Genomic DNA, 101,687 nt, shown 5'->3' with positions numbered 1-101,687 from the left:
TGTACTGGCCGTGAAAGCCAGGGAAAATTAATCATTAAACACGCTTGCTTTTAAACCATGTATAATATTTACAAAGGTATTCTCACCAGAGGTCCCTTCTCCGCCTTCAGGGTCCGGGAGCCCGCCTTGGGTGGGTTCGGGGGGTACTGGGTCCAGGTCCAGGGTGATAAACAGATCCTGGCTGTTGGGGAAACCGGTTTCTCCGCTTCCTTGCTGTGAGCTATCTACAACCTCTTCCTCATCATCATCTTCCTCGCCCCCCAAACCCACTTTTGTGTTGCCTCCCACTCCCTGGACTGAGTCAAAGCACAGAGTTGGGGTAGTGGTGGCTGCACCCCCTAGAATGGCATGCAGCTCATCATAGAAGCGGCATGTCTGGGGCTCTGAACCGGAGTGGCCGTTTGTCTCTCTGTTTTTTTGGTAGGCTTGCCTGAGCTCCTTAATTTTCATGTGGCACTTCTGCGGGTCCCTGTTATATATAGCCTCTGTCCTTCATGCCATTGGAGATTTTTTCAAATATTTTGGCATTTCGTCTTTTCAAATGGAGTTCTGCCAGCACGGATTCGTCTCCCCATACAACGATTGAATCCCATACCTCCCGTTCGGTCCATACTGGAGCTCTTCGGCGATTCTGGAACTGCATGGTCTCCTGTGATGATGAGCTCACCACGCTGGCCAAACAGGAAATGAGATTCAAAAGTTCGCGGGCCTTTTCCTGTATACCTGGCCAGTGCATCTGAGTTGAGAGCGCTGTCCAGAGCAGTCACAACTGAGCACTCTGGGATAGCTCCTGGAGGCCAATACCGTTGAATTGCGTCCACAGTACCCTAAATTCGACCTGGCAAGGCCGATTTCAGTGCTAATCCCCTCATCGCGGGTGCAGTAAAGAAATTGATTTTAAGAGCCCTTTAAGTCGAAAAAAAGGGCTTTGTCATGTGGACGGGTGCAGTGTTAAATCAAGATAACGCTGCTAAATTTGACCTAAACTCGTAATGTAAACCAGGGCACAGACAAATTAGAGGATTGGGCCAAAAGAAATCTGATGAGGTTCAACAAGGACAAGTGCAGAGTCCTGCACTTAGGACGGAAGAATCCCATGCATCGCTACAGACTAGGGACCGAATGGCTAGGCAGCAGTTCTGCAGAAAAGGACCTAGGGGTTACAGTGGATGAGAAGCTGGGTATGAGTCAACAGTGTGCCCTTTTTGCCAAGAAGGCTAATGGCATTTTGGGCTGTATAGGTAGGGGCATTGCCAGCAGATCGAGGGACGTGATCATTCCCCTCTATTTGACGTTGGTGAAGCCTCATCTGGAGTACTGTGTCCAGTTTTGGGCCCCACACTACAAGAAGGATGTGGAAAAATTGGAAAGCGTCCAGCAGAAGGCAACAAAAATGATTAGGGGACTGGAACACATGACTTATGAGGAGAGGCTGAGGGAACTGGGATTGTTTAGTCTGCAGAAGAGAAGAATGAGGGGGGATTTAATAGCTGCTTTCAACTACCTGAAAGGGGGTTCCAAAGATGATTTTATGATTTTTCATGATTTTCCAAAGATGATGGATCTAGACTGTTCTCAGTGGTAGATGATGACAGAACAAGGAGTAATAGTCTTAAGTTGCAGTGGGGGAGGTTTAGGTTGTATATTAGGAAAAAAATTTTCACTAGGAGGGTGGTGAAGCACTGGAATGCATTACCTAGGGAGTTGGTGGAATCTCCTTCCTTTGAGGTTTTTAAGGTCAGGCTTGACAAAGTCCTGGCTGGGATGATTTAGTTGGGGATTGGTCCTGCTTTGAGCAGGGGGTTGGACTAGATGACCTCCTGAGGTCCCGTCCAACCCTTATATTCTATGATTCATGATTCTATGATTCTAAGCATCATAGATGAATCCATGTTTGAAGGGTTTAGGGGTTTTGAATATTTTAATCAGACTGTTAATTCAGTTTAAATAATTTGTTTTATATGTTAGAAGCATAACTATCCTTGGCATTGGTCAATGAAACAATCATTCAGCTAACTTGACTCTTTAGCTGCAAAACTGTACAAGTGTGAGAGTGAGAGAATGTTTGTAAAGTGCTTTGAGATATTTAGGTAAAAAGTTCTAGGTATAAGAATGAAGCAAAATTCTTTTATACTCAATCTATTGCCTGAGCAGATTCCAAATTGATTAAGGATATCAGAAATCCATACTGTTGGCTATTGGTATATAAAGTGAGATCTGCATGTTACCAGTCTGAATACCTATCCTCAATTAACCCATGGCTCACTAGCTATGGGGTTTCTGAAAATCCTATGCATAGTGGAGGCACAATTCATTTAGATGCACTAGGAAAGGAGAAAGGAGCTGTTGGAGGTACAACAGATCTTAACAGTTTCAACAGATGTACTGGGTATTCCTTGGCCCACATCCTATCTTCTGTAGAAGAGCAAATAAAAATATTTATATTCAACGAAGTTGAAAGCTTTTCTCGGTCAATAATCCTTCATTATGTGACCAATGCTTTAGATATTTAATATTCTGCTAAGTGCTTGAGTATATGCTGTAGATGTTTCTGGTACAAAACCAAACTAGTTAGTGGGTATGACTAAAATTAACTGTTCTGCCCAGGAGGCTAGTACCTTCATAACAGAATTAAATAAAGCAATATGGTCAGAATGGACCACCATTATTTGGATCTTTACCTATTTTACAAAATAAATTACTAGATTTAATGTCTCTGAAATTAACTGGACATTTTGTAAAAGAAGAACATTTGCATTTTCTCTATCTGATGTGGAGAACCCCTTTGCATGCATAAGGGCACTTTCATGGAACTTTGTGACTTGCTTTCCCCTGCCCTGAGGTACAAGAATACCAAGATGAGAGCAGCCCTCACAGTTGAGAAGTGAGTGGCAATAGCCCTGTGGAAGCTTGCAACGCCAAACAGCTACCTGTCAGTCGGGAATCAATTTGGAGTGGGCAAATCTACTGTGGGGGCTGCTGTGATGCAAGTAGCCAAAGCAATCAAAGGTCTGCTGATATCAAGGGTAGTGACCCTGGGAAATGTACAGATCATAGTGGATGGCTTTGCTGCAATGGGATTCCCTAACTGTGGTGGGGCCATAGACGGAACCTGTATCCCTATCTTGGCACTGGAGCACCAAGCCGGCGAGAACCTGTATCCCTATCTTGGCACTGGAGCACCAAGCCGGCGCCAGGGGTACCCAGAGCTGCCTTCTCCGCCTTCAAGGTCCGGGAGCCCTGGTTGGGAGGGTATTCGCTCCAGGGTGATAAACAGTTCCTGGCTGTCGGGGAGAACAGTTTCTCCACTTGCTTGGTGTGCACTATCTTCAACCTCCCCTTCCTCATCATCTTCCTCGTCCCCAAAATCCTCATCCTTGTTGCGTGAGACTCCCCCCTTGCAGGAGTCCACGTACAGGGGTGGGGCAGTGGTAGGGGCACCCCCTAAAATTGCATGCAGCTAATTACAGAAGCGGCATGTCTGGGGATCTGACCCTGAGCGGGCATCTGCCTCTTGGGTTTTTTGGTAGGCTTGCCTAAGCTCCTTAAGTTTCACACGGCACAGTTGCGGGTCCCTGTGATAGCATCTGTCCTTCATGCCCTTGGAGATTTTTTCAAATATTTTGGCATTTCGTCTTTTGGAACAGAGTTCTGATAGCACGGATTCGTCTCCCCATACAGCGATCAGACCCAGTACCTCCCGTGCTGGAGCTCTTTTGCGATTCTGGGACTCCATGGTCACCTCTGCTGATGAGCTCTGCATGGTCACCTCTGCTGATGAGCTCACCACACTGGCCAAAAAGGAAATGAAATTCAAAAGTTCGCAGGGCTTTTCCTGTCTACCTGGCCAGTGCATCCGAGTTCAGAGTGCTGTCCAGAGCAGTCACAATGGAGCACTGTGGGATAGCTCCCAGAGTCCAATACTGTTGAATTGCATCCACACGAATTCCCATCCACACTAACCCGGCGATGTCGATTTCAGCACTAATCCCCTCATCAGGGAGGAGTACAGAAATCCATTTTAAGAGCCCATTACGTCGACAAAAATGGCTTCGTTGTGTGGACGGGTGCAGGGTTAAATCGATCTAATGCTGCTAAATTCGACCCAAATTCGTAGTGTAGACCAGGGCTCAGAGAGGTGTGATGTCTCTTTCCCTCCTGCCCTGTGCCTTGGTTGTAGGTAAAGGCTTGGGGAAAAGCCTTATGCTCCAAGGAACATTGTAAGAAAAGCACATAGTGTTGAACTTGCCAGTGGTGTGCATAAAGATTGTGTGCAGAAAGGAATCCAAGATGAGAGAACCCTGCCCCAGCCCTGTCACTGACAGACATGGACATTTTAAAGTGATACCTCACAGCTAGGGTTGCCAACTTTATAATTCCAGAAAACCAAACACCCCTGCCCTGCCCCACCCCTTCCCGAGGCTCCACCCCCACTTACTCCATCCCTCCTTACTTGCTTGCTCTCCTGCACCCTCGCTCACATGCTCATTTTCACTGCAAAGCCCAATAGGCACCAGGAGAAGACCAGGAGATGCAACAGTTTGAATGTGGGAGATAGAATGTGTGATTCAGATACCCTTCACCTCACCAGGGAGATATTTTAAACACTACTGGAAAATGAAACTTTTAAAACTTCTTCTGAAGTGTAAAGAAGACACAAACTATAGACCAAAAACAGTTTTAATGAGAGTGCCAATTGAAACTACTTAAATTTATTCTTCTGGGTTTTTTTTTCCCCATCATGCATGTATTGAGTCCAATAACTTGTTAAATAGCTTATGTTTGGCTAAAGCATATCTTCCAGAAGTGCATCTAGTCTTGATTTAAAGACCTTATGAGATTGAGAACCCACCACTTCCCATTGTAATTTGTTCCAATTGTTAATCACTCTCACTGATAAAAATGTATGTCTTATTTCTAATTTGAATTTTTCTGGCTTCATCTTCCAGACTTTTTTTATGCCTTTCTCTGCTAAATTAAGGAGCCCTGTAGTATCTGATATTATTTCCCCATGAAGATACTTCTACACCGTAATCAAGTCACCTCTCCGTTGTCTTTTTGATAAACTAAACATATTGAACTCTTTAAGCCTCTCACAGTAAAGCATTTTCTGTAGTCCTCAAATTATCTTTGTGGCTTTCTTCTACACCCTCTCCAATTTTTCAACATTCCATTTAAAATGTAGACACCAGAAACAGATACAGTAGTCCACTATTTGTTTCACCAGTGCCATATATTCTCCAACACGCTAGTGTTGCTCTCCAAAATGGTGAATGATAAAAGGGTGAATAGGTCAAAGTGACTTTAAGCTTCAAATGTAGGTGATTAAGACAGCTAATAAGAATACAACTTGTAAAACAGAAATTGGGGATCAATTTTACTTTCTTGGGGGATAATGGGTAATCCAAAAGGGAAACTAAGAATCTGCTCCACCCTTAGCTCTATTTTCTTCATAACTTGTCAGATATTTCTCTTGACAAGTACAAAACCTGATTTGTTCATGTCACATCATCCGTATAAATGTTTTATATAATGCAACATTTTGGTGCAGCAATTCTGTTCCATCTATGAGAAAATGGACTACAGTTCACATTTGTTAGTGGTGGTAACTTGTGGAAATGATAAACCAATAAATATATTTTTATTTCATAAATGCCTATATTGTAATTTTGTGTGTGGAGTTAGGACCACACATTATCACAGCTGCAATGGGTCCATTAAAGGCCCACTCCTAAAGCCCAAATACAAATCCGTAGAGCACAACCACAGAAATGCACACCTGTACAGATACCTATAAAAATAAATCTGTAGAAACTGACTCCCACACCTACATGCAGACACACACGTGTATTCATGTGTACACAATTAGCATGCACTAACACATATATTTCCAAGTTATTTATTATTACAATTGTTGTATAGTGCCTAGAGACCCCAACTAAGATCAGGGCTCCAGGGTGGAAGGTGCTGGACATACCCATAAAAAGAGAGAGTCTGCAACAAAGAGTTTATAATGTAGCTAGACAAAGACGGGGAGAAATGTATGACACATTGGCTCTTCTGCAATTACTGGTCAACAACATTCACTTTTTAAGAAATAATACATTTCTTTTAGATGTAAGCAGTGTCAGGATGAGCTCCACCCTGACATCTGGTGGTGAGGTGTGGCAAGTTGTGGAAAAGAACTTCAGGGGCTGATCTCATTTGCATAGGCACACCCACCCCGCCTAGAATGAGGCCATAGCTGCCCAAATGGTCACTTTGGCTGCTGTGGGATCCCCAGTGTCTCTGTTATTGGGGCAGGAAGAATAAATTGTTATTACCCTGATTATGGGAACTGTGCTTGGAACTGTACTTGGCCTTTTGTTATGATGGAGGGACTCACCATCAACTAAGTGGCACTCGCTAGGCAAGGGTCATGGGTTCCAAAACTCTGAATAGAGAGAGGCTGGGGACAAGTATTAGTACTTGGTGGTATGGGCCCCTTGGTGAAGGCATTCCATGCTAATTGCATTTCCTCCTCTCTTCGCTGTAGAATATCAGAGCTAATTTTGATTCCATGAGGAGTCTAGTTACAGGCTGCTGAGCTCACTTTGGGCTAATGGTGCACCAGCACTGAGGCTCCCCTACTACAAGCTGAATTCACCAAAGAACTGAACTGACTAAGAGCTGAAATCACTGAGCATTGTGTTAAGTAGTGGGGGAGCCTGAAGATATATTGTGGAGCAGTTTGCGGGAGGGCTGGAGTGCCTTGTGGACAGGCTGGTGGAGCAGTTTGTAGGACGGCGGGAGCTGCTGGTGGGCCGCGGAGCTGAGCTGAGCGAAGGAGTTCGTGGGGCAGCTGGCGGAGCGAAGCGAAGGCCTATGGAGCTGTGGGGCGGTCAGCTTCAGATCACGTAAGGTGCCTCTTACCCCCGTCCCATCTCCACCCAGGTTGGGAGGTAAAGCTCCGCAGATAAACTTTCGAACTCTGGGGCTGCCCTGACCAGGGACAGAGACTTTTGGGTCATTGGACTTTTGGGACTTTGGGTGATTTGGGGTTGCTGGACTCAAGAACCAAAGGGAAAGGGGCATGCCCCAATTCGCTTGGGGTGGGTTTTTTGCTCATGGGTTGTGTTATGAATCCTGTTGGTGGTGTTTCCCCAACATAATGCCACATTGTTTCTCTCTGTTATTAAAAGGCTTTTTGCTACACTCAGACTATGTGCTTGCGAGAGGGGAAGTATTGCCTCTTGGAGGCGCCCAGCGGGGGTGGTATATATTTGTCCCAGGTCACTGGGTGGGGGCTCGAGCCGGTTTGCATTGTGTTATTGGAATGGATCCCCTAGATATTGAACCCGGCCCTTGTTGCTGCCAACTCTGACGGGCAGAAGGGTTACATAGAATTCCCTTCTCTTCCAAAAACTTGTTACGAAATGAATACACGCACATTTTATGTCATCAATTTTTTTGTGCGCAAGCCAGCAAAAGGAATAAAAATTAAAGAGTAAGGCTGCAAATTTTATTCACACAGGTATACACACATGCAGCAATACAAGCACCTCCCTACACAAAGACACAGTCTTTTACACACACTTGCCTATGGAGACCATTTTCCATACACTTTTCCAGGGGCTGCCTAAGTCACCCAGCCAGGAAGGAAGGAGGGTGGGCTGGACGGGGGTGGAGGCTGGAGGAGAGAGGATGGGGAGGGAAAGAGGCCAAGGATGAGAGCAGAGTGGGGGTGAGAGGGGGCAGTGAAGGAGAGAAGGGGATGTGGGGGGATATGTGGGGTGGATGGGGATGCAGGGGGAGGCAGAAGGCTACAGGTGCGTGAGGATGTGGGGGACACAGGGTGTATAGGGATATAATGGGAGCGCAGCAGTGTATGGAGGTGAATGGGGTGCAGGGGGTGACAGGCATGGGGGTGGTGGCTCTGGGAGGTGGAGAGGATGGGTGGGAGAGCACTGTAAGGAGTACAGAGCTGGATGGGTAGGTGTGGGGGGCAGGATGGGATTGGATGGGAGAGGGATGCAGTGAAGGGGATGGGAGGGATACAATGACAGGGGGATGGTGGGACAGCGAGGGATGCAATGACAGGGGGATAGGGGTGCAGGGACGGTTGGGACAGGGAGGGATGCAGTGAGGAGGATGGGGATGCAGCCCCATTCCCAGCACTTGGAGACGGGGATACACATACCTCCAACTCCTAGGTGCCACTGATGGGGCAACAGACCACAGTTCGCCGCAACTCAAGCCAGCCACACGCAGAAGTGCAAGGAGAAGAGGGCTATGCAGCAGTGGGAAAGGCGTGCACCATGCAACCCCTCAACAGCCGTGTGGTGAGCACTCACAAGTGGTGCTAATTCCTCCCCTGCCCTGACCCATCCAATGGGAGCTATGTCTGAGAGCGGGGCAGCACCTATGGTTAGGATCTGGACATGCCAGCTGCTTCCCGACCTGGGAGCCGCGTGGTCCACGGTGCGGCAGCTAGCAGGGAGCCTGCCAGCCCCACTGTGGCGCCATGCACACCAGACATTCAATGGCCTGACCAGAGCCACCAGGATCCCTTTGTGTGACCTGAGGGATCTAAGACTTTTCTTTAAAGTTTTAATTCTTTTATGCATAATGACGGCCCTCTTAGGGAAGTTATTAAAGATATTCAGTACCTACTGAGAAATCAAATGGAAAAAGTCTTTGCAAGTCACCTCTAAACTTTACATTATAGATGTGATGAGTGGTCAGTTCTTATCCTGGTAGTTTATTGTATTCACTATTGAATTCTACAAAATTGCTAATATTATTAGCCCAGAAAAGCAATTCTTACATTAGCTGTATTGCAATGGTGTCTACCCTAGACCAGCGGTTTTCAAGCTGCGGGTTGCGACTCAGTACTGTAAGGCACTGGGTCATGGCGGCTCTGGTCAGCACTGCCAACTGGGCCATTAAAAGTCCTGTTGGCAGTGCTGCCCAGTTAAGGCAGGCTAGTCCCTACCTGTTCTGACACTGCGTTGCGCCCCAGAAGTGGCCAGCAACACGTCCAGCTTGTAGGCGGGAAGGCCATGGGGCTCCGTGTGCTGGCCCTGCCCCAAGCACAGCCTCCGCACTCCCATTGGCCAAGAACCGGCCAATGGGAGTGGTGCCTGCAGGCAAGAGCCACATGGAGCTGCTTGTGCGCCTCCGCCTAGGAGCCGGACCTGCTGCCAGCCACTTCTGGGGCACAGCATGGTCTCCGGTGCCAGGACAGCCAGGAAGCCTGTCTTAGCACCCCCACTGTGCTGCTGACCAGGAGCCGCCCAAGGTAAGCCCATGCCCCTCCAAACCCAGAGCCTCCTCCTGCACCCCAAACCCCTCATCCCCAGCCCAGAGCCTGTACCCCCAGCCCAGAGCCTTGACCCCCTCCCACACCCCAACCCCATGCCCCAATCCCCTGCCCCAGCCCTGAGCTCCTCCCAAACCCAGAGCCTCCTCCTGCACCCCAAACCCCTCATCCTCAGCCCCACCCCAGAGTTCTGACTTCAAACCCCTGCCCACACCCCAAACCCCTGTCCAGAACCCCTCCCACACCCTGAACCCCTCATTCCTGGCCCCACTCCACAGCCCTCACCCCAACCCTGTGCCACAGCCCTGAGCCCCTCCAACACCCCAAACCTCTCATCCCCAGCTCAGCTGGGTCGCGGGCATCAATTTTCTTTAACTGGGTCACCAGAAAAAAAGTTTGAAAACCATTGCCCTAGACACCCCACCCGCATTGTGCAAGCAAGTCTACACAACAAAAACAGACAGTCATTGGCCCAAAGATAAATATAATTCACAGTTTATCTTTAGGAGTATGATCCTAAGAGACTATGAGGAAAGCTTGACTTATGCACCAGCAGTTCCATCTTTGCAAGAACAGGGCCTTAGCTGTTGAAGCCAATGGGAATTAAAAGTGCAAAGCAACGCTTAAGATTGGGCCTGGTAATTCCACATACTAACAACACTCTGCTGTTCCCTTCTGTGTGGAGCTGTGGGGCATGAGTCAGGGAAATACAGTAAAATGTAGGGACATTAAGGAATAAAATAAAATTCACTAACTTTAAAAGAAACTTGCTTTTTCTTCTGTTTTTCTTTTTCCACCTACAGCTTCCATTCTCATCCTCCTGTTCCCTGTGTTAATCAGGTGTGATCTTGTTTCTATCCTTTGTAGTTCTTTGAAAAAAAAACAAGTTTTCTCTTATTCCCTAAATGCAGCCCTGGCTCTCTAATGACATAGCTACACACACAAGTTGTAACAGTTTCACATAAATTGGTTTAAAAGCCAAGTCAGTCAAATCAGCACAAACCGATGTGTGGGCACATTTACATTAGTTTAAAACTAGTGATACTGGATTAGCTTGTGAGGTGCAAGCTAAACTGCTACTAGTGAAGTTTAAATCTGTTTAAGAGCAACCACGTGAAAAGTTACAGCAGTTTACCTCACTGTGTTTAACATAAGAATGCCTTACTGGGTCAGACCAAAGGTCCATCTAGCCCAGTATCCTGTCTTCCGACAGTGGCCAGTGCCAGGTGCCGCAGAGGGAATGAACAGAACAGGTAATCATCAAGTGATCCATCCCACCGCTCAATCCCAGTTTCTGGCAAAGAGGGGCTAGACACAGCACTCCTGCCCATCGTGACTAATTGCTATTGATGGACCTATCCTCCATGAATTTATCTAGTTCTTTTTTGAACCCTGTTATGGTCTTGGCCTTCACACAACATCCTCTTGCAAGGAGTTCCACAGGTTGATTGTGCATTGTGTGAAGAAATACTTCCTTTTTTGTTTGTTTTAAACCTGCTGCTTATTAATTTCATTTGGTGACCCCTAGTTCTGGTGTTATGAGTAGTAAACAACACTTCCTTATCTACTTTCTCTACATCAGTCATGATTTTATAGACCTCAATCATATCTCCTCTTAGCCATAGCTTTTTCAAGCTAAAAAGTCTTATTAATCTCTCCTCATATGGAAGCCATTCCTTACCCCTGATCATTTTTGTTGCCCTTTTCTGAACTTTTTCCAATATATCTTTTTTGTGATGGGGCAACCACATCTGAACACAGTATTCAAAAAGTGGGCATACCATGGATTTATATAGAGGCAACATGATCTTTTTTTCCTGTTATCTCTCCCTTTCTTAATGATTCCCAGCATTCTGTTTGCTTTTTTGACGGCCCCTACACACTGAGCGGATATTTTCAGAGAACTCTCCACAAGGACTCCAAGATCTCTTTCTTGAGTTGTAACAACTAATTTAGACCCCATCATTTAATGTGTATTGTTGGGCTTAACACCATGCAACACAACACTGAGGGTACACTAGGCCTTTAAGGGGGTTGTTTCTCCCTACTCTCTTCTCTGCTAATCAAAGGACCCTTCCCCCCCTTAATATATTTCCCCTTCAGCGCTCCCCTTGGGGCCTCGTGACCGCTCTCCCTCAGGGAGAGGTTATATAAACTCCAGCTTTGGGGGAGAAATGGGGAAGGCTCAATATATCTCATCCCGCTCAGGAGGCTCCTGCCCAGCTCGCTCACTCTCCCCTCACTCAGGCTCCTCATCCTCGACCCTAACTGTCCCGGGTCCCCGCCCGCTCCCTGAGCACCAACGGCAGCGCGAGGCCAGCCCCTCCCTCTGGGGAGCTCCGCGAGCCAGCCTCCCCCTGGCACTCGCCGCTCCCACCTTCCCCCGCGAGCCGAAAATGGGAAAACAGCCCCGCCCCTACTGGGCTCCAGCCACGCCTAGGGCTTCGCATAGGCTGCTCGGGTGTGCAGCCACGCCCCTCAGCCATGGACCGCCGCAACCGACGCGGCATCTCCGAGGCAGCTACCCCGCCTTCTCCCGATGAGCTGCTCAGGGGTAGATAGCCACGCCCAGTCGGAATAGACCCCGCCCCCTTGGCTGCCGGAGGCTGGAGCCGGCAAGGTGACGGCGGCCGTAAAGTACTGAAGTGTCGTGAGGGTGGCGGGTTTTTCGCTTGCTTTCTGTCCCAGCAGCCGGCCGGCGGGGGTGGGCAATGGGGTCGGTCTGTGTCGAGGAGCTGCTGGAGGATCTCAGGGTCTTCGGGGTGGGCTACGAAGAAGAGGCGGTGCCCGACAAACGTGAGGCTGGCGGCACGTGCCGCCGGGGAGGAGGAGGAGGAGGAGGAGGAGGAGGGCACTGGGGGTGGGGGTGTGCGGGGAGGTAGCGGGAGCCGGAATGGGGCTTGAGGGAGGAATTAGGGCGGAGGGGCTTCTGGGGCAGGTGCAGGGGGGTTGTGGGGGCTCAGGGAGCGGACCAGTGGGGCTGTGTCCTGCGGGTTGTGAGGAGGGGGTGGGTAACAGGGCTGTGGGGTGGTGGGAGTCAGGTGATGGGGTAAATTGAAATTCTGGCGGGGAGGGGGCTTGCGGGCGGTCTGGAGGAGGGGTTTTGGGGGTATGAGGCAGAAAAGCGATGAGCGGCATAATTTGCTCTTTGGACGCTGCTTCCTTCTGCGCTTATGTCCCTTTTTGCTCCACTTCCTGTGTTTAACGTTGGGGAAACTAGTGTTTGGGACTAGCTGCTGTTTGTATCAAGGATGCCAGCTGATAAAGTGCTCTGCCCCAGAGGCTGTGAGGTGGGACGAAGTGCCCCTTTTGTTTGGTCTGAAAATGGCGAGAAACAACTGTGATTTGACTGTAATCTATCCTCTGCAGTGCTAAACAACTGTAGTTGTGGTGTCTGCCTATTAAAGTAAGAGAGATGACATCTGTAAATTCATCAGTGATTCAACTCTGTATAAAATATCTGTCTTCTTACAGTGGTTGAACTATGCATGACGCACAGACTGGCACAGAGTGACTTGGCTAATGAATTAGTTGCCTTCACTACAACTAAAGATGATGCGTCTCGTCTCACTGTAGAGATTCTGAATGTCTTTGAACATGAAGTAAGAATGATGTTTAGTAAACAGCTAATAGAGGGTTGGGAGGAGGCATAGTTTGCTTTGTGAAGACTGGGGGGAAAGGTCATGTTTTGAAGAACGTATAGCTAGCACTAAATTCCTACACTCTGGTGTAGATGAGGCATGTATATACCAGCAGATCAACTTGAAATGTAGCTGGGCATTATGGGACCTGGGCCTGCAGGCACAGCTAACGTACAACTTGCCTTGTACATGGTGCAGTTTTAGAACGTGTTGTCTAGAAACACTTTCTTTAATATAATTTTATCATAATTAAAACAAATCTACCAAGAGTGAAACAAATTCAAACCAGCCCTTGCCCTAAATATAGGTATACTAGAGAATGGTGATTTGGCTTCTTGCTGCTCTGAAGGTTATTTTCTGTATTATAGGAATCATAGAATCATAGAATATCAGGGTTGGAAGGGACCCCTGAAGGTCATCTAGTCCAACCCCCTGCTCGAAGCAGGACCAATTCCCAGTTAAATCATCCCAGCCAGGGCTTTGTCAAGCCTGACCTTAAAAACTTCCAAGGAAGGAGATTCCACCACCTCCCTAGGCAACGCATTCCAGTGTTTCACCACCCTCTTAGTGAAAAAGTTTTTCCTAATATCCAATCTAAACCTCCCCCACTGCAACTTGAGGCCATTACTCCTCGTTCTGTCATCTGCTACCATTGAGAACAGTCTAGAGCCATCCTCTTTGGAACCCCCTTTCAGGTAGTTGAAAGCAGCTATCAAATCCCCCCTCATTCTTCTCTTCTGCAGGCTAAACAATCCCAGCTCCCTCAGCCTCTCCTCATAAGTCATGTGTTCTAGACCCCTAATCATTTTTGTTGCCCTTCGCTGGACTCTCTCCAATTTATCCACATCCTTCTTGTAGTGTGGGGCCCAAAACTGGACACAGTACTCCAGATGAGGCCTCACCAATGTCGAATAGAGGGGGACGATCACGTCCCTCGATCTGCTCGCTATGCCCCTACTTATACATCCCAAAATGCCATTGGCCTTCTTGGCAACAAGGGCACACTGCTGACTCATATCCAGCTTCTCGTCCACTGTCACCCCTAGGTCCTTTTCCGCAGAACTGCTGCCTAGCCATTCGGTCCCTAGTCTGTAGCGGTGCATTGGATTCTTCCGTCCTAAGTGCAGGACCCTGCACTTATCCTTATTGAACCTCATCAGATTTCTTTTGGCCCAATCCTCCAATTTGTCTAGGTCCTTCTGTATCCTATCCCTCCCCTCCAGCGTATCTACCACTCCTCCCAGTTTAGTATCGTCCGCAAATTTGCTGAGAGTGCAATCCACACCATCCTCCAGATCATTTATGAAGATATTGAACAAAACCGGCCCCAGGACCGACCCCTGGGGCACTCCACTTGACACCGGCTGCCAACTAGACATGGAGCCATTGATCACTACCCGTTGAGCCCGACAATCTAGCCAGCTTTCTACCCACCCTATAGTGCATTCATCCAGCCCATACTTCCTTAACTTGCTGACAAGAATACTGTGGGAGACCGTGTCAAAAGCTTTGCTAAAGTCAAGAAACAATACATCCACTGCTTTCCCTTCATCCACAGAACCAGTAATCTCATGATAAAAGGCGATTAGATTAGTCAGGCATGACCTTCCCTTGGTGAATCCATGCTGACTGTTCCTGATCACTTTCCTCTCATGCAAGTACTTCAAGATTGATTCTTTGAGGACCTGCTCCATGATTTTTCCAGGGACTGAGGTGAGGCTGACTGGCCTGTAGTTCCCAGGATCCTCCTTCTTCCCTTTTTTAAAGATTGGCACTACATTAGCCTTTTTCCAGTCATCCGGGACTTCCCCGGTTCGCCACGAGTTTTCAAAGATAATGGCCAATGGCTCTGCAATCACAGCCGCCAATTCCTTCAGCACTCTCGGATGCAACTCGTCCGGCCCCATGGACTTGTGCACGTCCAGCTTTTCTAAATAGTCCCTGGAACACCTGGAGGTCCCAACTGAGAACCACAGTCCTATGATGATGTGGCCTATATATGCACAGTTAGCAAGTTCCCGCTCTGAAAAGCAAACAATCTAAACAGACAAAAATATTCAGAGAGTGGGAGAAAGGAAAGCTTAATATTTTGAGACACTCCATCACTTTTAAAGCAGGAAAAGAAACTGCTTTCTAGGTTGATAAGATTGGGGGATCCAATATACAGGTCCCTATCTATGCAATATTTTTAGCAGACAGTAGACACTTTAGCACATTCTAAAATCACAAATTGCTTTTGGGAAAAAAAAACAACTTATTTTTCAATAGAAGTCTGAGGGCTTAAGCTCATGGCTGAGAACTCCCAAATTCTAATCCAACTCTGATACTGTTTCTCTCTGTGGCCTAGGTTGATATTTCATCTCTCTGTGCCTCAGTTTCTCCATCTGTGAAATGGTGGTGAAGATTAATACCCCGGGTTGGATTAATTGGTTAACATCTCTAAAGATCTTTAGAGATGCGAAGTGCTATATAATCAAGTTATGTGTACAGCTTGAAGTAGTCTTGGACTTTCATTGTTCCTCAGGTACTCAACAAAAGAGTTACTAAAGCTCATCAGAAAAAGGACAACAGATACTCCGGAATCAAGGATATCAACACCATTCAGGGACTGTATCCTTCTCTATTTGTTTAATATCAGGACTTTTAAATAAAAAGGCAAAATAAGTCCTTTTTTAGCTGACTTTCTTGATTCAGCCTGTACTTTGGTATTGTTATATAGCATAGCTTACAAGGAATTAATTACATGTAATCTGTTACTCAAGAGAGGAAGGGTGGTTCATTCAGTGGTTAGGGTGCTAGCCTGGAACTCTGGAGACCGGTTCAATTACCTGCTATGCTGCAGACTTTCTTTGTGACCATAGGCAAGTCACTTAGTTTCTGTGAGCCTCATTTCCCTATCTGGAAATTGAGGACAATAGCACTGCCCTACCTTGCAGGTGTATGTTGCATTAAAGATTGTGAGAGTCTCCGATGCTATGATGATAGGAATCGTATAAATACCTAAGATAGTCAACTTTCTCTAGTAAAGATTTTTAATATTAATGTTCTCCTAGCATTAGGTGAAAGATAAGTAACAACTTACTCTGCAACACCAGAAGAAACTGCTAAAGAGTCAGTGCTTGTACTGGGCTCCTCTGTGCTTGACGCTGTACAAAATTTAGGAAGATACCCCAAAGAGCCTACAGTGTAATTTAAGATAACTGATATAGTTCTGCTGGGACAAAAGCTATGTAGACAACATCAGCTGGCAGTCTCCTGTGGTTATGGCAGAATTGGATTTTGAAGAGGCTTCTCCATGCATAAAAGAGCAGGATGGGAGAAAGCTGTTAACTTTAGGGTTGGAAAATGCATTCCTTTAGTGTAATGTTTCTTGTCAATATCTTAAATTGCTCCCAGAACTGCAAACTTTTCAGATACCTTAGGCATCCTAGGATACTTCCTATCCATCAATGGAATGGAATCCATCAAGAATGATTTTTTAGTGCTTGGCAAAAATCTTGTGATCTCTGTTTTACAAGAAGGGCAATAGCCCTCTAAAGATAGTTTTACCTCTATAATGTCTTTGTTTGTTTTTAAGCACTTTAATTGAAAATTATGGACCAGATTCTCCATTGCACTAGTGTAAATGGATGCACGTGTGTAGGGCAACATGCTTCCAAGACAGAACCATAGGATTTTGCAAACGACTGAGTAAAGATGCAGGGCAACAAATGGTCAAACCCTATATTTCAGTAGATGCTACTCTGTTCTCTTCCGTGACTAATATTTGTTAGCATTGACGTAGAGGAGGAAGAGGAGAACCTCTTAGATGCCTACACAACACCGTCAAAGGTAAGTATATAGTGTTCTGTATGTTTCTGTTCCAAAAAGAGCTACCCAGCTCCATTCTCCTCTGAGATGTTGGAAGCTGGGTGGAATTTTAAGGCTTTGGGGCATATGTGAAAGTGTTACTGTTTGTTTGCTATTTCATCTGTCTTAATGCAAGCAAAGATTTACTTTCTTATCTGGGGTGAGCACAATTTTCTTTCTTTGGATGTGTGATTTAAATATTGTTTCCCTTTCATCAGGGTAAGGGAGGGAAGATAGATCTTGTGGCTGGGCTGGACAGTTTTCATGATTATTGCAGGGTTATTTTTAAGGAATAAAGCCCCAGTCCAGCAATGACTTCTGCGTACTGCTTTGAATTTGGTATGGGTGCAGGGGTCCATCTGTGCAAATGTTATTGCAGGATCGGGGCCTGTGTCACTTTAAAAGTCATAGGCCTAATTCTTTGTTGCCCTACTAATCTGTTTTGGCAGCATTTTACACCCATTTTACATGGTATTGATCTAAATGACTACACAAGGTGCATTGCAGTGGAGAATAAGGCCCTCTCATGCGTCTCCTGAGGAGTAGTAGCTGAGAGAAAATGGCATATGTGTAAAACCCTCAATTGAATTTCAAAATAGACTGGGAAAGACTGACACATCTGTTCTTCCTGTATTGTAGGGCTCTCAGAAACGGAACATAACGACACCAGAAAATCCACGGTCTAAAAGGACTTTATCTACCCGTAGCCCCCACCTGCTTTTCTCTCCAAACAGCTTCTCACCAAGGTATGGTATTATTGGTCTCCCAGAGCCAACGCTCTTTTAGCAGCTCCCTGACTCCTCCTCACACTATCTTTGAATGTGGTTTAAATTGTGGCTGAATTTTGAAGCTAAAGCCTCAAGACATTTGAAACTAGAAACTGAATTTCCTCTTGTATAAGCAGGGGAATACCAAGCAGGAGTAGGGAAGTGGTATTACCTCTGTGTGTGGCATTAGTGAGACCATTATTGGATCATAACATCCAGTTCTGGTGTTCACATTCAAAAAAGATTTTGAAAAATTGGGAAGAGTTAAAAAAAAGAGCCACAATAATTATTTGCTGTCTAGAAAACATACCTTAAAGTGAGAAACTTAAGTTCAATCTTTTTATTTTACCCAAAACTCTTGGTCACAGTCCTCAAGTATGTACATGGGGAAGAGATTTTTGGATAGTAGGCAGCTCTTTAATTTAGCAGAATGAGATCCACTTACTGAAAACTGAAGCTAGACAAATTCAGGCTAGAAACAGGTGCAAATTTGCAACAATGAGAGTAATTCATTGTTGCAACAATTTAGCTATGGATGTGGTGGATTCTCCATCCCTTGAAATCCTTAAATCAAAACTAGATATTTTTTCTAACAAATATGCTGTAGCTCAAGCAGAATTTATGGGTTTGATGCAAAAATTATTGGATGAGGTTCTCTGGCTTGTACTACACAGGAGGTCAGACTAGATGATCATAATGGTCCCTTCAGGCCTTAAAATCTATGAATCTTTCCTGTCTTCACAACCCCATTGGTGATGGACACAGATTATTAATAACTATGCGGTAGTACTTAGAGGCTGCACCTAAGGTTGGGGACCCTATTGTGATAGGCACTCTACAAACATAGTGAGAGAATCCCTGCCCCAGAGAGCTACTTAGACATGACAGATGAAGGGTGAGAGAGAGAGAAACGGGCAAAGTGACTTGCCCAAGCTCACAAAGGCGGTCAGTGGCAGAATTGGGGGGTAAAACCCAGGTCTCCTGAGTCCTGGTTTGGTGCCCTAATCCACACTGCCTTCCCAGTCTCACGGTGTATGCTAATCTGATGACATGGGGGCAAAGCTAGAGTAAGTCAGGGAGCAGATCTGTCTGTCTGTTTTAACCACGTATATGGTCCCTATCACAATATGAAATCACCTCACAACTCCCCTGTGAGGTGAGGCAGTGCTATTATCCCCTATTTAATGATGGGGAGCTTAGGCTAAGTGACTTTTTTTTTTCTCTCTCTCTCTCTCAAGGTCACACAGGGACTCTGTGGTGGGGCAGGAATTAAATCCATGTCTTCCCAAGTCCTAAACTGGTGCCCTACCCACTGGACAATCCTTCTTCTGAAATGACTGACCACTGTGGGACGCTATCTGATCAGAGATGTCTCTGCTTTCCCCTCCCAAAGACAGCCAACAGAGTAGAGACAAAGATCTACCACTACTGGGTTTGGGTGGGCAGAAACTACTGACAGGTTAGACTACTGCTATCTAAGAGAGACCCAGAGTATAGCAGGAAAGACTTCAACAAGCTGCTGGCCCAGGACAGTTTCTGGGAATCCTGATACTTGCACATGCCTATGGATAGTAGGAAAGGCACAGGTGAAAAGAGAAACTTGCTACCAGTGCCTCAACCACTTAGCAATTGAAGAGCCCGCTGAGTTATGGTTTGTTTGTGTTGAAGCTTTTTTCTTTGTAAGTGTTAGTGACAATAATCCCATCATCTGGTTAAATTCCAATTTGGGTACCTATATTCTTGCCTGCTTAAAACTCCCCCTGCAGTTTCATGTGGATACAAGATTATTCTTGTTCTAAACCATTGTATTGTATTGTTATGCTGTGTTAAACAGCTGCCACATCCCACCCAAAAGGTGGCTAAATTTCTGTGGCAGAAAAAGTCGTCTCTATATCTAAGCCATTAGATATCTGAATAAACCCATGTTACAGAAGGCTTGGTCTAACTTGTACTAGATTTTTTTCCTTTTAAAGTCAAATGAGATCAAGTCACTTTTCACAATTCCTTTTCTTCCCTCCATGCAGTGCTACTCCCTCTCAGAAGTATGGCTCCCGGAGCAACCGAGGTGAGGTGGTAACCTCATTTGGCTCTGTGCAGGGCACATCCTGGAGTGGAAAAGGAGGCCACGGATCAAGTGTGAAGCTCTTTGGTCCACCAGAACAGTCGCTAACCAAGAGTTACAAATTCATGTTCCAAAAGTTTCATGACATCCGGGAAGGTACCTTAAAGATTTTTTGTATGTAAGAACCCCTAAAGACTTATGGTACCTTACGCTTCGGCTCTTAACATCTTTACTAACTAGAGAAGCCAGAAGCTTCTTCCCAATGAAAACTCTGTTCTGGTGAACATTGTGAAGGCTGCTGTGAGCACATCAGGCCTGTGTCCTAGTCCCTCCACTGGCTCCCAGTTAGCTTCCGATGCCAGTCTAAGCAAAGCAATTAATGGGTCAACCCCCAGTGAGATCAAATAGCAAATTTTGCTCTATGATCCGCCATGACAGCTGCCCTCCTCTGGGACAATACAGACTACAAAGCACAAGATGAAGAATGTGAGAACTGGGGCAGTGCATTTTTGGATAAGGAGATCCAGCTATGGAGCAAACTTCTCGAGGGGATCAGGCGAGTCTGGGCCCTGACTACATTTAGAAAATGCTGCAAAACCCTTTCCGCCATAAGAATATCATGCAAAAAACTGACACCCCTTTGTACCCAAACCCCAACCAACAGACCACAAAAAAAACACCCCCCCCCCCCCCCTGCACACACAAATGAGACCTTGAAAAGGGAGCAGTGCCATGAAGTCTGCTATAAACTTCACTTTTGCATTTAATTTTTGTGTGGAAGGAGCTCTGATACTACCGTGATTGACTGACTAAAAATCAGGTCTTGTATTTGGAGGTGCTGGCCATCTACAGCTTCCACTGAATTCAGGATGTGGGAACTCAGCATCACTGAAAATCAAGCCAATAATTTAGTGAGACACGAGATTTGGTTTGCCCCTATAAATAGGAATTCCAAAACTGGTTCAGGGCAGCATTTTGTTTAGGACACAAGATATTGAACAGTGCTAGGTGCTTCTGTGGAAGCTGCAAGAAACCTTGAGGTGGTCAGTTGTGGAATAACCCGCCCATAGGGCAGGTTGGAAGTTGGCTCAAGCTTTGAAGCAAGTGGGTTTATTTTCCTTCTCTCCCCCGCCCCCACTCTGCCCCAACCCTCTTTAATGGAACTGTGGATAGTCTTGTCCATATAAATGCTGAATCCTACTAAATTCTTGTAGCTGTATTTCCACAGACTGACTAACTGTAGCTCACGAAAGCTTATGCTCAAATAAATTTGTTTGTCTCTAAGGTGCCACAAGTACTCCTTTTTCTTTTTGCGGATACAGACTAACATGGCTGCTACTCTGAAACCTATTTATTTTATGTGTGTTTTAAATTTGCTGCCTTCCAATTTCATTGACTGCCTCTTTGCTTTTGTTATGAGAGAGGGTAATTAGGAGCCCCCCGATCAACATTTTCTGTACTGTTCAACATGTTCATATGGAATGATCCAGGTACTTCATACTATTCAAAGATGGCATTTGACCTCCAGTTAAAGTAGGCAATTAAGTTTGCCTTTCCTGATCTCAAGAAATCACTATCCATGAGTCCAGCTGTTCCCTTGCTGGTTAGGCAGAGTACTTTCTTCTGCTTTAGAGTAGCACCAGACATTGGTGACTACTGGGGTATATGGAGATAGGGGAGTTATGGAATTTTGTTAAGGCAGTAGGATAAGGTGCGATCCTCGGACTTTGGAGACCTGGGTGCAATTCCCTGCTCCACCATGGACTTCCTGTGTGATCTTAGGTAAATCATTTAGTCTCTCTGTGCCTCGGTTCCCCATCTATAAAATGGGGATAACAGCACTTCCTTACCTTACATGGGGTAATGTGAGTATGAATATGTTAAAAATTTGTGAGACACTTCGGTTCCCTCGTGGTGGTGGGGGGCAGATAAGTACCTTGGATCCTGAAAGAGAAACTCTATTTTAAATTGGCTCCTGACTTCATGTTCTGTCTGCTTGTTTCTGCAGAAATCTTAAATGTTCTTACACTGTTTTATGATTTTAGTACTGTCCTGGAAGATAGAAGAACTCGGGGATGCACTGAAGAAACATTACAAGATCGAGGAGTTCACTTCTGTGTTAGTCCCTGCACAGGTAAGCACTGCATCTCAGAAGCTTTTTCATAAGTGGGTGTGTTTGCAAGTCTCTTCTGTTGTTATTTCTTTGTCTGTCACTACATTGCATTGGCAGTGATTTTTCCATTAAATATTGCAGGATATATAGAAGTTGCACCTTTGAGACTGTTGGTCAATAGCATGTTGTGTAGTTACTCTCTCCTTCCTTATTCTCAAGGAAACTTATAAGAATAGAAGTCTTGCCAGACTGGATCAGATCGGGGTCTGCGTAGCCCGATATCCTGTCTCTGACAGTGGCCAATACCAGATGCTTTAGAGGAAGGTATAAGAAACATCAAAGAAGACAACAATGGAATTACTCCTATCGGGGATCTTCCACATGCCTGTTATTTATGCACTGGCATATGCCTTTAGGCAGGAGGGCTTAAATTCCTTCTAAACTTCCTGTCTTATGTAACAATGGATGTTAATGTTATCCATATAAATTAGGCTTAAGTAGACTCCATCTTTTACATACAAGGAGAACCAATAGCCAGAAAGTCAGCAGTATGTTGGAACTGTCTGAGGGGACAGAGCCAGAAGACCAGCTGGAGCATGTGAGGATGTCTGTAGGATGTGGAGAGCAGCACAGCAGACTTGCACAACCTGAACAGTCCAAAAGAGTTCCAGCTGAGAGGACAGATGGTCTAGTGTTTAGGGCACTGGCCTGAGACTTGGAGACCTGGGTTCAATTCCCTGCTTGCCCAACAGACTCCCTGTATGACCTTGGGAAGCAAAGTCACTTAATCTTTGCATGCCTTAGTTCCCCATCTGTACAGTGGAATAATAGTGATTTGGATACCATACCGGGGTGTAATGAGGATAAATGCCTTAAATATTGTGAGCTTCTCAGATACTACAGTATTGAGATACATGTAAGTACTTTAGATACAACTGTGACCATGCATCAATTTGCTTGGTTTGCACTGCCGCCTCCTTAAGCCAAATTGGCCCAGCAAAAACGGGCCTGATTTGCAAACTACGGTAAAAATTTGTGTCTGCAATGAGTTGCATCCACAACTGATTCATTGAGAGAGAACTTTATTTCTCTTCCCCAGAAGTCCATTGTTAGGATAGTTTATTGCAGGTCAAAAATTGGGCCTGAAAATTAGGGCTGAGGGGTCTCTTCCTTGTCCTGGGATTCAGCTTAGTTTTTAAGGCACTGGAAATTTGTGGAGCTTCTGAGACTGCTGTCTTGCATGGAAGATGAATTTGTGCAGTAAGATCCCTTTGGCTAAGATCATTCTATGCTTTTTGTTCTGTAGGAACCGGTCACTGTGCTGGGACAGATTGCCTGTGACAGCAATGGAAAACTGAATGCCAAGTCAGTCATTCTAGAAGGGGATCGAGAACACTCTTCAGGAGGGCAAGTTCCTGTGGATTTATCAGAACTGAAAGAATACTCCCTCTTTCCAGGACAGGTGAGGTGTTGGACAGGGCATATTGCTGGGGGCAGAAGGGGCTAGCAAATCTGTCCATTACTTTGAGATGCAGGAATTATATAAGAGAGTTTTCAAGGTTTGAGTCTTGATTTCTAGAATGCTGGGTGCGGATGGTTAGAATTGTCAAAGGAGCCTAATGAGTGTCAGTGGAATCTGGATAACTTTGAAAATTATTTAGTCTCTGTGACTCAGTTTATCCATCTTTAAAATGGGGATGATGCTTACTTTGTTTTGTAAAGCACTTTGAGATCTGAATATGAAAAAATAATAGCCAAGGTATTATTATTACTACTTGGGGGATAGGCAGAAATATATTACCTTCTAATAAAACCATTTTGGCATAATAGATACAACACTGGATTGGGGACTTGGATACTATGCCTGGCTCTGCCACTGGCCTATCAGGTGACCTTGGGCAAGTCATGACCCCTCTCAGTGCCTCAGTTTTCCCTCTGTAAAATGGGGCTAATGATATTGATCTCTTTTGTAAAATGCTTTGCAATCTACTGAAGAAAATACTAAATAAAAGCTAGGTATTACTGATAGCCTAGCCCTTTCCTGAGTCTGAACAAGCAGTCACCCTGGTGTCATGGATTTCTTCTATTTAACTGTTTTCCAGGTTGTGGTGATGGAGAGTATTAACAGTACGGGTGGAAAACTGGTTGCATCTAAGCTGTACGAGGTGAGTAAATCCAACTAAGCACAAATCCTTTTCTACTCTTCCCATGTCTTTGTGCTGTCAATGAAACATCAGGAGCAGGTCTAGAACTTTTTCCCAGAAACTGGCTTCTCTGTTCTTACAAACATAGGCGCCGACTCCATGGATGCTCCAAGGCTAGAGCACCACGGAAAAAAAAAAAAAGGTAGGTTCTTAGCACCCACCGGCAGTCCCCCTATCAACGCCTCCTGCTCCCCCCCAGCGCCTCCCACCTACCACGATCAGCTGTTCCGCAATGTGCAGGAGGTGCTATGGGGGGAGAGGGGAGGAACGAGATGAATCATAGATGAATCATAGAGCTGGATGTGCTCAGGGGAAGGGGTGAAGTGGGGGTGGGGCCTGGGACAGAGCCAGGGGGAGCACCCCCGGGCAGATTAGAAATTTGGTGCATATGCTTACAAGCGATTTTTATAGTTGGATGATCAAACAATTTAATTGTGAAATAATTCTGAATGATTAAATAATTAACTCTTCTGGAAAAGGAGTTAGTCTTGTCTATCTAAGTAACTTGTACTGCGTGCAAGTTAATCTTACCATTTGTGAGGCACATCTGTTAAAACATGGGTCTAAACTGTCAAAAGTAGGTATTGACTTTGGGGTGCCTCTATTTTTGAGTCCCCAACATGATACGTTTAAAGAAGCCTGGCTTTCAAAAGGTGCTTAGCACCCACTTCCTGAAAACTGGGGCCCTTTATTGTGCCTTAGGTTGGATCCCCCCACATTGTGAGGGACTTTTGAAAAATTTAGGCCAAGATTTGTTTTTCAGTGTACATCTTTTGTGTCAGGTTTGTTGCATCTGTGTATCACTAGGTGTTAGATATGGTGACACCCTAGAATATCAGAAAATACAACACTTACTAATGTGGCATCCAGAAATCAAACTGCTAGAAAGACTATCCACAACTCACTAGGAGTCCCATCACCTTTGATAGTGCTTGAGTAAATAGGTCTTGCAAAGTCAATAAAACAGGGCTCTTTTAAACTAAAGAGCGTAGAAGGGAATACTTTCTGTTCAGTTTCAATGCTGATTCTAATAGGCCAATGATATTCCCCAAGCTCCACATTCTGATTCCCAAACACCTCCTGTAGTGCTGATGTTCCTTGAAATCTACATACCAAAAAACAGCAATCTAACTTTACTTCCTTAGCAAGCATCCATCCACCTGTTTGTGCACATGCAGCAGGGGTGGTTAGACTTTATTCCATGACTTAGACATCTTGCAAAGACCTCTTAAGTAAATGCATCTCACTAAGTATCACAGGGTTTGTCTGAGGCTATCTAAGTGCTCCTTTGGGGATGTATAGTTTTTGGATGGCTGCTGCAGCAATGTGATATCTATCAGTAATGCATGAGGCTGACCACCCCCCCTCCCCCCCCCATTTTTTAATCTCACTAAGCCCCTGTGGGTAGTAGATTTATAGAGCTTAATGCACATCACAGGTGGTTGAGGTGACTTGCCCTATGGTCTTGTGTTTCACGGTACCACAGAGGCATGTGATAATCACCCAAGAATGTATTTGTCCCTATTAGTTAATCAAATCAAACTTTCTCCTCACTCCTGCAAGGATGGAATAAATGTCTTTCATGTAGAGCCTATGGACCAAATCCTGCTGTGGGTTTATATTGGTGTTGGTGAGAATAGAATTTGGCCATGTGCAATTATTCCCTTTGCTTGCAATGATTTTCAAGTATCCTTTCTCTTCAGGGGGTGCCTCTTCCTTTCTACCAATCTACAGAGCAAGTTGAAGGTGAGTTCAATTATTTTTAAAGATTTATCCCTCCCCCACCATCCCCCCCAGCTTAGAAAATCAAGGTTAGCTTTGCATACTGGTTCTTTAGAGAATTAGACAGAGACACACTCAACAGCACAAACTGCAGCTAGTGCAGTTTCTCAGATCTGGTACACGTTAAACTTTAAAAGCATCATTACGTACTCTTTACTGGGCATAGCTTCCTATTTTTTTAATAGGTCCATTGTGGGATTGTTCTTGGATCCAATCCCAGTGATCTGTTAAAATAATCTCCTGTGTTCTGACTTAGCACTGAGAATGTCATGAAAAATTGAATTAATTTCAGGGGCTGGCTTAAACCCAACCAAAGGCCTTTAGTTAGAAATTTTTAAGACGCGCCCAGATATATATATAGATATAGATATTTCAGCAGCTTTCCATCTGTTGGAAGGGCAATTGGGGAGGGAATCAGAGGAAAAATGATCAGATCATAACATGCTAAGGAGTCACTCTTGACCTCTCCAGTATTTCTGTATCAGAGAGTCTCAACCTGCCTTGAACCACGCCCCACTTTAGCACTGCCCAGTTTAGCACTTGGAGGCTCCCCCCAACTACAAAAATACCCCCCACCCTTAAGCACACTAAGTCACAACAGCACCCACTCAAATTTGGCCCAGTCTCTCCTCTCTCAGACGGAGGGGCGGCCGAGCCAAACCTGAGAGGTGATGCCACATCTCCCCTCCTGCGCACCAGAAGGCAACACCACCCACTTAAATTTGGCCCATTCCCCCACCCCCTGGTCATGACAGAGGGGTGGACAGGCCACACCCAAGTGGTGCTGTGACCTGGAACTTGCCAGCCCCTCACTTCTACCATAACCACTGAACCATAAGAAGGCTCATTGGGCCCCCTCAAAGTCTGATGTGCCCCCTTCATTGAGAACCTCTGGCTTGTACTGATATCTTTATTGCACAATAAATCATCTGGCTAAACTTGGGGGTGAGTTAAACAGGGCAGTATGAATCACTCATGATGCTGAATTGTCTCTCTTCCTTCTACTTCTCATCCTCCCCATGCAAATACTTAACACAAGCAATGTCTTGGATTTTATCCTCCTTCCCTCAATCAGTGATGTGGCACAACATGATTGCCTGGATAGCATCCCTTGTAAGACCATCTGACGCATAAGAAGAGAAGTGTTTTTTTTCGTGTTTGTGTTTTGGTCTAAAATCATCCAGAATCACTGTGGATAGAACCCTAAACAGAAATATTTTAAGTGGCAGGGTGGGGAGATGCTCTTTTATATTGCACACCCCAGCCAGAAAAATTGAACAGCTAAGAAATAGCACTGGGCTTGTGTGTGTGTATCAGATCTTAAACATCACATCACAGTGCCTCTCTTTCCATTTGATGGATGCTTCTGTGTGCAACATCTGAGAGCAAGATCTTAGAGAGAGCAAACAGCGCCAAGCAAAGGTAAATGGAAATCCCCCACGTGTATGATGGCAGGATAGAGGATGCCCTATGGGCAAAGGGGGAGCTTAGAAACTTGTGCTAAAACTGTTGCAATACATTTTAGATTTGGAGCTGCAAATGGTCTTGTTTGCTTGTGGGCCCTACACAACTTCCGACAGCATCACCTATGACCCTATGTTGGATCTGATTGATATTATCAACAAAGACAAGCCAGATGTCTGCATCCTGGTAAGAGAGAAGATTTATTCCTTTTGGGTTATTCAGGAGAAGAGTTGCATGTTTGGATTCGGATCCTGCAATGAGTTCTATGCAGATGGACACCTGCCCAGCATGGAGCCCATTGACTTCAATGGGGTTCCATGCAGGGGCCTTCCCACATGGAGTTCCTGGCAGAACAAGGGCTGCGGTCCCAACTAGGGGTCTCCTGAGAAATGGCTTTTGCTCTAGTAATTATTCTGAAATATTTCTTATGTTTATGTAGGGCCTGTTCTCCTCTACCTCCAACCGTTACACTTACTACATCTGGTCGTCAATTACATTCTGATCTCTCAAAAACTTAAGCATATTTTATTATTATTTGTATTACTATAGCACCTAGGCGCTCTAGTCATGGACCAAGGCCCCCAACTGCACTAGGTGCTGTACAAACAGAACAAAAAGATGGTCCCTGCACTAAGGAGCTTAAACTGCAAGTATAAGACCACACGCAACAGATGGATACAGACAGACGGGGGAGTACAAGGAAACAATGAGACAATATTGGCCAGCATACTAGGCTGTGATCTCAGCACGCCAGCAGCCTAACTATTGTCACTTTTTTTTTATAGGCATCACAGAACAGAGATCTTGAGGAGGGTTTTGAAGGAGGATAATGAGGTAGTTTTGTAGATGTTTTGTGGGAGTTCCTCTCAGTGTGAGGGGCAGGATGAGATAAAGCACGAAGGTGCTTAGCTCTAGGCATGTGAGTAGTGCCAGTGAAATCAAGGGAATTGTTCATATGCTTTAAGTTAAGCGTGTACATAACTTTTTTTGCAGGATTGGGGCTTTAGAATGTAAGCATTGCAGAGCAGTGTCTGTGTCTTCCTGTATGTTTGTACAGTTCTTAGCACAATGAGGTCCTGATTCCAGTTGTGGCCTTGGTCCATAATAATAGGATTCTAAAGCACAAATCCTCTGAGAATCATTGCAGCTGTTTGACTGCATAGCAACACAACATAACTGTTAAGGACTAGAAAAGAGGAAGATTCCCATATTTAATTAAAATTGCAGGTGGGGAATTGAAGGAGGCAGAATGGAATTACTCAAAGCTGGAGTTTGGCCAGGACACTGGGGTTAATGCTCTTATGAAAAGTGCCATGGGATATTTAATGAACATGGGCTTTCAGGACCTTGGTTTTATTTCCCTTTTTTATGCCGTTGCTTTGTAACTAAATGCTATAACATGTAGCTGAAAACTGTTTCCATTCAAAAATACTAGGCTTAAAAAATGATGTGAAAATTCAGCTGTGATCAATTAGGCTACAATCCAAAAGCAAGATGACCATTCTTGGTCAAAGCTTATTGCTGCAAGTCCTCTTACAAGGTCCATAATATATGAATGCTTTTTTATCTCCATGTGAAGTTTTGAATTCCCTGATGCAAATGCCTACCTTGCTGTAATGTGCACATCTTCTTGGTTGACAGGAATAGCCCTAGAGTGAGTGCCACCTAGAGTTAGTACATGCCTTTCTCTGTGCCCAATCCATAAAGGATGTGAATCTGTCTCTAACTGAGCTGTAATATGTTGGCATCCTCTCTGGATTGGGCATGGAGGCAGAGACACTGATTAATGATTTACATACTTCCTTGAGGCAGAGGAAGCTCATTCCAAAGTGTGTGAGGTCTATAACAGTTCAGATTCTAGGACCTCTCAAGCTGATCTGTCCAGAGACTCTGTTTCTGCCACTGTCTTGTTCTGTAGCCTTGGGAAAGTCTGAGTGTCTCAGGCTTCTCCATCTGAGAGAGAAATACACTCACTCCTGTAAGTTACTGAGTTAAGTGCACAGTAGTATTAAGAGGAAGCTTTTGTATTATAGTATATCCTAGAGCCCCAACTGAGTTCGGGGCCTTCTTGTCCAAGGTGTTGCACAGATACAGTGAGACAGTCCCTGCTCCGAATAGGCAAGACAAATAAAGGGAGGTGAAACAGGCAGAGAGAGGGGAAGTGACTTGCCCATGTTCACACAGTAGCAGAGCTGGGAATAGAACTTGGGTCTCCTGACTGCTAGGCCAGTGCTCTATCCATTAGCCCATGTTGCCTCTTCTTTGATTTTCTTTAAATTGAATTCTAAACAAGACTAGCTGTGAACCGAAGAGCTTTTAGATTATGTACCACACAAGGGATAGGGTTTATCGGATAGCCCACTAGAGGTCCTAGTGTGACTTCAAAACCAACCTGTGTTTGCCCAGAAGAGGCTGGTTGCAGTAACATTTTTATGTTAGGTAATCTCATTTTATATATATTTTTTTAAAAAATGCATAATGAATTTAAACCAAAAATGAAGCCCAGTTTCTGTATGTAACTACGTAAAGTTACCCATAGCCTCACAATCTCTGTGAGAGTGTACAGCAAATACAGGCAGTTATTAAATTCCCTTGGGAGTCAGTGATTTACCCTTCTATTCAGAAAAGGTGAAAGGCACCTTGAAAAAAAGTTACTCATCTTCTTGTAACTGTTCTTCAAGATGTGTTGTTCATGTCCATTCCAATCAGTTTGTGTGTGCACACACGTGCACGGTGGCCGGCAGATTTTTCCCCTAGCAGCAACTGTAGGGTCAGCCTGGGTGCCCCCTGGAGTCGCGTCTTCATGGCACCCAATATAGAGCTGCGCCGACCCTACCCCCCCCCCCAGTTCCTTCTTGCCAGCTACTCCAACAGAGAGGTAGGAGGGTGGGTATTGGAATGGACATGAACAACACATCTCGACAAACAACAGTTAGGAGAAGGTGAGGAACCATTTTTTCTTCTTCGAGTGCTTGTTCATGTCAATTCCAATCAGGTGACTCCCAAGCCCGAGTTCAGGAGGTGGGGGCAGAGTCATCCACTGATTGGAGCACCGCTCTACCAAAGACGGTGTCATCTCAGGCCTGCTGCGTAATCACATAACAGTTGGTGAAAGGGTGGATGGAGGACCATGTTGCTGCTCTGCAGATTTCCTGAGTAGGGAACTGTGCCAGGAACATTGTTGATGAAGCCTGCGCCCTGGTGGAGTGCGCAGCGATCGGGGGTGCAGGAACTCCCGCCAGATTGTAGCACTCACAGATACAGGAAGTGATCCAAAACTAAATGCATTGTGATGGCATGGGTAGGCCTTCCATTCTGTCTGCCACCGCCATGAATAACTGGACCGATTTTTCTGAACGACTTTGTTCTCTCGATGTAAAAGGCTAGTGCTCTGCAGACATCTAGTGAGCGGAGTCTGCTCCCTGCCGCTGGAATGTGGCTTAGGGTAGAACACCGGGACAAAGATGTCCTGGTTAATGTGAAACTGCGACACAACTTTCAGGAGGAAAGCAGGGTGAGGCCTGAGCTGCACCTTGTCCTTATAGAACACGGTATAAGGGGACTTTGAGGCTAGGGCCTTGAGTTCAGACACCCTCCTAGCCGAAGTTATTGCCACCAGGAACGCCACCTTGTAAGAGAGGTAGAGCAGGGAGCACATCACCAAGGGCTCAAAAGGTGGTCCCATGAGTCTAGAAAGGACCAGGTTGAGGTCCCAGATCAGGACAGGCTGACGGACGTTAGGGTATAGCCAGTCAAGCCCTTTTAAGAACTGGCTGACTATCGGGTTAGCAAACACAGAGCGGCCCTCCTCACCTGTGTGAAAGGCCTAGATGGCAACCAAGTGCACTCTTATTGGCAGTAACGAAAGCCCCTGCTGCTTCAGGTGGAGGAGGTAGTCCAGAATAAGCAGCACTGATGCTAGTGTTGGGGACGAATAGCGCTGCACCGACCAGGTTAAAAATCTCTTCCACTTGGCAAGGTATGTGGCTCTCGTAGAGGGTTTTCTGCTGCCAAGAAAGACCTGTCTAACCTGGCCTGAACAGGAAAGCGTAATCGGGTTCAACCATGGAGCTTCTATGCCGTGAGGTGAAGCAACTCGAGGTTCAGATGTTGAAGACAACCATGATCTTGTTTCAGAAGGTCCAGGAAGAGCGGCAGGGTAGGAGAGATATGTACCAGTGCTGACGGGGCCAGGCTGGTGCTATTAATATGACCTGAGCTTGTTCTCTCCGGATCTTGAGGAGTCCCTTGTGAACTAATGGTATGGGTGGAAAGGCATATAGGAGATAACCTCCCCAATGGAGGAGAAATGTGTCCACGCTGGAGCCCTAGCTGTGATTTTTTTGGAAGGAGTAGAATTGCTGGCACTTCCCGATGTATCGCGTGGCGAATAGGTCTATCTGGGAAAGCCCCACCTCTGGAAGATTGAAATCATGACGTCCGGATGAAGGGGCCACTTGTGGCCGTGAAACGACCTGCTGAGGTGGTCCGCCAGCTTATTCTGTACCCCAGGGAGGTACAACGCTTGCAGGTGTATTGAATGTTCTACACAGAAGTCCCACAGCATGAGGGCTTTCTGGCACAGGGGAGAGGAGCATTCACCCCCCTGTTTGTTGATATAAAACATTGCCGTGGTGTTGCCTCTCGTGACTAATACTTAACGGGACAATGTGTATGCCCGGAAGGTCTGGAACACCAGGCGCACTGCTCTCCGTTCTCTGGCGTTGATGTGAAGAGCCAGATCTGCCTGATATCAGAGACCCTGAGTCCTGCGGTCTCCCAGATGTGCTCCCCAGCCTAAGTCTGATGCGTCCATCACTAGCGACAGAGACAGCTGCAGACTGGCGAAGGGGATCCCTGAGCATACTTCCTGAGGGTTGAGCCACTATAGGAGGGAGTCAAGGACCAGGCGAGGCAGGGTCATGATCCTGTCCAAGCTGTCCCTGGCCAGGCGGTACACTATCGCAAGCCATGAAGAGGTTGAAGCCTGAGTCTGGCATGCTGCACCACGTAGGTACAGGCAGCCATGTGTCCGAGAAGCTTCAGGCAGTTCCTTGCTGTGGTGGTGGGAAACTGAGCCTCGAATCATATCGGTCAGGGCCTGAAACCTCGCTTGCAGCAGGCATGTCCTGGCCTGGGTCGAGTCCAATGTTGCCCCTATAAATTCTATTCTCTGGATGGAGGACAGAGTCAATTTCGCTTCCTTTAGAAGGAGACCCAGGTTGTCAAAGGTGGCTCTGATGAATCTGACCTGAGCTTCTACTTGGGTCTTGGAGCAGCTCTTGATCAGCCAGTTGTCGAGTTAAGGAAACACCTGTACCGAAATGCAGCGACTGCCATGCACTTGATGAAAACATGAGGTGCTGCTGATGAGCCAAACGGGAGGACTGTAAATTGGTAGTGGGTGTTGTTCACCACAAACCTGGGGTACTTCCTGTGGAGCTGGATGATCGATATGAAAGTATGCATCCTTCAGGTCGAGGGCAACATACCAATCTTCTGGATCCAATGAGGGAATGATGGAGGCCAGAGAGACCATGCGGAACTTGAGTTTCTTCACAAACTTGTTGAGTTCTCGTAGGTCCAGGATGGGCCTGAGGCCACCTTTTGGCTTTTGGTATAGGAAATACCGGGAATAAAAGCCTTCGCCCCTGTGCTCCTGAGGAACCTCCTCCACTGTCCCTAAAGACAGGAGTGACTGCATCTCCTGGATAAGGAGCTGCTCATGAGAAGGGTCCCTGAAGAGAGTTGGAAGGGTGGGAGGGCACAGAATTGGATGGAGTATCCCCTCTCTACCATGCAGAGCACCCACCAGTCTGAGGTGACACAGAACCATGCACGGTAGAAAGGGGATAGTCGGGACGAGAAGGTAAGGCAGGGTGGATCCATTGTCAGGTGTGGTACACCGTCCTCGACCGTGCCTTCAATGGGCCGGCTTGGTGCCTGAAGATGGGTTGGGTTGTCCTGAGCCCTAGCCAGAGGGTTGGCATGGTCTTCTCCTGCCATTCTGATTCCTCCTTCTGGATCCATCTTTGTGGGTTCTGCTGACTGAACCGCTGCTGGGGCTGCAGACAGAAGTGTCTCTGCTGCGTTGAAGGAGTTTAGAGGCCCAGGGACCTGAAGGTGGCTCTAGAATCTTTAAGGCTCTAGTCAGGGCGCTGGGTCGGGGGCCGCACCACACAGTATGGCCCCGCTCTGGTGCTCTTGCTGGGGCGAAGGGTTGGGGGCCACACCACGGCCCTGCTCCAGCTCCTCCATCCTCCAATAGCCCCCGTCCAATGGGAGCTGCAGGGACGGTGCCTGCAGATGGGGCAGCGTGCAGAGCCGCCTGGCCATGCCTCCATGTAGGAACCAGAGAAGGGACATGCCACTGTTTCCACGAGATGCTTGAGGTAAGCACCACTTGGAGCCTGCACCCCTGAGCCTCTCCCCATGCCCCAACCGCATGCGCCAGCCCTGATCCCCCTCCTGCTCTCCAAACCCCTCGATCCCAGCCCAGAGCACCCTCCTACAGCCCAAACACCTCATTCCCAGCCCCACCCTGGACCCCACACTCCCAACCAGAGCCCTCACCCCCCACCCCCAATTTTGTGAGTATTCATGGCCCGCCATACAATTTTTGTTCCCTGATGTGGCCCTGAGGCCAAAAAGTTTGCCCACCCCTGCACTAGGGCCTCATCTTGTGGGGAGAAGGAGAGCACCAGGAGAGGTGGTTGCTCCCTACTGTCCCCACCTGAGGGATCTCTTGACCCCATGGAAACTGCAGTAGGTTGGCCTGGTCATGGTGCTGTGAAAGGCACAGGTGTCAGGCCCCATGCTGGTTGCGGCACCTGGTGCAACATGTGCCAGGGTTCCTGTAGCGTCAGTGCCGAGGGTGTGCCATAGCCGCAGTCGGGGCCACTGATGCCTCCGTTGCTAAAGATAACGGTGTTAATGACCGAGACACTAGCTCTGGTGCCAATCATGGCAGAACGAATGTTGCAGACACCACTGATGCTGCACCCAAGTGGGACCCCTGGCTCTGACCCTGGGCTTGATGGAAAGCCCACAGAGTCCAACAGCGCCACTGTGGTTGATTTTGTCATTGAGGGGTCCACTGTGTTGGTCAGGACTGCCTATGATGCTGTGAGGAGGATCTTCTGCTCCCACTATAGTTGGAGCGGTATGAGTCCAACTCTGAGTAGGAGGACCAGGGTGGTGCTACTCCTCTCGAGGTAGAGTGTCGAGAAGCAAGGGACCGACTGTGCTCACAGGATGGGGATGCTGGAGTAGAAGGGTACCGAGGTGATGGGGATCAGCGTGCCATCATCGCTGGCTTTCTCTTAGGCTGCACGGGGTGCCAGGATGGAACCTGCGGTGCCGAGACACTCTCCTGTCTTGGCAGAGAGAACAGCGCTGTGAGCCTCAATAGGTCCTGCGCTGCCTCGAAAGCCTCTGGGGTATACAAGAGCTGTAGATGCTCCAATGGGTGTGGTGAGCGAGATGGGCCCGGACTCGACTGCCTCACCTGGGCAGAAGTCAGCGTGGCCCCACTCTGAGTCCCTGAGCCATGGCCCGACTGAGGTGCCGCTGGTGGCTGGTCCCTGGGTCTTGCTGAGGGAGATTGGCCTCTCTGTGACCTCGTTTTCTTCTGCGCTGGTGATTGGGACCGGTGGCGAAGGCTGGAATGTCCCCAAGAGACTCCATGACCGTGCTGAGCTTCCTTGCCAGCATCTTTCTTTGACGCCGGATCCTTCAAATATGGCGCCGGATCACTTCTCCCCGAAGCCGATGTGCTGGAAGCAGGATCACCAGCACCTAGGTCCAACTGAGGTCGGAGAGCTGCCTCCATAAGGAAAATTTTGAGACGCTGCTCCCTCTCCTTAATGGTTCTTGGTTGGAATTCCCAACAGATCTTGCAGTGGTCTTTCTGATGACCCTCGGCCAGGCACCCTAAGCAGGAGTTTTGGGGGTCCCTTTTTGGCATGCGCTTCACACAAATCTGGCAAGTCTTAAAGCCTGGGAATCGCAGCATGCCCCGATAACAAATGCAGGGGGAAAACATAGGGGACCATCTGTAACTGAAACTTATGAAGACTAGCTCACGAAAGCTTATGCTCAAATAAATTTGTTAGTCTCTAAGGTGCCACAAGTCCTCCTGTTCTTTTTATTAAACTATAGTAACTACTGGAAACTAACTATGTACAGCATATAAAGCACTGTTAATCCACTTGCCAAAGCACGAGAAGAGCAAGGGGAAGTTCCAGCTACCATCACTGGCTGTAAGAAGGAACTGAGGGGGTGTAGAGTAGGCAGGGCTCTATATTGGGCGCCATAAAGGCGCAACTCCAGGGGTCACCCAGGCCAATCCTACAGTTGCTGCTAGGGGAAAATCTTCCGGCTAGTGTGCACGCACACACCTGATGGGAACATGAACAAGCACTCGAAGAAGAACAAGGCGATCCACGGCCTAAGCTGATTTTTATCTGGACACCGTGGGCTATTAGGACTCTATAGAACCTTCTGTCTCAGGAGTGGGGAAACACGTGTTCAGATTGACATGGGTTTTTGGTCTTGTTAGTAAAGATTACGGGATAGTACCAATGGACTTGACTTGAACTTTTCAGACAGAGCAAACAAATAAAAAAAATACCTTCAGACAATTTATTAGATGGGGTCACTTTTTTTAAGAGACGAACCCTCCTCCTTTAGATTAGAAGCCATACACTAACTGTCTGTAGTTAAGAAGAAAACTTCCCCATAGTTGTCTTGAAAGGGGCTCCTCTTTCTAAAGCAGCTGGTAATGGCCAATAGACTGAGTAAATGGACCATTTGTATCCAATGTTGCAAAACCATTGTTCAGCGATCACAAAGCACTTTCCCAGTATATGATCAATCACACAGCTTCCCTTGCTCTGATAACACTTTTAATCTGTAGCTTCTTGAGTGCTTTACAAAGGAGACAAGTAACATAATCCCCATTTTATAGATGGAGAAACTGAGGCACAGAGAGAGGAAAGTGACTTGCCTAACACCACTCAGAGGCCAGTAGCAGAGCTGGGACTAGAACCCAGGTATCCAGGGTTCCAGTTAGATGTTAGCCCCTGGGTGGGGAAACTGAGGCACAGAGGGCAAAGTGACGTAGTTTTTCTATGCCCATTTCTGCACAGTAGACCTGACTCCCAGTCCACTGCTATCATCAACTAAGTTATGCTCTCTCCTTAACTCAGGAATCCTGGCTCTCCTTCCTCCGTTGTTGTTCATTTGACCACACACCTTCCCTGAGCCAGGAGATGGAACCCAAGAGTCTTGGCTCCAAGTCTCTAGAAAACTTTCTTGCCAGCTGCGTCTTGTATATTACCTATGTTTAATGCAGCCTTGGTCACAATTCAGGGCTGGAGCACAAGTCAGTGAGCAGGCAGGATGCAAGGGATAGATTTTTCTCTCTTTGAATTTCTTTCTTGACTTCTTGTTTTCTTCTAGTTTGGTCCTTTTCTCGATGCTAAACACGAGCAAGTTGAGGTAAGTTGCTCCCCAAGGGAGTTGAGGATCCACATGCATTTCCTCTCTGCGGTCTAGTAAATACCATGAGCTAACATCTTTGGGGCTGCTATGGAGCAGGTCCTTGGAAGGCTCTCCTACCCCTTGTTGCATGTCCCTTCAGAGTGATGGCACATCAAAGGCAATGCCGGTACAACAGTAATGGAGGGATATTCCTTGAGTTTGCCCAAGAATTTAGATGAGTTTTGTCCAAAGTATTTACTGCCCATTAGAATCTTTGAATTGCCAGGCAACCCAAATATCCATGGCTTCTTTATGTGGATGAATCCCAGCCTCTCTAGGAGGCTATCACCATGTTACCAAATGAAACCAGGATTTATTAACTTTATGGGCAGCCTTTTAAAGGATGACCTTCAACTTTGGTTGGCATCTCCCCGTTGTTCCTTGAGGGAGTGGGGAGGCTACCAGAGTCTTTCCCAGTCTGTTTGGCTGAACTCTGCTCTTGGCATGGTCTATGTGACTTTCCTCAGAGAAAACTTGTAACAAATCAAGTTGTTCTTTCTTTGTCTGTAGAATGGTCAACTTATTGGATCATTTGAGGATATCTTTAAACATTGTCTGAAGATGATAATTGAAGGGACAAGAAGGTAAGTATTAAATAGCCTTTGTGCTCTTTTGTCAGTTTCCATCCAAGGATTTGAAAGCATTGGGAAACGTGACTGAATTAAAAAATTTTCTATCCCTTGTGCGTGCTGTATCTCAGGGAGGTGCTGAGAGATATGTTCATCCACATTCGCAGATGAGTGTATGACAATACTGGGACTAGAACACATGAAACCCGATTCCCTCTCCCTTCCTTAGGTTACTAGAAAATGGTTCGTTTCACAATACAGAGCCTAAACCAGTCTGATTCTCTAGTCTGCCTTTGAGAGGAAGAATGGCCTTGTAGTTAGGGCATTAGACTGGGATTGTGGAGATAAGGGGGTCAATTTTATGGTCTGCCAGAGACTTGCTGTGTGATCTCGAGCAAGTCACTGTGGCCTGTTCCACTCTAAAAAGTTAGGTCAACTTATCTACGTCACTCAGGGCTGTGAAAAATGCACAGCCTTGAGCAGCATAGTTAAGCCAACTTGACCTCTAGTGTTAACAGCACTAAGTCGATGGAAGAATTCTTCTGTCAACCTAGTTGGTGCCTCTCGGGGAGGTGGATTACCTAAAACGATGGGATGACGCTTCCTGTCAGCATAGGTAGTGTCAGCGTTGCAGTGGTGTACCTGTGCTGCTATAGAGTTTCAAGTGTAGACAAGCCCTCAGTCTCTCTGTTCCTCAATTCCTCATGTGAAATAAGTGTAATTATCCTTCCTTTCTCATGTTCATTTAGATGATTTATCACTTTGATGCAGGTAGGTCCTACTACAGTCAGCCAGGTCATGCCCCATTGTACAAATGTACAGTAAAATTTTCAAAAACTCCTAAGTGCCATTGATTTTTTTATTTTTTTTTAAATGTGACTTAGGTTTCTAAGTCACTAAGTGCTTTTGAAAATTTCACCATTAGTTAAGATAAACTCTTTAGGGCAGAGACTCTCTCCCTGTGAGTATAACTTCACTGCAGAATTAGCTGAGGTTTTTACCTGGGTGTTGCCCCAATGCCCTCCGATCCACACATGTAGACACCTCACCTGAGTTGAGTGGTGCTTCCAGCTCAGGCTAGCTGGCTTGACTGGTGTGGGGTAAGTTAGAGCCCAGGTTCCGCTCGGGGCTGGTAACCCATCCACTGTGCACTGAGGAAGTAGTGCTGATAGTCTTCCAGTGCCTTCCCGCAATTCCCCCCATTTTCCCAGAAGAACATACGAGTTTTCCCCCAAGTCACTGGGAAATAGAGCAGCTCACCTGACTGCAGCACAAAGGATGACAGGATACTCCCCTAGAAATCCAGTGAGCCACATGGGAGAAAGCAACACGGGTGAGAAGAGAATAACTCAGGTATGGCTTGCAATGTGGCTGCTCAGACCTGGGTGCCAATCACCTGAGCAAACTCTGCCGTGAAGACCTACTTTGTGATTGTGCAACATCCAACATCGGGGGGTGGGGTTCATCTTGGGGCTTCTAGTTTCTACTGTGATACAGATAATTTTAATAATAGTCCCTTTACTGCTCGTGTGTGACTGTTCCCATCTGCTGTCTCTGTCTCTCTCTCTCTCTCTCGTAAGTCTGAGTAGCCTATCACTTGGAACATTTAAAACTAGACTACAAAACTGATAAATGGACAAACATCCCTGCATTGCCAGGGAGGTGAACTAGATCTGTATTTCTTAACTGGTGGGTTGCAACTGCTGGGGCAGGGTCACGAGGCATTGAACATTTTATTACAATCCAAAGCCAAGAGAAGAAACTTTTCAGAATAACTTCAGGGCATTCAAAACCTTTAAAGCTTGTGAGGTTAAATGTAGTAGTAGTAGTAGTTTATCATTTAAACAATTTTTACTTTTGTGAACCAGAAGAGGTTGAGAAATACTGAATAAAATGACATGATAGTTTTCTTTATGTGCTTACAGTTAGTCTTCCCAAGGGAAGTGGAAGACTGTTCATAACTCTTGCCTGATGTCATACCTGAGTTTTCCTTTCCTAAAGTTTATCCTATTTTCCCCCCACCCCAAAAACAGTTCTTCCCCATTCCTTAAAGCTGCCAACAGTCAGATAGCTGCAGACCACAAGTACAAAGATTAAAACCCAGAAATAGTGTTGGTGGAAGTGTAACGTATGGGTGGAGTTACTGACTCTCTTCCAAACAGACAGGGCTGTGAACACAGCATGTCAGCTATGTGCCTAAAGGAAGGGCAGGTACTAATGAGAAAAGGGAGCCTTTTTATTTCAGGAAGAGTAGAAAGCCAAAAATAGATGGGGTTTCTGTGTAGCCAGCAGCAAACATCCTTGATTACTCTGGGAGAGCATAGAAGTTACACATGGCAGAGGTGCTGGAGAGGGACTATCTTCATTGACTTGCTGGCTCATGTAGATTTTGGGATTAAGGCCGTGTCTTGGTTTTAGCTGCCTATGGGTATAACCTAGTGTACAAATCCCTAGTGTTACACAAGCAAACCACTTGTCTACACTTACAGCTCTGCAGCAACTGCGCTACTGTAGAGCTTAGTGAAGACTAGGGCTGTCAAGCGATTAAAAAAATTAATTGTGATTAATGGCATTGTTAAATAATAATAGAATACCATTTATTTAAATATTTTTGGATGTTTTCTACATTTTCAAATATATTGATTTCAATTACAACACAGAATAGAAAGTGTACAGTGCTCACTTTATCTTTATTTTTGATTACAAATAGTTGCACTGTAAAAAACAAAAGAAATGGTATATTTCAATTCACCTAATACAAGTACTGTAGTGCAATATATTTATCATGAAAGTTGAACTTACAAATGTAGAATTATGTACAAAAAATAACTGCATTCAAAAATAAAACAATGTAAAACTTTAGAGCCTACAAGTCCACCCAGTCCTACTTCAGCTAATTGCTCAGACAAACAAGTTTGGTTACATTTGCAGGAGATAATGCTGCCCGCTTTTGTTTACAATGTCACCTGAAAGTGAGAACAGGCATTCGTGTGTCACTGTTGTAACCGGCGTTGCAAGATATTTATGTGCCAGATGCGCTAAAGTTTCATATGTCCCTTCATGCTTCAGTCACCATTCCAGAGGATATGCGTGCATGCTGATAACAGGTTCTGCTTGATAACCATCCAAAGTAGAGCGGACCGACGCATGTTCATTTTCATCATCTGAGTCAGATGCCCCCAGCAGAAGGTTGATTTTCATTTTGATGGTTCAGGTTCTGTAGTTTCTGCATTGGAGTGTTGCTCTTTTAAGACTTCTAAAACCATGCTCCACACCTCATCCCTCTCAGATTTTGGAAGACACTTCAGATTCTTAAACCTTGAGTTGAGTACTGTAGCTATTTTTAGAAATCTCACATTGGTACCTTCTTTGCGTTTTGTCAAATCTGCTGTGAAAGTGTTCTTAAAACAAACATGCTGGGTCATCACCCGAGACTGCTGTAACACGAAATATATGGTAGAATGAGGGTAAAACAGAACAGGAGACATACGATTCTCCACCAAGGAGTTCAGCCACAAATTTAATTAACGCACCGTTTTTTTAACGAGCATCATCAGCATGGAAGCATGTCCTCCAGAATGGTGGTTGAATCATGAAGGGGTATATGAATGTTGAGCATATCTGGCACGTAAATACCTTGCAACGCCAGCTACAAAAGTGCCATGCAAACCCTTGTTCTCACTTTCAGGTGACATTGTAAATAAGCAGGCAGCAGTATCTCCCATAAATTAAAACAAACTGGTTTGTTTTCATCAATTGGCTGAACAAGAAGTAGAACCGAGTGGACTGTAGTCTCTAAAGTTTTACATTTTTTTTGCTTTTGAGTGCAGTTATGTAACAAAAAATCTACGTTTGTAAGTTACACTTTCATGATCGAGATTGCCCTACTGTACTTGTATGAGGTGAATTGAAAAAAACTATTTTTTATCATTTTTACAGTGCAAATATTTGTAATAAAAATAATATAAAGTGAGCACTGTACACTTCTATATTCTGTGATGTAATAGATATTAATATATTTGAAAAAGTAGAAAAACATCCAAAAATATTTAATACATTTCAATTGGTATTCTATTGTTTAACAGTGCGATTAATCACGATTTATTTTTTTAACCACAGTTAATTTTTTTGAGTTAATCACGTGAGTTAACTGCAATTAATCAACAGCCCAAGTGAAGACGCTATCCACTGGGTTGGAGAGCTTCTCCAATCAGCATAGGTACTCCATCTCCCCGAGAGGTATAGCTATGTCAACAGAAGAAGCTCTTCCATCAACATTGCACTGCCTAAAGGTTGGTATAACTACGATTTTCCACACCCCTGAGCAACGTCGTTATATCGACATGTGTTTCTAGTGTAGACCAGGGGAAAGCTGTGATTGGCACAGATACAATGTAGATTGTGGTTCATAGCCTAGACGACAGGCCCCATTGCATGCAGAGGCACCCCCAGTGTAGACTATTAGGCCTAATTTTTTTTGTCGTAGTCTCCTTCATGGTAGACTTACAGAGAAATACACTGAAACTTCTGGATGAAGTGCATGCTTCCAGCCTGTCTTGTAGAGGGAATTTTGGAGGCATTTGCCTTCCCTGAACAATAGGGGAGAAGTTGTCCCCTACAACTTTAATTTACTCCCGGTTAACCATCTGATAAATGGAAAAGGAGGCTGGTTTCTCAGTGAGTCAGCATGGCAAGCCCCTCCCTTTGATCATCCCTTGACAACAGCCACTTCCTGCCAGCAGCCTGACTTTGAATCAACATTTGTATCTCATTAGTACATCTTCAGCAGTGAGATGTTAATCCAGCAGTTCTCAAACTTTTGTACTGTGGACCCCTTCACATAGCAAGCTTCTGAGTGCGACCGCCCCCCCTTGTAAATTAAAAACACTTTTTTATATATTTAATACCATTATAAATGCTGGATGCAAAGTGGGGTTTGGGGTGGAGGCTCACAGCTTGTGACCCCCTATATAATAACCTCGGGACCCCCTGAGGGGTCCCGACACCCAGTTTGAAAACCCCTGTCTTACTCATTTCATTAAGCAACTGTACTCCAGACTGACACCAATAAAGTTATACCTTTTGCTTGGAGGAGATGAGCTTGGCCTGTTGATATCTCCTCAAATTTGAATAGAGAGGAAGCATAATGTAAAGTAAACTGTTTTCTTGAATTCAGACCAGCGGCTAAATTACTGGGTAGTTCAATACACATCTGGCTGTTCCTATCTTGTCTGGAAACATAACTGATCTTAACACCAAACAAATTGAAGAACCAGCTAGCTGGTCTTCCAAGTGCCATTGTACACAAGAGGGAATAGGGATACAGCTGTCCTCTGTCCTGATTCTAATACTGTTCCCCCATTTCATAGGGTGGGCTGCCCTTTAACCGTGTTTCAGAGTCAGCCTATGTAACTAGGGTCCCTTGACTCAGTTGTGCTGTAACTTGACCTGCAGTTCCAGTTTGTCGCCAGGAGAGGGTGGTGAATGGGGAGTAAGATCCTTTTCCCAGCTCTGCCACTCACTCGCTGTATGACCATGGGCAAGTCACTTCACCTCTCTGCTTCTGTTTCCCCACCCACTCTTTGGGCTTGTCTTAACACATGTTTTACTGCTTAACTGTATCGGTATAGTTAAAGTGGTACAACTCCCCTAGTGTGGATGCAGTTACACCAGTATAAATGTGCTTGTCTATTTATACCTTACTCCTGTACAGGAAGGGGAAAAAGCTATTCCAGTACTCACATTGGGGGGAAAGTGGGGGTTAATATCTGGTTGGTTGGTTGTTTTATAAATCATACCCCTAATTAAAAAGGTATAGCTATATGAATTCTGGGTGTAGAGAAGGCCTCTGTCTTGTCCATTTAGACTGTAAGCTCTTTGGGACAGGGACGATCTTGCTGTGTGTCTGCCCAATGCCTAGCACAGTGGGGCCCTGATCATAGTTGGGGCCCTTAGATGCTGCTGAAATAAATTATAGTGCTGCCTTCTCTTCTCCTCTTTTTCCCTCCTACTTCCCAACCCAGAGTCTTTCACATAAGCAGAGGTATACTGTAAGAGGCTGTAAACTGGAATCCCGAGGCCTACTCTAAGCTAGAAAAGGTTTGCTGATAGCTATGCTGGTAAACCCTACTAGAGTATACACAGCTTATGCGGACCAAAGAGTGCTTTTACTAGTATAACTTATACCAGTTCCCTGAAAAAAATAAGCTATATTGGCAAAAATACTTTTTTTTTCAGTATGAAGAGTTTATTACAAATTACACCCTTAACTGACATCATTGTAACTGCAAAAGGCTGTGTAGACTCACTTAAGGCTTTCTATAGCAGTGTAGCTGTATGGTTAAAGATGACTTGTTGCTTGGCCAGTTACCTCTAGTGATAGTACTGCCTTTCCTGTCCCTTCCCCAGCTTCCTCCACCCGAGCCCCTGCATTAAACCCAGATGAGTTGGGCTGGGGGCCTCACAGTATCTGCTGTTGGCTTTCATCCTCTCTGATCTCCCTCTCGTGTGGTCCTGGGTGAGGGTGGGGGAAGGAGGAAGGGAGAAAACAAAGAACAAACAAGACATTCTTTCCTTGGGGTGAGCGCTGCGCACCACCAGGTTCTTTCATCTGCTGCCAGAGTCTGTCATACACTGGTATTGCGTCAATACCTCCCCTTTTTAAAAAGCACAATACAAATTGTATTTGAATGTGGATTCTGAGAGAGGAATATTTAAGCAGCTAGTGACCTGACTCTGTCTGTGTCAGCATTTACTACCAAAGCTGCGTGGTATATTGGGATTAATTTAAAAAAAAAAAAATTGCTCAGCTCTTTGCACATGTGCATATCTTCCAACTGAGCATAGAAATGCCATACAAGAGAGTACCAGTGGCCAATCTAGTCCATTGTCCTCTGATAGCTGCTGTTGCAGGTTGCTTCAGAGGAAGGGGTAATTCCACTCCCAGAATGCATCTACATGTACTATGGAACAGGGGAAGTGTTTCACCCTCTGCTGGTGATCAGCTAATACACTGAAACATGAAGAGTTTGCTCTTGTTCCGAATGGTTTTTTGGAGAGTGGAATTTGTATAGGGGGTACTACAACAGCAACAGATGGTTCAGGGCATGGCCCAACCTCTGATGGGGTTAGGAAGAAACTTTCCCTGGGGGCAGATTATCTCACATCTATCTACTGCAGTGTTTTTGCACCTTTCTCTGAAACAGCTGGGCACTATTGGAGATAGGATTCTATTCTATATAAATTCTTATCTTATTTCCCTATCTCACAGGCGTGTTGTGTGGATAAATACATTCAAGACTGAAGCACTTTGAGATCTACTAATGAAAAGTGCTAAATAAGAATTAGATCAGTGGTTCTCAAACTTTTTTTTTTTTTTACTGGTGACCCCTTTCACATAGCAAGCCTCTGAGTGCGACCCCCCTAATAAATTAAAAACATTTTAAAATATATTTAACACCATTATAAATGCTGGAGGCAAAAGAGGGTTTGGGGTGGAGGCTGACAGCTCACGACTCCCCATGTAATAACTTCATGACCCCCTGAGGGATCCCAACCCCCAGTTTGAGAACCCCTGAACTAGATGGTCTTCCACCCTCATCACTCTAGTATCTGAATACATGCATTAAGTGACATGTCTAAATCTATCATATGTGGTTGTCTCTCCCATCCTTTCCCTAAGAGGAGTATTGTGTGCAGGACATTATTTTGTCTGGGTGCGGTTAGTTTCCTTTTTTGTTGTTTTTTGTTTTTGTTTTTTAAATGTATGCACTGGCCTGGGTGTGTTAAAGAAAGCATGTCAGAGCAGCACGCCTTGCACTTGGAGCCAAAGATGGAAGTTCTGGATGGTCCTTAATTCCTGGGGTGAATCTGTTCCCAGTCTCAGACTGGCCTCTGAGAAAGCTCTGTCTCCTGTGCAGATGAGCTCTACCCTAGAAGTAGAAGGTTCTGAATACAGGGCTGCCTGGATCACTGACTTGATCCAGTTTGACAATTCATGTATTCCTGTGGTTGGGAAGGAAGAGATGGGTAAGTATCTGCCAGTGAGGCCCTGAAACCAATTAGTAGCCTCCTAGAAGTGTTGTTGTTCATCACTTCGTAAAGACATTATTTTTCCTCTTCTGTAGCAGTAGCAATGACAATTAAACCAGTGCCACCAACAGAATTGTAGCTGCCTGTGCAACGGGAACCCAAACACCTTGATTTTTAACCTTCAGGTTTATAACGGGCCATTAAGAACATAAGAACAGCCATACTGGGTCAGACCAAAGGTCCGTCTAGCCCAGGAGCCTGTCTTCCGACAGTGGCCAATGCCACATGCCCCAGAGAGAATAAACAGAACAGATAATCATCAAGTGATCCATCCTGTCACCCATTTCCATTTGCTTCTATTGAGCTTTCTTGTATCCATCACGTAACTCTCTCGTGGTCTCATTATTACAACAGATTGCTTTGAATGGATGCGTCATCTGATGGTTAAAGAAATAACTATAGATCTGGTTCCAAAATCAGGTTTGTGGCAGCATAGCTGTTTCCAGGAATCCTAAGGCAATCTTAACTCTTCACTAGTGAACAGGAGTTTCTCCTTAGTTTACTTATCTTATCTCCTAATGAATGCACAGCAATCCCTTTTCTTGGTGTGATCAGAACTGCTGGGACTTGAAGGGTTCCCTTGTACCTCAGGCTGCAATTTCAGCAGGGATAGACTATTTAAACTAGTTTGCTGATTGTTTGTATTATGGGCCCCAGTCAAGACTGAGCCCCCAACTGATGAGCTGTACTTAAACATAAGAGATATTTTCAGTGTAAAAAATGTAACTAGCTAGCCCAGCTGGGGATTTGGTTAAAGCTCAGGTTCCACTCGCACTTGAACTAGTAAACTGCCCACTTCGCAGTGAGGACGCAAGCTAAATCACTGACGTGGTGATGGTCCTCCCACAATTCTCCCTGTCTGCCAGAAGGACAGACAAGTTCTCTCACAGTTCATTGGGAAAGAATCATAGAGCAGCTCATCTTATGGCAGTACAAAGAACCATGGGACATGCCCCCAGAAATCCTATCAACACTCACACAAGTTAGTGCAGGACCAGTGAGGAGAGAATGACTTGGGTATGGCTTGCAGTTTGACTGTTCACATCAGGCTCGGCAGATACCCCCAAGCTAGGCTAACCAGGTTCCGATCATCTGGGCTAACTGCAGTGAAGACATATGGTAATACAGTCCCTGATCCAAAGAGCTTACAGTCTATACAGACGAAAGGGGAAAAGGGAAAGACCCATTTTATAGATGGGTAACTGAGTCACCAATTTAAATTGAAGGCTTACAAGCAACTAGTGACTTTTTTTTGGAGTGCGCAGCTGGACTCCTTAAGTGGCCTGGCTTTCAGAAGCGCTGAGCATCCTCTTACTGAAAAAATCGAGCCCCTTTAAGGTGTTTCAGATTGTGGCAGCCAAAAATCATTAGTCACTTCTGAAAGTCTTGGCCTCAGTGGTTTGCCCCAAGCTCTCAGAGGGAGCCTGTAACAGACTTAGCTTTGTGCTCCAGAACCTTGGGTTCTTGTCTAGATCAACTTTCTGGAAGATCTGATCTATTATTGCAATTTCCTGTGTAATGAATTTCAAAGGCTTTCCACACTAAGAGGTGGAGGACTCTAAACTTGTTGTATTGATGTGCTTAGTTTGTCAAGTATTGGGTTCTTAGGTTCCTGGTCTCTCTCTTAGAATGCTTCTCTTTCCTCTGCCAACAGTGCTGGTTCACAGCTCGTGTTTGTACCATCGCTGAGAGATGTGCACCATGACTACATATATCCTCAGCCGCCTTTCAGCTGCTATGAGCTGTCTAAAGATGACAAACAGGTAACTTCCGATAGCTAACCACCTAGTTTGTTTACTTTTCCTTTGACTAGCTCACTTAAGAGAGAGAAAGTGACTGATGGGTTGTTTGCTGGACCGCCAGGTCAGGAGCCTGAAAGAAAAGTCTCTCATTTCAACCCAAACAGGAAAATGGCGAAGAGCAAAGTGAATTTGATCAGTTGCTACACAGCCTGCTTAATCAAAGTTTAAAACTAGAAATCCTTTGGATTCCTTATATAATGTAACTTTTGGCTTCCAAGACTTCCAAAAGGAACTGCGTTTTTTGGGTGCCCAACCTGAAACATTTTCCCCACTTCTGATACATTGTCCCTCTGCTGAGCAATAGAAGATGTCGGGCCTTGGAAGTCTGCTTCCCAGTGGAAGAGAAATCAGTGACTTCTAGTCCAGGTATATTTATTTACACATGTACACCAGTCCTGACATGAGATGGTTAAATGGCATGCATGGCAATTCCTTTTTTCAGGAAACTCAGCCCACTACCAATCCTTGGTTCCCAGGGGGCAACTAATTGACTCTTAAGCAGAGTCCAAGGCAGAGAGCAAACTCTCTTGAAGTTCCCTTTCACCTGAAGCTGATGCTCTCAAAAAAAACAAAAAAAACCAAAACCCACTTGTATAACCCAAAACATAATGCTTCTCTCCAAGTATCAAAACTTCTTCACTTGGAAGACTATGCAACAGCACCACCTGGAAGTACAGTGCTCGCACACTCTCTGAAAATCTAGTCACTTTTGGGAAAAATCTTGCTCAGTTTTATTGTTTCTTTCAATAGAGTGTGATCACTCACAGTGCTGAGCCTTGGTGGGATACTCACCCTGGCCTGGGTGCTAAAGAGCTGGTCATTTCACTCATTCCACGGTCTGGTACAATCAATGTGCAGCAAAAATGAAAGATTTAAGCCTGTTGGGGGAAGGTGCACAGAACAATTGAAAGCCCAGAACAGAAATTCATAGAAGTTAGAAATGGGAAAAGCTTTGTCAGATCATTTGTCCTCTTGTAAAGGCAGAGCTGAAACTTTAGTCAGAGACCAAGCTGAAAACAGAACTCGGGCTGTGCTGGCTCCTTGTCCTGTATCTAAGACCCTACACCATGTGGTTTTTTAAAACGCTCAGATACCCCATGAGGAAATGGGTGGGAAATGAAATACAAGGTGACAAACTATCTCTGTGCCTGTTGCCAGGAAATCCACATCACTTAACTCTGCATGACTGGGGAGGTGGGGAATTGTGACATCAAGCATACAGCTGTGAAGCTGCAATGAGCTGTATGTTAGTCATACAGCTTTACCGACAACGTTTCCCCTTAAAGTTTGTCTATATGGGAAAATTATTGCAGAATAACATAGGGTATGAATTTAAACCACAATAGCTATTGTAGCACAGTTCCCTGTATGGGCACTCCTACTCTGGGGTACGAGTGCCTTTTTCTGATTTAGTGCAATCCACTTTTAAAATTGGATTAAGCTAAATTGGAAAAAGGGACTCTTGTCTCGGAATAGGAGTGCCCATATAGAGAGCTTTTCTACAATGGCTATTCTGGTAATTTTTCCTGTGTAGATGAGTCATTACAGAGGTAAGACCCACTGTGGCGTATCCGTAGGCACGGTTATCGCTTGATTAAACCCCATGACAATCACTAAAGATTTAGAAAAGTTTCTCCGTGGAAGAGGTTGTTGCTTTCATTAAAATGAAACTACTATTTTTCCCCTTTGAATTCCCCAAACACCTCCCTCTATTCAGTCCATAGAAAGAAGCAGTCTGCTAAGCTACAAAGTATCTGGAATAGTGCCTTTCACAACTCGTCTTCACTAAACTTCTTTTGTAGGTTTAACATGGTCTTGCCTCATGGTGTCAGACACCCGCCACTGCCTCAGTTTTCCTCCTTCCCCAGTCAAACAAATTGCCACAACTGGTGCTTTTGGAGTACTCTTACCCTTCTGGATTCTGGTTTATTAACATAAAATAACTGTTCAACTCTAAGCCAGAATCTCCCAGCATTGTCCCATGGGGCTCCAGTGTGCCCCTTCTCTACTCCTAATCTCCTCTTAAGAAGTTTTCTCCGGCCCATCACTGCAGGTAGCTCCAGCCAGGTCTTTCCCTCTGGCTGCTATGGAAAGCCTCTTCCTCAGTCCTCCCTGACCCTGGCTCCCCTTTGGGTCTCTTTACTCTTTGAGAAAAGGAGTTCTGCCAGGCCCATTCCAGACTCTGGAAAGACCTCCCATAGGTCCTTCCTAGCCCTTGATCTCCCACTTTCTGACGGAACATCCCCCCTCCCCAGCTACCATCATGTGGTTTCTGGTCACCTGACCTAACCATGGGCCCAAAGCCAAAATCATCACATGGATGATCAACTGGATGACAGATGGGGCCCAACTCCCCTGAAAGGGCCAGCTCACCCTGTTCATAAACCCATTCATCAAGCTGGGGGATGTTGGTAACAGCTGAATCCAAAGTGCACTTTGCCCTTTCTTTTCTCATTTCAGCGAGTACACTTTGTGTCCGACCCCTGCACTCTGGCAATAAATGGAGTCATTTTTGGCCTGACTTCCACAGACCTGCTCTTCCATATGAGTGCTGAAGAGATTAGCAGGTATGTGAGCTTAGAACAAGCTGTGAAACTTTAGGGTAAACAATTCCTTGGAAAAGTCCTTCCTAGTTTAACAGAGACCAGCTGTGGGGCCCAACGCTCATGTAATTTGATTGAAAACATTTGGTCACCTCTACCAGGCCATAACACAGCAGAAGCTTGCAGAGAAAATGAAGTACACTGGGTTAAAGGGATATTGAGTTGAAAAAGTCATGGGTCATCAGCAGCTGGTGACTGTTGTGTAGCCCTGTTGAAATCAATGCAGATTTACACTACCTGTGGGTCAGGGCCTATATCTGAAAGATGATGATTCACATTTGAGCCAAAAGAGTCTTTTAAAAAACTACTAGTTTGTTTATTAACACTTATACATTTTGTTTAATATCTAGCACCTTACTCAGCAGCCAGTCAAAATAGGGCTGCATTTTATTGTGTAGTCCCATCATTGTTTATTACGCTTCTGGGTTCTCCTGCATAGTAATGCAGTAATTGCATGCAAGGGAATCAAGATCTGAGTAACACTCATTGATGTGCTAGCGATGCTGAACAGCTGCTTTGCCGGTCTGTGAAATAAGGATGATACCTTGCAGAGGAGCTTAATTCCTATTTGCAAAGCCCTTTGATCTTCAGTGGAAGATTGTGTCTGCACTGGGTTTGAACTGGTGCAGCTGCACCTGTGCTTAGGGCACTGAGACTTGGGAGACCTGGCTTCTGTTCCTAGCTCTGCCCCTGACCTGCTCTGACCTCAGGCAGGTCACTTCCCCTTTCTGTGCTTCTGTTTCTCTTCCCACCCTATAGTTTTCAATTCTAAGCTCTTTTGGGCTTCTGTGTCTGTGCAGTGCCCAGCACAACGAGGCCCGGGCCTCTTGGCTCTACTGTACTGCAATGACTCATAATATATCTGTGATTAAAATCCCAGGGTAAACAAAGCCTAAACTTACTTTCGTCCTTTTTATTCTGTGTCCATGTCGTTGCATGCAGTCCCATCTGGGTAGTCACAACTGACCAGAGAGCAAGATTCCAGACCTCTCATGGTATTTTGCTGCAATACAGTTGTTCTGGGGGGGGAATGTTATTGGCTGTAGCAAGGCATTTTTGTTTGAACTTGGTGGTTGAACTCCTGTGACACACAATGGAGGGGAAGGAACATTTGAAGGGATTCACATGTTAAATTGTATGTGTGTGCTTGCTGGCCAGGGCCAGTCACATGCTCAGGTCATAGGAGCGAAATGCTTGACTCCCAGTCCTATGTGGAGTTCCAGTTCTCTTGCACAATTCAGTGGTTTTTCTTTCTCCCCTGTTAATCTCCCACAATATTGCTTATAGGGGTGTGTTGAAAAGAGACAGCCAGAAGGAATGTGTGTGAAGGGGGCCAATGTTTACTTCCCCATCCAGGTACACAAGGAAGCTGGGAGTTGGTGCCTTCTAGGATGACATTAGGCATTCCATGCTGCCGCACTTTTAAATAGGACAATGGCTGTAGCAGCTGTAAGGTATTCCTACACTGCAGCTGGGACTCCCAACCCAGGTAGAAAGATTCATGCTAGTAGACCTAGAGCTAGTGCACCAAAAATAGCAATGTGGATCTTTTTGACTTGGGCTCTCAAGTCCACCTGGCCCCCTAACTTCAGAGCCTGAGCTCCAGCCTGAGCCAGTGTGTCCATGTTGCTGTCTTTAGCACTCTAGCTTGAGCTCTGCTACTGGTAGCTCGAGCCTTGCTAGCACGAGTCTGCCTAACCAGGGAGGCTCTCTCCTAGCTGCAGTGTGGACCTTCCTCAGAGGCCTTATGTATGCACTGCCTTGTACCAGTTTAGTTAAGCTAGTGCAAACCACTGTTTGAATACTTATTTTAAGAGCAGCTCATTTTGCTACAGTAATTTCTAGCTCTTATATGGTGCTTTGCATTAGCAGATCTCAAAGCACATTAAAAAGTATTATTATCCCCATTTTACAGATGGGGAAACTGAGGCAGAGAGAAGTGATTTACTCACGGTCACCCAGCAGGCTCGTGGCTAAGCTAGGAATAAAACTGAGGTCTTCTAAGCCCCAGTCCAGCCCTCTGCCCATTAGGCCACAGTGCCTCCCTAAACTAAGTGCTTTGTCTCTACTATGTTTTTACAGCAGATTAGCTAACACACATTATTTATCCCATTGTAAAAACATACCTCTTTTTGTCAGTGAAGACATAGCTAAAACAAATTAAGTCTGACTTAAACTTAAGAGAAGTGTGTTCAAACAGTCTTTTGTATCAGTTTGGCTAAATGAGTTTAAAATAATTCCTTAAGTTAAACTAGTATGACTGAGCACACAGACAAGCTCTGAGGTACTGAGTGCATCCTCTGGGTGTGCACCACATGCACATACCTGACTGACCATCTTAAACAACTCCATGCCCACCTTGGTGTTTACAAATACTTGTCAGCATTTATCCTTATCTCCCCTACTCCTATAGCCATTGTCTAGTCAAGACCTGCATATTTTTCTTCATGTGAATCATCCCTCATAAATCATTCCCTCCAGCCCTTTCAGCCCTTTGGTTGTTTCTCTCCAAATTCCTGCCAGTTAACTGTTGTCTCGTTGGCTTGGAAACCCAATACAGGACTCTGGGTTTGTGTAGTATCAAATGCAGCCCCAAAGCATGTTGATCAAATATAACCCTGAATAGATCACCCATCTCCATTATCCTATCGCCCCTGCTTACAAAGTTGCGGAGTCTTTGTTTTGGGGATAGGATTTTTGAAAAACTCTGTAGCATAAAGAAGACTTGATCAGAGCTAGTGGGGCATAGTGGATAGGGCACTGCACAGGAGGAGGTCAAGAGACCTGTGTATTAATCGTGGCTCTACCAATGTTCTTGAGCAAATCCCTTTCCCTCTCTATGCCTCCATTTTCAACTCCAACTCTTTGTCTATTTAGACTGTAAACTCTTTGGGACAGAGGCTGTCTTTTATGCTTACAGGGTACAGTGCCTCATACACTGGAACTCCACTCACCATTGGGGCTTCTAGGAACTACCATAATACAAATCTTAGCAGAACTTTAGAAATTTGGGGCTAGAATAAGCTACTGTAAAACTCCTGCAGTGTCCTCGGGGTTATTTTAATTAAGCATGCACTCCTTGTTTCCTTGCAGACTCGGTTTCATTGGCATCCTGCCTGCCAAATAAAACTTGGATGGCATTTTCTCTCAAGGCGTTTTTCTCCTAGCTGCAGCATGTTAAGATGTGTTCACAAGTCAAGTGTCTGTTTTAAATTAGAGAATTTTATTTTAATAAGAGTCTGTGGTTCTTAACAGAATGTAAAAACAAAGTTAAACTTGTTGTGTTAGCTGGTTGAAGGACTACTATTATTTTGTACTAGAGTAACACCTAGAGGCCCTAGCAAAGATCAGGGCCCTGGTTTTTTTTGGGTGTTGTGCAAATCCTACTATACAATCCTGGCCATGAAGAATTTTACAGTCTAAGAAGACAAGACTGACAGAAGGGAAAATTTATTATCCCCATTTTAAAGACGGTGATCTGAAGCATAGAAAGGCCATGTGACTTACCCAAGGTCACACCAGGAGTTTGTGGCAGAGCTGGGAACTGAACCCAAATGTCCTAAGTTCTAGTCCAGTGCCTTAACCACAAGACCATCCGCTCATTAGAAAGTAAAGAAATTACCTTATTCTTAAGAGACACGTTTCCCCCCTGGTTTTTGTAGCTAAATTTTGGATGTTTCTCTTAAAACAGCTCCTCCGGTGTCTCAGACCGGTTCACCCGAATCCTTAAGCATGTTCTGACACAGAGGAGGTGAGATCAATTTCTGGATTTAGAGTTTATCCCAAGACATTTCCTTGTCTAAAGTGACAGGTACCTGCCACTGATATATTGGGCCTTATACTCTGTTGCCAGCACTTTGTGTAATCACTTATAGGAGTGGAGAGTGGTATAAAAGTGCCACCATCCTGACTTGGTAGTGTTTTACACCTGCCCTGCGCTGGTGTAGATGATCCCACGAGATTCATAGACATTACGGCCAGAAGGGACCGTTATGATCATCTAGTTTGACCTCCTGCTTAACACAAGCCAAAGAATCTCATCCAATAATTTCTGCCTTGATCCTGTAAGTTTTGAGCTAAAGCATATCTTTTTAGAAAGACATCTAGTCTTGATTGAAAGACTCTTCCAAGTGATGGAGAATGCTAAGTTATTTCAGTGGTTAATTTCTGTCAATGTTGAAAATGTGTACCATATTTGTAGTCTGAATTTGTCTAGCTTCAGTTTCCAGCCACTGGATTTTGTTCTGCCTGGAGCATGGTAACAGAGAATCAGGCCTTCAGTTTCATTTTTGAACAACTTTCTGCTTCTGTAAACAGAGACGCTGCTAACAGCACAATGCACAAGCCTTAAGCTGCTGGAGGAGTGGGACTGATACTTGGTCACCTGGCTGACAGCAAGGTGTGTGGGGAGAATGGAGCAAAGGTGGTGTATTTAAGTGTAATCAGTAATTTAATATTGATCCATGCAGTTATTACCCACTCTACCCTCCCTCGGAGGAGATGAATGTCGATTATGAGAACTTCTATAATTACGTACCTTTGCCAGTCACCCCGGATGTCCTCGTTGCTCCATCTGAGCTGAGATATTTTGTTAAGGTAAGCTGGGGGCATGTAAACATTTTTGTCTGGGATTTTCAATGGTGCCTAAGGAGTTAGGCACACATCGCTTGCTGGAATTCTTTGGGAAGTGGCTGCCTTTGAGAACCCCAGCCTCAGTATAGAATTCAGCCTACAGGAAGAGCAAGATGAGTGGTAGGAATGGGGCTCAGCTCTGTTAATGCCATTTCTCTGCTCTCAATACCACAAATGTTCGATACAATTTTCAACAGTGCCTAAGATCCATTTTTAGAAGTGCCATAGGTGCTGAAATTGCATTGGTTTTCAGAAGTATCCAGGACACTGAAGTGTCTAAGTCACTTGAAAAATGGGTTTTAAGCTCCTTAATTGCTTTTGAAAATTTTACTCAGCTAATCTGCATAACTAGACTTCCCTATGTTTCAGATAGTGAAGGCTGCGCCCACACTGATCTTCCTCTTTCATTTGGTGAGCCAGTTTTTTTCCCATCCCTAGCTGAGAGAAACTATTGATTACTGTAACTCCCTCGCTCTTGTAATTTTTAAAAAAAAAAAATCAACTTTTATTAAAGTAGCTGACGGGCTTTTAGGCATCAGCAATAGTAACTTCAACTTCTACACCTGGTTCAATACTGATAGAAGTGGTCTGCTTAACAATCTGAGGGACTGTGTAAGTCCATGAAACTCTTGTGGATACGCATCTGGAAACAATCCCAGGTCTTAGAACCTTCACCACAAGGTGTTTTCCTAGTAGTGATTTGCAGAGTCTTAACAGGCATGCGAACAGGTCCTTTCACTTTTAGATTCTTTTCCTTGGCACCTCTGATCAAGTCAGCACAGACCTTCTCAAGGGACTTTACATTGCAACTCTCTCATTGTAGGCAAGGGGTTAGATGTCACAGCAGAATCTCTAGTCTTCAGTGAAAATGTTTTTGAGGATGTGGAGAAACTTTTAAGGAATTACAGTGGGAGCAATGAGAGCCTTGTTGCCTCCTTGCCACTGAAATTAACCTGTAGAGAGGTTAAAGAGCTTAGCAGGATTTCAAAAGGATTAGGGCATTTATGTGGATAACAAGAATCTCTAGAGTTACACTAGTACGGATCAAAACATAACCAAGAGTTTTGGAAGTGATAGTAAACCTCCTGAAGCAGGACATAAAACTATCTCTAACTCCCCTTATGGGCAGTTTATATTTAAACTGCAGGGTTTCTTTCGCCTTTCTCTGAAGCATTTGGTATTGGCACCGTCAGAGATTGGATACTGGGCTAGATGGGCTAGATCTTGATCCAGTCTGACAATGTCTGTGATTCTAGAGGAGCTGTAAAAGCACAAACTCAGCCTTGTGGTTTGCAGCTGCTGTAGGGCTAAAATTGTCAAAATATTATTGGAATGCAGCAGCCCAACTGGGAACCTGCTGTATTGTGAGGCAATATAGTTCAGTGGATAGGACTTTGAATCAGGAGCCCTGGGTTCTATTCCTGGCTCTGCTACTGACTCAGTCACCCCAGGCAAGTCATTTCCCCCCCTCTGCCTCTGTTTCATCTCCCATCTTTTATTTAGACTGTCAGCTCTTTGGGGCAGGGACTGTTTCACACTATATGTCTCTGCAGCACTAGGCACAATGGGGCCCCACTCTCAGTTGGGATTTTACTATTATAATTTATTTATATTACAGTAGCACCTGAAGAGTTGGAAACTAGGGCTGTTGATTAATTGCAGTTAACTCATGTGATTAACTCAAAAGTAAATGGCGATAAAAAAAATCACTGTTTTAATCGCACTGTTAAACAATAAATACCAATTGAATTTTATTAAATATTTTTGGATGTTTTTCTACATTTTCAAATATATTGATTTCAGTTACAATGCAGTGTACAAAGTAGACTGCTCACTTTATATTAGTTTTTTTTACAAATATTTGCACTGTAAAAATGGCAAACAAAAGAAATTGTATTTTTCAATTCACCTCATACGAGTACTGTAGTGCAATCTCTTTATGGTGAAAGTGCAAATTACAAATGTATATATGCATTTTTTTGTTACATAACTGCACTCAAAAACAAAGCAATGTAAAACTTTAGAGCCTACAAGTTCACTCAGTCCTACTTCTTGTTGAGCCAGTCGCTATGACAGACAAGTTTGTTTACATTTATGGGAGATAATGCTGCCCACTTTTTATTTACAATGTTACCTGAAAGTGAGAATGGGCTGTTGCATAGCACTGTTGTAGCCAGCATTGCAAGGTATTTACGTGCCAGATATGCTAAACATTCATATGCCCTTTTATGCTTTGGCCACCATTCCAGAGGACATGCTTCCATGCTGCTGACGCTCATTAAAAAAATAATGCATTAATTAAATTTGTGGCTGAACTCCTTGGGGGAGAATTGTATGTCTCCTACTGTTTTACCCGATTCTGCCATATATTTCATGTTATAGCAGTCTCAGATGATGACCCAGCACATGTTGTTCATTTTAAGAACACTTTCACTGCAGATCTGAGAAAACACAAAAAAGGTACCAATGTGAGATTTCTAAAAATAGCTACAGCACTCGACCCAAGGTTTAAGAATCTGAAGTGCAGTCCAAAATCTGAGAGGGACGAGGTGTGGAGCATGCTTTCAGAAGTCTTAAAAGAGCAACACTCTGATGCAGAACTACAGAACGTGGACTACCAAAAAAGAAAATCAACCTTCTGCTGGTGGCATTTGACTCAGATGATGAAAATGAACTTGCATCGGTCCGCACTACTTTGGATGGTTATTGAGCAGAACCCATCATCAGCGTGGACGCATCTCCTCTGGAATGGTGGTTGACGCATGAAGGGACATATGAATCTTTAGTGCATCTGGCACATAAATATCTTGCAATGCCAGCTACAACAGTGCCATGCGAATGCCTGTTCTTACTTTCAGGTTATATTGTAAACAAACAGGCAGCATTATCTCCTGCAAATGTAAACAAACTTGTTTGTCTGAGCAATTGGCTGAACAAGAAGTAGAACTGAGTGGACTTTGTGGGCTCTAAAGTTTTACATTGTTTTATTTTTGAAGGTTGTTTTTTTTTTTTAGGTAACTACATTTGTAAATTCAACTTTCATGATAAAGAGATTACAGTACTTCACTGAATTGAAAAATACTATTACTTTTGTTTTTTTACAGTGCAAATATTTGTAATAAAAAATAAAGTGAGCACTGTACACTTTGTCATTGAAATCAATATATTTGAAAATGTAGAAAATATCCCAAACTATTTAAATAAATGGTATTTTATTATTGTTTAACAGTGCAATTAATCATGCGATTAACACGATTTTTTTATTCGCTTGACAGCCATAGTGGAAACCATTTCAAACAAACCAATAACTTTGCAACTTGCTGTGATTGCTTGTGCCTGAATTCTTACCTGCTCTATAGTCATGTTAATATGTGCTCCCTATCTCTCCGCAGGATGTCTTAGGCTGTGTGTGTGTGAACCCAGGACGACTCACCAAAGGCCAGGTGGGGGGGACCTACAGCCGTCTGTACATACAGAGGCAGTATATAGAGGAAGAGCGAAAGAGTCCCTGCATTGCTGCCCAAGTTGTCAAAATCTAAACAGACTCTCTGCACCCTGCCCTTAAAACAGAGATGCTGGCCTTGAGTTCAGTACAAGTTCAAATCCAGCCTGGTTGGACATCTGTTAGATTTGGTCAAAAGATGCAAGGATGATCTGGCGAAGGGGCTCTGAGAGCCGTGTAATACCTTTCCTTCTCTCAGGACTAATGCTTTGGAGAATCTTGTGCATAGATTTTTGTAGCAAATCAGACATTGTATTAGAGTTTTTTAAGGCTCTTTGGCCTGTTGCAATCAGGAATGCAAACCTTGTCACTGCAAATGTGTACCGGGAGCCCTGACTTGGATCAGCTTGTCTTCATTGTAATTTGCCAAGGGGGAAGTTGTCAGCTCATCAAAGTGAACTGCAAATAAAATACACCCTGAGTTTTCTACAAGTTCATGCTTTCAGCTCTGTGTCCAGGCTATCCCTTTAGTTTCATCAGTATCAGCAGAGGCTTCTGCTCAAGGTGAGCTGGATGTTCTATTTTCAGATCCTGCTGTAGGTCATGCTGGGTTTTTGTCTGTTTTATTTAGATAATCTGGCCCTCAGCACCAGTGTGTGTCAGTCATCTCCCTGTTCATAGATAGGGAATTGAAACACAGGGTAGACTGTGATTTACTCAAGTTCACACAGCACGTAGCAGAGCCAGGAAGAGAACCCAGTTCTCCTGAATCTCATTCCATTCCCTTATCTATTATATCGCTCTGCCTCTCTTGAGTAATATCCACACTTCCTGGACCTCTGCCTGGAACCAAGGAGGATGATCTGTTTCAATCTCTGGCACCATAAAATTACAGCAAACAAAAATTAAATTGATCCCAACTGAGCTGGGAAAGTAATCTTGCTTTTTCTATATTACACACAGGTTCTCTCTACTCGGGTAGCCCTGTGGGGTCCGTCATACTTTATGTAATGTATGCATTGCAGCAGCATTACTAGGCCTGTCTGACTTGGACAGGCAGGTGTTACTTGTCCAAACCTGCGGACAATTCTCAGTTTAAAGCAAAGCGTATGGATTTTTTTAAAAACATTTTTTGCAGTTCTTCCACGCAACTATCAACTGGAGGAATTTAAACTCTGATCCTTGCACTGGTTAATTCCAAAGGTCTTTGTTTGGACTTGGATTGCTGTAAAGTGGCTTGTGTGGGTGATTAAGTGCCATATGATCTGCATTTCTATTATATGTTAATCAAAATACTGATATGCCATTGGACTGAGGCACTTGGATCTTCACTAGGAGGCCTCTGAGCTGGTACTATATAATCTACTATATGTGGATCATTTCAATCCTGCCTCCCATTTCTTTTTATTATGTTACAGAAGCAGCTAGAAGCCCTAGCCAAAATGGGAAACTCGTGTGCGGACCCATAGTGAGAGAGAATCCCTGCCGCAAAGAGCTTGCCATCTAAACAGACCAGACAAACAAAGGAAGGGTTACTATTCTCAATGTATAAAAGGAGAATCTGAGGCACAGATCAGAGGGGACTTGGCTAAGGTTACACAGGAATTTTCTGGCAGAATAAGGACCCAGATTTTCCTGAGTTCCAACCGAATGCTTTAACCACATGCTATTCCTTTCTCTTGCTGAAATTTTTTTTCCTTAATGCCAAGGTACTGGCACAAATACATGTCTAGCTGTCTGAGCTTCCAAGTGTTGAACACTATGCAGTTACCGCTCCTAAATCTGGCCTGATTTGGGCCTTTTTCGTATGGAAAAAACAGGACTTGAATAGTAATAGTGGGCCATATGGTCTATGTGTAACTTTAAAAATTCTGTTGATCAGTGTGTGTATGTACATAGAGAGAGAGCTCCAACACACATGCCAAGCACCTATTTTACCTCTACTATTAGGAAACAACTAGCAGCTCAGAGTGACTTATAGGCAGCCTCTAATCTTTCCCAATGCTTGGGTTCTGTGTAAATTGTCTCCCTATTCTTCCCCCACTTACTCTAGACTAGATCCCCTCCCCCAACACAAGTACAACTCCCAAATGCACAGAGCAGCATGGTTTTCTTGATGAGGTTGGTAATCTGCTCACCCTCTCCTCCGCAGCCTTATTCTTTGTTTTTGGCGGCACTGATGCTAGTGGCAAATGTTCCGCTGGCCAAGCGCAGATGCTGCAAAGTGGAAGTTACCTAAGTAAGGGCATTTGGGGTCCTGCAGAGTGGGCAAGCAGGGTCAATGCATTAGAATGTCCCTAAGCTGCAGCAGAGCTCTGTAACTCAAAAGGTTGTCTCTATCAACATTAAAAAAGTTACTTCATCCATCTTGTCTCTAAGCTGAAATGATTAACTGCTTTTACCTAGAGTTGTTGGGAGATTTTTACCTGCAGCCAGAGTGCTGATTTCTAACTCTAATGTGAATTCAAGGCACATGTTCCTGTTTTTGGAAGGCCCCCTTATAACTTTTTATTGTTTGTATCATAGTAGTGCTTGGAGTCTTCAGCTGAGGTCAGGGCCCTGTAGTACTATATGATGCACCAACACAGAGGGAGAAACAGTCTCTACCCTGGAGATATTCAGTCTAAGTAGACAAAGGAACCGGGTTATCCCTAATTTGCAGGTGGAGAACTGCGTCACAAATAGATGAAGTGCCTTCCACAAAGTCACACAGTGATGATAGCAGCTCCTGAGTCCCCATCGCGGGCCTTAATTATAATTCTCAACGAAGAGAAGGTTAAAGGGTGACTTGATTACAGGCTCTAAGTATGGACCTGGGGAACAAATATTTAATAATGGACTCCTCAATCTAGCGGACACAGATATAACCAAATCCGATAGCTGGAGGTTGAAGCAACACTAATTCAGACTAGAAATAAGGTGTAATTTTTTAACAGTGAGTGCAATTAACCATTAAACAGCTTCCCAGCGGGGGATTTTCCATCACTGACAATTTTTAAATCAAGTATGGATGTTTTTCTAAAAGATCTGCTCTAGGAATGATTGTGAGGAAGGTCTGACCTCCTGCAGTAATACATGATTACCATGGTCCCTTCTGGCCACGTACTCTAGGAAAAACACTAAGTGCTATTCTATCTATCTGAGGTGCTTATGGCCTCCTTTACCATAGTAGTTGAGCACCTCGCAATCTTCAGTGCATTTATTCTTACAACCCCCTTGTGAGGCAGGGTAAAGCTATTATCCCTATGGCATAGAGAGGGACACTGAACCATAGAGACATGAAGTGACTTCCTCTTTCATCTACTCTACTTTATAAATTGTACATGCTTCCTCACAAAGGGGCTATAAAGAAGATGGAAAATGCTTAAAGAGTCGAGTTACTTGAGCCTGATCTGTTCACAAATTTTGTTCCTGTATAACTATGGTGGTTAGGGGGGTGATTTATTTTATGTGCAGTAGTTATACTGCTACTGCTACAAACCCTAGTATGGATATAGATATATTAGTATAAAGGTGCCTTGTGCTGGTATAGCTTATTCTCCTTTCTATATGGGAATAAGCTGTACTGCTATAAGCATCTTTATACTGATATGACTGTCTACATTGGGAGGGTGGGGGTGGGTTGTAACATTTTAAATATAGTGATATAACTAAAGTGGTCCAACTTTTTGGTGTAGACAGGGACTAAAACTCTCTGGGTTTCAGCCCCCATCTGTAAAATGGGCATAATAATCCTTCCTTTCTTTAGATTGTAGGATCTTTGGGACAGGGACCATCTCTTTCTATGAGTATGTGCAGTGCCTAGCACAAATGGAAATAAGGTACTCATTTTTAACAGTGAGGATGACTAACCATTGGGACAGTCTACTGAGGGAAGTGGTAGATTCTCCAACCTTTGAGGTCTCCAAACCAAGCCTTGGATGCCTTCCTGGACAATATGCTTTAGTACAAAGATTTCCATACTGTAGTACAGGAGCTTGATGTTCCATCCCTTTACTTCACAGCTGGTTTTTAAGAAGGTGGTGTGGGAACCAACGAAGTATGGCTTAGCCAAACACAAGTTATTGGGCTCAATGCAGTTGTAACTGGAATGAAATCTTCTGGCCTGTATTATGGTCCCTTCTGGCCTTAAATCTATGAATCTTTGGGGTTCTGACCTCATTTAGGGCCTCTTTAAATCCTATTGCAATACAAACAACAACATGTTTCTAAAGTGCTTTGAACCCTCACCCCCATTAAACATGTAACATATGAATATGATTATAATTAAAACAGACTGTCACTGTAGATTCAAGGATGGGTCGATCAAGCCTAGTTTGCAGAGCTGAGAGTTGTTTAGCTGCTTCAATGTCCTAGAAGAGAAGCAAAACAATCAAGAAGTTTCTATAAAATTGCTGTTCAGAATTCTTGAATGAGAGAGACAGCAATTAGAGAGGAAGAATGGGCCACCCCTCCACCCTATCGCCCCTGCCTCCACCCTCCAGATCAAGCAGAGTTTAAATGTAGTGCTCAGTAGCCTGTGCTGGTCCCACACACTTAGAACTGAGTGTTGCTTTTGTTCCCAGGCTGTTAGCTGCTACGTGGGGAGAATTCCAATAGTCCAAAATCCAATCAAAGGCTGGGGTTCCTGTGTGGTAGGATTTGAATAGCAAAGCTGGGAAAGGGGGCTGAGTTGAGGTGGCCGTTCATACGCAGGGAAAGAATTATTTATGTGTATTGTATTGCCTGACCCTGGTCAAAGCAACACGAGGGGTTTGTCGTAAAATTGTGTAGGGATTTGGTGACTTTGATTCTTCTGGATTGTTAGCATAGGAGTCCTAAATTGGTAGATACGCTGCATAGACAGAAACCCCTAGCCTGTCATGTCAGCTTGTAACCTTTACTTAGCAAACCACCTCACACTGAACATTGTCTGTCCCAAATAACAAAGCACCCTGGTTCTGACTTGCAATTTGTTTGGAATGTCTGGTGGGTTTGCTAACGGACAGTGGTGGGGAGGACTGGCTGGCTTCCCTGGAGGAATGGTTTCATTGTGCTTCTCCTCCCTGATTTCAAGTTCTACTCGTGACTCCTTGACATCTGCTGTCCTTTGAGCAGGCTGCCTTCATGTAACTGGAATTGGTGTTTTTAAGGGAGGAAATGGATCTGCCACCAGCTGCTGCTTTGACCAGTGGCTGTCATTTAGCAGCCATGGCTGCTCTAATGTCTGTCCCTGTCTGTGTTACTCTGTACTCCATTCACTTATCACAGAGGATGGTAGCAGAAAGTTTGGACCAACACCAATGCTATTTAGATTGATGTTATGAGCATAATATTAGGCTGTCAACAATATACTACACTTCTGTAGCACATTCCATCCTAGGATCTCAAAACACTTCATGCTAGCAGAAGGATGATCACATGCTTAAGGGACTGCACTGGGCCTCTGGAGATCTGGCTCTGCCACAGCGACCCTGTGTGACCTCAGGCAAATCACTTCATCTCTGTGTGCCTCAGTTGCCTCATCTATATGTATGGAGGTCTATGCTGCTTCCCTACCTCAGGAGGAGTTGTGAGGATGACTCCATGTCTCCGATGCTATGGTAGTGTGGGAACATGCAAATGCCTGAATTACCAATCTGCATATTCATAATTCAGGCACCCAAAAGTATGAGACTGGCTCAAAAATGATGAGATTTTATTTTTTACATAATTGGTTATTTTTATTTGAGCCATTAATGTGCAGTCAGGTCACATTTCCAGGCTTTTCTCCACAGCCATGAAGGCAAGAAACATACTTTTTTTGTAAATTAAAACTGAGATTCCCACATAAGATCTCATCTCCACAAGCTGGGGCTATAAGTAATATAAAAATATGTAGCTCTTCTCAGTAGATTGCAAAGTGATTTACAAAGGAGGTCAGTATCCTTATTCCCATTTTTACAGACAGGGAAACTAAGGCAGAGAAAGGTGGAATAACTTGCTTAAGGTCACTATTTGGCTACTAGCAGGGCTGGGAACAGAAAACAAGTTTCCTGAATCAAATCAAGTGCTTTATCCTCTAGGCCACACTGCCTCCTCCTTAAGTTGAATACCATGAGATGCATGATAAAATAATGAGAGTTATTAAAACCTGAATTACCTAGGTAAATATGAATGAATGAAGCCCTTCACAGCCTCCTTGTTGTTGAGGTTGATATTAGAATGGACAGCTCTTACTGCTGAGGTGGCCTTTTAAATAAATACACAGTTCAACAACACAGAAAAATTCACCAACTAATTTTCTTTAAACAATAACTGGTGCCCCAAAAGACAATACAATTTAGGCAAAGTGATGTGGGGAGAGATAGCTCAGTGGTCTGAGCACTGGCCTGCTAAACGCAGGGTTGTGAGTTCAATCCTTGAGGGAGCAATATGGGGATTGGCCCTGCTTTGAGCAGGGGGGTTGGACTAGATGACCTCCTGAGGTCCCTTCCAACCCTGATATTCTATGATAGGAAGCTGAGTGGCTAAGGCAATGACTCAGGAGACCTGGGTTCTATTTCTGAGTCTGCTCTGTGACCTTAGACAAGTCACTTCTCTGCCTCGGTTTCCCCTCCTACTCTTTGTCTTGTCTGTTTAGACTAGATGCTCTCTAGGGGACTGTCTCTTATGATAGGACCCTGATCTCTGTTGGAGGATACAAATCACAAAGAGGGAAATGAGAGAGCTTTAAAAAGGGTCCAGATTAGGACTACCAGCAGCTCATGGAAAGCAAGGGCAAAAAGCAAAAGCATGGTCTGTTAGACCGTGAGCTTTTCCAGGCAGGGGCTGTCAATTGCAGTGCCTAGCACAATGGGGCCCCATTCTCAGTCGGTCCATAGGGACCATCATAATAAACGTGATGAATAGTAATAAGGGCACCGGGGAAGGAGAGGATGGAAAATTATCAATGGAGCCGGCAGATTTGCTGTGGCTATGTCCGATTAGTTTAATTAGTAAACATGGTTTTCTGAGAGCAGCCTTGGAGAGGATTCTAGAGCTATTTGCTGCCGTGGTTGGTGCCTGTGGTTGGTGCCAGCAGTGATTCAAGCTCGTCTGCCTTTGAAGTGGGTTGGGTACTCACAGAGCTTTTGCTAGCAGGGCTAGAAGTCCATGGCTTGGTCTGGGAGGGAACCGCTAAATGTAAAACTTGCTGGAAGCAGCCTCCCTTTCATTATCACTGAGTCAGAACTCCTCTCTCAGAACTTCTGGGAAGAAGGAGGGGGTCTTGTGATCAAGGCACTTGGCTGGGCTTCAGGAGATCTGTGTTAATTTCCCACTCTGCCACAGCCTCTATGTGTGACCTTGGCCAAGTCACTTAATTCAGTGGCAGTTGTGTGGCTGACTCCCAAATGGGCCTTTTAAAACCCAATACCTATTTTCTCTCTGGGCCTCACCTCCCAATCTGTGAAATGGGGATAATAATTCTGCCGTCTCTATTTAGATTGTGAGCTCTTTGGCTCCGGGAATGTCTCTCCCTATGTTTCTGTACAGCATCTTGCAGAACGGAGCCCTGATCTCAATTGGGCCTGTCATAACACTACTTCTGCTGCACACACCAAGCATTGTCAAAGTAATGCAGCAACTTGTAAGAGTCATCAAGTCCCACCTGCAGCATACAATAAACTATCCACTACCTAGCAAGTTGTCATATTTTTGCTAGAACAGCCCTATCCAGCTCATTAGTAAGAAGCAAGTGTTTGACTTCTCTCCTACTCCCAGGAGTGAACCCAGCGCTGCTTCCTCTTCTGCTGATTCTTCATTTTTCTGCATTTATAATGAGCCCAAGCGTTGTCTCTAATCACTAAGTCTCAGAGTGGAAATCTGATTCCCCTCCCTTACAGGGATTCTCCCTTCTGCCCCGTCAGAAAAGGATGGCTCCAGTTTCCTTTCCATCCCAGTCATCCTTCCCTTTAAGCTCACTCTGTGCCTGCATGGGATTACTTCATTTCCCTATCTCTCTACACGGACCGTGAGGGCGCATGATTGCTTTGGCGGCTGGGTCTGCCCCAGGAAATCTCCCATCAACTGCAATTTTTGGAGCACTAGTGTAGGTGAGGGGGTGGCATTTCAACCATCAGGAGGTTTGACCCTGCTCAAAAGTAAGAAGGGTTAATCCAATAGTATATCAGCTGGGAGGAATGACAGTCTTGTGGGTAAGGCACTAGTCTGGGACTCAGAGGCTCCAACCAAGATCAAGGCTTTTCTGGGGCTAGGCACTGTATAGACATAGTAAGAGACAGTTGCTGACTTAAAGAGCTTGCAATCCAAATAGACAAAGGAAGGATTGTTATCCCATTTTTAGGTGGAACACTGAGGTTAAATTACTTAATCAAAGTCACCCGAGGAGTCTCTGGCAGAGCTGGGAATTGAACCCACATCTTCCAAGACCCACTTCAGGGCCATCTCCCCTTCTGTGTTTTGCTGTCTTGTGTACAGTGTTGTATGTTTTATGGGGCTGTGCTTCATGAATAACAATGAAGTGATGCAAAAAGTGCCAGCCAGCCACACACAAGGGAATCAGCTGTGAGACGACACTTGGTAATGTAGGATTTTAGTATAAAACCTTGCCCAGTGTATCCTGCTCCTTCAAGTGGTTGGTAATGATCACACACCTGGCCTGGTAGGACACAGGTGAGGTGACCTCACAGGACTCCTACCGGAACACAGCAGCAATAGATTTTGCTGCTTAAAGCTCCCAGCACCAGGACTAGGTTAAAGCTATGTGTGGTCCTGGGCATATCACCACATGTGGCCCCCACGGTTCTGCCCCTAGAGAGGGAGGGGCAACAGTAGAAACTCTTAGGAGTAGCAGGAGCTGCAACAGGTGTCCCTCTCCCCATGTCCTAGCCAGAGAGGGAGGGATGGCATGGGCCTGTAGCTCTGTGCCTTGATCCAGCCCAGCCTGAAGATCAGATCTGATTTAATATTTCCCATCTGGAGCCCAAAATAAAAACCTGCTCCACCCACTGCGGGCACAGGGTCAGAAGTCAGTGATGGGAGGAAACGTTTGAGGTTTGCTCTGCCAGTGGTTTATTTAACTCTTTCCCCCCCAGCAATCTGGGGCAGCATGTTCTTTGTTCTTTGTGTTTGTTTAGATTCCATCTGGAATGCATTTCAGAACTGAAAGAGTCAGACTTTGGCCCCTATCCATCTGGCAGTGCTGATAAAATCCAATAGAAAAATGGAGATGTTGTGAAGGAGGGTGGGTGCAGAGCAGGGTTTACTGGACTTAAGGGGTCTGGCTGGGAGGGGGAAGGACTCCTGAGTTCCACTGATGCCTTTGGAAGAGAGTATATTTCTCAGTGGTTACAGCAGGGGACTATAGATCAAGCTCCTGAGTTTCTCTTTCTAGCTTTGGAAGGGAATGATATCTAGTGGTGGGGCTGAGGGTCAGGATTCTTGGGTTCTATTCCTAGTTCCAAAAGAGCATGTTGGTGTAGGGGTTAGAGTAGCAAGCTGGGAATCAGGATGCCTGGGTTCTGTTTTTGGCTATGAGAGGGGAATATGATCTAGAGGGTAGAGCAGCAGGATGGGAGTCAGGTCACCTGGGCTCTGCATCTGACTTGTGTACAAGCCACTTCCTTTTTTTGTGACTCTGTTTCTACGTTGTGACATTAGGATACGAATACTGAAGCACTTTGATCTACGTAGGTTCTTATGCCCCTATGTCCATAGTATCTGAGTGATGTTTGAGAACATCAAATGAATACTCACTAGAGAGTGTCAAATATTATTATACACAGCCAGGCTGACATGTTATTGATCCCTTTTCTTCCAGTGCTACTCCAGCCTGTGCAGGTAATTTACATCTCCCATTACCTAGCAGTGTGGTTTTCCTATGCACCTTGTCTGACTGTGCAGCCTTTCTCTAATCCAATTGTTTTTTATGAATCCATAAATCCTGGATTTGGACAATATTCAAAAAAAGGATCCAGTCCCTTTCTACTACTTGGCTTATCCCTGACCTTTGTGCATCTTCTTCCCTTCTGTTACTTTCCTCTCTTCAACTGCCCATCCCCCTAGCTAACCGGCTAGAGCTTTGTGTCTTTAGAACGCCCTTGCTATAGCTTTGTGTATTATTCCTAGTGGGATTGTACATTCTTTAGGGCAGGGACTGTGTTTTCATTATGTGTATGTACAGCACCTGGCACAGTGGGGCCCTGATCCCTGATGAGTCTCTAGCTGCTACTGTCATACAAGTAAATAACTGTTATAATAATTATGCTTTTAAAAACATTGCTACACATACTAGAGAATGAAGTGCCAGTTCTAAGCAGCAACCTCAGGGAATCATGTTGCTTAACATTTGGTGAGCAAGCCCAGGTGCTGCAGGCAGTGATGGGTGTTACTACCAGGGAATGCTTTCCCCTCTGAGTCAGTGGGGACCCCAAAGACACAGTGCTGTCCTAGGGGTTGATGTGCTTCCATGCAGTGGTGTGAGTGACTCAATTAGGAGTGCTTTCCCTTCTGAATCACTGCTAAGATCAATGATCCCCCCGCAGTGCTAGGGGGAACTGCACTTCAAGGAGCAGTGTGGGGATGCTCTCCCCTCATTCAGTACTGACCCTGGTGCCTCAGTGAGTTGCTAACGGTCTCTGTGCTGCAGGGAGCAGGGGAGGCGACTCAGCAGTTGCCATTTGGAGTCAGTACTGACCCCTACCTTAGCTGCTGGAGTTGTTGAAAAACAGATGTTCCTTGACCACATGTTGTATTAAAAACACCCTATATGTGGTAACTCAGGGGTCAATCCAAATTCTAACTCCAGTAATTACCACTCTCCAAAATTCCCCTGACAGCCTAAGTCATACACGGCATTCTCCTTCACGTCCTATCCTAAATTGTTGTATGGTGTTGCTGTACCATGTTCCTCCCCAGAGGTGGCTGCATTTCCAAAACAGGCAAAGCAGTGTGTGTGTGTTCTACTGTGTGTGCATTCTACTCTTTCTCCCTGTGCTTGCATTCACTGCTCTGCAGGCCTTGCTGATACACACTGACAAGTTTTCTCTCCTCTGTCACAAACTCTACTTTTACTAAAGAAAGGGATTGTTTGCCAGTTGTTCCGTTCCACAGAGCTCAGCTTTCCAGTCTCTGGGCTGATAAAATCAGACACGCCCAGCCGCACATCTGTGGCAGATTACCCCTTACTTGTACTGAAGGAAGAATCTTCACCAAATGACTCAACTCTGGAACAATTTATTTTGCACTTAAATTTGGTGCCGGGTTTAAGAGGCTAATTTTCTCCCAAGCCTGAGGAATTTCAAGCAGCCAGATTGCTTTCAAAGCTGAGGCAGCAGAGAGTGGATGAGTGGATGGACTTGGTTTATATTATGGTATTCTCACTCCCTGCCTCCGATTCTTTTGAAATCCGTTATGTGGTGTTTATTTGTTCTCAAATTTATCACTGACCATGTGAAGTGCTGGCAAAATAAATAAGACTAATTGGCAACATGGCTCCTACAACAAGCAAGCTACATGGCTGGGAGTGGTTAGAGCAGGGGACTAGAAGCCAGGCTTCCTGAGTTCTATTCCCAACTCTGTCAGTGAGGGTATGTCTGTCTACACTGCAATTAAACCCCACAGCTAGCCTATGTAAGCTGATTTGGGGGTATGGGGCTGTTAAATTGCAGTGTAGAGACTCAGGCTCAGGTTGTCCTCTGGGACCTGTGAGGGGAGAGAGTCCCAGAGCCTGGTTTCTGCCCAAATGTCTACATTGTATTTAAACAGCCTTGGGAGCCTGAGTCAGCTGACATGGACCAAACTATGGCTGTTTAAATACAATGTAGACATAGCCTGACAGATTTGGTGAATTATGGCAAAGCACCTCAATTTTCCCAGTGGGGACAGTACTTAAACACCAAGTGAATTGCTCTGAGATCCTTGCATGACAGTGCTACGGGCAGAGAAAAAATCATTATCTGCAACCAGGTTCTGCAGCAGCAGACACTCTGGTCCCTGATCCCAGCAGCTATACTAAGCATCGGCTTTGCTGCAGCAGTTGGCACCTACAGTCAATGTTTTGTAACAATATAAGCTTTGCAATGGGATAGGTACTCCTGCGACTTTCTTTGGCAGCGCTGTATGTTCCTGGTTTGGATAGAGACACAAACACATTCACAAATAATCTCGTTTACAGGCTTTTTTAAGATGACCTGGCTCACTTGATTGGCACACAGGCAGCATTTGTAACAAATGTTTGAGTGGAGTGGCTGATATCAACATCGCAGAAACCTCAAAAGTGTTGTTTGCACCCGTGTGAAACTGCAGAGCTGAAGGAAATCCAGCAAGACAGGGTACCTTGGGGCTGTGTGATGTGCCTGTTTGCCAACTTTCTGATGCCTTTATCTCTTCTGAAAAGTGTCATGTTTGCCAAGGGGAAAACAAACAGCACCTTCTCCCTGGAGTGATTTGTGGCCCTGCATAAATAAATGTGGTTTGGGGCTTTTTTAGGGGTAGTTTTCAGGGAGGGAACTAGGAAGGCTAGAAATGTACTTTTTTTTAAACGAAATGTGAGATTCTTGTGCAATCACATGGCTAGAGAAGCTGGGCTTTAAGAAAAACAACCAATTTTGCAAGTTTTGCAATAAAATTATAAGAGTTGGCAACTCTCAGTTATCCCAGTTCTAGTGCCCACATTTTAAAAAGGAAGTTGGAAAATTGGAAAAGGTCCAGAAAAGAGACACAAAAATGATTTGAGGGCTATAGAAAATTCCTGACAGTGAGAGACTGAAAGAGCTGAATGTGTTTAGTTTATCAAAAAGAGATTGAGAAGTGGCTTGATTACAGTGTTTTAGAGGGAGAAAATACCAGGGGCTCCTTAGCCTAGTGGAGAAAGGCAGAACAAGAAAAAATGGCTGGAAGCTGATGCCAAACAAATTCAAGTTAGGCACAAATTTTTCCCAGTGTGGGTGATTAACCATTGGAACAAACTCCCAGGGGCAGTTGGGGATTCTCCCTCTCTTGGGTCTGCAAATCCAGACTGGATGCCTTCCTGGAAGATGCCAAAGCCTAAAACAAATTGTGCTTTCGTCAAAAACATTACTGGGCTCAATGCAGGGGTGAGTGAAATTGAATGGCCTGTGATGTACAGGAGGTCAGACTTAAACTCTGTGAATCTATGAAAATTCCAGTGTAGATGATACATGTTACGTTTTCCTTCTCTTTGAGTTCTTATACACTATCCATTTTGTGCACCTCTGCTTTCCTGTAATAACCTAAAGTGTTGTTGGCTAAGAACATTCTGCTTAAAATATATGGAGTCAGATCCTCAGCTATTGTAGATCAGCCACCATTGGCCTGATTTATAATTTACATCAACTAAAAGAAAAGGAGTACTTGTGGCACCTTAGAGACTAACCAATTTATTTGAGCATGAGCTTTCGTGAAGTGAGCTGTAGCTCACGAAAGCTCATGCTCAAATAAATTGGTTAGTCTCTAAGGTGCCACAAGTACTCCTTTTCTTTTTGTGAATACAGACTAACACGGCTGTTACTCTGAAACCTTACATCAACTAAGGATCTGGTCCAGAGAGTTTTAATCTCACAAGAGTCCCTTTTAGGCCTAGTTCTCCACACAAAGCTGTACCACTTTAACTAAATGGGTGCAACACCACCACACCTTTAGTTAAATCAGTGCATCTTCTTTATGTAGATTAAACCCTTTAATTCTAATGAAGATGGAGATACAATAAGAGTTTTTAATATAAATAAATACCCAGGCTATTTCCAGCAGGGGTTGGCAAAGGCTCAACTGAAATACAATCTTGTGAGCAGCTTGTCCAGTGAAAGTTGGCTGAGAAGTTACAGAGATGTCACGCTGCAGGCATACTGATTTATATTTTTTATTTAGATGGATGACTAATTTGCTTAGCTCTGTGCACTGGATCCCTAAAGAATCCATGCACTTTGGGTCTGCTCCAAAGCCCATTGAAGTTAATGGAAAGACGCAGCAGGCGTGTTGGGTCAGGCACTTTATGCATAAACTGCACACAATGCTCTCTGAGAATCAGTGCCCTTTATGCTGAGGCAATCTGTTCACTGAGAGAGCATGCAGTTTGCACTGTTGAAAAACTCTTGTGATTTGATCATGAGTCTTGTGATTTTGGTGTTTTCCCTAAAGCCACAGCTACTGGAATCAAGAGAATGGATGAGAATCTCAGCTTCAATTAAAAAAAAAAAAAGGTAAATTTCTAGCCCTAATGGCTGCAGAGAGAAGTTGAAAAACATGTAATGAGAGTATCCTAAAGATTCAGAACCCAGAAGGCAAATTAAAAGAAATGACAATTAATTTTAAAAATAATCTCATAATTTTCAAGACAATCTCATGATTTGAGGGTCCTGGCTCATAATTTCTGAACATCTAAGTGATTTAGGAGCAGAAGTTCTACTGAATGGCAATGGGACTGTTTCTCAATTACTTAGGGGCTTTTGAAAATTCCATCTTTTATGTACAATCCGTGCATTTTATACACAGGAAATCCATAATTTTATGCAGTTTAGGCACAAGGAAAATCTTTTCCCTTAATTCCCAGGGAATTTTATGCATTTTATGCATAAATCATGCATTTTATGTACAGAGAATCCATGTATTTTGGGTAGAATTTTCAAAAGCATCTAAATCACTTAGCATCAAAGTCCTATTGAACGTCAAAAGGATATGTGCTCCTAAGTCACTTAGGTGCCTTTGAAAATTTTATCTTTTATCTGGGGATATTATGCACACACAGTGTCCATGCATTTTATGCACAGAAGATCTATGGATATTATGCACAGATAAGCCATGCATTTTAGGCATAAGGAAAACTCTGCTTAAATCACAAAGAACCTATACATTTAATGTACCAAGCATCCTGCATTTTATGCACAATCAGTCCTCTTTTGCCCCGGGGATCTGGTAATTTTTTGCATGCAGAGGACACCTCCCTCTGAAAGTTTAGGAAAGAGGATTGCAAGTTTCATATATAAAAAAAAGTCTGCCCTTGTTTGTAGCCCCTCCTGAAAAGGATGCCTAAGGCCTCCCCTAAAATGTTACATCAGTCTAACTGCAAGCCGTGGAGCGCAGCGAAAGAGCAGGGTGGGACTGACTGGCTTGTGCACTTGGCCTGGGGAGGAGTTTGCATGCTATTTCTCTGGCTAGCTACATTGTAGCTTTAGCATTGGCTCTCTCGGGAGCAGGGAGGAGGGAGCAGCCCTAGCTGAACACATTGCCGGCAGCGCGCAGTGTATTGGCTTAAGAAGCAGCAGGGTGGGGAACAAGGGAAGGAAGAACCCGCTGCTGCTCACTACAACTCGGAGCAGGAGTCTCACTACCACCGCCACCAGCGTCCGGCAGTGAGGGTGAGTACTGGGGAGGTGGAGTGAGTGGCTGTCGGTTTTTTGTTTTTTTTGGTAGCTCTCCTAAAACTTTGAAGGATGTGTGCGTGAGGGTACTTGGCAGTGGCAGCTCATACACTGCAGCAATGTCACTTGCCACGGAGCCCGAGACTGGAGTTTTGGGATAGCCCAAGAAGCTTTGCTGGGAATCAGGACTCTTGGCTTCTGTTACCAGCTCTGAGAGGAAGGCGGGGGTCAGGACACTTGGGCTCTGGTCTCACTTATGGCAGGGAAGTGTGGTCGAGTGGTTAGAGAAGAGTGGAGCTGGGAGTCAGGACTCCTGAGTTCTTTTCCCAGCTGTGGGAGGAGAGCAGGGGAGGCTGGGAGTCAGGACTCTTGGGTTTTATTCATGGCTCTGCAATGACTCCCTGTGTTATTGGGGGGGGGGGGTGGTGATAGTGGAATATTTTCTTTGCCTTGGTTTCTTCCCTGTTTGTAAAATGGGGATAATTTCTGCTGCCAGGATGTGTGCATGAGGCCAAGAATGTTTGAGAGTTGCTTTGGGGTCCTAGAAAGAGGGCAGAGTCCTAGCTTTCTCAACCAGGAGGGCAGTGTTTTCCTGCAGTGCAAGTTGGTAGCTGCTACCACTTTTCTTCCTTGTCGAGGGCAGTGGGCCTGGCACTGAAATGGGATCCCTCTCCTTCTGTCTTATTCCATCTGTTAACAACCAGGGGTGACTTTCCATGGTATTTGTTTTTAAGGGAGTGCAAGCTGTAATCAGTAAAGCTTGTTAAATTGGCTCTTACTGCTTGCAACAAGAGGGGTGGGGGAAGAAATTAATTCTATCACATTTTAAATCAAGTTGTGGTACTTAGTAACTGCCTTTTAAATTTAGAGCTGGACTTCAGGGTATCATTTACCCATCGTCTTCTATATAAAGCTCTGGTTGTCTCCCATGGGGATTTTTTTTTTTACACCTATGTTACATGTCTCCGTCTAGCACTATCTACATACAGCAACCTGTCTAATGTAATTTTAGAAACCAGCTGTGAAGTTTATAACTATCTTTAGATTAACTCCGGCAAATCGAGATGCTTGAAATAGATGTCATGTTCCGGATGGTGGGATAAAGGACTGATTCTTACTTTTAGACCTTTTGACACTGGCAGAGCAGTGTAAAGGGCCTTGGGGTAAATGAGAAGCAGGCCTTATGGTGGATCTTTATAAGTGACACAGTGTGGGGATAGCTGGAGAACCATGCAGATGTTCCACTTAGTTCCCTCTGTGTAAATCTGAAGTAATTCCACGGGGCTTATGTTACTGAGAGTGGAATCCACCCCAATACAAGAATATTGAAATGACCATTCAGTCCAGGATCCTGCCTCCAACATTGCCCAGTACCAGCTGCTTCACAGGAAGATGCTAGAAACCTGTAGAAGGAAATTATGGGATTATTTGACCCAAGGGGAAACTTTCTTCTCACCCTAATGGTTAGAGGTTGGTTATATCTGATTAATGATTGTCACTAGTAGGTGCCCAGTAAGACAGGGCGTTGCTAGTTTTAGGAGGACCCCTCTTCTAGAGTAATAGAATTGTAGGACTAGAAGGGACCTCAAGAGGTGATCTAGTCCAGTCCCCTGCACTCATGGCAGGACTAAGTATCTAGACCATCCCTGACAGATGTTTGTCTAACCTACTCTTAAAAATCTCCAATGATAGAGATTCCACAACCTTCCTCGGCAATTTACTCCAGTGTTTAATTACCTCAACAGGAAGTTTTTCCTAATGTCCAACCTGCAATTTAAGCCCACTGTCTCTTGTCCTTCTTGAAGTATTTATTTGTTATATTATTATTTTATTATTCTTTGTATTTCATTAGCAACTTGAGATCTTGAGAAACTTGAGAAAGAGGTTGGGGCCCTATTGTGCCTGTCACTGTACTGACAGATTTTGAGAAATAGCCCCTGCCCCAGAGAGCATACCATGTAAATAGACAGGACAGATAAAAGGTGGAAGTGGAAACAGCCAAGTGGCAAAGAGAGGGGAAGAGCCTAGAACCCATCTCTCCTGATACTCAGCCCCGCATCCTAGCCACTAGACAGCATTGCTTTGTTCAGTGTATCTTACAGTTAGACACGTTTTATGGGTTTCCCTCACCCAGTCTGAAGTTTGGGCCTAACTTTGCCCTCTTCATAGTTTCCCCCACATCCTTGGATGATTCTCCCCTCTCTAAGGAAGATGACCATTACAGTTGCCTTCATCCTCCAACTGGCCAAGGCAAAAAAGTAGGTTCTAATGCCATTGGCATTCTGTAACTTGGCCAGCAGGAGGTGCTTGCAATGGGAATAGCTGCCACTCCCCAGAGTCCTGAGCTTGCATTGCCAGACTGCAAGATAGCTGAGGCTGGCATGCTATGTTACTGGCTACCAACTCACCTGATGTCTTGGGCGTCCTGGAAAAAATAACGTTTTAGGATTGGCCTTGCTATACCAATCCCTCCCCAACTCCCTGGTGGGCTAATATGATGTCTCATGGCATCTTTCTGACTAGTGATCTGCCAGGAGAAGGGTAGTTCTGAGTACTTCATCTCCTTTGTGGAACTTGCACATACATTTCGCTGTTCAACTCCTTTGTGGGCTAGACTAGCTTGGAGTCAACAGCAGGGCAAGCCAGTGAAGGGCGGAGACACAGAACAAGGGAAGAGGGATTCCAGGGTAGAGGGTGTTTTGCCACAGAGCTTTGCTTTATGTTTTACATTGACAGGAGAATCATTTTGGTAGGGTGGGCTCAAAGGATTGGTTTTAGGTTTGGTGGAGGGGGTGGGGGAGAGGGAAGGGGAGGTTTACTGGATTATTGGAGGATGGGGTTGTGGGCTGTATCCACTCTACAGATAAATCTATCTTGGGTATTTTTAAAACATTCCTCTTTAGGGCAAACATTTTCCCTGGAGCATTAAGCAAATCGTTTTTTGTGGGTGGGGTGAGGGAAATGACCCTCCATGTAACTCAGAGACCTTTGTGGGGCTGGAAAGGTGAAACTTATTTTAAGATGATCCCTGACAGATACAGCCATCTAGTGGATGTATGGGAGAACCAGGTGGATTCTCTGCTAAGAAATGTCCCTTAGCATGCTTCCAAACTCTCTGTGCTTACATGTTTAAGAAAACCAGCCAGCACAAGACTTCCTGTTCCTTCAGGAGGAAAAAAGGAATGTTTTAATCTAAGGCCTTGTTTACATTGAGATGTTAGGCATTGATGCAAGTCCCTGGTGTAGATGTGTTTTACATGATTGTAACATGATTTCCACCAGTGCAGTTTACCCTGAGGATAAGCTGCACTGGTGTAAATAGTGTCTACACAAGGAGTCATTCTCCTTGTTGCCTTTCACCTTGTGTGGTCATTTATAGTGGTGCAAATCATTTACTGCTCTGACTTAGTAACATTTTACATACACCTTTGCTGCCTTCACTTTGACTGATGTAAATGACTCCCCAAGCTGCAGGTCAGTGGAGTTTGACTGGCCCTAGGAGTTTGGACTGGTGCTAAGATCCCAGATTCTGATCTTGGTTATGCTAGTGCAAATCAGGAGCAGCTCCAGTGAATTAATTGGTGTAACACTGCAGCTTTTCACCAGTGTATGTAAGTTCAGTATGTAGACAAGGCCTTAGCCTCAGAAGTTGAAGGATGTGTGTGTGTATGTGTGTGTGTGAGAGAGAAACAGGGGGAGGGGCGCTGATTCTCCCTTGTATGCACATCATGGAGTAACGTAACACCTGTGCAGAGTGGGTGCAAAACTCTACTGCTAGCTGCCATGGTTCACCACTGTGTTACTCCTGTTCTATATCAGTGTAATTTAACTGAAAATGGAGTCATACGGGCATAAATCTGGGGTAATGCTGTGGCTAATAAGCCTTAGTGTGAATGAGTGGAAATCTCTGATTTGGGTAGTGACTTGTATCCACTCTGCACAAGTATAAATGACTATATAAACCACCAGGTGGGGAGAGGGCTGGAGGTAAAAGAGAGTCAGGCCTTGTGGCTTGAGCACTGGACTGGGAGTTAGGAGAACTGGGTTCTATTCCTGGCTTTGCCCTGGCCTGCTGGGTGACCTTGAGGAAGTCTCGTCCCCTCTCTGTGCCTCAGTTTCCCCATCTGTAAGATGAGGATAATGATCCTGATCTCCTTTGTAAAGTTCTCTGAGATCTACAGGTGATAAGAGCTAGGGATTATCGTTCTTTTATTATTTAAGGTTTTGCAAAATCAAGCTACATGAATAACCAAAAATGTTCCCATGATTTTTTTGGGAGGTTTAATTCCCATGCTAATAAATAAGCATTCCCTCGCAGTGTTTACAATGCCAACACTGGAGCACATATCAAGGAATCAATCTCTCGCTATTACTCTGATCCCCCTACTGCTGAAGTCCCTGATCCTGCAGTAGGATGGGATGAAGAATATTGCGGACAATACTGTAAGCTCTTTGGGGCAGGACTGTCTCATTGTTCTGTTTGATCAGCACTTAGCACAATGGGGTCCTGCTGCATGACTAGGGCTCCAAGGTACTGCTGCAATACAAATAATAATCCCTAGCACATACACAGTGCTTTTCAACAGTAGATTTCAAAGTGCTTTACAAAAGAGGGCAAAAAGAAAAGGAGTACTTGTGGCACCTTAGAGACTAACATTTATTTGAGCATAAGCTTTTGTGAGCTACAGCTCACTTCATCAGATGCATTCACATCCACTGAATGCATCCGATGAAGTGAGCTGTAGCTCATGAAAGCTTATGCTCAAATAAATTGGTTAGTCTCTAAGGTGCCACAAGTACTCCTTTTCTTTTTGCGAATATAGACTAACATGGCTGCTACTCTGAAAAGAGGGCAGAATCATTATCACCATTTTACAGATGGGGGAACTAAGGCACAGAGAGGGGAAGTGACATGCTCAATGTCACCCAGCAAAGCAGTGGCGGAACCAGGAGTTGAATCCAGGACTCCTAGGTCCTAATCCAATGCTTTATCCACTAGACCACATTGCCTCTCCCTTACTAAATGTTAATGAATTTTAGCCTGGCACAACTCCTGGGAGGTAGGTAGAGGGAGTGCCTTATCCAAGGCCATCTGCTGAGTTGGTGGCATAGCGGGGAGTAGAATCCAGCTGTCCTGAGTCCCAGCTCACACGGCAGTATTACACATTGACTTCAGTGGTGTTAACTCTTGATTTATCCTGATGTGAGATCACAACTGGGCCCCCAGTACTTTTGCTTCAGGAGCATCCTTCCTATCCTGTAGGCCATAAAAGTCTTGTATTAAGACCCCTGCCTCTTTTTTATTTCTGTGTCCAGTAGAACCAAGTATCTGGATAGCTGGAATTGCACCAGAACCGGGTTCCCACCCAATTCCAGATGGTCCATCTCACCCTCTTACTGACGGTGAGGCACATTTTCCAGGTTGTACTTTCTCTTTATTTTTTCCATCTCTCTCCTGGCATATACACCTGAATCTCATTTCATAGGTTTGGGGAGGGAACTCCTGGAGTGTGATCAAGAAGATGTGGGTTCTATTCCCAGCTCTGTGCTGACTTGCTTTGGCACGTTCCCCTCGCTATGCCTCAGTTTCCCCTCCTACTCTTTGTTTATCTTGCCTGTTTAGATTATAAACTCTTTGGAATAGGGACTGTCTCTTACTATGGACAGGTTTACGCTAGAAACTTTTGCCAGTACAGTAATGTCAGTTAGGGGTGTGATTTCCCCTCTCCCCAGCTTATTTCATTAATTGGTGTAAACTATACCAGCAAAAGCACGCTTGCCAGTATAAGCTGCATCTACATTAGGAAGGTTTGCTGGCATAACTGTATTTGTATCGCTATCCTGGCAAACCTTTTCAAATGTAGACTAGGCCTTCATATCTGTGCAGTGCCTAGTACAATTATTGTCTATTATTTGTATTACCAGAGTGACCAGGAATCCCTGTCATGGACCAGGACCCACATTGTGTTAGGTGCTGTACAAACACAGAACAGAAAGTTGGTCTCTACCCCAAGGTGCTTAGATCTAATACAAGAGACAACAGATGGATACAGGCAGATGGGGGAATACAAGAAAATGACACAATGTTGGTGAGCATGATAGACAGGCAGTGATCTCAGCATAATAATGGCCTGACTGTTGTCAAGTTGTTTGTAGGTCTCACATCAAAGAAGAGATTTGAGGAGCGGTTTGAAGTTGACAGTGAGGTGGCTTTGTGGATGTTTATGGGGAGCTCCTCCCAAACATGAGAGGCAACATGGGAGAAAGTACAAAGGGGCTTGTTTGAAAATGTAACAAGTGGGTAATGCAGGCTTGCACCATGGGCCAATCAGAGGTGAGCATTGACAGCTCAACAGCAGATGGGACATGATAAATAGGGTGGGTTAGGGATTGACTGGGAAGGGCCATGAAAGTGAATAGAAGCAGTTTATGCTTTATGCAGTGGAGGTATTCAAAGGGAGGGGTGAACTGTTAAAGTGACAGGCTAGGAAAATGCAGTCATGGGGCCCTAATTCCAGTTGGGGTCTCTTGGCAGTATAGTCATAAAAATAGTTAATAACCATCTGTGATGTAACCTTTGTTTGGTTTGTCTAGACTAGTAGGGACTGATTCTCATTTACACTAAGATTCCTTTACACCACTCTGATAAAGTAAAGGGGTCCTAAAGTGAATGCAAGGGATTCTTTTACACTGCCAGAGCCTTATTAGTGTAAATGAGAATTGGCTTGATCTTGCATCATTACATCATTGGGAGCTTTACCAACTATTTCAATGGACACAGCATCACAATACTAACCACTGCCCCTTGAATAGCCAAAGTGCCATGTGCGTCAGCTCTCTCAGGGGAGGGCTTCAGTCACAGGATGCCTTTGTTTTGGAGGCTGGGGGGGGGGAGGGTGTAGGCATTGAGGCCACTGAATCTCTGATGGGAGGGTTTCTTTTAGCCTGTCAGAGCAGGTGCTGTAAGGAGCCGTTAAACTGAACCTCTTAGGCTGCCCCAGGAAGGAAAGACACAAAAGGGAAATGGTTTGCCAGTAACAGGCACAAACAGGGCTAGGCTGCTATTTTTATAAAGAAAAGGGTGTGGTGCACATTACAGAAAGGAATATGATGTCATTCCCTGTGTGGGTTGGGGGGGGGTTCCAGAGATGCTCTCTGTTTTGTTACAATAGCCATTTAAAGACAAGAGTTCTAATCTGATCATGTTAATGTTTCAGGCTGGAATCTTTAAAGGAGTTCAAGGAAGTTAGGTTCCTTAGGCTCCTTTAAAAATCCCAGCCTAAATGATTGCCCGTGTGCAGCCATGTTGTGCTGGAGGTTTCCTTTCTGATATTATCCAGTAATAAAACACTGCAGTTTTATATATAACTTTCCCTCTCCTTACTAAAACAGACTAGGACTGGTGACCCTAGAATAATAATAATTAATTAATATCTCGCTCTTACAGAGCTCTTCATCCAGATGTCTCAAAGTGCATTAGTATCATTCTCATTTTACAGATAGGGAAACCGAGGCTCGGGAGGTCACTTGCCCAAGGTTACCCAGCAGGCCAGTGGCAGAGCCAGGAATTGAACTCAGGTTCCATCAGCCCCAGTCTTCCTATAACATAACTATTAACTGTACAGTCCTACCAGTGACAACCGTAGTAGCAGCAGGAGGTGATAATATGTTGCATGTTCTATTCCTTCTCCCGGGAGTCCAATCTCAGTGAGAAATCAGCATTTTTGCATAGCAAGTCGAGTTCTGCAAAGCTTGTTTGTTTCTGTTGTTGCTGTTCCTTTCTCACCTAGTGTTGCTCGACTGGGCAGCATGCAGCTACATGGACTGTATTGTGCAGAGCATGGGGCAGAAAATGGAAATTAGATTATTGAGTGACAGCAGGTTCATTTGTTGGGGGCTTATTCTGGTCATTTGACTGAGTGGGGATTTTTTGTTTTTTTTTAGGAATGAGATTTTCAAAAGCCGCTCCCCTCCAATCCACCCCCACCTCTGCCAGCTAGAGCTTGGAAGGATCTTCGTATGTAAATCATTCCAGAGATCAGTCTTATCTAATACTAAAAATTAGCACTCACTAGGCCTGACTGATTTCACTTGTGGTGCTGTAAATCAGGAATAACACCACTGAAGTCAATGAAGTTGCTTTGGTGTAAAACTTATGTGAGATCAGAATCAGGCCCCATATGTAACTCCAGTGAAAAGCAGGCCAATAATGGGTCTTATTTTACAGAAGGGGAAACTGAGGCACACAAAAACAATTTGCTCCTCAGAAGGCGTTCTTCTCACAGCTTCAGGCTCTCAGGGCTGTGCTTGGACAGTGCCTCTGCTATTATTTCAGAATAAGAGCTAAGCCTAATGGGTGGACGAGAGCTGCAGCCCCCATAAATTGACATAGCTCCATTAAAGTTAATGCAGCTATATGGATTGAGGATCTGCCCCTGTGCTTTTAAGGTATGTAAGTGAAGTCTTGGGGGAAAAACTGCGTGCAAATCCCAACTCCTGGTACAGCCATGCACATTGCTCCAATAGTACTGTTGGTCCTTTTTGACCCAAACAGCTAGTCCACGTTTTAGGGCCCTGGGGATGTTCCAGTTGGCAGTAGAAATTGATGGAGTCTGGTATTTTCTTTGATACAGTTTTGTTTATTTACAAAGAATGGACAAAGTCCTGAGTCTGTGACTCCAGAAGGAATCAAATAGCAGGAAACAGCTCACAGCACCAAGAGCAAGCTTTTCAGCCTGCTCCCCTGACCCCAAAACTTCTCCCCAGGTTTCTTCCAGGGACAACCACACACGCTTTCAGCTGCTCCTTTAGACTCTCTCTGTGGGTATGTCTACACTTCAAGCGCTACAGTAGCACAACTGCAGTGCTCCAGCTACACTGCTGTGGTGATGTAATGTAGACAGACACTTGGTAGAGCAATGGAAGGGGTTTTTCCATGGCTGCAGTAGCAGTAAATCCACCCCCTGGAGAAGCAGTAGCAAGGTTGACAGGTTTCAGAGTATCAGCCGTGTTAGTCTGTATTCGCAAAAAGAAAAGGAGTACTTATGGCACCTTAGAGACTAACCAATTTATTTGAGCATAAGCTTTCGTGAGCTACAGCTCACTTCATCGGATGCATTCAGTGGAAAATTTATATACATAGAGAACATGAAATAATGGGTGTTACCATACACACTAACCAGAGTGATCACTTAAGGTGAGCTATTACCGGGGACGGACCTTTTGTAGTGATAATCAAGGTGGGCCATTTCCAGCAGTTGACAAGAACGTGTGAGGAATGGGGCGGGGGGGGGGGGGGAAATAAACATGGGGAAATAGTTTTACTTTGTGTAATGACTCATCCACTCCCAGTCTCTATTCAAGCCTAAGTTAATTGTATCCAGTTTGCAAATTAATTCCAATTCAGCAGTCTCTCGTTGGAGTCTGTTTGTGAAGTTTTTTTTGTTGAAGTATTGCCACTTTTAGGTCTGTAATCGAGTGACCAGAGAGACTGAAGTGTTCTCCAACTGGTTTTTGACAGAAGAATTCTTCCGTGGACCTAGCGGTGTCTATGCTGGGGCTTCGATCATCTTAACTATGTTTCTCAGGGGTGTGTGAATTTTTCACAGCCCTGGACAACATAGGTAAGTCGACCTAAGTTTTAGGTGTAGACCAGGCCTCTGTCTTTCCCAGTTTTTGTATTTGGCCTCCCCGACAACCCCCTATACCAAAATAATACTCAGCCAAAAGCCTCTGGGCAGGTTCACAATTCACGCATTTCTTTTGTCTTTGGTGTGGGTTTTACCTCAACCCAAAACAAGGTTCCACCCAGTCCATAACAATACCTGCTCCTAGGTTTGCTCCTTGTCCCAGTGAAGCCTTTAATGGTGGCACTTAAAAACCCATCCCAAATAGAAATACATTTTTTAAAATACATTAAAAATTATACAAGGTTAACTATTTACACATATACCGTATCTTTCTGTTGAGATGGTTTCATATCACCAGCCCAAAACAATTTTATTCCCACCCAAATCCCTGTGGGGCTTTTCTGTCCCTGGACTGCCTTTCAGTGTTCTTCTGAGGTTGTTTCTGTGGAATTCAATGGCTGAGGCAGAGCCTGGCCATTTTGTTCTAATGGGGAATTCACCTCTGTAACAACTTTTCCAGCTTCAATTTCCACAGCTCCATTCTCAGATTCCGGGAGTAGCCAAGCTGAAATTCTGTCTACGATATCTTCTCAGATGGTCCTGATGGATAACTTCTGGGCTTACTCCTGGGATCTAACTGTATCATGAACACCACTTCATTTATTTGTGTTAAGACTGTATATAGTCCCTCCCAAAATTCATCCAGTTTAGGGCTTCTATCCTTCTTCCTTCAATGATTGTGGTGCCAGACCACACGTCTCTTCTTTTAAAAGTTTCTGCATATGCCTTTTTATCATAGAGCCTTTTCATTTTGTCAGAGGCCACAAATTTTCCCTAGGAAAGGTGTGAACTTTTTCAATTTTGGGTTGTAGGGTTTCCACACAGTTCAAATGGTTCAAATTCCTTTGTTCCACTTCAGAAAGCCACTCCATACAAGAGGTTGCTTTAGCTCCTGCCCAAACATGAGGCCTGCGGGGTACACTTTGTACTCTCATTGACTGCTGTTCTATAAGGGCTTGAAATGCTACAGTGGCGCAGCTGCAGCGGGTAGCATTTCAAGTGTAGACATTACTTATGCTGATGGGAGGGTTTCTTGTGTTTGATGTAGGTGGTAGCTAGGTTGATGGAAGAATTTTTCTGTTGACCTACTGCTGTCTATTGTTTTCAAACTTTTTTCTGGTCACCCAGTTGAAGAAAATTGTTGATGCCCACGACCCAACGGAGCTGGGGATGAGGGGTTAGAGGTGTGGGAGGGGCTCAGGGCTGGGGCAGAGGGTTGGGGTACAGGGGTGAGGGCTGAGGGGTGGGGCTGGAAATGAGGGGTTCAGGGAGTGGAGGGGACTCTGGGATGGGGCAGGGGATTGGGGTGCAGGAGGGGGTCAGGGCTCTGGGGTAGAGGTGCAGGCTCTGGGATGAGGCAAGGGCTGAGGAGTTTGGGGTGCAGTAGGAGGCTCTGGGTTTGAGGGGGGGCTCAGGGCTGGGGCAGGGGATTGGGGCGCAGGCTTACCTCTGGCAGCTCCCAGTCAGCAGCGCAATGGCAGGCTTCCCGCCTGTCCTGGCACCACGGCCTGTGCTGCACCCCGGAAGCAGCCAGCAGCCAGTCCAGTTCCTAGGCAGAGGCGTGCAAGTGGCTCTGCGTGGCTCTCATCCACAGGCACTGCCTCCCCAGCTCCTGACCAATGGGAGTGCGGAGCTGGTGCTCGGGGCAGGGGCAGTGCGCAGAGCCCCATGGCCCCTCCGCCAAGGAGCCGGACCTGCTGCTGGCCGCTTCTGGGGCACAGCACGGTGTCAGAACAGGTAGGGACTAGCCCGTCTTAGCCGGGCAGCACCTCCGACAGGACTTTTAACAGCCCGGTCGGCCAAAACCTACTGAAGCTTTCCACCATCTCATCAGAATATAGGTGTGAGTTTGTGAATGTCTAGAATCTCACAAACCTGTTGAAACACTTTGGATTCAGAGTCTCTCCCTTGATCTGTGTGTAATCACTCAAGATTGCAGATCTGATGAAGAATTCATTCATTAGGATCCCTGCTATTGTCACAGCCTGTTAATTTTTTTTACTGGGTAAGCCTTAGACCATTTTGTGAAGTAGTCCATTAGCTAATAACTACCAGCAGGTATTGATTGTCAGCCTCTGTCTCAGGCAATGGTTCCAAGAACATCAATGGCAATGCACTCCATTGGTGTCCCCTCAAGATACTACTGCAAAGGGGTTCTCCCTGTTTTAGGGGGACCATCTTCGCAATACAAAGAGCACATTTCTTGCACCAACTGTCTTGGCTGCTTTTTACCCAGTTGAACTTGTCCCTTAATTTGTCTAAGTTTTTTGCAACACCAAAATGTCCTACAGTTATAAGATCATGACATAACTTTAGGACCTCCTTTTTCAGTATACCAGTACCCATCACCTTCTGGTTTCTCCCATCACCTCTAAAATATTTCTTTTTAAAATTCCAAGCTTTCCCACTGTGACCAGAAAGCTTTTACTGTGAGGAGACACTACATTCCAGGGTGGATACATTTTCCAGTTGATTTTCCAATACGCCCTATCCTGTGTCAGGATAGTCTTGGGAAAGTTTTTAGTTGCTCCGGAGTCCATTTCTGCTACCCCTTTCCTCAGTCTTTTGGTGGATGAACCAGGCGCACTGGCATTTCTGCGAATTAGACTAGAGGAAGGGTCTGGAGGCACTCCCATTCCCTTGAGCAGCTAATTCCTTGCTCTTCTGCTTGGGGCAGTGTTTGCAATTAGCCTCGCAAGAGACCTGTCTGGACAAGGCATCAGCATTACCATGCTTATGGCCAGGCCTCTGTGTGATTGTGAAATTGTAGCACGGCAGTTTCTCCAACCCCTGGCAAGCTGTCCCTCAAGATTCCTGAATCTAAAGAGCCATTGCAGATCTGTCCTGACCATAATATTCCTCACACACAAATAGTGATGAAAAATGTTCTATAGATTTAACCACAGCTAGGAGTTATTTATGGATGGTGCAATAATTTCTCTTAGGAGAACTTAGTATAGTAAAAGTCTAAGCTACCACCCTCTCAAGTCCATGTGTTCTTTTATCAGAACTGCTCCCAATCTGTAAGCACTAGCGTCTGTGTCCAGTATGAAAGGGGTTTTGAATCATGGGTGCGCCCAGACAGGAGTAGTCACAAGAGCCTTTGTCAACTCTGAAAATGCTACATCATACTCTGCTGACCAGTGAAGCGGCTTCCCTTTCTCACCCAACCTGTGCAGGGTTTTTGCAATATTGGCAAATCCACAAATAAACCTTCGGTAACAGGAGCGGAACCCTGTAAAACACTGCACATCTGAGAGTGTCTGGGGAATTGGCCAGCTCTGTACAGCCTCAATTTTCTTTTTGTGAGTGGAAATTTCCCCCTTGCTAATTGTGTGCCCACTGCACACTCACCAACTTTCATGTGGTAAATAAGCACCCCAACTTTCACAATAAGCCAAAATCAAGCTAATCCCATTTCAAAACAAGGTCAAAACAAGCCAATCCCAACACTCTATGTAACTAGATCCCTCTGGCGTGCAGTCGGGGACTGTGGTAGGCCCACTGTGCACCCCTGAATCTCTCCCCCCTTGCCCCTGCTTGCTAGGAGCTGATCAAAAAAAAAAAGAAGCAACAAGCTACAAGCCAAAAACTAGCCAACAAGCAACTCACAAGCCAATAAAGCCAAAAACAAGCCCAGTTTCTGTGTTTTTTTCCGCAGGTTTGGCATGTCTGGCCCACTGCAGATTACCTCTTTTTGGAACAACTCACATTTCTTTGGGTTAAGTTTCAAATTGGCCACCTTCAGCTTATCACAGACCATTTGTAAATATTTTAGTTCCTGCTGAACTATTTAAGCATGCACCAGAATATCATCTAGGTATAACAGACAGGCTGAGAGGACAACCCACATAATACCCTCTCTATTAGCTTCGCATTGCACAAACCGAAAGCCACCACTTTAAATTGCCACAAGCCTGGTCCTGCAGTGAAAACAGTTTCCCCCCTGTCTTTTGGATCCACTTCCACTTGCCATACCCACTTTTTACAGGATCCAGGTTATCATTTAATTTCTAGAGTCCACACAGAATCTGGTGCTGCCAACCTTTTCTTAACCAGAACTATAGGTGAGCCCCAGCGACTGGTTGAAGGCTTGATATGCCTTCCATTCCTGATACCTTTTCTCAATGTCCTGTAGTGCCTCTTCCCTTTTAGCCTCTGGTAACCAGTGAGATGGCTGTTTAATGGGTTGGTTTCCCCCAGTATCAATCTTGTGTTGGACCAGTAGAACCTATATCTTTGTTGGATAAGGAGAACAATTCTTAATTTCTAACCAGAAAGTCTTAAGCCATATCTATGCTACTGGCTAAATTGGCACTGCTGCGATCGATGCAGCGGTGCCAGTTTAGCGGGTCTAGTGAAGACATGCTAAGTCAATGGGAGAGTGCTCTCCCCTCTACATTTGTACTCCACCACTCTGAGAGGTGGAAGCTATGTTGATGGGAGAGCATCACCTGTCGACATAGCGCAGTGTAGACACCGCTGTAAATTGACCTAAGTTATATTGACTTCAGTTACGTAACTGAACTAGCATAACTTATATCGACTTACAGCATTAGTGTAGACCAGCCCTTAGATTGTTCTGCTGTTCCCTGTGTAAGTGTACAGCACTGTGCTGGAACAAGTCCAACTCTGGGAGCTCACTTCCCCCCCTTGTAGTTTTCTTCCATAACAGTGTTTACCATATACCCAGCTCACATTTCACAACTGCAGTGCCTTTTCTCACTATTTGCTGTTTGTCAGAGACATTCAGCAAAGGAAATGGGATCAGTTCTTGTTTCAGAACCACAGAACTTTAGGAGCTAAGATTCCCCTGAGAATACACATCACAGATCCTATACACCAGTGGTTCCCAAACTTGTTCCGCAGCTTGTGCAGGGAAAGCCCCTGGCGGGCCAGGCTGGATTGTTTACCTGCCATGTCTGCAGGTTCGGCCGATCGCGGCTCCCAGTGGCTGCGGTTTGCTGCTCCAGACCAATGGGAGCTGCTGGAAGCGGTGGCCAGTACGTCCCTCAGCCCGTGCCACTTCCAGCAGCTCCCATTGGCCTGGAGCAGCGAACCGTGGCCGCTGGGAGCCGCAATCGGCTGAACCTGCGGATGCAGCAGGTAAACAAATCACCCCGGCCCGCCAGGGGCTTTCCCTGCACAAGTGGCGGAACAAGTTTGGGAACCACTGCTATACACACTCAATAGCCAAACTCCCATTAGATCTGGGCAGCTAAACAAAAACTGGGGCTGATCCTTGTACCCCTAAGCTTTTCCCCTTCAGCTTAATGTCCCCCCATTTCTCAAACTAGGAGAGAGGCTTTCACTAGACACTTGTAACATTCTGTCTTGGCCTTCCTTAAATGTATAACACTCCTTTTTGTGGCTAGTTTTGTCACAGTAACAGCATTTAACTGAATGGTTTTCTTTTCATTTTTTTAATTATTGCCAATTTCCCTTGTACAAACAATATTTATCATTTGTTCCAATCATTTAATGTGGTCATGATCCAGATTAGAATCCCCCTTTCCATCATATATATTACACACAGAATTGTAGTTACAGGGCTCAAGGTCATCAGCATCCATCTTTCTCACTAATAGCTGCTTCCTCTTCAAGGTTCAAGTTCTGTAGCAAATTCCACAGCCTCTCAGAATGACTTTGATCCCCTTTCACTGATACTGATCTGCAAGTCAGGTCCAGCAGAGCATCTACACATTGATCCATTGCCCATCTATCCTGGAAGGCCTTTGTGGTATCTGGATATGCCAGGAACATAAGCTTTGAGGTTCTCTGCCAGTTCAAGTGGGGTTTCTTCTTTCCCTTTTTTTTCTAGATCTTAGCTGTGCCCTGGCTAGCTCAGATTGATGGCTGACTCCAGACTGCATGTCAAGGGCTTGTACCAGGTCTGGATAACTCCATCTCTTTTCTGGGGGTAAGTTCTGCAGCACTATCAGAGCCGGGTCACTCAAGTTGGATGCTAGTAACCCCCCTTTCTGTCCATCTCACAGCACTGATTTGAGCTAGAATGTTGAATTGAGCCAAATAAGCCTCCCAGGGAGTTTCCCCCTCAAAGATAGTAGGTTTTTGCATCACTGGAGCTGGCCCCTCCGGCACTTTGTGGGCTACAAACTGGGTAGATAACTGTTGTAAATGTCTGGTCTTATCAAAGTCCTCTGGCTGGCTCAATTTCTTATCCAGGCAGCTGTCTTCCACTTTGATATGTGATTCTTTGGTTTTCTTTTGGAACTGAATTTTCAGCTCCTAGTCCTTGCTGCTGCTTATCTCTGTTAGCAAGTTTCAAGTTGGCTAAAACTTGCCTGGTCTCCACTATTTAATGGACAAAACCTCTGGTCTACGGCACTCAGGTTGCTGGTCACCTCTTTGACCCGTCTTGTCATTCCAGCCTAGAGCTTTGTAGCTGGACTTCCGAACCTGTCTGAACATAAGGGGTTGTTGCTCCCACACTGATTTGACCCCTGCCTGAAAATCAACCCTCTGCCCTTTCTGAAATCTTCCAGATGCTGTTTTACTTTCTGTTGTGAAGCTTCAAAGTCCTGTTTCAGTTCCTTTTGACCATCTTTGATTTCTGCAAGCATCGCAATCATTTGCTCCATCTTGGTTCAACAGGAATACCAGCACACAATTTTTCTCCTTGAAGACTGGATCCCACTCTTGACCTCAGTGTTGCCCCTTTTTGACCTGAGCAGCTAGCCAAAATTTTAGGACCCTGGGGATGTTCCAGTTGGAAGTAGAAATTGATGGAGTCTAGTATTTTCTTTAATGCAGTTTTGTTTATTTATAAAGAATGGACAAAGTCCTGAGACTCTGAACCCAGAAGAAATCAAATAGCAGGAAACAGCTTCCTTTGCTCACAGCACTAAGAGCATGCTTTTCAGCCTGCTCCCCTGACCAAAAACCTCTCCCCAGGTTTCTTTCAGCTGCTCCTTTAGGCTCTCTCTGACTTCCTCAGTTTTTCTGTTCTGTCTTCCTCCCCCAACCCCCAAAAAGAATAATCGGCCAAAAGCCCTGGGGTGGGTTCATACACTTTTTGCTTTAGGTCGTGTATTAACTCAGTCTATAACAAAGATCCGCCCAGCTCATAACAATGCTAATACTTGAAATGTTACTGTGAGAAGAGCTGTCCCAAAGGGAATCCTGCTTAATTCATTTGGCACAGACTGACATTTAAAAACCATCCTGAATTGCACAAGGCTCTTGAGTTTTTAACAAATTGATATACGCTGGCGACTCGCCCTCTCATTAATGCAGGGTGTGCACATCACATGGCTTCCCCTTTACCTTTGGAACAAAGTTGTTTCTTTCTAAATATGGTTTTGCGGAGATTTTTTGGGGGCTTTAAAATAGAAGGTAAGACAATTTCCCAGAGTCCAAACAGAGCTTTCAGCCGGTTGCCTTGCATTTGTTTTTAAGTGACTGCGAATGGAACACTGCAAATGTGGTTCACTTTGGAATGCTGAGTGACTCTCTTGCAAAATTCATCATGGCTTGGGATTGTCTGGAGGAGGAAGAACTGGCCTGCAGTATCTCAGCTGCTTGGCAGACACTCTTTTTTTTTCTTTCCAGAAGTGCTGAGTATACTGAGCAAAGAGGTCTGCTTGCTCTGAATAGTTGGGTATTTGACTGGAGTGTAAACAGGCCTGTGGTCAATAGTATTTTATGTTTCAGAGTAACAGCCGTGTTAGTCTGTATTCGCAAAAAGAAAAGGAGTACTTGTGGCACCTTAGAGACTAACCAATTTATTTGAACATAAGCTTTCATGAGCTACAGCTCACTTCATCGGTATGTATCCGATGAAGTGAGTTGTAGCTCACGAAAGCTTATGCTCAAATAAATTGGTTAGTCTCTAAGGTGCCACAAGTACTCTTTTTCTTTTTAGTATTTTATGGTTCTTCAGTTGTTTGCATTATGGTAGTGCCTAAAGGCCTCAACTGAGAGCAGAGGCTCATTGTGCAATGTGCTGTGGACATGCAGCAATAGGCATTCCCTTCCTTGAAGAGCTCATAATATCTGTCTTCAAAGAGCTTTACATGCATGAACTATTTAACTTGCCCAACACCCCTGTGACTTAGGGCAGTGTTATGGTTCCTATTTTATAGTTTAGGGAAGTTGAGGCACAGAGAGGTGAAGAGATTCGTCCAAGGTTATGCAGGCGGAGTCAGTAGCAGAGCCAGGAATTCCTGTCTCCCAGTCCTGTAGTTGTATTGTATCTTTCTTTCAAGTGGTATCAGTAACTGGTTAGTTGTCATTCATCCATCTGAAAGATGTATGAGGAGATGGGAAGCTTTTTGAAACTTAGGAACATAAAAATGTCATACTAGATCAGTCCAGTGAATCCATCCAACTCAGTATTCCCACACTTCATGCTTTATAAGACCAGTGGGCCTATGTAGTCCAATATCCTGGCCTCCTTCCAGCAAATTAACAGTCCATTTAGCATGGTACTCCCACCACTTTGCTATGTCAGCTCAGATCAATGACTGACCAGTATCCAGCACCAGATGCATCAAAGGTGTAAATTCCACATAATAGGCAATTCTGCAGGAACATACTTATGGGGGAACGGAATTTTCAAAAGCACCTATGTGGAAGCTCCTAAATCACTTAGGAAAGTCTTACTTCATGTTTCTTTCCAACCCCAGGCACTTAGTGCTTGGTTTAAGACATGACGGTTGGTCTAATTTACAATTATTTATCCTCACTAGCATAACTATGGATTATATTCTTGTTTGCATAAATGTCTGGTTTTTTTGTATCCTCCTCATCTCTGTGACTCATGCTTACACATTGACTTGTGGAACTCAGTGCCAATCATGGAAAAGCAGAATTAATTTCAAAAGCAATGATAATTTTAAAGGTTACTAGTGCTCCTTGAAATACATACTGAACTTCTCCAACATAATTAAAAATGACTGCTCTTGACTAAGATTAAAAACAAACTAACTTTTTTTTTTTATTAATTTGTTTTATAGCGTGTTTGACTGAAAATGTTGTAAAACCTGGATTATGAATGGCAGAGTCAGGGAATGGAAGCTCTGCTGAGTTGACAAGTTTCATCTTCAAGAAAATTTAGAACAGAACAAATTGACTTGTGAAGCTGTGTGTTCCTAATCTCAGCCTCCACTGGGAACATGTCACTTGTCCAACTTCTTAACATGTCTGCATTCAGCCTCATCAAATATGAATCACCCTGGATTTAATACGTTTTGTTGATTCCGACATTAAGAGTTTAAGCTGATTTTTCTAAGGCAACTGATTTACTGCTGGACTCTCAAAAGACATCACAAGTGCCTGGAATGAATTACTTGGGTCACTTTGTTATCTGTGACGTATCCAACAAACTTTAGAAAGAGAAACTGTGAGTGGCTGAAATTAATTCCCTGAACCATTTTGACAGTGAGAACTTTCCCCCTACATGTTACTACTCCATTTCAAAACATCTCTTTATAAAAAATGTCAGAAAACATTTAGATTATTTTTAAACCTGTTTTTTTTAGGATCCAAAAAGATACCCTCATCTGAGGGATTATTTTGATGGACTTCGCCAGGCCAGCTCTGAATAGTAAAGGCTTTAGTAATCGGCAAGATGTCCACTAAGGTCCCAATCTACCTGAAAAGAGGCAGTAGGAAGGGCAAGAAGGAAAAACTCAGAGATATCCTTTCTTCTGATATGATCAGCCCCCCCTTGGGAGACTTCAGACACACTATTCACATAGGGAGTGGTGGGGAGAATGATATGTTTGGGGATATTTCTTTCTTGCAAGGGAAATTCCACCTTCTACCAAGGACTGAAGGTAGCCTAGATTCTGACAGGGGCAGCCACTGTGGAGTGCCATTTGAGTTCTCAAGGACTGCTACTATTTCTGGTCATGAGCAACCATTTTCTGAAGCCCCCTCGCCCCTCTTAAAGAATGCCATCTCGCTGCCTGTCATTGGAGGTCCACAGGCTCTAATGTTGCCCTCTACCCAGGCCCCACCAAAGCCACCAAGGCTACACCTTGATGACAAAGTTCAACCAGCTCTGCAAGGCAAGGAAGCTGTGGCAGAACTGACTTCATCCAAGGATAGCAGGACTTCTGAACCTGTCCCTCATCTCTGCAGCCCCAGTGACCTGTTTGCCATCCCTCAGAATGGGTTTGTTGAAGAGAAAAATAAGGATGAGTCCTTTATGTCCCATGCTGGTTCCCTGCTCTCCCTCCATGTGGATCTGGGACCTTCTATCTTGGAGGATGTCCTTCAGGTCATGGATAAACACCAAGCTGGGAAAGTGATACAAGATTCTGGCAGGCAAGAAATCCTGACATAAAAACTAAAGGGACTTCCGTGGGGAAAGACTTTAAAATGTAGTATTTTGTAGATAAGAATTTTTCCCCCAATGTGGAATGTGGTTAACTGGGCCAGCTTGAATTAGTGAATTTTATCCTGTGTGAAATCCCAATTGTGCATCTCATAGTAATAGGGTATTAAGCTTTTAGGAGCGTGTTGCTTACTTTCTGCATTGCCCAACGTTTTTTTTTTTTTATGTTGCTTGCTGCAGGCCTTTGAATGCTGCTCAGTACTGAAAAATGTATGAAACTAAGATAAATTCAGCAGCAGCAATAAATTGCTGCTTAGCAATAAGACTTCTAACTTTACTGATCTGAATAAATTTTAAGGGATATGACTTTTTTTAAAAGGACTATGTCATTTTAAACTATTTGTAGTGGGTGTGGTGTGAATGATGTTGTGGAATATCAAGAGTTTAATTCAAAAGGATCCTGGTTCAGATTGAGAGACTATTTTACACAGAACTTTGTTAAAGTAGAGCCTGTGAGAGATGCCATATTGCTGAGGTCCTTGTTAAAGGGAAAAAAAAGATGTAGACTGGAATATAACCACATATATTAAGGGGATTTCTCATTAGCATTGTAATCAAGATTCACTGTCCACATTAGTCATGTAACTTGCCCGCAGATGTAGTACAACTCAATCAAGTTGACCCATGCTATTCTAAATCAAACTGTTTTCCTATCTGTATTTACTGTTTGAAAACCTGACCACTTGCTGTTTGCCAGATAACTTGAATTGTCAAATGGACTGTAAGCAATTTTTTTTAACCTCTTAATTGGATTTTTAAAAGAACCTGCCACTTTACTAGTAAAGCAACTAGGAAAAAAAACATTTGGTTTTGATGATGATCCTTCTTTATAAAAAAGCTAGGAGTAAAAATTAGCAGACTGTATATTTTAGCAGACGTAGGCATTCAATGGTTGGAAGTTGAAGTCATACTTCAAGCTGGAAATCAGATGAAACTTTTCAACAGCAAGGATAATTAACCACTGGAACAGATTATCAAGGGATGTGGTAAATTCTCCATCACTTGGAGTCTACAAACTGAGAGACACTCTCTAATTCAACCACAAATTGTTGAGCTTGATGCAGAAATTTGTGGGGACATTTTTTAGCCTGTGTTATGAAGAATGATGATGGTCCCTTCTGGCCTTAAAATTGGTGGAAATCTAAATTCTGTTGGCATTAGAACTGCAGAAATAACCAAGACAACAGATGGTTCCATTTGCTCAATTGGGTCATATTTTCAAAGTTGCCTAAAAGATTTGGACTCCCAATTCCCATTAAAATTCCCTAGGTGTTCTTTAAATGTCAGCCCTTGGTCTTATATTTATTTATTTATTTATAATACTTTAGTACCTAGGTAGGAACTCCAGTCTATCTCAGTAATTCCGTGTTGCTCATCATTAATGGACTTTATCCTCGTAGCACTCCTGTGATGTAGGGGAGCATTGTCCCCATTTTATAGCTGGAGGAATTGAGGCAAAGGATAGATCAATGGGCAGATTTTTAAAGGCTTTTAAATTCCTTGGGCAGGGTCACACAGGGAGTCCAGGGCTAAGCCAAGAATTGAACCTAACACCCCAGAGTTCCAGTCTAGTAGCCATTCTTCCACCCAGTCAAATATCAAGGCCCCATGGTACTAGGTATTATACAGACATTTTAATATAGAAGACCACTTCTGCCTCCACAATCTTACTATGTAAGTACTGGATAGGACACACAACTGAGTGGGTAGAGAGGATGAGGGAATAATAAAAGAAACAGCATGAAGCAGAGAAATAGTAGTCTCCACTTGTCACTAACCTAAGCAGTGTTAAACAAGAATGATTTGTAGGTGTCATGGCAGAGGTAGGATATAAGGAGGGACTTAAAAGACTGCTCAACTAATCTGTGGGGGATGCCTTGTTGGAACAATATGGAATAATTCAGACTTGCATTATTTTTTGGGGCTAGGATTGTAAAAAGAGCCTGCTGGAGTTGGACACCCAAATCCATCTGAAATTTAATAGGAATTGGGTGCCTGACTCCCTTAAAATCTTTTCAAACGCCCAGACTTGGGGTATGAGATAGGACATAGTATAAGCACCTATCAGATCCCTTTGACTCTAGGGTTCTAGTTCCATCTCTGGGAGGGGAATGTTTAATGCTTAGGGGAGGAAACTGGGAGTCAGGACTCTTGGGTTCTATTCCCAGCTTTGGGAGGAGGATGTTGTCTTGTGCTTAGAAGCAGTGAGGACCCAGGACTCAGCACTGTTCCTAGCTCTACCACTGATTTACTGTGTCACAACTCTCTCTTCCTCAGTTTCCCCATCTATAAAATAGGGATTAAAAATGCCTTCCCTTTGTCACACAGATATCAAGGCTTGATGTATGTAAAGTATATAAGAACCCACTGGCTTAAAGGCAGTAATTAAATTCAAAGCATCATCATTCATGGACATTTCTGGCAGCTTCAGTTCACAATTTAAGATGTGTACCCTTAAGAATTAAGGTGCACTGACCTTCTGTTCCTCCCTCCACATCAGAATATGTTTTTCCTACAACATCTCAACGTCACTGATTTGCATTTTGTACAGAGTGTATCATTTTGTTTAATCTTTTCTAGAGGGGAATAAATAATGACTCATTAAACTAACAAGCTCTCATCTTGTCACTGCACAACTGTCTCAGCTCTTGTTTATGCTGCCCATCTGTTTCTGTTGGGAGGCTTTACAAAGGAGACAAATGTGTATGTGATTAAGGTGCCTTATAAGGCAATGCTGCCTGAGAGAAGCAGCAATTTTGGTTTAAATAAGTGTTTTGACAACTTTTCTAGCCTTCAGGCTGCAAAACAGATAAACTGTACCAAATTCAGCCTGGAGTATGTGGGAACACTCCCATGGCAGTCTCTGGATTTCATTCTGGTCTGATTTTACACCAGTTTTAAGTCCAGGAGGCCAGATTCTGAACTGGTGAAGTCAACAGAGCTCCACTGATTTACCAGTGGAGAATCTAGACCTCTGTCTGCAGTGGAGTTACTCCTGATTTACAATGGTGTAATGGAGACCAGAAGCAGGTCCTCTGTGACTAATTAAATGGGGATAAAAGCTGTTTTTTTCCCCCCTGGCTGTGCTTAAGGATCACCAGTTAAGGATCTGGGCCCCAAGGTGCTGTAACACCATCTAACAAAAAGATTGTCCCTGCCCAAAAGAGCTTGCAATCTCAGTGGGTGTAAATAATTACACAAAGTGCAGGGCAATGTAGAGGCTGGTCACTGGGGTGTAAATCTGTCAGAAGTCTTAAGAGTTGGAATTCTATGGGATGGAAAACAAGTATGACTTACACATCCAGGGGTCAGAAAGGGGTGTAATTGCACTGCTGTTTTCAGGATACCTTATATGCCATGTCAAATCCATAGCTGGTATAAAGTGGCATGGATCCATTAAAGACAATGGAACTACAATGGCTTACATCTGTCAGGGATCTGGCCCTATGTGTGATTTATACCACTGTTGAATTTGGCTCCCTGTTCTCCATGCAGCATACTGTTCATCCTATCCTGTGTTGGTACATAGATGGCCCACATCTCCAGGGTATCTGAGCACCTCACAATCATCAATGAAAGTTTATCCTCATATCCTGTGAGATATCCCCATTTTATATTATCCCCATTTTATAGTGGGGGAACTGAGTCACAGAATACATTAAGTGACTTGGCCAAGGTCATGTCTGTGGCTGAGCCAAAAATTGAACCCAGGTCTTCTGCATCCCAGTCTGTGGCCCTATTCAAGTGATTAGACCATCCTTCCTACCCTACAACCATCCTTCTGTTTATTTTCAGATGGCAAAACATCTCAGCAAGCTGCCTACTACATTCTGATCTCTTTTGGCTGCCACCAGTTTCCAGGGTCACATTGAGGCTTTAGGGTAGGCGCTCACTACAAATGCTGCAGCCCAGAAGAAGAAACAGGTCCCCTGACACACTTGCAGAGTTCATCCTTCACATGTTAACCCACATCTGGGTGTAGTAGGGTATGGTCTGTCTGTCTCAGTATGGAGCCACCCCACTTTTTCTGATATTGTCCTATATAAAAGTGAGTACAAGTTGTTAGTGCTCTGGGTAAGTATTTTATACCTGCTTTGCATTGGTGCAAAGGACTACACAAGTTGCAGGCAATACAGAATCCTGTTTGGTATGCCTAATGTGCCTATCACCATGGTATCTGGACTCCATCTCTTCTGTTTAGATTATCCTTCTTATACAGATGACTCAATTAGGCATCACTACAGGAATTTCCAGGCACTAGAGGGTACGGATGCCAATTAACACTGTTGAGATTTTTGGAGGAGGCAGGGGGGATGAATTCAGATTTAGAATGCAGGCTTCTACAATTTAATCTTTGCAGTAGCTTGCTTTATCCAAGATCAATCCCAGTCCGTCAGTCTGTCTCTCCTCCCTCTCTCACAAGGTTAACTTTATTTTCTAACATACTAAAGCTGTTGTTCAGCCAAACAATTCCAAGAAAAATTCTGGAACGGACCATGTTTTTGAGTGCAGAGCAGATCTGCTAATGGGCAGCTCTGCTTTTCTATTGCTGCCCATAATCCTCGTGGGGGCTTTGTGTCCATGGCGACAGCACAGTGGCATTTGTTTCCATGGATTTCACCTTAGCTGGCATATCAGAATGAATGCACAAATAGGTTTCAGCCTGAAACTAAAGTGTTTGGAATTCACCTCCCCCACCACACCCCATCCTTGGAAGCATCAGAAATCTGCACTGACTGGTACAGAATAACCCTTACCAAGAAGGACGTACTAGCACGCAGGAACAGACTCTAGGCGTCAGTCTTCCCAGTTGTCAGAATTGTCTGTCCTGTGTTAAAACTTGAACAGATACAACTTAAAATTCCAAATAGCATATGACTTTTTGCAATCAGTCTTAAAATTTGCTTCACTGTTAAAATGAATCCTTCCACTGTTAGTGATGAGTTAGGAATATAGGATTCAAAGCATTAATATATGAAGTCTGGTATTCAACCTCCTGTTATACTGTATCAAATCAATTAAACATCTAGCTTAACAGCCCCATCACTCCCTGCTACACTGGATCAGACCAAGAGGCCAAAGTATCCTGGTATCCACATCTCAGGTCAGACCAATGAGTCCATCTCGTCTGGTCTCCTTGTTACCCTGGACCAGACCATTGGTCCATCTAGTTTCGTATCCTGCTGCCAAAAGAGCCCATTAGCTGATGCTTGTTAAGTAGGGAAACCCAGCCTGCCCCTTATATAATGTTCTATTAGGTGTGGAGGACTGGAAGGCATGGAAACCCTTCTGACTCCTTGCTGTGATTATTACATTAGAAACTTCCATTTTCAGAGATTTATGTTTTAGCTATAGAAAAAATGTTTAAGCATTTTAAGATTATCCATCTGTAAAAATAATGACCAACTTAAAGGAATCCTGCTAATAACTGATGTAAAAAAACTTGGCTCATTATAAATAGGTATAATTAGTACTTTGCACTGTAAATACTAATTTTTGTTAACCACACAGCCACACTTTGATAACAATTAAAAACAATAAATGTCAGCCATGATTTGCATAAAGCCTACATTAAAACAAGACAAGTTCATTCCTGGTGTAAATCAAATGAAGTCAGGTCCTGTGGTTAAGGAGCTCTGTCCATCTGCTCCCTCTCATGGCCACGCTCACTAACTGTTTTGTTTGCTAAGCTATCTGCTGGCTTTTTCTGTCCTACATCTGCCAAACCAACCTCTACCCCCTGCATTTGAAATCAGGAAACCTCTTAGCCCATTTGGCTCAGTTTCAGATCAGGCCTTGCCACATGGCCCATTGTTTTTTTTTGGGGGTGGGGGTGACTTTTACTGTTTCCAGCTGAAGAGGCTTAACTGCTCCTTCTATTTAGGGTGAAAGAAGTGTGCTGTGTTCATCCATCAGCTCTAACCAGGTCTTTGATTATCTACAGTCACAAGACCCACTTGATGACAGCCATTAACACGTTCCAACATAATATTATATAGAATAGAATAGTTTAGATCACGGTGACAGCTTACTTCCCACTCTCTCACAGCGAGTTGGCCTGCTTTCTCATCTTCTGATTGTTTGTAAATTCCTCTTCTTGTCAAGCTGACAGTGTCTTTGATGGAAGCTGTATTCAGAGTAAACTTAGCCAAGCTATCACACATTTCTTCTTGAGTTTTCTCCTTGGCTTCCTGCCCATTTAAAATGTTGCAATAAGTATTGCCTTATTCTTCTCCTACAAAGCCAGTAAAAACCACTGAATAAATCTGGCCCACCTCAGAGATTTCCCACAGCGCTGGTGACAACAACTTCCTTTTGCTCCCTGACCCTTTTTAACCTGTTTAGTTCGGTTTTGTTTAATTTTTAACTAGCTTTTCTTGATTGTTCACTTCTAAAATCTAAGAATAACCTACATGATCGTTCCACAGCTCCAAACATATGACTTTTTACCTTAGTTTTAAAAAGCGTGGGTCAGTCTGCCAGGAAAGTTACTAGTTCCAACCTATTCAATATTGTGTCTGAGCCCATGATGGCAGAATTAAATCAAGTTCCCTTTGGTTTTCTATCTTTCTGGGATGAAGAGTTTTCTACCTCACTGGGAGAGTAATCTGGAGGTTTGAGGGAGAGAACCTGAGTGAAGACTCCTGGATTCTATTCCAGCTCTAGGATTGTGGCTTAAAGGTTAGAGCAAGCAACAAAATTGAGATCCCTGAATTCTGTTCCCAGATCTAGTGGGTAGATCACATATGGATCTCCTGCATTCTATCCTAGCAGTGCATTTGACGCTCCATATGATCTTGGAGGTAGGATGCAAACTACCTATGAGACAAATTGCTAGCAATGGGAAGTGAGAGCTGGGAAGAGGCCAGGAGGAAGAGAGAGGCAAAAAAGAATGCAGGAATTGTGCAGATGGTAAAAGGAAATAAATTAGGGAATGCACTTTGTTAGCTGGGCATCCAAGATTGCCTAGAGTTGATATGGAAACCATGTCTTGTTCTTCTTACTTTGTCCCAACAGGAAACATCATCCCATTCAGGCTGGACAGGGGGGAGATCTGACATCAGGTTCCTGCAATGTTGATTTCCTTACAGACCACAGAGAGAATTACAAAATAGGCCTTGTCTACAGTGGATACTTGCCCGGGTTACCAGTGCAAAACGCTAGTGTTAACAGGCAAAGCTGCTATTTGCATCACTGATGTTTACTTTGGTTTCAATAAGCAAACAGCAAGGGAAGAGCTAACTGCATAGGTGCACATCATCCTTAGAGTGATTAGGGCTGGGATTTGCATAGGTACAGCCACATGCATCATTTGCCACCAATGTCTACTGTGGGAATTTCAGCAAACATTCTTTTTTGTCTCACTTGGAGATCTGACTTTTTCCTTTGGACCATATGAACTGGAACCATAAACTCACTGAACATTAAATCTCACCAAATGAGTGTAAATCTACCCTCACCATCGTATCCACTCATTATACTCCACACCTGAACATAGTCATTATATGAACAACATACCCTCATATCTCAATGTCTGTACTTTGACCCGTTAACCTTTTACCCCTAATTGGGGATATTGCAGATTATGTATTCCTCACACCATCCGATCCAAAACTGAACTTCGCACCCCTTGATAATCTGTACCTTATTCATATTGATAACCAGAAACTCTACACTTAAACTCTGTACCGTATTTTTTTTATTTTAACATCATCTTAATAAAATTCTTAAACACCCTAGGACCTAGGAAATACTTGCAGGGAATTTATATCTACGTGGAAAACAGGAATTATTCAGACAATTTATTTTAAAGGGCCAAATGGCTTATACAACTCCTGGATAAGAGTTTGGTGCTTTCAGATCCCTGATTAACCCTGTTGTGCAAAAATAACGAACAGCCAGTGTGTTTTAGGGAAACAGACAGAGTTCAATGGAAACATTTTAGCCCTCCTGGCCAGCACTAGGAAATCTGAGAAACTCTACCTAGCCAAACTGGCACCTCAGCAAGGGGAATTCTTCTGGGGTTGGCAAGGGCACCTCCTGAACAAAAGTTGAAATGTGTGTTGTGCAGACCCTTCCGTTAGACGCCAACCGCAAAATTAATTACTGGGGAGCTGCGAAGGGGAAGCTTTAAACAAAGAGCTAAATTGTGTCTTGGAAAGGCTGCAGGGGAGAAGGAACCTACAATTTGTAATGAAAGAGAAAAAAAGCAGAGAAAAAATGTTGCTGCTCATCTTTCCTAGTTAACAAGCCAAGAAAGTGTCCTGAAGATGCTGGGTGCAGCTGAGCTGCAAAAAACACACTGTGCAAAGAACAGACCCAAAATAAAGCAATACACTTTCACCCACAATTTTTTTTACCCCATACATTGAGAGGGAGAATGTAGACCCAAATCTATTCATGTAGGTACTTATTCTGTTCCCACAGTATCT

General features: G+C 44.5%; 2 protein-coding genes across 6 annotated transcripts; both read left to right on the top strand.

Moving 5' to 3' along the window:
* Positions 1-11,966: 11,966 nt before the first annotated feature.
* Positions 11,967-58,581, top strand: POLA2 (DNA polymerase alpha 2, accessory subunit). 3 transcript variants are annotated; one of them, XM_077822566.1, is made up of 18 exons: positions 11,967-12,097; positions 12,776-12,903; positions 15,467-15,552; positions 16,716-16,773; positions 17,431-17,537; positions 19,583-19,776; positions 21,666-21,754; positions 23,040-23,195; positions 23,836-23,898; positions 25,641-25,683; positions 27,245-27,369; positions 36,646-36,684; positions 37,237-37,310; positions 47,041-47,149; positions 49,649-49,755; positions 53,483-53,542; positions 54,261-54,387; positions 57,816-58,579. In XM_077822566.1, the coding sequence occupies exons 1-18, from the start codon at positions 12,013-12,015 to the stop codon at positions 57,960-57,962; spliced, it is 1,797 nt and encodes a 598-aa protein (XP_077678692.1). In that variant the 5' UTR covers positions 11,967-12,012; the 3' UTR covers positions 57,963-58,579. The 3 variants fall into 3 exon arrangements, with proteins under 3 accessions (XP_077678692.1, XP_077678693.1, XP_077678695.1); XM_077822567.1 differs by lacking the exon at positions 36,646-36,684 and having other exon boundaries at positions 57,816-58,581; XM_077822569.1 differs by lacking the exon at positions 53,483-53,542 and having other exon boundaries at positions 57,816-58,580.
* An 11,517-nt stretch (positions 58,582-70,098) lies between these two features.
* On the top strand, positions 70,099-94,026 carry CDC42EP2 (CDC42 effector protein 2). Of its 3 annotated transcripts, XM_077821611.1 has the most exons (3): positions 73,126-73,200; positions 78,520-78,624; positions 91,871-94,026. In XM_077821611.1, exon 3 carries the CDS (start codon positions 92,485-92,487, stop codon positions 93,202-93,204), a length of 720 nt encoding a protein of 239 aa, XP_077677737.1. In that variant the 5' UTR covers positions 73,126-73,200; positions 78,520-78,624; positions 91,871-92,484; the 3' UTR covers positions 93,205-94,026. The 3 variants fall into 3 exon arrangements, with proteins under 3 accessions (XP_077677739.1, XP_077677738.1, XP_077677737.1); XM_077821613.1 differs by lacking the exons at positions 73,126-73,200; positions 78,520-78,624 and adding an exon at positions 70,099-70,158; XM_077821612.1 differs by lacking the exon at positions 78,520-78,624 and having other exon boundaries at positions 73,083-73,200.
* The last annotated feature ends 7,661 nt before the right edge of the window (positions 94,027-101,687 follow it).

This window comes from Eretmochelys imbricata, chromosome 7, assembly GCF_965152235.1.
Source record: "Eretmochelys imbricata isolate rEreImb1 chromosome 7, rEreImb1.hap1, whole genome shotgun sequence".
Taxonomy (NCBI): Eukaryota; Metazoa; Chordata; order Testudines; family Cheloniidae; genus Eretmochelys; species Eretmochelys imbricata.
This window is presented reverse-complemented; position numbering and strand designations above follow the sequence as displayed.

Bases quoted from the DNA above. Each gene is read 5' to 3' on its own strand.
- POLA2 (XM_077822566.1), top strand. From the start codon at position 12,013: ATGGGGTCGGTCTGTGTCGAGGAGCTGCTGGAGGATCTCAGGGTCTTC. The intron at 21,755-23,039 runs GTAAGCACTGCA...TTTGTTCTGTAG, and splicing joins CTGTGTTAGTCCCTGCACAG to GAACCGGTCACTGTGCTGGG. The intron at 36,685-37,236 runs GTAAGTTGCTCC...CTTTGTCTGTAG, and splicing joins CTAAACACGAGCAAGTTGAG to AATGGTCAACTTATTGGATC.
- CDC42EP2 (XM_077821613.1), top strand. From the start codon at position 92,485: ATGTCCACTAAGGTCCCAATCTACCTGAAAAGAGGCAGTAGGAAGGGC.